General features: G+C 38.4%; 6 protein-coding genes across 9 annotated transcripts in view; 4 read left to right on the forward strand and 2 right to left on the reverse strand.

Annotated features, from left to right (window-relative positions):
* Positions 1 to 1,345, reverse strand: part of LOC148070482 (endothelin-1) — a 14,682-nt gene extending 13,337 nt beyond the window's left edge. The window contains exon 1 of the mRNA XM_087800987.1: positions 1,206 to 1,345. Coding sequence (XP_087657113.1) covers positions 1,206 to 1,275 — 70 coding nt within the window. The 5' untranslated portion in view covers positions 1,276 to 1,345. The remainder of the gene's footprint in view (positions 1 to 1,205) is intronic.
* Positions 1,346 to 10,041: 8,696 nt separating this feature from the next.
* Positions 10,042 to 21,380, reverse strand: znf831 (zinc finger protein 831). Of its 3 annotated transcripts, XM_087801293.1 has the most exons (5): positions 21,023 to 21,380; positions 15,331 to 19,105; positions 13,443 to 13,705; positions 12,540 to 12,613; positions 11,497 to 11,551 (listed from the first exon to the last, which is right to left on the reverse strand). In XM_087801293.1, the coding sequence occupies exons 2-4, from the start codon at positions 19,061 to 19,063 to the stop codon at positions 12,560 to 12,562; spliced, it is 4,050 nt and encodes a 1,349-aa protein (XP_087657419.1). In that variant the 5' UTR covers positions 19,064 to 19,105; positions 21,023 to 21,380; the 3' UTR covers positions 11,497 to 11,551; positions 12,540 to 12,559. The 3 variants fall into 3 exon arrangements, with proteins under 3 accessions (XP_087657417.1, XP_087657418.1, XP_087657419.1); XM_087801291.1 differs by lacking the exon at positions 12,540 to 12,613 and having other exon boundaries at positions 10,042 to 11,551; XM_087801292.1 differs by lacking the exons at positions 12,540 to 12,613; positions 21,023 to 21,380 and having other exon boundaries at positions 10,042 to 11,551; positions 15,331 to 19,116.
* Positions 21,381 to 24,594: 3,214 nt separating this feature from the next.
* Positions 24,595 to 30,195, forward strand: cstf1 (cleavage stimulation factor, 3' pre-RNA, subunit 1). The gene is made up of 6 exons (XM_087801441.1): positions 24,595 to 24,655; positions 24,907 to 25,104; positions 26,511 to 26,788; positions 26,877 to 27,074; positions 27,592 to 27,982; positions 29,742 to 30,195. Exons 2-6 carry the CDS (start codon positions 24,936 to 24,938, stop codon positions 29,999 to 30,001), a joined length of 1,296 nt encoding a protein of 431 aa, XP_087657567.1. The 5' UTR covers positions 24,595 to 24,655; positions 24,907 to 24,935; the 3' UTR covers positions 30,002 to 30,195.
* Positions 30,196 to 30,983: 788 nt separating this feature from the next.
* cass4 (Cas scaffold protein family member 4) lies at positions 30,984 to 42,240 on the forward strand. The gene is made up of 7 exons (XM_087800748.1): positions 30,984 to 31,105; positions 37,944 to 38,291; positions 39,046 to 39,126; positions 39,194 to 39,310; positions 39,377 to 40,657; positions 41,453 to 41,536; positions 41,625 to 42,240. The coding sequence occupies exons 1-7, from the start codon at positions 31,103 to 31,105 to the stop codon at positions 42,012 to 42,014; spliced, it is 2,304 nt and encodes a 767-aa protein (XP_087656874.1). The 5' UTR covers positions 30,984 to 31,102; the 3' UTR covers positions 42,015 to 42,240.
* A 2,008-nt stretch (positions 42,241 to 44,248) lies between these two features.
* On the forward strand, positions 44,249 to 63,691 carry LOC148070486 (constitutive coactivator of PPAR-gamma-like protein 1 homolog). The gene is made up of 17 exons (XM_087801173.1): positions 44,249 to 44,961; positions 52,197 to 52,443; positions 52,512 to 52,594; positions 52,922 to 53,047; positions 53,147 to 53,231; positions 54,001 to 54,089; positions 54,175 to 54,398; positions 55,823 to 55,889; positions 55,956 to 56,150; positions 56,216 to 56,387; positions 56,992 to 57,241; positions 57,302 to 57,416; positions 59,139 to 59,348; positions 59,415 to 59,598; positions 60,298 to 60,427; positions 60,515 to 60,611; positions 62,385 to 63,691. Exons 1-17 carry the CDS (start codon positions 44,488 to 44,490, stop codon positions 62,565 to 62,567), a joined length of 2,931 nt encoding a protein of 976 aa, XP_087657299.1. The 5' UTR covers positions 44,249 to 44,487; the 3' UTR covers positions 62,568 to 63,691.
* Positions 63,692 to 70,314: 6,623 nt separating this feature from the next.
* On the forward strand, positions 70,315 to 103,670 carry phf2 (PHD finger protein 2). Of its 2 annotated transcripts, none has more exons than XM_087800432.1 (22): positions 70,315 to 70,719; positions 87,556 to 87,641; positions 87,731 to 87,845; positions 88,050 to 88,210; positions 91,261 to 91,402; positions 91,618 to 91,804; positions 92,013 to 92,175; positions 92,726 to 92,813; positions 92,903 to 93,009; positions 93,362 to 93,453; positions 93,536 to 93,625; positions 94,814 to 95,140; positions 95,369 to 95,485; positions 96,424 to 96,539; positions 96,718 to 96,896; positions 97,431 to 97,498; positions 98,211 to 98,377; positions 99,807 to 100,096; positions 100,679 to 100,774; positions 101,770 to 101,879; positions 101,946 to 102,267; positions 103,507 to 103,669. In XM_087800432.1, the coding sequence occupies exons 1-22, from the start codon at positions 70,622 to 70,624 to the stop codon at positions 103,593 to 103,595; spliced, it is 3,210 nt and encodes a 1,069-aa protein (XP_087656558.1). In that variant the 5' UTR covers positions 70,315 to 70,621; the 3' UTR covers positions 103,596 to 103,669. The 2 variants fall into 2 exon arrangements, with proteins under 2 accessions (XP_087656558.1, XP_087656559.1); XM_087800433.1 differs by having other exon boundaries at positions 70,595 to 70,719; positions 99,786 to 100,096; positions 103,507 to 103,670.
* The last annotated feature ends 40,509 nt before the right edge of the window (positions 103,671 to 144,179 follow it).

The raw sequence follows: 144,179 nt of genomic DNA on the forward strand, positions 1-144,179 counted from the left end.
TATGACATATATTGCTAGATCTTTTTTGAGTTTGCCTCTTTTGTCACGGATCCAACAAAAATGTATTTCCCAACACTTAACTAAACTCATTCATGGGCCAAGTACGTATTATTTGTGGCCCTAATGAAGTACTGCAATACAAATGATCATCTATAAATGTTTCTAACGGCCAACAACTTCATTATTTAACCTTATATTTAAAATCCTTTTTAGGACTCTTTTCTATCTTTCCTCAGTCCTTTTTTGAGCAATACTTTTGAAAAAGTGTCTTAATATTATTTTCATGTTTTCTTGCAAAATAATTAATTTAAGTACTGACTTATGACATTCTATTTGCTTAAAAAGCTGTTTGTGCACAGTGTATTGTATTATTAAAAAAAAATAAAACTTAATAGTTGACAAATATCTGACTTTATTTTCATGTTCAGCAAGTTTTGAAGTATAAGTGAACAAAGTTTCATGTATTTTTACTGTAGAAATATAGATTTATTGTCATTTAAGTACAGTGTATTATTGTCACTGTTAATCAATTATAAGAATTAAAATAGATTGTGCTTGATTAACAGTGACAATAATACACTGTACTTAAATGACAATAAATCAATATTTCTACAGTAAAAATACATTAAACTGTGTTCACTTATACTTCAAAACCTGCTGAACATGAAAATAAAGTCAGATCTTTGTCAACTATTAAGTTTTATTTTTTATAATAAAATACATTGTGCACAAACAGCTTTTTAAGCAAGTAGTACGTCATAAGTCAGTACTTAATTTATTTCAACAACCGTAAATGAATTACTTTGCAAGAAAAGAAAATAATAAAAAGTAAATTTGTCAGTGATAGTGTCGTAGATCCTTCAGGTGTCTCCTCTCTCTCACTGCCGTAACACCTTCACAAAAGCGCAAGTTTTTTCTTTCTTTAAATGAAATCATGAATTACATTTACTTTTTGTAGCATTACATAATATTTAATACTTATAATACTATGCGTGGGTAAGCTTAGTTTGTTTGTTTTTTTAAAGTAAAAGGGGTTTGATGTTGAGATGCGTTAACATTGTGCATAATTAATAATAATAAATAATAATTGAAGAAAACAAATGACACCAACATACTATTGTCACTTTTTTTGTTGCATTCACTATATAACATTAAATGTGTTTCCTGATATAATTTAATTTAAATATTAAAATACATTTTCTCACCGTTTGCCAAAGACGCTCCAAAAACGATCAAAATCAAAACTCCCACATCAAACGCTGAAGCATGAGCCATCACAGAGGAAACATCAGAACGGAAGGGAAAACTATTTAAAGAAATGTAAAAAAAAAAAAGCAAAGAAGGAATAAATGAAGAAGCAGGTGTCGAGGTGTCCGCCCTGAATCTCTTGAGGTCCTTACTGTGATCCAGGTCCTCATCACCGACTGAAGTACAGCAACAAGTGAGCGCTAGTGTGACTCACGCTTCCTGCCTGGATTTCAAAATAAGACAAACGCGCTGTATTCCAAAAGCGCAGTTTTCAAATATATTAGTTGAGTCAAAAAGGTCTTCCTCAAAGTCAAAGTATATGTGTTATTGCACAAAAGCAAGAGAGTAAATGTAACAATATACATTCAGTCACTTTAGTTGAGGTTTAATCATTCAAGTATTTATTTTGTTAGTACTCATTACAAACTGAAATCCCACAAACTGTAAAGTGTCTAGGGCAACAAAATAAAAAAGAATTAAATAGAAAATGAATGGCCGGACTACTGGAACTTACCTCACACATGTGACACATTATACAAGCTTATTTATTTTGTTAGTAGTGAATATCATAGCAGAGTTATCTGAAGACACTTTTAGACAGTAAAAACACTACTACATTAGCAGTGAAAGAAAAGGTTCCAGTGAATTACAATTTAAATGTTATGTTTTTATTTTATTATAACATAAAAAAAAGAGGACCAACAGAGCTTTTCTTCTTTTCAGATCGAAACCCACGCACCCAAAGAATAGCTTTGCAGAAAAACGACATTAAAACTTAGCCAAACATTTAATAATATTAATACTGATGAAAATATTTCTAAAGCCTGTCTTAGCTCAGCAGCATTTTTTCCAAATTTCATCATTGACACAAACATGTGAGTTGTTGGTATTTTATTAGTGCTGTTCTTTGTATTGCATACACTTTATTATCAATATTATAATAATAATAATAATAATAATAATAACAATTATTATTATATAATAATAATAATATGTTTTATTATTATTATTATTATTATTATTATTATTATTATTGCTGTTTTTGTTGTATTTGTTGTTGTTGTTGTTGTTATTATTACGTTAAAAACGCAACCACCTCCACCTTATTGTTCTTATACATATATACGTAAATGATGAATGTTGTTTATTTGTTATTACTTTGCTTCGGTTTTTTATTTGGTCATCAGTTAAGAATATCACTGATGATATATATTTCGAATATCCAGTTATTACAAGCTCTGAATACATATAATCCCTTTTTTTCATCAAGGATTTTTTTTTTTTTGCTCAACTCTTTGTAAAAACTGTACAAAGAATGAAATGTGAGCCAGGTTTACCTCCACGGGTGTTCCAGGGGAACAGGCATGACATATTGCACACAGACACAATCTCAGCATTCTTGACATTTATGTGTCAAATCTAAAAGTCCAGTTTGTCATTATGATCACAGGCATTTTTTAACTTCAAACATTGATTACAAGCGTGTTGACAGATGACACATGAATGAGCTCTACTGTGAGATGATGCTCTGGCAGCGGTTCCCACATTTTTATTTTCATCCACTAATCTGAGTCAGTATCATCATCACAGCTCGTCCTCTCAGAACATCTGGTTCAAAGTGAAGGCCTCAGCAAATATACTTGCAGCTGGACTAAGCTTCACTACAGGTAGATTACGGAAAGTTAACGTAATCTATCTATATGTATTGAATACGATACATTTTGATGACCAAATAAAGCGTCTAAATTTCACATTATTTTGTAACTTACATGTATTCAATTATGAGCAACTTGAGTTTCTGGTTGAGTTAATTGGCACAAAAGGGTCTGAATAACACATGGGAGGTCAAGTTAAATAATGGTGTTTTGTAAATAAAAAAACACCCTTTAACACAGCCCACAGCATCATTTCACAAACCCTGACCTTCACTGAATGAGTAAAACCCAGCAGTAAAATGTTTATTTCTTGCCACACAACTTCAGAAAAGGGTTTACCAGTAATCTATAAATGTTCTTCAAAGGGGAACATATCCTTTTACTGTTTTCTTTCCAGGTTAGAGCACTTCTTTGATCCTACAATAAGGAGCCCGGTTCAAAGGCGAGTAATCCTCACAGATCACCTCTTTTGTAATCAATGGAAAAGGTTTAGACGTTTTCGGTTGGCCTTTGGAAATACCTGGATAATTGATCAGTGGAGTACTTTTCTGCCACCCAAGATTCTCATCATTTTTAATAAGGCAGACTTTTGAATCAGTCACCTGTGCCAGGTATATGTCAACAGGATGAGTCAACCGGTACTTTTAAGCAAGATTTATCTTTTTTCCATCAATGTCTGCATGATTAAGATCATTATCATTTCATTTATTTGAAGCTGGAAAACACTACTTTTATGGACAGAATTTCTAGGTGTAGCCGAGGTGTCGAGGAGATCAGGTTTGGTAGGCTTCAGATTGGGTCACTGCTTTTTGTGGGTGACATGGTCCTGTTGGCCTCATCAGACTGTGACCCCTATGAAGTGGTTCGGAACCGAATGTGAAGCGGCTGGGATGAGAATCAGCACCTCCAAATCCAATGGATTCTCAGTCGGAACAAGGGTGAGAGCCTTTCCCCGGGTTGGGGGTGAGATTCTGCACCAGGTAGAGGAGTAAGAAACTTGGGGTCTTGTTCACAAGTGGAGACAGAAGGAAGAAGTGCTATCTTCCCTACATTGGCTTCCTGTAGAATTTAGAATACAATTTAAAATCCTTCTCCTAACCTATAAAGCCTTACATGGTCTAGCACCAACATACATTAAAGATTTCATCTGAACTTACCAACCCTCTAGGACCTTACGATCATTAAACTCTGATCTATTAGTTATACCACAAATCTCTAAATGTCGATTTGGAGCCAGGGCCTTCAGTTTTCAAGCCCCTCTGCTGTGGAACCAACTACCGGCTTCAGTCCGGAGGGCAGACACCCTCTCTATGTTTAAAAACAGGCCCCAGGGCTCCACCTCCAGAGCTGCTGCTGATCCAGGATCTTCACCACGTCATCAGATCCCGAGTTCTCTCCAGCACCTCCATGGACTCTCCTACACTCTCCTCTTTTTTTCTCACTATAATTTCCCTTACTCCTCTCCTTATCCATCTGTCTACCCCCCCATCCTTCCTCCCAGCCGGTCAAAACGGCAGGCCGTCAACAATGAGTCTGGTTCCGCTCGAGGTTTCTGCCTTCTAAAAGGAAGTTTTTCCTCGCCATAGCTCACTTTACAGCTCACTGTACAGTGTTTCGCTTCTTGCTCTTTGTTGAATTGCTGGGATCTATTTTTCCTTAATCAACTATAGTCTTATTTCAACTTCATAGTGTCTTGAGATAACTTTGTTATGATAAGACACTTTAAATAAAATTGAATTGAATTGAATTGAATTGAATTGAAATTGAATTGAAATTGAATTGAAGAAGTGAAGGAAAAATGGAGAGAGAGATTGGCAGGTAGACTGAGATTATGTGGACCCTGCATCAATCTGAATGGGAATGGGAAACATTTTTCACATTTTTAGGGTAAAATGTGTAACATAGTTTTCAAGAAGAAAAAATAAAAATTTACTGAAATGAAAAGCCAGAAAAGTAGCCCAAATTTCCATAATTGAATAATTATCATTTTGAAAACAGACATGTGGGACCAGTTTGAAGATGGAATTTGGCTTTCATTACGCAAAGACCTAAGGGCCTCAACACTTCAGAAAAAAGGCGTCTTGCTGGGACCAGACAGATTTTCTTTGTTTTCGTTGAGGGGAAAGTGTGGATGAAGATGGAGGTTCTCCCAGGAGAACTGGCAGACGCAGAAACACAGGCATGTTTGGGTTTGTCTTATGAAAACCCAGCAGGAACACACTGTACAGGGTAGGAACTCCTGATTAAAACTTAAGTCAATGCCACAGAGGTGAAGCTATGTCAATAGATAATATACTGCCAGAAAATTGGCCCTTTTCCAAAGAAATCATGAGGATAATCAAGTTTAGAAGAACACACAAGAGATGACGAATGTTGAAAGCTCTTTTATCAGATAGACGTAAATCTCACTTGTCAAATTGTGTGACATGTCGTTTAAAAAAGAACACGTGGCAGCTACAATTCTGATTACATGGTTGTTATTCTTGTGCATGTCCCTCTTAGTTTGTGCTTGTTTGATCACAAGACTGAAACATATCAATCAAATAACAGAGAGACTGTGAATAAATGGTAATGATAATAAATTCCTAACTATGACAGCACTGCTGTCATTTATATTACAACTTAGACAAGTCAATTTGATTAAAAAATAAATAAATAAAGAAGAAAACAACTGCAGATAATAGATGTAGAATTCATTTTCTTAACAAGGAAGTCTGAGGTGTGGCTGTAACAATTTAAAGTGTTGCATAACTACCTGAAAATGCTGATATTAAAATATCTTTAGCGTAGTTTTTTATGGCAGGTGGGACAAAAAGTCTTACTCCGTCCGTTTTTGAACAGTGATCCCGTCAGTTTTACACAAAAATGTATTCCAAGAATTTGTTTTCCTGTTTAACAGATGTATTTAGAGGAAAATAGTGTTTCCATAACTTGATTTTGATATGGTATTATTTACAATAAAAGAGTTAACTATATAAGATATATTTTTGAAAGTTTATTAAAAAATGTTTTTATACTTTTTATTTATGTTTTAAATCATTTTTTGGGGAGAATTTTTAAAATTTCACACACATACTTTAATACTCTATTACTATGGTTATAGTAAAGTATGTTTTCTGGCCCAGACTACAAGGAAAGCACGGGTCGAGAGTACCCTAATGCTACATTTGTCTAAAATTAGCAGAAAAGTATTTGAATACATTTCAAATGTGTTTTACTTTGAAAGATGAATTCATTTAATAGCTATTGATTATTTATATTGGGTCAAATACATGAATAAATGCATGAAAGAATCGGTGTGGGTTTCATAATTCAATGTAGATGTTCTCGTCATGCATTTTTTTTTCCTGTTAAATTTAGCTTTAAATTAGCGAGATCATGAAAAAAGATTTGCATACATTATGAGTAGTATAAAAACATACATATAAACCAACATAGATGCTTGACCAGCCTCTTCCAGCCCAGATCTAGGTTTTAATCACAGAATCCTAGGCGTTGATGTCATCTCTTCCAACCCTGGTCAGTTTGCCTGGAAATGTCATCTCTATTCCTGCAAGAGCCACATGGTTGCTCCGTTCATTTCCCTGCAACATAGTTTCTTTTCTCAGAAGCAGCAGGAGGAGGAATCCCTGAAAGATTTCTCACATTCGTTGTGTTGTCTTATGAAGAAGGTTGAGTGTCAGTTCATAAAGTATGTTTTCAAAATATGACCTTTACAAGGAATTGAATAAAGAGGTGAGGCTATCCCTTAAATTCCTGTCTTTACGTTTCAAGCCATGTAGCATTCTTGGGTTTGGGTGGTAAAAGAAGTCGTTTGACGACGTGACAACTGTTTAACGGAATTACGGGCCTCATAAAGTCGGCAGTATAGGTTTATGTTTTCCTTATAAACTTTGCCACCCTGGTGTAAGAAGCCCAACATCTGCATGTTGTCGGGCTCAGACAGTGTTTAGGCTAACATTCACCCCTCGACAACACAATGTGTCAGTAACAATCAATAGTATTGCAAGACTCAGCAATATTGCTAAACTTTAAATAGTTGAAAACAGGACCCGTTTGTGTTAAAGGAATGAATTGTTGTTTTGGTGGTGGCGACAATTCAATGGGTTCTGCCTTTTTCTCCATCATTAAAAGTCTTCTTGTTCTGCGATAATTGAGCGCCTGAATGTTAGGAACTCAACCCATTTGTGAACTTGTATCCTGTCTCAGCCAGAAGGACTCGAAGTGAGTCCTCCTGTGTGCTTGAATACGTTTGTACCTTGGTTGTTGTTTGTTGAGGACACTGCTCCTGATTGTTCTGCCCTGAATCTGTTTGTTATTATGTGTGATTCACTCACTTTTACTTCCTGTGTGTCTGAGTGCAAATCTGCTTAAAACCAAGTTGTCCAAACAAAGAACCAGGAGACAAAGGAGAAGGTGGTCATCAGGAACATGGCATTGAAGCCTCAAGGTGTAAAACACTGGTAGAAGCATTGCAGGAGATCAGCAGTTATTACAGAAAAAACCTGATCTCTTTGGTGTCATAATGAAGGATAGCAGTGCCAGAACCTGGTCAGATGACAGGGGAGTAAAACACTCTTGCCCCTATTGCTATCAATAAAGTAATTGTTTCGTGAGAAATAAATCCATTTGGCTGTGAAGGACTTGCACGACCTTGAGAGGGAATATTGTTGTGATTTTGATGAAGGAATTTCTGGTGCCAAATGCCTCCTGGTAGGTTATAAAGATGTTGCTTTAAGTGCTTACCTGCCAAAGACATCAGTCGCCATTGCCAGGAGCCGTGAAAATACGCTGAGATTGTTCCGTGTGTTTACTTTCCTTCAAAAATAATCCAACATTAAAATTCAATGTTACGCATAAACCTCCAAGTTATTGTTATTATAACAAAGGCGTGGAATAATAAGTAATAAATAATACACAGTTAAAAACAAACTAAATAATGAAATCAAGTCTGACTCTTCGGTAACATTCTATGGGTTTTAACGTTTCTATTAAAATAATATCATTACAAATTCATGTGTATGAAGACACCTGATTATCTACTTTTCACTCCAGCACCGATACACTTCTAAAAAATATTGCAGAATTTAAAAAAATACCCCTTTTCTAAATTGATTTCATACCAGTCATACTTTAATGGAACATTCTATATCATTTTTTATTTGTTTTACTTAACAGAAGTTTAATTTGAGTATCCTGTTATCACTCAAAGATTTTTTTTTTACCTTTGTTTCACTAAATAAAGATGATGAATCAATTACAACTGTTTCAACAGAAAATCCCCCACCTTTTTCTACCTCAGAGTCATCCCTGACTGTAGACTCACCTCGTTGAACAAGCCCGGGCAAAAAAAAAGTGCTTATTCTGCAGTTTTAAATGCTGGCGCATGTCAATTCCAAATACTTTTGAGAACACGAATAGACTGAGTTTGGCACGCAAGGCAGCATGAGTTACACCTCTGGATTTATTTACAGATTTATTCTAACCATCGGTTTCCTGTTTCTTTGGAGTGTCACAGTCCTGTCTGTGACTCACTCTATTAGAGGGTCGTGCTCATCCCGCTGTCACCTGCCGTGATTGGCTGATACGACCGTCGAAACCAGTGCTGGCCAAAAAAGTGATCATGAGTCACAGCGAACAGGTGCTGTCTGCGGATGAGAAAGAGAGTTAGCGTGGGACGGCAGACAACAATTAAGCATGTGTAAGTGAGTGTTGAGATGCAAGTCATTATCAAATCTGCTGGCCTCACGAAAATGTCATTGGGAACAAAGACCAAACTTCAAAAACAAAGACGTGAAGCCAATATAATACCTTTTACAGACCATACGGTCTATCAGTGGCGGTCCGTGCATTTCACACATAGGCCTTCTGTGTCGCTCGTCTGAATGAATCCACCTCTCGAATAACTACTTTAAGGTTATTTATACACCACCTAGATCCGACCGTGCCTTGTTATAGGTCAATAAGACGGTAAGAGCATTATCAATTGATCACAACATCAGAGCATCACTGAAAAATGTCACTTCGACTTTGAGTCCATGCATAATACATGCATCGAAAGTTAGTAAAGACAACATGAAAAGCAAAACACGGAAGAACAACCACTTTCAATCAGCAGCTACGTCACTTTGAGATCTGGATTATATCAATGATCCACACACTATGATGCAGCCTGGACCACCAGCCAAGAGCGTCAGCAGCCTATTTGACTCCCTGGAATGAGAACCGTGTGGAGTCAACCATCTCTCCAGAGTCGCATAATGATGAAATCTGGGTGCTCTTTGCAGCATAAAAGCTGTCATATTTCCGTTTGTAGCCTTTTATTTTGTAGTTCCTTTTCCGCGCTCCTTGTGTTTTGTTTTCTCTTTACAGAGGTTCGGGCAGACAATCCGACAACCTCTGTCCTCTTAAGACCGAGGTTTCCTGAACACAGCACGAGAGAAACGTCTCCGATGACCCGCTATGCATCCACGCTACTTTGTATTTGTTTGGAAAGTCTTTTGGATCATTCCATTCTATTGATTGTTTCTTCTTAGGACACTCCTGGGGTTGCCCGCGCTTACTGTTGTGAGTTTTTGGCCTTCTTAATTTTTGTCTTTTCTCCGCTCTCCTTAGAGCCCCAGTGAAACCTCTGTTCCCATTCTGTTTTCTTTTGGATTTTTATTTCGTCAAGTGGACATTTTGGATTTATTTTTTGAACCTTTATTAAAGACTTTAAACTCAGTTTGGAGTACACTGTCATTCCGCACCTGGGTCCACCGCTTCCTGATACATCACAAAAAGCATCACTTAAAACCTTTTTAAAGTGCAAGATTATTAAGGAAAATGACATTTTACTGACGTAGTTCATGGATTAAAAGTAGCGAACAAATCCTTTGACCGCTTGTGACAGACTCGCCTTGGAGCTGCCGTAACTTTCTTAACCATGTCCATCTTTTCTTGAAAATAGCTTTGATAGTAAATGTGCAACCAAGCTCATTTCTTCTCCTCCTTCAGCCATTGTGGGTTGTAAATAAACCCACATACACTATATTTCTGTTGGTCAAACTAGAGACAAATAATGGCTGAACTCTGATTGGATAAATATTCATGTTAGGAAGCAGCGCGGCCAGGGAGAAGCAATGAAAGGAGGTGGATAGACCATTTGGAATTATTTATTAAGTAGCCATTCATTGAAAATATAATAATACATGTACAAATATTTTAATTAAAAATAATGCTGTTATTCAGATATTTCTTAGGCCAGCAGAGAAGGCTTAGCAGGCCCTGTCGGCCCCCCACTGGTGTAGATTAATATTATATGAATATATTCTATAACATTTCTATATGTATAAATTAAGTTTAGTTAAACAACCTAAAGGTTGTAGCTGAACTGTGATTACTAAATGAGCTACTGAAAAGGAGACTGATAGTGACTTTAATAAAAATCCAAGTGAATAAAATAAATTACAAAGTTGTAAAAATGGAATGGGATAGCAACTCAATAAGTGTGACCTCTCTGGGAAATATCAATTGCATCATATTGAATGGGAAATAAATTAAAAACGGTTAATGATCTAGAATAAAATGGGCAAATCAATGATATTTTTACTGATCCACGGCATATATGAAGACAATATGACAAATGTTGTAAACATGTTTTAACAACCAAAAAATAGATCCATGTGCTGTAACAAACCAAACATCTGGATGAATCCCATCCTCTGAATTGATATATGGGCTACAGTTTAAACATCACTTAGATTAAAAAATTGGCTTCTTTAGCTTCCAATTGTAGGCAATATAAACAAACTAAAAAGTCATGTGGTTAATCAGGACTTGGCCTGGCATGCCAGGATAGGAGGGGGACAGGACATAAATTCTTATAGCTCAATAATGAGCTTCCCTTCCTCGTCACTGCTGCTGGTGTCCTCCAGGTAGTCCGTGCAGGCCGGCACCGGCCGCAAAGCACTGCTGGGACCCAACTGGTAACTGTGGAAATGAGCGGCCACCAAAAAAGAGTGACATTGGTTGGGGTCCTCGCTTCTTCCACAGCCACTGTCCTGATACGTGGACTGAAATGCCGCAAGAACGTTTGGAACCTGATTGTCGTGTTGCGGGTGCAAAGCATGTGTCGGTATAACTGCATTATTTCCCGACTCGGCGCTGCTCGCTAGAGGTTGCGTTATTTCCGTGGCGGATTTGGAAACTTGGCCAGGATATTCATGACTTCCTAATGTTGATGTTTCATGACAGGCGGCGGTGTTTCCAGCGGCAGGTGAACCTCTCTTTGGCGCGGACGGGATCAGCTGATGGTCCTCATGATTGATGTCACGTGTGCAGGTTTCCTCAGCAAGTGAAACACCTTCTGTCGAGTGTCCTCCTGCTTTAACGCTGTCGTCCATAATTCTGTCACAAAGGTGTGTTTGTCGATGATGGGTGCCGACATCCTTCCAGTGTCCAGAGAAATACGAGTTGTTTATTTTCACTTGAGACTGTGGATAATCCGACAAACCTCTTTCCCTGCTGCTGGCACATAAATTCAGGTTATTTAAAGTGTGTGTACTCTGTGGAGGGTATTCAGACATTCCAGACTTTGTCTGGGAAAGAAGCGGCTCGGATAGCTGTGAGTTTTTAAAGGGATCTGCCTTGGTTTTTCGGTCTTCTTCCTGTTAATAAAAAGAACAATATTACCATCGTGACAAAATGCTCAAACAGGTTTTTTTTTGTTTACTGCATTGCCTAAATACCTGAGATATTAAGGTGCCCTGCAAGAAAACCCTGGAACTTATGACTCTAATTTGAAGGAACATCTAGTTCCATTAGCCCTGAGGTCACCAGCAAAACAAATATGCCACTCATTTGTCAGTGCTGTAAAACGGTTGAAATGAATCTCTTGTGTTAGAACAGAGTTTGAGCTTCATGTGTAAATAATATTCTTGTGTAAATACTTTAATAAGTGATGATTGACATATTTGAAAACCACACATTTACTGTTGCTGGAAGACGTTTGGGCGCCTCTAATGGTAGATGGTTTAAGAATGTGACTGTGGTCATGGAACGTTCCGGTATGTTGACCGATCTATGTATACATGTCTAGTCATGTATGTTTATGGGAATATGGGGAATTGGTCAGTATCTCTCTGTGTGTGTTTTAAGGTTTGACTTGTCTAAAACCATCTCAGAAATGTAAATAAGGACTGATTTATATTAATTATTATATTAATTTTACAGGATGAGACCAAAGTAAACCACTAGGCTACTGTTTGATGTCTGTTCGGTCAAGGAGGAATGAAGTTCGTAAGGCTGGATTTTGCAGGATATTTAAGTTGGTGAATACCTGCAGAGTTTTAAAAAGGGGAACATGTTACACGACCTCCAACCTCAGCCTCCCCAGGAAGGTTGATTCCGGGGCTACTGCAGAGGAGTTGTCTGGTTGTCAAACTAAGCCTGAATCCTCTCATAGCTTCATGGGAGTTTTCACAACCCCGACAAATTTATCTTGTGGAATTGGGGAAACAAGTACATTTTTGGTGGTTGAGTTGTGGGTGATAAGTCAGACTTGTTGTTCAGTGAAGCTTGGACTCCCCCACAACCAACCTATAAAGTTTCTCAGTGCTGAGAGGTCGTGTGATTGATTCTCAGAGGAAAACAAACCGCAGGAAGTATCAGGTCCTCTAGCACTCTAAGGTCAACAGGTTGGTAGAGTTCCAGTTTTTTGTTGTCTTGTTCTAAGTGAGGGAAAAATGGAGGGTGTTTAATGTCAATCTATGTTTCTATGGTCACAAGCTTTGTGGCGGTCAACTAGGGATGGGTTGATGAGGCCTCTTGATACAGCATTGAAAAGTCACTAGATCGTACTTTCTACTCATATGGTTCAGATCTACTAATTCAATGAGAGCGCAATTTAGTGGCCTTTCAAACTGTATCATGACACGGCATCAGCTGCCTCATGAGGCCTCATCAACTCATCACAACCCGTTAACCAAGGTCTGATATATGATTCACTTAAACATTTTATCTAAAATGTTTCGGAACCCCCTGGTTTAGAGCATCATACAGCAAAACCCTAGGGAGATATCTCAGGAATATGCTTACCTCCCCCTTGAAAGAGCAACCATATGGTATAATACAAAAGACAAGACTTAATTGTACGGGTTGACACTTGTTTTTGATTGTTTAAAGCGCTTTGTGACCTTTGTCTATTAAGGCGCTTTACAAACTATTACATACTTACTTACTTACTTACACACACAGACAAAGCTGTATCACGAAAGGCCACTAGATGGCACTCTCAATGAAAATGACGTCAGGTTTAGTTTAATTAGTTGATCAGAGCCAAAGATTATAAAAGCAGAGAGTGACATATGGTGGCCATTCAAAATCAAGACACTGTATCATGATACAGCTATTTGTATCATGAGGCCTCATCAACCCATCACTAAAAGCCACCATTGTCTGAAGAAGGCATTGATGCTATAGTTTCCTTTGGGCCCTTTAATGGTAATGTTCCTGTCTCAACTAAAATAATAAATGTATTGAGTTAATTATTGAACTCACCCTCGCAGCCATTGTTTTTTGTGTTTGGACTTCTTCTCTGCCGCTGGTCTCGGTGTCTCCCGAGACCATTTCCAACCCTTCTGCTCCGTTATTCTTTACTCCTGTATTTTTCCTCTTCACCTCCACAGATTTGCCTTTCAACTCTTTGCTTTGCTTTGGCCTTTTGTCTGCACTCTCTGGATTTCCAGGGATTTCTGCATAGCCCTGTGTCTGCTGTTTCTTCTGAGCTGAGCGCTGGACCACAGAGGCACCATCCAGACGCCCTGGGGGGAGAAGAAACAAATTAAAAGCTCTTATTTTCTCTTGGACTCGTGAGTCCACAATGTTAGCAGTCAGTGGGAGGCTAAGTCTGAGATTACAGAATGAATTTCAAAATGCTGAATGGAGACTTTATGACTGGTGAAAACATTTACTTTTGGATGAAGGTATGGAATGAAACCTTTATTAAAGTAATAAACTTGCCGATTAACAAAAACCAAAAGTGATAATGTATTTTCATTTGGGGATTATAATCCATGTGATGAGAAACATATGCAGTTGAAAGGAAGGAAATGATTTGACTTTTATAGGATCTACGGGCAATAAACAGGATTTGGATTTAAAATGAGGGGAAAAAAACTCACATAAAACACATAAATAAAACATCATAACAACTGTGTGTCCTGTCAATAATATTCCATAACTTAAAATATTAATTGTTAAACATTAGGGGGATGATTTTTTCACTATTTTTCTAGAAGACAAAGTTACCCTTTGTGCACCATCTGTACAAAAAGTTTATTTTAGTAGTACATTTAAACAAGGGAAGCCAGATCCAATGATGCCTCTGTTCTTGTAATAATGTTTAATAATATACATAATAATAATGTTTGGATTGAGTATTTTTTGGGCACAAAAAGTTTCAATCCCACCTAACTGAAAAAAAGGTATCAAGCCTGCCACTCATAATAAAATAAATTTGACCACATGTCATGGAAATAAAAGAACATTTACAATGTTTTCTTTTTCAATTATCTCAGAAAAACGTAATCAAGCGTACATCCGGATAAATGTGGTTTATGTCCTTACATAATAAGGAATATTATCTCACTCTTGGTTGATGTTGTATAATTCTAGTACAACCGTATAGACCTCTCCATATAGGTCCTTCAAAACACAAATGGGATCAACATAAAGTAAGTGATGTCAGTTGATAACGCATTTTTCAGTGACACCACTGTAATACTGTTTCCTGATCCTTTACTACCATCTTGTGGTCAAAGTTTAAACTCACCAAATGAATACTGGGAATCAGTGATCCAGGAATATCTGACCGTCATTACATTTATTGCCGTTTAAACGTATTTTTTACGTCCAATATTAAAATATATTGACCATTGCCAACAATATACTGCTGTTAACTTTATATTACTTAACTCCAATACAGAAACGAAATTCTGCTGTTCATGTTGTTCTGTGAAAGAAAATAAGCCAAAACTCACCACCAGATAATTGAAGAATATTTAAGTAGTCGTAGTACTAGTAAAGTACACAGTGTTGTTGACTTACTTATATCTACGCTTGTTCTAATGTAAAAGAAAACACACGCCTGGTTATACTTTCGATTACAGCCTTAGATGAAGTTAAACTATTTCACTGTTTAATGAATTTAAAGTATAAGGTTTTCGTTTCTGTGTCACTGTAAGTAAAATAATTCTGAATAAGCCAAATATAAATTCAATAAATAAATTAAATATGACTATATTATTAGTAGTAGTAGTATTTGTAGTAGTTTTAGTAATAGTATTGTAACTGTTTTAACACATGGCAGATTTAAGTGGATTTATGAAATTTATAAACCACATGTATCATGAGTTATATTTAACAATAATGTATCTCAATAAATTACCTGAATTTGGCCTGTGATCACTCGGAGGCCTCAAGCCTTCAGGCGCTTGGATGACATCTAATGAATTCATCTGGTCTAATAATTGGTCACATCCAGGTTTTAAGTGTTTCAGCAAAGCCACACAAGTGTCTGATGATGCCTCCGGAATGCTCTGGGAGCTCTTGACTTGGAGCTTCCCTGATGCGTTTTGATGTTGATTTATAGATAATCCACACATTGCGTTGGCTCTGGTGTTCTGACCCACGACAGCAAGCTGGATTCGAAATGGATCCTGAGATTCATGTACAACAGTTTTGTTCTCTCCTTTGTCTTGGCCATGACTTGAGATGCCTTCTTGATTTATCTGTTTGTGCTGGCGATCCAAGTGTTTGAATTCACTGCTCCTGCTGCTCTTGTTTACCAAGCCCTGGGCAGGAGATCTGATAATGAGCTTGTGTTGGCCGGAGAGCGTTTGAGAGACCGGTCCACCCTGGCTCTCCTTCCCCCCTGGCAGCGGCCGCTGCTCTCTAAGGTTTATTGAAATGTGATCCTTTGAGGTTTGGCTCCCATCAGACTTGGGGCTTTGAGCGCTAACATCGCTCGAGTCAACATGACCTGCGCGGCCACTGGTCTCTGTGGATGTAAGATCAGGGCCGTGTTTTTGTGGTTGACGCTGCACTTCTGTATGTCCGGGATGTCGACCCCACACTGTGGCCTGAGCTGAATGACTTTGTTCAGTCTTGCTCTGTGTTTCCAGTGACTGTCCACCTGAGATACAAGGAGATGGTTTGCTGTTTGGGGTGTTTATCTGAGATAACGCTGCCCTTTGGTTGACTGACTTTTGATTGTCCGTCTTCTCACCTATTTTTGTGTCATTATGAACCTGTCCAAAGCTACGAGTTTCTTCCAACGAGGTGTCCCCTGCACCACCACTGCCTACCCGCCGGTCGATCTGAGGCTCAATGAGAGCCAGCTGTTCGTCCGATATTAATTCGAAGCATATGTGAAGGTCCGGCGTGTGTACGTGAAACACTCTCTGATCCGCCGGTGCTGTCAAGTCGAATGGAGATGTCGAAGAAGAAGTGTTTGTTGAACTACCTGTCTGTGCAGTCCTGCTACTGACTGTGCTTTGACAGATTTGTGAAGGCGTAGCGGTCCCTCCGACTGCGGCGGGAGGGCCTTTAACCGCAGGTGACGAGAAGGATCCGTGCACAGATGTGCTGCACACTCCTGCCTGTGCATCATGCCGACAGGTTGTGGTTACCGTGTTTCCTGCAAACGGTCTGTGCGACACAGCCAGCGTCGATGAGTGTCTTGTTATCTCAGTCCGAGGCGGCATCATTTTCTGTACATAACTAGTCGCTTGTGGGGCGACTGGTTGAACAGATTCGGATTCACTTATCTGATTATCATGCACATATGACTGGGAATGATCAGCATTAGTCAGTTTTTGCTCATCAGGTGTTGAGGGAATTGAATCATGCTCTGTAGCGTTGGGTAACTTCAGCTGGTACTTTGGTAGAAAGCTGTTGGTTCTGGCTATGACTGGCATGGAAGTCGCTAAAGTGTTTGGAGAAAGAGGACTTGTTTTGGTCGTAGGGGAGAACACTGCACAAATCTGAGTGCATTTTTCAATCTTTCCATGGTTGGCACGACTCAAATTTGTGTGTTGCTTAACCGCACAGTCAGCGGATGGACCGCTTGGTGTTTTGGGGTCTTTCTCCGTATTTTTCGGATTGGTTCTCGGCTTCTTCCGGTTAGAAGGGAACGTGGATTCACATTGCTGCAGTGAGGTGTCAGCGTTTGGTCCTTTGTGATTCATGTTTTCCGCATATGCTTTGTGTGTCATTTCAGGTTCAATTGTTGGCAGTACTGTTAGCGACAAGTTTTTCTGGAGTGACACCCTGGGAGGAGCTGATTTAAGATGACCAGCATCTAAGTGTCCCCCTCTTTCTTCACCACCAGTAGAGCAAACTGTTGCACTGCTACTGGAAGGACTGACGGTTGCACTTACGGTTGTTTCTTTGCAACCAGTCGACAAGCTTTTTTGCAATGCCTGGGCCGATTCTGAGGACTTCCTGCCTTTGACTACATTGCTATCACCAGTACTCCCGGTGGAGTAAAGCTTTTTAAACGTACCGCCTCCATACATGTACCACTTGTTGTAAGCAAACTTTTGTGATTTCTGCCTTCGCAGTTTTCTGCTGATGGGCTCTGCACAAATATCTCCACTCTCACCATCACAGCTGCTCGCCTTCTCCACAGATGAGCCCATGAAGACGGCATCTGTTGCGTGGTTACAGTCAACGGCTGTCTGCCGGACAAGGTGGCGGTGGGTGGACGACTGTTGGCTCACAGGTTTGGTGGTGATGCCTGTTGGATTAAGCTGCCCGGAGCTTCCCCTTCGGAACCCCATTGCATAATTTCTCTGCGAAAACAAGCTTTGGTTGTTCCCCTCCGGCTGCAACAGGGCGACACTAAAAGGGAGGGAGTTGCTGCGAGTTAAGGCTGCATGCTCTATATTGGTGGAAGGCTGTGTGGGCACAGAACTGTACAATCCCGGGCCTTTTAAACCAGCATTCCGAGACTTATTTATCCTCATGTCAAAGTGAAACGAGTCCTTGTACGTGTATGGCATTGGGAGGTCAATGCTTCCCTGTTTGGACAGAACCGTCTTGCGTGGCCGGACATTTTCCAGTTGTTTGTCCTCCACAACAGCTGAATTGTCTGAAATAAGCTGAGAAATGCGCTCCTCTAGTGTCCTCTGCTCTTTCTCCTTCACATTGTCTTTAGGCTTTTGTTCACCGTCAGCTCCCCCTGGAGGTGTACAGTGTGCTTTTTCAGGATCTTCTTGTGTAGACTCCATGAGCGACTCCATGCTGTGGGGCGGGATAATGGTGCTGGGGCTTGGATTGTGATCCCCGCTCTCGCTGAAGCCAGAGTCTGTACTTTCATGACTTTGTGATTTTACCTTACATGTGTTGTTTTCCCACCGCTTACAGAAGAAAGTGGCCTCTTGTCTCTGAAGGGGTACGTGTCGTCCCGCTGTCGGATAGTGCTCTTCCTCTGATGCCGTCGCCCTTTCCTGTAGACCTTTATTTAGAAGTACAGGGTTCGATTCTCTTTGCATTTTTGTGTCTGGATCAGCGACTCTGTCGGTAGCATCCTTCTCCATACTTCCCGGCTGCTTTATGGGATCATCGAGAGATGAACCTGAAGTGCTGCTGTCTCTGGAGCTGGATATGCTTTCCTGACTACTCTGTCCGGATTCGTAAGAGATGCGAGCATGAGCTTGAGTCCGTTTATGCTTGTACAGGTTGCTCTGAGTTTTGAAAGAAACTCCACAAGTGGTGCAGGGATACGGCCGCTCGCCGGTGTGGCAGCGAAGATGCTTCTCCAAGACACTGGGCTTCATACAGTCTCTTCCACAGTGAGGACAGACATGCTTACCGGCAGACTTGGGTCTGGCCGCGGAAGCTGGCACACTGTCTGTCCTCTGAGAAGGTAGCCCACCGACAATATGAAACGTGAGAAGAGGAAGCATCTCTTTGGAGTAAAGCGAAGGAATGGAAGGTGCTTCTGGCCTCGGGACGATGGTGGGAGTCTGGAACAACAACTGCGGCGGAGGAGCCGGGACCGTCTGAATGTAAACAGCTGTCAGCGGCACTTGTCCGTCCATCCTTTTCTCTCTCTGTGCTGAGATGGAGTTGATGTGCACTGGAGCAGTTGATGATACATGCTTGCCAGTCTCCATGGTAACGCTGTTGCTGTCGTGATGAACAAGATCACCAATTATCTGTAAGAAAAGAACAGTTATCAACGATGTATAGTTTTAGACATTTTTATAGTTATAACTAGGGTAGATAATGAGTAAAGGGCTGGGTAGAGGGAATAGTGACAGAGAAGACAAGGTTGTTTATGTGTGAGGACGGTATATTAGACACAGGTTTATCATCAATCATCAATGTCAGAAGCGAAATGCGATATTTCTCCTGTTATAAAACATTCCTCCGTTGATCCCTGGTAACAACCGATAGAACGTCATAGCAGTTACATGAAAAGACAATAGTGGAATGATAATGAATTTGCATATGGGTGATTTCACCCACTGGTTTTTTTTACAGTTGTCCACTGAGTACACCCTCTTGAGTGAACCACTTCAACCCACCTACACCATTCAGATTGTATCTGGTAATGCCAGTGTAACTACAACAGCATTTTTACATCCATTACTTTGGTTACGAAGTAATCGTCCAATTACATACACATGCAAGAATCTATTTCAACGCCATGATACATATGTTTTTGTTATTTGAATGAATTATTACATTCTCTATTTAAATGGAGTCAAAAAAGCAATTTTTTCTAGTTTAGTCTTTAAGTAACCTCTATATTGTACAAATAATTGTTGTTTGTTTCAATCCCATCTTTACACCGGCTTACAAAATAAATTAACGTGTAAATGTGATAAATCGTACTAGTATTAGTTCCTATATTCTCATGGTGTGACCTTTCATAAACTCAGAACAGCTTCTTCCTAACTTCAACCCTCTCTTATTTATGATGCCTATACTATTTTTTCCCTTTTGAACCCATTTTCAATTGTACAAGCCTTCCATATTTAATCTTAATAGGCTTGTTTTTTACCCAATTTTTCGAGCAGTACTCAAAAACTGTCTAACACGTCGTCTACATTGTCTAGAAGATAATCCATCCCAACTCACTGGTGTGGCTTATCAAGATGCTGATGAAATGGAATGATTGTTACACAGGTGTGCCTTAGGCTTTATGTTTTCTATGTTTAACCACTACGTTAACCAGTTGCACATATGAAAATAGTTTGCGATTCCCCACAAAATTGATCATAAACCTATTTTAAAAGTGCCCAGTGCGGTTCGGAATTGGAGGAGACCTTGATGAGAGCGATCTCATTGACTTGTATTAATTCTATTTTCAAAAATAACGTCGTACTTAATCCAGATTCGGTGTAATTATGGGGTAACTCCAACCATTTCCCTAAGTTGACTCTTCACTGTCCTGCTACACATGTGCACATATTAGTCAAAAAGCTAAATGAGTGTCCTCACTTCATCCGACATATGCCAATTAACTAACGAATAATTGAATTAAATGGAAAAGTAGGCATTGTCTGCCAAAAACATTTAAGAGTCAACCAGAGACTCGGAGTAGAGCTGCATCTTGTATGCCACATTCGTATGAGTGGAGAGGTTGTATATGAGTCATGAGTCAGAATTTCAGTGTGGAATCCTTGTGATTTCTGCAACAGAATTTTAGATTGTTTTTTAGCCGTAATATACTTTTCAAGATGCAAATGCAGTGACCAAAATCTTTAGTATGATATGGAAACAATTACACTCCACAGCTGTAGGGGGAAACCACAGAAGAAGAAAAAAGAAAACTTAATATGAAATGTAAAATGATGTTGATAATACTTTAGAATGTATCACATCCTAGCCAAAATCATGTCCTGTATGACTTTTTGCAAAGGTAAAAGTTGAAAGAAAGTAAATTCTAAGGGGTTTATAAAGAGCAAACAGTGTAGAGAAGAGAAGGAAGTTGTTTTTTCTCTGTGCATGTAAAGCAGTATGTTGTCTTGGAGACTGTTTGAAAGAGGAAATGCCTCGTGGTTTCGTCGTGACATTACAAATACCAACTCTCCGTCAACTCTGAAACAGTAAAAGAAGCTACTCACCTCTTGAGTTGCTATTTTGGGACTCTAACACATCCCAGAAAGTCTTCACGTATCCACATCCTCCGCTGACTCGAGTATTCCCTCTGTTATCCAGGTCAGATGTTTTGCTAAATTGACTTTCCTTCACAGCTCTCAGTCACGAACCGTCATGAGGAAGAGGAACAAATGCAAATGAGAGGAGAGATGCACCATGAGCATGGAGAGTCAGAGAGTGAGGAGGAGAGAGATGGGGCTGTGTGTGCATGTGAGTCTGTGGCTTTTAAACAAAGACTTCCGGAGAACACGTTGAAAAGAGATTACAAATCTGCAGAAGTCAAACTGGCGAGAGGTTTTTGAGCCCATTGGTTGAAAGACGGTAATTCCGACAAGTGTCGGAGGACACGCTATAACAGGGCATATTGCTATGTGTCCTTAGAGCGGTTGACTTCTGGTTCTCTTATGTACTCACTCACACACCTACCTACTTCCTCCCACACACTGCCTTTCATACACCCACAGAGACAAGGTTGCAGCTGAGAGAACACTGATGGCTCGGCTACACCAGAACTCTTCTTGTTATTACAAGGAAAGAAACAAATGAAAACGAGAGCTAGTATCGAACCTTCACATGGGTGCCTTCAGCATAGTTCGCCAAGATAACTAGACAAACTGCTTTAATAGTTTTAACAGACATTTGACTCAAAGAAACATTTGAAACACTACAATTAATACATAATAAAGCCCTTAAATAAAGTTGAAAATTATTGGAGAATATGTCAACTTCATGGTTCACTTGTGTGACAGCAAAAAAAAAAAAGATGGCAATCGGATTCAAACAAACTGAACAGCACACCTTTGGGTTGTGTAATGATTTTTTTCTCCAAAAACTCCATTATGTGTATATACCAGAGGCAGTGACAGGAAATACCATTACAACATATAATGGATAAGTCTAACAATGAGTCCCTTAAATAACAATAGAATTGCTAAATTGTGAGTTTAACTCCAAAAGGTCAAATTAAAAAGTAAAAAAATTATATAAATAATATGTTAAATACATTTATTAAACTCTAGGAATATTCTCGGAAGACAATGGTACTTTTGTAGATACGACTGGTTACTATGTGCTGAAACAATACTAGAATGATTTTCTGTGTCTGTTTGCCATGTGATGAAGTGGTGATAAAACTCATCTTCATCTCAAACAGCAGCAGCTGTTTGTTCCCCTTCAGGAGAAGCTCATCTGTCAAAATAAACACTATTGGTTGCGGAATTTCGATCACTCTTTAAATTGTGAACCACCTATAATTAATCTGGTTTCTCACCTGATCACAACAACCCTAGTCTTCTGAGATTGAAACTATTTTGTTCTTGTAATCTTTTCAAAGCAAGAGACTCACGCTGGTCGCCAAGGCAACTGTAGCCTGGTTTGAGATCATGTATTTCCGTTGACATGACAACAAGACACCTCCCACTTTATATGTTTGCTGCAATTTCTTTTGAAAGAAAACACAAATTTTGTAAATATATATAGGGGAAACCAATTCAGAATAAATTGCTAAACACATGGATTCACTTTGTGCATCTGTTTTCACAAAAACATTCAGTGGGTGTTTGATGATTCAAGCGTGTTTTGATTATGTTACGATAGTAACTTGGAAACAAGGACGGCTCAAGTTTTTCAGCAGATGGCTAAAGGTGACTCATTCGTTTTCATTTAGGTTTTTTTATGTAAATGTTTAAATATAATGTTTTTCTTTTACTTGTACAGTTATCACATTCACCCTTGAATTATGAAACAGAGGTTTACCTAAATGTATCTTACATTGTTTTGCACCGAACAAGTGCATCGCTGTTGTTTTTCTAACCAACAGACTGAGCTTCCTCTACCATCTGCAAGTATATCACAGTGTTTCTGTCTGGTCTGTTGGCTGGCATCCGAACTGATAAACCACCCTTTGGGAAGTAGAAACCGACACTGTGAGTAGGTGTTTGCTGAGTAGATAGGGGCTTGTATTCCAAATAAAAATCACTGAAGACTAAGTGTTTTATTTTCACTATAAACGCAAGCATTCTCTGTAACAGACATCTGATGGTGTTTTGATCTTGGGGAAAGTGAAACAAGGTATAGTTTGTGAAGTGGATCTTTTTGGATTGGTGTTAAATGTTAGATTAAGGTATAGTTCTTACTTTCAGATCTATTCATGGTCAGACTCCTCCTTACATCAGTGATCTGATCCAGCCTTACACCCCAGCTCTGGCTCTGAGGTCTGTGGATCAGAATCTACTTATGGTTCCACGCACACGGCTCAGGACCAGAGGAGAGAAATCTTTTCAGGCTGTTGCTCCTAAGCTTTGGAACGATCTTCCTCTCCCTCTGTGTTTGATGATCTACTGACTCCTTCAAGAAACATCTTAAGACATTTTTATTTGTTCAGGCTTTTCCATGATTTTCTGGAACTCTTGTGTTGTTCTCAGTGTTATCTTGACCTTTAAAGCATATATTTTATTGAATATTGTTTTGATTGTTTAAGCGCTTTGTGACCCTGGTCTTTAAAAAGCGCAATAAAAAATATTAATTACTTACTAACTTACACACTCATACCTATGGACAATTTCCCCAAGTTCCCAATCAACCTCTGTATGTTTTTGGACTGTGGGAGGAAACCGGAGTGACCGGAGTAAACCAACGCAACATGTGGGGAACATACAAACTCCAGACTTAAAACTCCCTTTGGACCTGGTAGTGAACCTCCAACCTTCCTGCTGTGAGTCGATTGTGCTAACCACCGCGCCAGATTGTAAATTATTGATGGTAAAAACAAGAAAACAAAAGATAGGACAAATAATTAAAAAATGCATGATGTTAAAATGATTTCTCAGTTTTAGACTGAATTTCTCAAGTCAAACTCTCTGGGAATCCCTGATTAATATTTGATGTAGTAGTTTGTTAAACTATCTCCTCCTCAAAAAAAAGAAAGAAGGAAAAATTTTAAAAAAAAGCTTCCAGACCTTTGTTAGACCCTTGCATTTAATGGTAAAAGTTAAAAATGTTAATGGGATTTTATTATTACACTTTTTTTTCCTCCTGTAATCTGTGTATCTTTTATTTAGAAAGGTACAAGTGACTTGGAAATAAAAACCGAAAAAGGGTATGTAACAAACCATTTGGAAAGTAACAATAAGGTTAATTTTAACATTATCATAATTATAAGTAAGTAAGTAAGTAATTTTTATTTGTATAGCGCTTTTCCAGACCAGGGTCACAAAACGCTTAAACAATCAAAACAATATTCAATAAAGTATATATTTTAAAGATAATTATAACTGTAACAATGCAGTGTAGAACAACTGCAGTCTAGGAAAAACATTGTAAAAAGCTGCGGGATTCAATCCTTCCCGGGTTCCAATATTCAAACAATATTATTTAAGCCATAGAAGATTATTAATTTCATTAATAATGCGTTGATAATGACAGAGAAACGACTTTAAAACTCTTGGATGCTGTAGAGATTTTTAATGGCTGAGACTAACACGTGATGTGATCATGTGACTTTCTTCTTCTACGGTTAGCGTCATGACGTCAGCGAGCGCGTCGTTACACGCAGCAGCGACACATTCGATTCTCTGTGCAGCGTTTAAAGTTTTCACAGGGTGAGCTTTCTATCCTCATTCCAAGTTAAATATCTGTTTTTCTTGGTCGCGTTTTAACTGCACACATGTACTTAAAAACACTTGAAAAAATATGTATTCGTTATGAAGAAATGTATAAAAATAAAAGCAAGCTAGCGGAATTAGCTACATTTCATTCATTAGCATTTTTGTTGTTTAGCTTCTTTAGCTACTCGCGTTTCTTGCTACACGTTAAATCATAACACTTAAACCTTTTGTACTTTCTCTTGTAGGATAAGAGGTTTGCTTTTCGCTTTCGGTCATGTTTCGCCCCAAACCAACCCTCAAGGACCGCCAGCAACTTTACAGGCTGATCATTGGGCAGCTGCTCTACGATGGATACAACAGCATCGCCAACACTCTCATCAACGAGGTGAAGCCTCAGAACGTGGTGTCTCCTTCTGAACAGCTGATGCAGCTGGCCAAGATAGGTAAGCTTGTGCAGGTGTGGTCAGGTAGTGACCGAACTTCTTCACTGCTCTCTGTAAACATTTGGATCAGAACTTTTCTTCGTACAGCTTTCAATTCATTTTTTGTGTTGACGTTTGTGTTAAACTAAGTAAGTAAGTAATTTGTATTTATATAGCGCTTTTCCAGACCAGGGTCACAAAGCGCTTAAATAATCAAAGCAATATTCAATTAAATATATACTTTATAGGTCAAGATAACACTGACAACAACACAGGAGTCCCAGAAAGTCAAGGAAAAGCCTGCACGAATTAAAACGTCTTAAGATGTTTCTTAAAGGAGTCGGTAGATCATCAAGCGCAAAATCGTTCCAAAGCTTAGGAGCAACAGCCTGGAAGGATTTCTCTCCTCTGGTCCTGAACCGTGTGCGTGGAACCATCAGTAGATTCTGATCCACAGACCTCAGAACCCGAGCTGGGGTGTAAGGCTGGATCAGATCACTGATGTAAGGAGGAGCCTGACCATGAATAGATCTGAAAGTAAGAATCAGAATTTTAAAGTTGATCCTGAAAGAAACTGGAAGCCAGTGAAGAGTTTTAAGGATCGGAGAAATGTGAGTTCTTCTACTAGAGCAGGTCAGAATTCTCGCTGCAGATTTTCTGAATCAACTGCAGACGAGACGGCTCCTTCTTGTTAAGACAAGGAAATCAACTTTTACAATAGTCCAGGCGAGAAGACAGAAACGCATGATGATGAAATATTGTATAAACAAAAACCAGACCTGGGAAAAGTGTGGCCCTGAGGAACTTTGACTCTTTATATGCGGCCCTCTTAAGGTCAAAGTAAAAGTAACAATTATTTCTGACAGCAAAGTTTATCTTTTAATAATTGTATTTAATGTAAATCCGTACTCTTTCATCGTCGTCATTTTATGTCCCATGTACCTGCTTTTATTGTTGTTTTTTCACCTCATTAAGAAAAAAAAACGCATACAATTTTTGCTTCCTCCACCAAATCGAAGAACAAAAGTACTTTTTACATACTTAATACATTTGTTGAATTAAGTTAGTTTAAAGTTCTACAAAACCACCATTAACTATAGTTTTACATTTCAAATGCTAGTTGTAGTAATATAGTTGCAATAAACAAATAATAACAAAATATAAGCAAATTGAGCGAATGAAATGTTTTCTACATAATTTAAAAATTGGCAACAGGAGCTAAAAAACATCAAATATTGTGGTAAGGTTTCAGTCACAACACAACTTAATCCTCGCTCTTTCCTTGTAACGCAGCTTATAATTGGTATATAATTATGAAAATATATTGATCACCCCTGATCTACACTCTTACTTGAAGTCAAAAGAATATCAATCAGATTGTTCCCATATTTCTGGTTTGACATTTTTCTCTTTCGTCACTCTCTCAGGGATGGAAAATGACGACAGTGCTGTCCAGTACGCTATCGGGCGATCGGATACTGTCGCTCCAGGAATTGGAATTGACTTGGAGTTCGACGCAGATGTGCAGACCATGTCGCCGGAGGCTTCAGAGTACGAGACCTGTTACGTCACTTCTCACAAGGGTCCGTGTCGAGTTGCCACGTACAGTCGTGATGGTCAGCTGATCGCAACTGGCTCTGCTGACGCGTCCATCAAGATCCTGGACACTGAGCGCATGTTGGCTAAAAGTGCCATGCCGATAGAGGTGAGAACTACACTGTTAATATCAATTTTATCAAACAACAGAATGTTTTGATTGTGATTTTTTATATTCGTTTTCCTTCCTTCGTCAGATAATGATGAATGAGACGGCTCAGCAAAACATGGAGAATCATCCGGTGATCCGAACACTTTACGACCATGTCGACGAAGTCACCTGCTTGTCCTTCCATCCCACGGAGCAGATCTTAGCATCGGGCTCCAGAGATTACACCCTCAAACTGTTTGACTACTCGAAGCCTTCTGCGAAACGAGCTTTTAAATATGTCCAGGTGAGTTTCTTCATTTTAATGTCTAATTTTGGTTGTTCTGTGAATTGAAAGAACTAACATTTCCATTTTTATTTTTTAAACTTTATTTTATTAAACATGTATTCTCCCTCAGTTGACAAAAGGCATGGCTCTTAATCTCATCTAGATTGAACGATTATGAATAATAGTATGTAGGCTGATGATTCAGTGATGTATTTGGCAACTGGCGCCAAAATAATACTGAGTGAACATGACACAACCAAATTCTTTTAATAATGGAAATGCATTTTATTTCACATATATTTTAATTAATTTTTTGGACAAAGTAAACATATTTTAAAGTTCAAAAGACCCTTTAAGCATTTACTTACTTACTGTCTTGGCACAATTGACTACAAAAATGGATGCTGCTCTCATTGTCACAGCACCAACTTGTAGTGTCACATATTCAATAGTCATTTTAAAATAGTATTTTTTTTCTGCTTCCTCTATTACAGAGCAAAGGTATGATCATTTAAAATATTTTGTTCCCTACCAGGAAGCTGAGATGCTGCGTTCCATCTCCTTCCATCCATCCGGTGACTTCCTTCTGGTGGGAACACAGCATCCCACCCTGCGCCTCTATGACGTCAACACCTTCCAGTGCTTCGTGTGCTGCAACCCCTCGGACCAGCACACCGACACGGTCAGCAGCGTCAGCTACAACCCCTCCGCCAACACGTACGTGTCGTGCAGCAAAGACGGCAGCATCAAGCTCTGGGATGGAGTCTCCAACCGCTGCGTCACCACCTTCGAGAAGGCCCACGACGGAGCCGAGGTCTGCTCGGCCATCTTCTCCAAAAACTCCAAGTACGTCCTGTCCAGTGGCAAAGACTCGGTGGTGAAGCTTTGGGAAATCTCTACAGGCCGGACGCTCGTCAAATACACAGGTAAGGAATTTTGGAATGGTCTTTGCCAGTGCATTTGTTAAATGTGGATCATTATGAACATGGACAACCACATATACATGCACTGATTGCAGAATTATTGGTCAAGTGTGTCTTTGACCCTCCATTATTACTATGAATTAATACAGCCTGGATTTGAAACATATGCAATCTCTCATTAGATTTGAATAGGACTGCAAGATCTTTGCATTTTCATCAATATTGGATGATCCACATACCACTGTGCCGTGATGGACCTGCAAGAACATTGGTTCACCATGCTGACATCTTCAGACATTTTTTCCTTCCTTGTAGTTCATGGTAACTAGTGGGATTAGGTCAATCTTTTCTTGTAATACTTGTTTTTCATCAGCTATTCAGTGCTTGGGATAATATTACAGTATAAAATGTATTAAGGAAAAACAAATCTGATAAGTAGGAAAACCTTTTCTATTTATAGCAATATTGAACGGTGCCTTCACACGTTTAACTTAATTGCTCATATCATGCAGGCCTTTCTTGGTGCATCATCACCACCTCTTGCCACTAGATGGCACTCTAATTTTGAAGCTGGTTATTTGAATTAGTTAACAGAGCCAAATATTATAAAGCAGAGAGTGAGTCATCTAGTAGTAGAAGAAAAAGAAGGGTTATTTTTATAGCGCCTTTCTAGACCAGGGTCACAAGTAGGCACTGTTTCATCAGAAACATTAAATAAGATTACACTAATATAACTATGGACCAAAAGTGCAAACTTAGAATTTAACATGCATGCCTCTTTAGTGTTCAGCGTCTAAGTGCCGACTATATTATATATTCATCTAACACAGATGATCATGAAGGCATCTACAGATTTATATGATTAATAATAAAATATGATTCTTGAAAATGCTGGGCTACCTCATACCTGTCTTCTTCTGCTGAACAGGAAGTGTGCGCTCACACCACTGCTGCTTTGGTAACTGTTGAAATTGTGGTTTTGAGGGGAATTTTTGTCATCTCTTGTGACATTCAGTCGCATCCATGTGTTCAGTTTTTTGTTTAATAAATGCTTAAATTTAGCTATGACAAGTCTTGTGTTCATTATAAGTGAGTCATGTTTAATTTTTACATTTTTATAAATATAAATGGAATAGCTGCTGTTTCGTCCACCAGGTGGCACTTGTGAGCATTAACTCATTGTAATGTAAAACCTGGTGTTCAGGCACCATCTTCACTTGTTTTATTCTTAATTTCCCTTTATGCTGCAAGTGCACAGTAGTGTGTAGTTTCTGGTGTACATCCATCCATTCAGTTATTCAGGCCATTGTATAACCCTTGCGTTCTCAGTGCCAAGGTAACCCAAGGGCAGGGAAACAAATGTCTTTGAAGTATCCCTTGTGTTGTATTTGTGTCATGGCGAACCTTAGATCTGAGATAACACAAGGGATAAATGGAGTGTAACTCATTAAGGGACCCTGAAGCAAGTCTTTTTGTGGTCGAATTCGTTATTGTCGACCTTGGACTTGTCTACTATCGGGTGTAGAATTTATGAAGTACAGCTGGGGTACAGTCGTAGATTTCATAGGTGACCCTGGATCCACACGTGTACAGTCCAGGAATTTATAATAACCAATTACATATGATGTGATTATATGGTAATATACTGCTTTAAATTTGAGTTTTTAAATGTTTTACTTGTGTTGAGCCTCTAAAAAGGAATGAAGTTAACTGTCCATTATGGTAAAAAAAAATTGGCTGAAGATCTTCTCCTCTTCCTCAGGAGCCGGGCTGAGCGGGCGTCAGATGCACCGGACACAAGGCGTGTTCAACCACACGGAGGACTACGTGCTGCTGCCGGACGAGCGAACCATCAGCTTGTGTTGCTGGGACTCTCGCACGGCCGAGAGGAAGAACTTGCTGTCCCTGGGTCATAACAACATTGTGCGCTGCATCGTGCACTCGCCCACCAACCCTGGCTTCATGACCTGCAGTGACGACTTCAGGGCTCGATTCTGGTACCGCCGCACGACCACAGACTGACCGACCCGGACGCCCCAACCAGAATTTCACTGAGCCTCACATCCTGTGACTTTTTTCGTTGATTCAAGTTCCTCGTGCTGTAATGCATCGGGTGGGAAAATGTTTCCAAATGTTGTGATCTTAAGTTTCAAAGTTTGTTTCTTGATGCCTCACTTTTATAGTCCAGTTGTTTTTAAATAAACTGATAAACCTCTGATGTGTTTATTTGTCATATTTGAACAACTTCCTGCCGAGAAGTTATCCCCTGAAAGGACTCCTGACCTGACCTGACCTTTCTTTGTTTTATTTTTCACCTCATTAAGAAAAAAACCATACAATTCTTACCTCCTCCCTGAAATAAGGGCGCAAAATACCAAATGACATACCTTAATACATGTCAAATTAAGTCAGTTTAAAGTTCTATATAACCAGCATTAACTATATTTTTCACTTCAAATAATAGTTGTAGAGTCGCAGTAAACTCTAAAATATAAATCAAATGTTTCCTACATGATTTAAATTAGCAACGGTAACTCAAAAATATCAAATGTTTCTTCGGTAACAAATCTTGATTCTACTTTTTTCTTCCCAACTCAACTTAATCCTCCCTCTTTCCATAAATACAATCTGATTTTGTAACTCATCTTATTTCCTATCCTTTATCTATTGGCTTTTTTTTTTTTAATGTATGAGCATATTTCCTCAAACAAACTTGTTTGTCTCACTCTATTACCCTCTTAATTTCCTTGTCATGCTGCACACTTGACTATGATTTTTAACTTGGATCTTGATCCCATTTCATTACAGTATTTTGAACATTGTTTTCATCATTTTCTTCAACGTAGACATTCAGGGGGAGGAGAATAGGTTTGTTTTGGGGCAGTGGGAAGAGGGGGGGTATCTAGCCAATGAGGATCAGGAGTCTGCTCAGACAGAGCTGACAGGCTCCGCCCAGAGAGTGAAACAGTCACCTCCTGGTGACAGCACAGACAATATGTTGGGCAGACGGATGAGTACTTGAGCCATTCACAAAAAAACCTCACCTGAGACACATACATGGTGGGAACTTTCCCTGGGCAGACCTTGTGAGGAACGTGAGGACACAACTTCTAGACCAGGATCATGGTGAGTCCTGCAGCAGCTGCTTCTCTTGCAAATGAATGTTTGATTCCTTCTCAAGTAAAGTTTTGGGTTGTGTGCTGTGTTCTCTGCTGTGTCAGCTCACACACTCACACACACACTCACACACAGACAGAGAGAGTGCCCCCCTGGCTCTGTAACCTGAGAGGTCTGATCCTGATTCTCGACACACACAACTTTACGAGGGTCGGACTAAACTAGCCTTAAAGGATCAGTAACTACCATGTTTATCAATGATCTTAGATTTGATCATATCATTAATGGCAACATGATGATAATAACATCCATTATCATCTGTAATTACACTGGTTTTAAAGGGAGTCACTTGAGGAATTGAAAGTTTTCACAATCACATATTAAAAGTGACATAATATCACATTAAAGTTGTTTATCTGTACATCCTTTATGTTTTCCATCAGTCAACCTGATGCATATATGGACTAAATAGCACATATCCTTCAAAATAAAAGCAGGCACAGTACCATATATGTCAATCCTTGATTGTATTCTTGCATATATGTATCTGTCAGACATAAATGAAACTTCTAAGTAGAACTTGAAACTCTCAGAACAGAACTAGTTTATGTATGAAACTCTCTTGATAGTCCAATAACAGTAATGTTAATATATATAATTACAAAAATAAATGAGAAAATGCATGTGTCGTCGTCATGTGACAGGAAGTCTCTTCAAACATTGGGATGATTTTTTTGTTTTTTTTGGTAGATTTCTTGTGTAGCGTCTGCTTTCACCATCTGCAGTAGACATCCAGGAGAAGACTCCGAGGGGATGATCCGCCTCACACAAACTCACATCTGATATTTGTCAGTTCTGCTGAGGCCTGAGGAAGTCGTCCAAAAATGGCCATTATCAATCAATCATGTCTTGTGCATGTTTTTCTGGAATGGACAAGAATTATAGTTCAAATCTCTGAAGGATTACGTTTGGTTCCTTCCGTTCATCGAAACGTCTGTTGCTACTTTCTTTCTTTTCGTGTTGTTATCATAGGATTAAATCTCTAGACATGATGTGAAGCGTACTGCCTCACACTTTCTTTGCAGAGTAGATTGTGATACTACCGAAAGAACAAGCAGATCTAGGCATTTACCTAAAGTTTATAGTACTAGATTTGGGATTAAAACCTAAATTCTGCTAACATTACTTATCTACACCCTGATGGTCACGTGCAAAAATATAATGAGAAACATCTGGGAATCTCTGAATGATTTTTCCGAGGGGAATCAAGTACAGCAAAAATAATAAAGGACCCAAAACAGAGCCTTGAGGGACTCCGCAGAAGAGCAATCCTTCCAGGCTGTTGCTCCTAAGCTTTGGAACAATCTTCCTCTCCCTCTGTGTTTGATGGATCTACTGACTCCTTCAAGAAACATCTTAAGACATTCTTATTTATGCAGGATTTTTCCTGATTTTCTGGGACTGGCTTTTGATACTGACTTTTTATAGTACATAGTTTTAAATGTGTATTGTTCTTGATTGTTAAAGCGCTTTGTGACCCTGGTCTAGAAAGGCGCTTTACAAATAATCCCTACTTACTTACTTACTTACTTACATGCACTCCTTTTTTGCAACTACTCACAGGCCATATATGGCGGTACTTCTTTTTAAAAATGTCTCAGTACGAAAAGCTTTAAAACAACACTCCAAGTTGAAGAATTAAATTGTAATAACTATAGAGGGATAAGTTCAGTCCTAGCAAACCATCTAATTCTCCACAGTTTGATCAGTTTTAGTATATACTTATCGTATAGTTCTTATAGAGAGAAAATATCTACAATTATATCGCAGTCGTAACTCTTAGATCGTTCTGCCATCCAGTGCAAGATGTTTTTAATAATTGTGGATTTGTCAAGAACCCCAGTGGTTGTAAAAGAACCCCAGTGGTTGTAGAAAAAGGCCATCGTTGTTGACGCTTAAAAGAGACAAACAATTTGAGGAAGTGTAAATTCAGTATATAAATAACTGTGTGGTCACTTCCTGCCACTCTGCAGTCATGATCCTGCAGCCACCTGATATGGTCCACTCGTGCTGATCCACCATGTGCAGGAAAAACTCCAAAATGAAGCAGAAAATCTGCCGCAACCTAAACAGTTTTTTCAAGTGTTTATCTCGAACAGTTAGGTTTGTCGTTCCTGTGTAGATGCACGGAAGTCCTCAACTGGTCAGCCGCAAATGTAAAAACCACGCAGAGGTTCCTTTAAAATCATAACCTCACATCAATTTTGAGTGACAGTGGAGAGATAGGACTTTATAAACTGTATTTGTGTATTCAGATGAAACTACTCCAGTTGATTTCTCTTCATCGGGACAAGATACTTGCTGTTGACAAATGTTTAACCCCTGTGTTATCTCAGGGTCCAGGAGACCTAGAGGCCCGAAAACAAACGTGTCTGTGGTATCCCTTTTCTCGTCTCCGAATCAAGGTGGAAGACATTTGTTTTTGGGCCTCGGGGTCATCTTGATCCTGAGATAACAAAGTAAGACAATTTCGACTGATGTTCTTCATGAGTTTTTTAATAATATGTTTTTATTTATATCAGCAAAAATATGGCCCTTAACTGTAAATAACTTTTGTGTACAATAAATGTGATTTATTGAGCATATTTACAACAAGGTTTGTTTGCCTATTATCACCTAAATGTCATGCTACTATAATATTGTAGTTTATAGATCAACTAGTTCTATAATAGCAACTTATCATGACCCAAATAAATATAATAACTGTTTTCTATTTGGGTTAGAGTGTTTAATACCATAACGATAACATACATTTTAAGACTGTGACAAGATAAATCGAGAGATATTTACTTTGCGTGTATTTACAATTGTGGTGGTTGTAGTGAAATATAAAATTGCATTTACCAACAAAAACAATTTTCTTAAGCTTCTCTTCTCATTCATTTCGCAGACAAACCATGGAATCAGGATTTTCTGGTACAAAACAACGTGGGGTTTCCTGCGAATGTAATCAGATCCTGCTTGAATTAAACCCAACTGTTTTTTTTCTTCTTCTGCTTCTTTTCGTTAAGCTCCGACTACTTTTCCAAACAAAGTTCTGTGAGGATTCCTTCCCCTGTTATTGCACGCTGAAGTCAAATGTTCTTTACATTAGTGTTGTCGGGTGTCGTGTTGCCGTCTGTACGGAATGTTGATAGTAAAAAAAGGTTCAGTGAATGTCTCCATTAGTCCTTGACACAGTTCTCACAGTACTCCTCGCTGCTCAGTTTTCAATGGAATGAATTGAGCATAAACTGTCCACTTTCATCTGACACATACTGGACCCCCTCCCCCATCCCATCTTTCTCTGGGAAAATCTAAATTTGTGTTTCGACTTCCTGTCTTAATTCAGGAGTAGAGATTATCTCCGCTTCATCTTGAACAATTTGCCGCTGCCGCTCCGTCTGGGAACGTTTTTTCCTCCCGTGGAGCGTTCTAGTCCGGTGGGATAGATTAGCTGACCACCACCATGGGTGTGCTGAGTCTGGCATGTGTCTGACCGCTAAATAGACGGGCGGTTGACCCGACACTAGGTTGTGACCCGGCCTTTCTAGGGGACAAGAGGTCAGAGAAAGCTACCCTGGGAATTAGCTCAGGTTCTCCTTCTTCCTTGAGTGATCCACACACCAAACCCTGCTCCTATCAAGGTATAAATAAAATGAATTTTTGGGTCTAAAACCTCAAGTTTGTTTGTAAGTATCTTCATTTAAACACACATTTCCAATTAAAACCATAGCTGTATGTTAATAATAATCCAAACATGTACCAGATACTGGCACAAGCAGCAATCTCTGGTGTTCAAATCAAGCGCCCCTGTGCACATTTTCAACCTGAAGGGTTGGAACATGGTCAGCGCAGCTACAACACTTATTGCAGATGTCCTGAAAAATAAACACTTATTTCAAAAGTTGGCATATGTGAGGAAATAAAAGGTATTGGAACTCAATCTACTGCTGCATATCAATGTCTGCTGAGGCTGAGACACTTCTGTTTTTACAACAATTTACAGCTACATTGTTCTAACATTGGAAGGACTAAGAAACAAATGTGTTTTTTTACCGTTAAATCTTGCAGTATTAACCAACTTTAATATCATATGACAGAGGACCACCTCACAGCAAGAAGGTTGTGGGTTAACTTCCATCTTAAGTGAACCTACAGCCTTTCTGTGAGGAGTTTATATGTTCTACTTCATGCATGCTCTACCCTCTAAAACATACATGCCTTGAATACCCTAACTTTTCTATAGATGTGAGTGTATGAATGAATGTTTGTGTTTTTTTTGGTGCTGGTTTGAAACCAAAAATACATCCAAACATCAGCTTTAAAAGCTTCTGAAGTCGACTGTATCCTCTTGTCCTCAGTCATCGTCGGGATCTCAAAGGATTTCATTACTCCTTTTATTTCAAGACAATTAAAGTACAATTATTTATCTTAAATTATCTAAGCTGAAAATTGAATGTCAATTATAAATAATAAAATCAAAACATTTGCTTTTTACACACACTTTATTAAAATATAAACCATAAAAGAAACATGATTTAAAAATATATAATATAATCATAATATAATTCGAATTAACAAGTGCAGGGCTGTTGAATATGGATATGGTATCTTTAAAAATAAGCTCACAATATATCGGCGTATTGTGCGATTTTCTCACATCCTATTACTTGTTGTTTACTTGTTTCTAATGCAATTTGAATTATTTTTCTTAACGTTATTTAGTGGTTTTTCAAATCACCTGTATTTTGCAGTGATTTTTTTTTGTTTATTTTGAGGGAAAAAAGGGTGTTTGTGTAAAAATGGGAAAAATGTTTTTTGTTCTACATTTATAAATATATATATATATATAAACATTGAGCACTGAGGTCAGACAAGAGTTCATGTTTACACAGAAGTGCAGCTTTGTTACATTTTTCCCTACATTGTGTCTGTCCCACTCGTTTGTGAGTCGGCTGCAGCAGAGAGAGGAGGGAGAGGCTGAGGCAGCTGTGGAGCTGGAGCTGCAAAGGCAGCTGTCCACGGACCTGATCTGCACAAGCAGGCGTGTGCAGGAATCCAAAAGTGTCACAGCTGAACCACCGTACATATCAGATACACAAGTAGTGCAGACGTCAGAGCTTCTCTCTGGTGTGTGACCCTTCATGATGAGGAAATGAAACCAGGCAACAGGGAGAGAAAAAAAAAAGTCCATCTCGAAGAGAAGTGATGACGATGTTAGTCCTGGAAGCTTGAAACGCTTGCTGTCATCTGAGCTCCCGTATCTCACTTGCATGTCTGCTGCCTGACCCGCAGGATCAGACGTGTGTCTGTGTGTGTGCATGTGGGGTCGTGTGTGTGTGTGTGTGTGTGTGTCTGCTGACAGGCCTGCATCCCAACAGGTGCTGGAGGTTTTGGGTCTCTGATGGTGAAAGGGCTCTTTGTTGCAGTGGATTCACCCAGATGGAGCTGAAGCTATTTCTGATATGAGACGTGTTGCTATATATAATCATACGCACGTTCAGTCCGCCTGCACATGTCAGAACACTAACAAGTGCTGCATCATCCTTATTTATCCTGGCTGTCAATCAGCAAACATTTCATTGAATCAAACAACAGCTGACATGGTCACAAAGAAAACCCTCAACACTTTGGCATGTAAGGACATATTATTCAAGGTTTACAATGATTTTATTAGATTGACTGATGCTCTCCAGGTCTAGAAGATGTTATATCAGGGCCGAGGGATACCACAAACACATTTAATTTCAAGGCCTTCGGGTCACCTTGACCCTTGGGATGGCACAATGGTTAAGGAGGCCTTAGACATCAAATGAGTAGTGAATATAAGAATTCAATGTTGGCTTGAGGCAGTGACTTTGCAATGATCCGCTGGACTTTTTAAAGCTTCCCCTCCACACACACACACACACACGCGATGTTGCCTCACATGTTTTCACATCCTCCTGCACAGAAAATGAACGTGTATGTATATGATTTGAAGAAGTTACGGTCTACCGGATTATGTCAGTCAAATGTTGCTGTTAACTTAAAACTCATCATAAGAATCTTTTACGAGATGTGAGTAATTTTTTTTACTTTTCACACGTTTTTATTCTAACAATCATTCCATGTTTCTATGACCTGAGCTTTTTTTTTTTACTGATGTATCTTTTAAAAAAAATGTCTCTGTGGATAAGACGGACCTAATACCTATAGCAAAACTAAGGTGTTTATTTACAGGCAATAGTGTCTGCTGAGAAAAAGTGAATTTGACTAACTGTCTTTTTACTATGTTAATAGTATTAGTAAGGGACTTTATTTTATATACTTTATAGTTGTGTATAGAATGCTTCAACGTTTTTTTTGCTGTTTTTTCATTGTGTGTGTTAAAAAAAAGTTGCCTTTATTTATAACATCTATTATACTTCAGTTTTAGGTCATGTGTAAATACGGATTTAAATATGACAAAACCCTAAACACGTCACTAAACCACACAGTGAAAAGACTCATGACCCGTGAGGAGAAGACGGTGTGAATTCCTGGCTACTGCATCTGAGAGGCGACACTATTGAAATGAGTCATCCAACCATAATTTTATTAAATTAAAAAAACATGTAATTTACTGATAACGTTGCATACGTGTCAAATATATTTCTGCGAAATCTTTTTTTAAAACAAAACGCTTTCTTGAAAGTGAAAATAATGTACGCAGACAAAAATCCCAGGAAACCTCAAAGACACATTTCAACATCAAACGAGTGACATAGTTCCTCCGTGACCAAAATAACTCATTTAGCGCTATATCCTTTTTTTTGTCTTTCAGAGCAAACTAGCCAAGGCTCTCTATGACAACACGGCAGAATGCCCCGAAGAGCTGGCCTTCCGCAAAGGTGACATCCTCACGGTGGTGGAGCAGCATGTGTCCGACACCAGCGGGTGGTGGATGTGCTCGGTACACGGACGTCAAGGACTGGCTCCTGCTAACAGGCTGCAGCTTTTACAACAAACCCTGAACCCCGGAGAACCGAACATCTATCAGATCCCGTCGAGACTCTCCGGCCACGTTGAGGAGCAGATGGACAACATTTATGAAGTCCCTTCCACTCCGTCGTCGTCCACTAATATCCCACAAACAGTTGCATTTAAACAGAAGGCTTGCGATGAGAATAAGGTAAACATTTTAATCGAGATCATCAATGAAAAGGTCATATATTTTTAATTTATAATTAAATAAACTGTTACATATACTAATACACCCAATTATAGTCAGTTATAGCAACGATACAATTCAAGTTGCGATGTTCAAAAACGGTGAAGATCGAAAATTGGTTTCTTTTTAACGTGAATATTATTCAAAGGTTGCTGTATTGGTCCTTTTTTATCCTTTTATAAGGCTTCAGCTCTCCTGATGTGCGGTAGACTCGCAGAAAGGCAGGGCTCTCAAACTCCTGCTGTCAGAAAAAAAGCTTGCAGATGAGGACGAGGGCCTCTCCGTGAGGACAAGCATGCAACGCTCGCGTCTTTATAGGCCAATAAAAGACCAACAGACACAGACTTCAGACACTTTTTAACCACAAACAGAAGCCGATACTGCCACAGATCTGCACAAGACACGAGTTGAACGACAGTTATAGGAAAAGGTAGAAAGTAAAAAAACTAGACCCACATGTACACCATTTCCTCTCCTGCTCCAGGGGAGTCCAGTTCCATTTTCCCTGGAGCTGACTTGTACTCAAACAAGAACATGGCAACAATTAGAAGACTGTGTTAATTGGAAAACCTTTACAGTGTTTCTCTAGGGTTCTCCTACAGCAGTAACACTGTCCCTGTAAATGGGTTAATGATGAGGTCAATGAGGTGCATGTTGCTTTGATCAGAGAAAAACATTCCAAGTTAACATTACGACCCATTTATTTTGTTCACAGCCTTCGCTCTTCAATACATCCCGTGTCGGTGGAGAAGTGTACGATGTCCCAAACCAAACCAAGAAGGGCTCTCTGAACGCAGTAAGACTTACAACAATATCTATGACCATAAGGTGTCTTTGTTGAACCTAAACGCTCCCATTTTTAGGCTTTAACGATGCCAAGAAATCTGCCCAAGGAACCCCCAACCATTTTAGTCTCAATGATGAGGAAGCGGTTCGACACTTCTGGTTCTGTTGGATGCAGGAGTCCGGAAACATCCTCGGTAAGCGGCAAATGTGACCAACAAAAGATTCTATCCAAACTAACGCCGTCGTTGTTGTGTCCACAGATGTATGCGGTCCCGCCGACTCAACATCAAGACCCTAACTACGACATCCCTGTCCCGTCAGCCACGGAGGGTCAAGAGAACAAGAGTGAACGATACAGTACTCTTCCCATCCCCTGCAAAAAGGAGTGGATCTACGATGTCCCCACGAGTCCAGACAAACACAATCCTTCCCAAAGATCCACAGATGTGGTTCCAAACATCAATAGAAAACCATCCCTCAAATGGTCTGATAGAAGAGGCAATGCCTCGCTTTACGATATTCCTAAACCAAGCAGTACAGAATCCCAGAGTCCTCCCAAAGTTCTACCCAGAGTGCCGGTTTGTATTCATCCTTCAGCGCAAAGGGAAAGTGTGGATATTCCAAAAGGGGAGGTCCTTCCTCAATTCTCCAGAGATCACCTCAGTGACCACATACCGCTGGAGTGCAGGAGAGACTCCGTCAACACCCACGACTTTGCCCGGGTGCACATGCACCGCGTGAAGAACATCCTGGGATGCACGTCTTTCCAAACTCCAGAAAACAGCCAGATGTCTTCGACGAACGAGAAGGAGAAGCAAGCCGGCGCCGGCCCTTCTTCTTCCTCTTCTTCTGGCAAGAGTCAAAGAATAAGCACGGCGTCCAACTCGTCCTCCAGCTCGTGTGACTCTCTGCAGATGAGTCTGTCTTCGCAGGAGCCTCAGCCGGAGGTGACCCTCAGTCAGGAGGAGGCCTGTCGTGTTCTTCTGGAGCTCCAGCAGTCGGTCAGCGGCGCCGTCCCGAAACTTATGGTCTTCGTCAGCAGTCGCTGGAGGTGCAGAACACACTTGGAAACACACTTGGAAGAGATTAAACAAGCCGCCGAGGGCATCGCACATTCTTTGACACAGTTTGTCAATTTCGCGTTAGACATTAAAGGGAATGCGCAACGTTTAACCGACTCCCACCTTCAGACCAGACTTTGCAAGCAGCTGTGTATCGTGGAGGACTCCAGCGTGATCCTGAAACAGACCGTGAGCAGTCTAAACATAGCAGGATGGCCTCTGGAGACACTGTGCCAGGACCCCGGGGAGGTGCAGACCCCCGACCAACTAGAGCGCTTTGTGATGGTGGCTCGGACGGTGCCAGAGGACGTCAAGCGTCTGGTGTCCATTGTGAACGCCAATGGAAAGCTTCTGTTCAGAGCTTCCGCCAAAGATCCAGATGTTGAAAACTCCACAAGTGAACAAGAGACAAAGAAGAGTACAGAGCAGTTGAAGGAAGAAGAGGAGGAGGAGGATGACAATGACTATGTGGAGCTTCAGGTAAAGATTTTTTTTTTTGAGTATCAGAATACAGAATACACTAAAGAAATATAATACAACCCTTTTCTTTATAATAGAAATATAATGTGATAAACTAGATATTAAATACATTTAATGTCAGAAAAGGTGTCTGCTGTGTGGCTCAATAACACTCTAGAGTGAGTTTGAAACTTCAACTTTCAAACCTCAGACACACTGTGATGCTAAATGCAAAATGATTTCTGCGGTAGAAAGAATGAGCGTGAGCGCAGAAATTAAATGTTTGAGTGAATGACACTCTTCCAGTTATTGTTGTTGATAAATTTAGCTGTAATAAAAGTAGAAAGTAAGGCTAATTCTAATGAGTGTAACATCCCTCGCAAACGCAGATATATGCTGCCCTCCTGCTGTGGTGGGAAGTATCACACTTATATGCGTCTATCAGGGAATACAACTCATATTTAGAACAGCACAAACAGGCTTTGGAACCCTAAAATTCCCGTAGTCGAAACAGTTTAAATCACATTTATGCATTTCCATGCAGTAAAACATTAGATAATGTTGTAGAAAATAGATAAACCTAATTATTTGAATTGTAATATACTATAGTAATATATTGTAATATAAGATATAAGAATATACTATGACATATAAATTATATATATATATATATATATATATATGTTAAGAAACGTGTGATCTGCAGATCTATTTACCACCTCCAACGTTCTCTTAATATTATTACGGCTGTTGTTGTCAATACAAAACACAAAACATGTTATTTTTACACTTCTAAGTACTTTTGCTCTTTTCTAGACAAAGACCAATTTCGAGAAGCATGAAAAGGAAGTGCCAAGGGAACAGGAAAAAAATGCTTTAACCACGCCAAAGAAAGCAGAGGTAAAGAAATGCACTATTTTAATATTTTCAAAGATTCTTGTGTGAAGTCTACCTGTGCTTATTGAAAAAAACAACAATATATTTTCAGTGCTGCGGCGACACAGAGGAACAACGCGCGGCGACCCAGTCAGAGCACTGTCGCCTCTACTTCGGGGCTCTTCAGAAGGCCCTCGGGGGGTTTGTCAACAGCCTGCGAGATGGCCAGCCACCGGAGAACTTCATCTCCCAAAGCAAGCTGGTGATCATGGTGGGCCAGAGATTGGTGGACACCTTGTGCAGGGAGGCTCAGAGTAGAGGCTCCAGCCAGATCCTGCTGTTTAAAAGTAACCACCTGTGTGCCCTCCTGAAGCAGCTGGCTGTGGCCACGAAGAAGGCAGCCCTGCACTTTCCTGACAAGCAAGCGCTCCACGAGGCTCAGGAGTTTGCAAAGGAACTCGCTCAGAAAGCACAGCACTTCCGGTTGTCTCTGGACATTTGACCACGTCGGGAACATTGACCTGTCCATAGCACCTTGTATCTCTTCATACAATATATAATAATAATAATGTTTATGCATTGCTTTAGTGGATTCTCCAGGGTAGAAGTTTGTCAAAACTTTCTGTAAATATGTGTACAAATGAAGGTGTAATGCATTCCTCTACTTACTCAAGCAAGCTCTTGACATTTGCATTTATAAGTGAATAAAAAATGTGTTGTATGTGATACTAGACATCTTTTAACAAAGGCATTTTATTTTCTCTCATCATACAGGAATCAGTTCAGGATTTTTTTGGGGGGGGAATCAAAAATAAATATGATGTAATTAACTAGATATTTAATACATTTAAAGACCAAAAAAGTATCTGCTTTGTGGCTCAATAAAACACAAGTGAGTTTAGGACTCACTATTGAGAATCTAGTTTTGGTTTGGAACTGCAACTTGTTGGTTTCACTCCTCAGACACAGTATGAATTAAAAATCAAATGAGTTGAAGGCTTGAGTGAATGACAGTCTCTCATTTATTTTTTTAATGAGGGACACGAAAAAGTTTGAAAAAAAGATCATCTTTGCTGGCAAAGGCAAATATATGCTGCCCTCCTGCTTTGGTTGAAAGTATGACACTTGCATGCGTCTATTAGGGTTACATGGAAACTTTACAGTAGCAAAAGTCTAGTTAAAAGTTTTAATTTAAATGACCATGCTCAATGTTAGATATTTACATTTACTATCACAGCTTTAGAATTATAAAATACATGATGAAATGCTTGGTTTAGAAAAGGATAAAACAAATGCTTATTCGTACCTTCACTTCAAAAAGGAAGAAAATGCTCTAAAAAACAATAGTTATTGGTCTTTTTTTCACTACACAAAGTCATTTACCTTTTTATGTCTTTTCTTAATTGAAATACGCTTTGTGTCTTCTATCGACAGAATTATTAAGATATACTTTGTGTTCTTGTATATCTTATATCTCTAAAAACGTTCTCCACCTGCATCTTTTAGGAGAATATATGGAAACGTTACTGCAGAAAAGGCCTTTTTACAAAAGGAACATTAAAAGTCATAATCAAAACAGATGTTGATGTGTTAATGCATATACATGCCTGCTCATGCAGTGAAAACATTGGGTCATGTTGTGGAAAATAGATAAACAAAACTATTTAAATTACCATCTTGAATGTAAGATAGTTAACTATAACAGCATCAAGCAAAACATTTTATATATGAAGAATATGAAATACCATTGTAATTTGGAAAAAAAAATGTATCATTAAGGGAATGATGCTTACTCGACCCTATTCGATGCTTTAAGAAACATCTTAAGACGTTTTCATTTGTTCAGGCTTTTCCTTGATTTTCTGTAAACTCCTGTTGTGTTATCAGTTTTATCTTGACCTTTAAAGTAAGTAAGTAAGTAAGTAATTTTATTTGTATAAGGTAAATAATTAGTTGTGTATTGGAGAAAAAAAACAACTATTCTTGACTATTTCGAATAATAAAATTCATAGTAAATAAGTAAGTAAGTAATTTTTATTTGTATAGCGCTTTTCCAGACCAGGGTCACAAAGCGCTTAAACAATCAAAACAATATTCAATAAAGTATATACTTTAAAGATCAAGATAAAACTGGTAACACAACAGGATATACTTTATTGAATAATGTTTTGATTTTTTAAACGCTTTGTGACCCTGGTCTAGAAAAACGCTATACAAATAAAAATGACTTACTTACTATGAATTTTATTATTCGAAATAGTCAAGAATAGTGTGTTGTTTTTTTCCAATACACAACTAATTATTTACCTTTTGATATCTTTGTTGTTAAACCTTCTTGATGGATCTACTGACTCCTTTAAGAAACATCTTAAGACGTTCCTATTTGTTCAGGCTTTTCCTTGATTTTCTGGAACTCCTGTTGTGTTATCAGTTTTATCTTGATCTTTAAAATATATACTTTATTGAATATTGTTTTGATTGTTTAAGCGCTTTGTGACCCTGGTCTGGAAAAGCGCTATACAAATAAAAAATACTTACTTACTTACTTACTTACTTTATTCAGATATGCTTTTTTTTTTCTCTCTATAGATGATTATTATTATTATTATATACTTTTGGGTTCTTAAATCTCTCTTGAAAACAAGCGTTAACTTTCTCTTTTACGTGCGTCTCTGTGCGCGGCGCAGCGTGCGTCGTGACGTCACCGCCCCTCCACAGTACACTATGGCTCCGTGAACTTGCACATGGCGGCTGTCAGCCATGGAAAAAAAAACGAAAGCGATTCGGCAAAAAACAATTTTAACCACCAAACCAAACCACCTGTGATCCACATCGACACCACCCGAGTGTACCCCTGAAAATTATCGAGGCTCTAGACCGGCTCCCGTCTGCTGTCAACGCCTGGATCTGAAAGATTTTAGGGCTTTTTTTTTCTTTTTTTTTTGGGGTCCATTTTTAAATTAAATTTCTAAACCATGGGCGTCCAGGGTTTCCAGGAGTACCTGGAGAAGCACTTCCCCAGCGCCGTGGTGCCGGTGGAGCTCCAGAAGCTGGCCCAGGGGAGCCTGGTGGGCGGCGGGCGGCACAGACCCCCGCAGGGTCCCCTAAGGCTCCTGCTGGACGCGGAGAGCTGCCTGCACCGGCTGTACGGAGGCTTCTACAGCGACTGGGTGAGCGGCGGCCAGTGGAACAACATGCTGGGCTACCTGTCGGCCCTCAGCCGGGCCTGCTTCCACAACAACATCGAGCTCCTGGTCTGCTTCAACGGCGCCCTGGAGAAGGGCCGCCTGCACGACTGGGTCAAGCGGCAGGTGAACGACAGGCAGACCAGCCAGCAGCTCATGAGCCACGTCCAGAACAAGGGGACCCCGCCGCCCAAAGTTTGGTTCCTGCCCCCCGTTTGCCTGGTGCACTTCATCCGCCTGGCGCTGCTCAAGTTCCGCGTCAGGGTGAGTGATGACGCCTGTTGAACAACAACCATCTTTTGGACTGTTTGGACCATCAACTCCTTCTTTAATATATCTTAAACCAAAAAATCCTCCTTTTATAAAAGCAAATCTGGAATTCTCATTCCATTCATAATCTACTTTAATAATAAACATTTAATAGGGGGGTGGTCAGTGGATGGTAAAAGGGATAGATTTGCATTAAAAACTGGGTTATGACCCTTTTTTTTATCATCTTTAAAATTTCTTATTATTTTTAATAAATAACTTAATTCTTATTCAATTCATTCTTCAATCAAAGGATTAATGTTGCAGTTGGTTGATCATTTTGTGAGAAAATAAATAGTTTAGACCATAGAAATATAAGATGTTAAATCAAGAAATTCCTCCTTTTATAAAGCAAATCTGGAATTCTCCTTCCATTCATAATCTACTTTAATAATAAACATTTAATAGGAGGGTGGTCAGTGGATGGTAAAAGGGATAGAGTTGCATTAAAAACTGGGTTATGACCCTTTTTTTAAAAATCATCTTTAACATTTCTTATTATATTTAATAAATAACTTAATTCTTATTCAATTCATTCTTCAATCAAAGGTTTAATGTTGCAGTTGGTTGATCATTTTGTGAGAAAATAAATAGTTTAGACCATAGAAATATAAGATGTTAATTAAAAAAAATCCTCCTTTTATAAAAGCAAATCTGGAATTCTCATTCCATTCATAATCTACTTCGCTCCCGTAACCTCTTGTTCGCCGAGTTTTCAGACATTTACTTTCAGACCATGAACTCCAACGGGAATTTTAAGATGTTAAATCAAAAAAATCCTCCTTTTATAAAAGCAAATCTGGAATTCTCATTCCATTCATAATCTACTTCGCTCTCGTAACCTCTTGTTCGCCATTTTTCAGACATTTACTTTCAGACCATGAACTCCAACGGGAATTTTAAGATGTTAAATCAAAAAAATCCTCCTTTTATAAAAGCAAATCTGGAATACTCATTCCATTCATAATCTACTTTAATAATAAACATTTAATAGGAGGGTGGTCAGTGGATGGTAAAAGGGATAGAGTTGCATTAAAAACTGGGTTATGACCTTTTTTTTTTATCATCTTTAAAATTTCTTATTATTTTTAATAAATAACTTAATTCTTATTCAATTCATTCTTCAATCAAAGGTTTAATGTTGCAGTTGGTTGATAATTTTGTGAGAAAATAAATAGTTTAGACCATAGAAATATAAGATGTTAAATCAAAAAAATCCTCCTTTTATAAAAGCAAATCTGGAATTCTCCTTCCATTCATAATCTACTTCGCTCTCGTAACCTCTTGTTCGCCGAGTTTTCAGACATTTACTTTCAGACCATGAACTCCAACGGGAATTTTAAGATGTTAAATCAAGAAATTCCTCCTTTTATAAAAGCAAATCTGGAATTCTCCTTCCATTCATAATCTACTTTAATAATAAACATTTAATAGGAGGGTGGTCAGTGGGTGGTAAAAGGGATAGAGTTGCATTAAAAACTGGGTTATGACCCTTTTTTTTTAAATCATCTTTAACATTTATTATTATATTTAATAAATAACTTAATTCTTATTCAATTCATTCTTCAATCAACAGTTTAATGTTGCAGTTGGTTGATCATTTTGTGAGAAAATAAATAGTTTAGACCATAGAAATATAAGATGTTAAATCAAAGAAATCCTCCTTTTATAAAAGCAAATCTGGAATTCTCATTCCATTCATAATCTACTTCGCTCTCGTAACCTCTTGTTCGCCGAGTTTTCAGACATTTACTTTCAGACCATGAACTCCAACTGGAATTTTAAGATGTTAAATCAAAGAAATCCTCCTTTTATAAAAGCAAATCTGGAATTCTCCTTCCATTCATAATCTACTTTAATAATAAACATTTAATAGGAGGGTGGTCAGTGGGTGGTAAAAGGGATAGAGGTGCATTAAAAACTGGGTTATGACCCTTTTTTTATCATCTTTAAAATTTCTTATTATTTTTAATAAATAACTTAATTCTTATTCAATTCATTCTTCAATCAAAGGTTTAATGTTGCAGTTGGTTGATCATTTTGTGAGAAAATAAATAGTTTAGACCATAGAAATATAAGATGTTAAATCAAAAAAATCCTCCTTTTATAAAAGCAAATCTGGAATTCTCATTCCATTCATAATCTACTTCGCTCTCGTAACCTCTTGTTCGCCGAGTTTTCAGACATTTACTTTCAGACCATGAACTCCAACGGGAATTTTAAGATGTTAAATCAAAAAAATCCTCCTTTTATAAAGCAAATCTGGAATTCTCCTTCCATTCATAATCTACTTTAATAATAAACATTTAATAGGAGGGTGGTCAGTGGGTGGTAAAAGGGATAGAGTTGCATTAAAAACTGGGTTATGACCTTTTTTTTTATCATCTTTAAAATTTCTTATTATTTTTAATAAATAACTTAATTCTTATTCAATTTATTCTTCAATCAACAGTTTAAAGTTGCAGTTGGTTGATCATTTTGTGAGAAAATAAATAGTTTAGACCATAGAAATATAAGATGTTAAATCAAGAAATTCCTCCTTTTATAAAAGCAAATCTGGAATTCTCATTCCATTCATAATCTACTTCGCTCTCGTAACCTCTTGTTCGCCGAGTTTACAGACATTTACTTTCAGACCATGAACTCCAACGGGAATTTTAAGATGTTAAATCAAAGAAATCCTCCTTTTATAAAAGCAAATCTGGAATTCTCATTCCATTCCAGTTTTCAGACATTTACTTTCAGACCATGAACTCCAACGGGAATTTTAAGATGTTAAATCAAAGAAATCCTCCTTTTATAAAAGCAAATCTGGAATTCTCCTTCCATTCATAATCTACTTTAATAATAAACATTTAATAGGAGGGTGGTCAGTGGATGGTAAAAGGGATAGAGTTGCATTAAAAACTGGGTTATGACCCTTTTTTTTTTAATCATCTTTAACATTTATTATCATATTTAATAAATAACTTAATTCTTATTCAATTCATTCTTCAATCAAAAGTTTAATGTTGCAGTTGGTTGATCATTTTGTGAGAAAATAAATAGTTTAGACCATAGAAATATAAGATGTTAAATCAAAAAAATCCTCCTTTTATAAAAGCAAATCTGGAATTCTCCTTCCATTCATAATCTACTTCGCTCTCGTAACCTCTTGTTCGCCGAGTTTTCAGACATTTACTTTCAGCCCATGAACTCCAACGGGAATTTTAAGATGTTAAATCAAAGAAATCCTCCTTTTATAAAAGCAAATCTGGAATTCTCATTCCATTCCAGTTTTCAGACATTTACTTTCAGACCATGAACTCCAACGGGAATTTTAAGATGTTAAATCAAAGAAATCCTCCTTTTATAAAAGCAAATCTGGAATTCTCCTTCCATTCATAATCTACTTTAATAATAAACATTTAATAGGAGGGTGGTCAGTGGATGGTAAAAGGGATAGAGTTGCATTAAAAACTGGGTTATGACCTTTTTTTTTTTAATCATCTTTAACATTTATTATTATATTTAATAAATAACTTAATTCTTATTCAATTCATTCTTCAATCAAAAGTTTAATGTTGCAGTTGGTTGATCATTTTGTGAGAAAATAAATAGTTTAGACCATAGAAATAGTGTTTCTGTTATCTAACGTCAACATTTTGAAATCAGTTGTATAATAAGTTGTAAAAACGCGTCTAATGTTTTAATATTGGTGTTTAATAAACACTGTATAAGATTAGCAGTAACTTTTCAAGTTCAAGACGTGAAAAGGTATCCCTGGTGTTGCCTCTGGGTCAAGGTGAACGACCTCCCTGGCTTCCATAAATAAATATGCAGTGATGAAGGTTGTTCACCTTGACCCAGAGACAACAAAAGGGATACCTCAAACACATTTGTTTTAAAAGTAAATTGCACTCAAACTCTGCAGAGATGATTTGAGATGATGTAGAACAGCAGTTCTTCTGTAAATGTATACATAAGACAAAAAGTTATAGTTGCAGGATAAAATCTTGTTCCATAGCCACACCCACTTTGCTGTGATTGGTCAAGCATCAAAGTTTGTCACCGCTTGTCATCAATCCCCCTCTAAGGGCCTCGTTGTATAAAGAAAGGGGGGCGCGATTACAGCTGGCTGAAGGAGGCGTGAAGCCCATTATTACATCATAATGGACTCCGCTCTCGTAACCTCTTGTTCGCCATTTTTCAGACATTTACTTTACGGGAATTTTAAGATGTTAAATCAAAAAAATCCTCCTTTTATAAAAGCAAATCTGTAATTCTCATTCCATTCATAATCTACTCTAATAATAAACATTTAATAGGGGGGTGGTCAGTGGATGGTAAAAGGGATAGAGTTGCATTAAAAACTGGGTTATGAGCCTTTTTTATCATCTTTAAAATTTCAATTTATTCAATTCATTCTTCAATCAAAAGTTGAATGTTGCAGTTTGTTGATCTATTTGTTCAGGCTCTGGAACTCCTGTTGTGCTATCAGTTTTATCTTGATCTTTAAAGTATATACTTTATTGAATATTGTTTTGATTGTTTAAGCGCTTTGTGACCCTGGTCTGGAAAAGCGCTATACAAATAAAAAATACTTACTTACTTACTTACTTAATATTGTGAGAAAATAAATAGTTATTGGGTTTTTTTTTCACTAAACAAAGTCATTTACCTTTGTATGTCTTTTCTCAATTGAAATACGCTTTCTGTTTTCTATCGATCGGAATTATTAAGATATACTTTGTGTTCTTGTATCTCATTTAGTGTTTCTGTGACCTAACGTCAATATTTTGAAATCAGTTGTATAATAAGTTAGGTAAAGTTTGTCACCGCTTGTCATCAATCCCAGTCTCCACCTCCAAGGGCCTCGTCGTGTAAACAAAGGGGGGCGCAACTACCGCTGGCCGAAGGAGGGGTGAAGCGCATTATTACGTCATAATGGACTCCCCTCTCGTAACCTCTTGTACGCCGAGATTTCAGACATTTACTTTCAGACTTTACTTCCTGCATCTTACAGAGTAAGTTTAATGTTGCAGTTTTTTGATCCTATTGAGAGAAAATCCACTTGTCGGAGAGAATTACAGCTCAATGCGGAAGAGAACTTGTTGGTTACAGAGATGTTTTGAGAAAGTGTCAGTCTCTATGATGTAAATCAGCAGTATATCATCATGTCCTCTGACATTATGTACTGAAGCTTTTCTACTAGAGAGTAAGTTATTTCATTGTTTAAGAATGAATTCCATATTGACACCATTTTTAGAAATAAATAAGCTGAATCTAACAAAACTGGTAAATGAAGATTTTTAAAGGGACCTCTATTGTACTCATCAGTATGTGTGTGTTTGTACAAAACTATATTTTTTAATTTAAATATTTACAACACAAAATGTGCTTGAGCCCCGCCCACTATAAACACTTTTTTTCTGGAGAGGAAATCTTGTTTACCGTAGCCACGCCAACTCTGCTGTGATTGGTGAAACAAGGAGGTTCGTCATTGCACGTATTAAATTACGAAGTTCTCGACCTCCAAAGGACTCGTTGTATAAACAAAGCGGACTTGATTACAGCTGGCTGGAGGAGTAGTGAAGCTATTATTACATCATAATGCTCTCCTCTCATGTAACCTCTCGTTCGCCGAGATTTCAGACGGGGGAGAACTTTATAAAGTAATAAATTCAAAACATGGCCATGATGAGGGACTTGCTGCATCTTGGACAGGAAGACTTTTGAAACATGAGTCAGAAGAGTCGGTTTTAGCATTAGTTGCCCTTTAAATTATATGGGATTTTAACCTAGCACTGTACCTGAAATTCGTTGGTTGAAGGCATACATAAAATGGTAGCTAGTTCATTAAAAACAAAGAATACATAAACTCCCCATAAAGAATCAGATTAATGTGCTGAACGTGTAGTGAAATAATTTAAGTTGACTGCAAGTTCCAGAAGAATAAATGTAATATGAATATTTTTATTTTAATGATTGTTTACAGCTCATTATTCAGTCTCTGGCTTAAACCGAGCACAATAAAGGTGGTGTTGTCGCAATAAGGAGATTGCTAATATCAAAATTAATTCCCTTAACTATTCATAAAACTGGACCTTAGACCTGTGATTATAAGTGATGGAAAATTAGCTTTTTTATTTATGAAAATTGAAACATTTACTGGAAATAATCTGTGGTAATCGAAAAAATAAAACACTTTTATAAAATCCTTAAATACATTTGTGTTAAACTTTCATTGCTTGAACTCCTTTTTGTCATAGTAAACATTAGATTGACCAGGAAATAATCAAGAAAATGGGAAAATGGAAGATCCTTTATTTACTATAGCGAGAAAGAGGTAAAAATAGGTCATTTATCTTGTCAAGTCCACCTTTTCCTATTTTAAAGGCTGCTGCCGTGGGATTGCATTGATCTGGGGTTTAAAATGTTAATTTTCTTGTTTTAATTAATTTAGTGTTTCTGTTACCTAACGTTAATATTTTGAAATCAGTTGTATAATAAGTTGTAAAAACCCGTCTAATGTTTTAATATTGGTGTTTAATAAACACTGTATAAGATTAGCAGTAACGTTTCAAGTTCAAGACGTGAAAAGGTTTTAAGGTGGGTCAAGGTGAACGACCTCCCTGGCTTCCATAAATACATATGCAGTGATGGAGGTTGTTCACCTTGACCCAGAGACAAACACAAGGGATACCTCAAACACATTTGTTTTAAAAGTTAATTGCACTCAGACTCTGCAGAAATGATTTGAGATGATGTAGAACGTAGTAGTTATTCTGTAAACGTATACGCAAGACAAAAAGTTATAATTGCAGGATAAAATTTTGTTCCATAGCCACGCCTACTTTGCTGTGATTGGTCAAGCATCAAAGTTTGTCACCGCTTGTCATCAATCCCAGTCTCCACCTCTAAGAGACTTGTTGTATAAAGTAAGGGGGGCGCGATTATAGCTGGCTGAAGGAGGCGTGAAGCCCATTATTACCTCATAATGGACTCCGCTCTCGTAACCTCTCGTTCGCCAAGATTTCAGACATTTACTTTCAGACTTTACTTCCTGCATCTTGCAGAGTAAGACTTCAAAATTTGAAACATGTGAGTAAGTCAGGAAAGTTTGGGTTTCACATTAGTTATGCATTAACTTTGTTTTCGGAACTTTTGATTCTATTAATCCGACGTGTTCTCTCTTCTGTCCCGCCAAGGTGGTCCAAAGCCTAGAGGACCACCACCTGGAAGTCATGACTCTGTACCGAGAGAACGGCTTCCATGGTTTGCTGGCCTACGACTCGGACTACGCCTTGTGCAACATCCCGAACTACTTCAGCTCCAACATCCTCAAACTGAGCCGGAACAGCAAAAGTTTGACCACCTGCCAGTTCCTGATGGAAGAAGTGGCCCAGCATCTTCAACTCGACCCCAGTCATTTTGTCGTCTTCGCATCCCTTTTGGGTAACTTTTGTTTGATCACGGTGGACAGATTCATAGTTTCTCATCCTGTCTTTTTGTTCCTTCATTAGGGAATCACATCTTGCCTGATGAAGACTTGGCAACTTTTCACTGGAGACTGCTTGGACCGAAACATCCATTAGTGTTGTTAAAGGTTAACTCTTTAATTACTATGTTTAATATTAAAAGAAAATTAAATATTTTTAAAAACCATAAAGAGAAATGTAAGAGGAATACCAACACGTTATGTTACTTAAAATCTGATTTAGAGAAGGTTGAATTAGCATTGTTAAACAGATTATTTAGAAACGGTTACTGGAAATAAGAAAGAAAGGTCGTCCAAATAGAAAACTGTTCTTTGGGCGACTCCGTTATGAATAAATAATGCAAACCTATTTTTGAAGATAATGAGACATTTTAAAGTCATGCTTTAACACAAGATCATGTCAAAGCTACTTTCTAAATCTGGCTGCGTCCTCAGGTGCGTGCCCACCAGCTGGTGCTGCCTCCCTGCGATGTTGTGATCAAGGGCGTGGCCGACTTTGTCCGCAACATCCAGGACACCACTGACCTCGACGCCATCGCTAAAGACATTTTTCAGCCTCAGGTATGTAACCCCCTTTAAACTGTCTCGGACGTACTGGTCTTTTACAGAAAACAAGAGCACAAGTATTTTTTCTAATGTCGAAGGTGTTGTTGTTTTCAGTCTTGCACTGATGAAAAAGTGATTCGCTTCAAGAAGGCAGTGGAGTACTACTCTTCTGCCAGCAAATCCCTGCCAACAGACTCGTGTAAGTCTCTTTTTTATTCAAGCCGTTCTCTTCCTCACTATATCACACATGTGCACGACTAACGCACGACTAACTAACAAGCTAACTTTATGTTCAAATGCTTACATTCTAAAGCAAACTTCTAAACTAGTTTTCAAAATGCAAGTACACTTACAGCACTACACCAGATCAACCAAAACGCATATTTTCTTCCATCAGAAACCTTTCACAGTAACTCAATTATGTTTCAGGTATATTATTTTGGACATGTCAGGTCTGCATGTAGTAGAAGCATGCATTGTTTGTTTATAGCAAACATTCAGTGGAAAAAGTAAGGTCACTGTAAAGGCTTGATTTGTGTTTGTAAATGGGTGCACTGTTTGCAGTTTGGGTCAAACAAACAAGAAATGTTTCCCTTGTTTAGACCAGACAGGCTGATGTTGTGCACGCTTTGTGAAGAATTTTGGAAATCTGTCCGTCTCAGTGTTAGAAAATACTAACTTAAGCACCTGAAGAAGATACGTTTGCCGTGTCAATATATTGGTAGGTTTCGACTAACCCTATCCTTGAGACAGTCACAACCACAGTATTACTGTAATAATATATATTAATATGGTGGACAATTATCGGTAATGTTACACTCTTTTATTTTATTATTAATGCATAGGGAATATATAGGGAGTTTTCGTTCTTCTGTTAATGATGTATGATGTTATTCGTAATGGAGTATTAATAAAGTGTGTACTTCTACTACTGTGATAAAATTCATGTTCACTTCATACTACAACAGTGAAGCCAAAACACCAGGAGCAGCCTCCTGTGGTACCAGAGCAAGAAACCGCTGAATCCTTCAACATTCCACAGGTGCCATCTTCTGAGGTAAGTCTTTACGGATCTCCAGACGCTCAGGATACTAACGGCTTCATTTTTCCTCTCCTCACATGACCTTCATGCGTGACTCCAGCCGTCATTCGCGCTGCCGTTGGCAGGGCTCCATCCTGTTGATGACTCGCAGAAGAAATGCCCGCAGCAGAAAAGCGATGTCAGCGATATTCCGTACGACGGGAAGCACAAGCCGCTGTATGAGAGGTCTTTTCAAAGCAACGAAGACCAAGCCAGCAGCCCTGATCACACTCAGGCCGATCTTCTGACGGATTCTCCAAAATCCACTTCTGAGACAGCTACCAAGTAAGTTCAGCACTGCATTCCATAAGAAATGTAAGTAAGTAATATTTATTTATATAGCGCTTTTCCAGACCAGGGTCACAAAGCGCTTAAACAATCAAAACAATACTCTAAAAAGTATATACTTTAAAGATCAAGATAATACTGAGAACAACACAGGAGTTCCAGAAAATCAAGGAAAAGCCTGAACAATTAGAAACGTCTTAAGATGTTTCTTAAAGGAGTCAGTAGACTCTATCAAGCGCAAGGAGAGAGGAAGATTGTTCCAAAGCTTAGGAGCAACAGCCCGAAAAGATTTCTCTCCTCTGGTCCTGAGCCGTGTGCGTGGAACCATAAGTAGATTCTGATCCACAGACCTCAGAGCCCGAGCTGGGGCGTAAGGCCGGATCAGATCAGTGATGTAAGGAGGAGGCTGACAATGAATAGATCTGAAAGTAAGAACCAGAATTTTAAAGTTGATCCTGAAAGAAACTGGAAGCCAGTGAAGAGTTTTAATGTTAATAAGTATCACCTGTATGTTCATCAGGTAAAGTCACTTCCTTAATAACAAAGCTACACATTGTGACGGAAAGACTTGAATACTTTTAGTGTTCATTCAAAAAAGTGTTATTATTATTTAGTTCTGGACTTTTCGTGATCACTTAATAATCGTTTAATCTGCGGAGTTGTGTGCACTTTGTTGCACATTATCACTCTTAGTATTTGGTTTCACCAGCTTGTCAACTTCACAGACCATCTACGTATTTTTCAGGTTACAAGGAAACAAAATTGAACTTTTTTTTCTTTTTCTTATTATTCTCAAAATGCTGATAGTCTTTATTTGAATAAATACCGACTTTGTTATTGTATATGTTATTATTGGGATGATCCCTTACGTTACATTCTCGCCTGCAGTTAAAACAAAACTCTGCATCGAGAATTTTGACCTGCTCTAGTAGAAGAACTCGCATTTCTCCGATCCTTAAAACTCTTCATTGGCTGCCAGTTTCTTTCAGGATCAATTTTAAAATCAGAGCTATTCGTGGTCAGACTCCTCCTTACATCAGTGATCTGATCCAGCCTTACACCCCAGCTCGGGCTCTGAGGTCTGTGGATCAGAATCTTCTGATGGATCCTGAACATGCTTCTGGACCAGAGGAGAGAAATCCTTCCAGACTGTTGCTCCTAAGCTTTGGAACGATCTTCCTCTCTCTCTGTGTTTGATGATCTACTGACTCCTTCAAGAATATTTAGAGAATTATTAATAATAAGTGTCTACAATGTTTATTTCTTTGTATCTTGATCAAAAAGTGGATGTCTAAACTATTAACAATGGGTTTTATTTAACTAATAATTTAACAGTTTTATAGTAACTTGTCAAATTCCAAATTAACTTTTATCTTCTTTTTTTTTCTTGCATCGCGTTTATTCCAATTGCACAACCTAAGTGACAGCACTGAGCCTCAAGGAGGACATGATGAGCAGAAGGAAAACTCACAAGAGGACCAAACAAAAGTAGGTTGGTCATCGTCAGCAGCTGAACATTCGCACACAAACCCCTCAAACCTGCTTTTACCTCAGACCCAAGCGTCACACTCTGGAGACTCTCTCAGCTTGAATGCACGGATCCCCTCACTGCTGTCCATGCCCACCAGGAGCCACATGGACCTGACCACACCACCCCTGCCCGCCGTCGCCCCGGAGGTCCTGCGGGTGGCAGAGCACAGGCACAGGAAGGGTCTCATGCACCCCAACATTTATCACATTCTAACCAAGGTCTTGTACCGCTTTCATTGTACTTTTACACACTTGAGTCGAAGGGACTAACCGTGGATTCGCAGGGGGAGGTGAAGCTTCTGGTCACCATCGAAGATGAAGCCACCATAGAGCTCCCTTCTTCAAATCAGCTGTTCCGGCCGGTTCGTCAATTTGTTTACGGGGTTCTGTTCAGCCTGGCCGAGGACTGGAAGAGGTCTGAGAGACTAGCTGCACGCAACTGCTGCCTGCCTGAGTGTGAGTCCTGTTTTCAATGTTAAGTCTCAGTATAAAATGATAGTATAGCATATATAATTAAATCATCTTCAAAGTACACTCAATTCTTATAAAACAACAATCCAAGACTTGTTTTTGTCATTATGCAATACATGCATTGTGGACTTTTTTCTTTCTCTGCATTTTATTGCATTGATTGGCCTTCAATATTTATATAATAATAATAAATGCATTTTAAACTATATACTGTACGTGCAACAAGTAATACTAATAATAATAAGGCTTTTCCTTCATTTTCTGGAACTCCTGTTGTGTTATCAGTTTTATCTTGACCTTTAAAGTATATACTTTATTGAATATTGTTTTGATTGTATAAGCGCTTTGTGACCCTGGTCTGGAAAAGCGCTATACAAATAAAAATGACTTACTTACTTACTTACTATAGTTGAATATCTAAACATCTCAACTATGATAAAAAAAATGTATTCCATTTTTTAAATTATTTAAAAATAGTATTAATAGATTAACTTATACTAAGACAATTGCAGATGACATTATAATAGTTTTATTCATCTATTTTATGATAAATAGATTTGTTAACCAAGTCAATGTATTCCCCTCTCAGATACTTGTGTCATGGTCAAAGAGTGGGCCGCTTACAAAGGCAAGTCTCCCGACACTCCGGAGCTGGTGGAGGCTCTGACGTTCAGGGAGTGGACTTGCCCAAATCTGAAGAAGCTGTGGCTGGGGAAAGCCGTGGAGGACAAGAATCGAAGGATGAGAGCTTTCCTGGCCTGCATGCGCTCCGACACTCCCGCCATGCTGAACCCCGACAACGTTCCTGCCTCCTACCTGGTGCTGTGCTGTGTTCTGCGGTGAGCTGCTGCTCGGTGACACACATGGATGTCGGTTAACTCTTTGTGTTTCCCCCTCAGGTTCATGTTACAGTGGCCGGGGGTGAGAATATTGCGTCGTAACGAACTCGACGCTTTTCTAGCCCAAGCGGTTTCTGCTAAACTGTTTGAGCCTGAGCAGCTACAGGAATTAAAGGTGACTTTTGAGAAACTTTTGTGTGATGAATGTCAGTTGAATGAACATCAAACTGTTTTCTCCACCAAAGATAAACGAGATAAGATAAACCTTTTATATGTCCCAAGGTGGGGAACTGTGTTCAGTATCAGCTCCACACGTCACAGTATTATATACACAGACTTCTATAATTTTTATTAAAGTAAAATCAAAATAATAATAATATCATGATAATCAGTTTGACTAAATCATGTTTTACTTTCTGTTTTGTATTTACTCTTTAAAATATATTATCCACTGGGATAATTTGTATTTTCGGTAACCAAATTCATCATTTTTATTTATAGTTCATAATGAAATAATGAATAATAACTAGTTCACAGTTTTTTCGTTATATGTTGCCGAACATGAGAAACTGAAATGGCGTTCCAATATTTGTTATTGTGGAATATATGCCAGTTTTATTCATTCCTGTACTATTAGAGACATAATTTACATTTTTGAAGCAAAGATAATAAACAAAAGAAAATGCAAAAAGTAATTTAAAATGTAAACGACAAATGTATGAAAACATGGATACACATTTCTTTTTAAAATGTATATATTTTCGGTAAAGTACATTACTGTATGAGACAGGCATGTAATATTGCACTATATATATTGAATCAATGTCAACATTTTGACGTGTGAGTCATATCCAATAGGCAAGGACAGAAAACTTATTCAGCTGAATATTATTCTACGTTTTGATGTAGCCAATGCCAAAAAAAAAACATGATTTAGAAAATGTTCAGCTCCGCTCAAAAATGTCTATTTGTGTCACTGTAATACCTTTTTGGTGAGCCTCGATTGTTGTTGGAAGTTCAATAATTAAGAATGATTTGACATGACACAACATTAGCATGTAAGTAAATAAGTAAGTAAATAATGGTTATAGCGCCTTTCTAGAAGAGGGTCACAAAGCACTTTAACAATCTAAAACAATACATTTGAAAATATATACTATAAAAGGCCAAGACACATAAGACAAACACAGGAGTCCCTGAGAAAATCAGGGAAAAGTCTGCACAGATAAAAATGTCTTAAGATGTTTCTTGAAGGAGTCGGTAGATCATCAAACACAGAGGGAGAGGAAGATCGTTCCAAAGCTTAGGAGCAACAGCCTGGAAGGATTTCTCTCCTCTGGTCCAGAAGCGTGTTCAGGAACCATATGTAGATTCTGATCCAAAGACCTCAGAGCCCGAGCTGGGGTGTAAGGCTGGATCAGATCACTGATGTAAGGAGGAGCCTGACCATGAATAGATGTGAAAGTAAGACCCAGAATTTTTAAATTGATCCTGAAAGAAACTGGCAGCCAGTGAAGGATCGGGGAAATGTGAGTTCTTCTACTAGAGCGAGTCAGAATTCTTGCTGCAGAGTTTTGTATTAACTGCAGGCGAGACAGCTCCTTCTTGTTTAGACACAAAAATAAACTTTTACATTCTAAATGAGAAGACACAAATTAATGGATTACAATCTCCAGATCGTGTTGTGACATCATTTTCCTAAGTTTATAGACTTTTTCTTAGTTGAAGAAAACCGTTTCTGGTCAGTCGTGTTGTTGACTATTATACTGTTTTTGCTGGCTTTTGCTCTGTCCAGGCTCTTAACATGGTCTTCTCTCTCACGCCTCCTTCATTCATCGTAGACCAGTTAACCGCTGAGCAGTGCTTGATTGAATAAACCTGGATGGTTCTTCAACAGATCGACAGCCTAGACAGCAGAGGGGTTCAGCTGGCTGCTCTGTTCATGAGCGGCGTGGACATGGCTCTGTTGGCCAATGACTCGTGTGGGCAGCCCATTCCCTGGGAGCACTGCTGCCCGTGGATGTTTTTCGATGGCAAACTTTTTCAGAGTACACTTGTCAAGGCCAACCGAGAAAGAGCTCTGCTTATTGACCTCTGTGATGGTCAGGTAAGGGTCACCACTCTTATCGGTGTCCAGTCCTTAACTCTAACTTTGTAAAATGTCGGACAACAGACGGAGCTGGTGGCCAAAGTGGAGAAAATGCGTCAGGGTATTCTCGAAGGCCTTAATTTCACGCGTCCTCCTCCTCTGTTCCTGGCACCTCCGCCATCTCCTTGTGTGATTCCTTTCTACTCTTCTGCCTCTTCCTTTTACCCGCCACCCCTGCATGCACAGGGAAGAGACAGGGGGATGTCAGGTTAGTCTAAACAGGATGGAAACGTATTGTCAAATATTTTTTTCTCTTTACAGGTGACTTAAAAAACAGGCAGCAAGTTTGCCTTTTTTAGTCATTATTAGCTAAGTGGCTCCTTTACTATATATTAATGGTTTTATAATTTTATTTTCACGATCATTATCTACATTATTATTATTATATACATTATTATAATTATCATTATAAACAATTTCATCAATAAATCAATAAAGTTTTACCTTACCTTACCTTATCTTAACTGTATAACTTTTTTTGTGATTCTTTTTTTTAAGCTAAACTCTACAATAGGAACAAAATAAAAAAAGATTATTGGCAGGAGACTCCAGTTGTTCAAATCTGGTTTAATCATTAATACAATTCACTTTTGCTCACTGATGGTTTTGACACTTATTTCAAACATAAGTAATTAAACATGCTAATCTGTTGTAATAGAGATTCTAAAGAGGAAAATATCGGAGTGATCATTAGCATAGTGTGTTTGTTAGCCAGGTATCAAATTAACAATTTGGTCATAAGTGACTAGTTAGCGTTATGACCAACCTACTTAACTACTCACCCGTTCATTCATTCATGGTAAGGTAATTATATGCTATTATTAATACATATCACAGATGTAAAGTTAACACTAACCCATATATGGTTAAGTACTTTTAACCAATTTTCCTTCTGTATTTTCTGCAGAGACTCCAGGAAAACCTTCACACGGTGGTAAGCTGGAAATCGCTGGTACTGTGGTGGGGCAATGGGCCGGTTCTCGACGCCGGGGGGGGTTTCCAGTCCAGGTGGTGTCCGTTGGTGGTCAACATAGAGGGTAAATACTAGATGGAAGCCAACCTCTAGCTTCCGCTTCTACGCCAAAAAACCTTTCTTTTAATTGAGGCGTTTCCGGTTTCCATAGTCGCCCCAGAGGTGTCATCTCGACACCAGTCATCAGGACTTTCAGCCGTGGGGGGATGTACCCTTCTCGAGTGTTCCAGAGTCAGAAAATCTACTTGGTGAGTTTGTAAATGAGTCCTCGGACAAATCATCTTTCCTATCAAGCACTAAAATCGTTGACCTGCTTCTTGTAGTGACTCAGGGTTTTAAGTTTAATAAAGATAAACGTATCTATGGTTAATTTTTAACCTCGACTTAAACCCTGAACATAGACGGTATAAGTAATCTTTGCTCTTCTTTGAGTGCAGTACTAAAGTGGAACCAGTTCACATGCCTTTCTTTTAAAATTTAGCATTATTAATTTAATTATGTTTAGATGTAAGTAGTTAAAACCTTTTTGATTTTCCATTTATTTTCCCTGCTTTAATATCCTGCCCTTTCGTTTGTGTCATCTTTTCAGTCATTAGTTCTCAAAGCTCTACGACTTGGGTCACAGGATATTACGCTAATATCCATGTTATGTTGAAGCTAGTGTTAGCCACTGTATGCTTTGCTAAATAACACAGATTTTTTTTTAAATTTTTTTAATCTTGCTGTATGTTGACCTTGTACGCTTCTAAAGTTGACTTATAAATGAAATAAATGATTTTTATTATTATGTTAAACTAAAACTGAACATCATGATGATCTAATGATTTGTTTGGATCCCAGAAAAACAACAAAAAAAACTCACAGACAATAAGTCAAATTATTGATAAAACAATCAAAAAACTTCCCTGCTCAGTTACTGTAAGTGAGCTGCTCTTTCATTATGGCACTGAAAACAACATTAACCCTTGTGTTTTCTCTGGGTCACCTTGACCCAGAAATGGAGAGCACACATTTAGACCACTATCAGAAATCAAATGTGTTTGTGGTATCCCTTGTGTTATCTCTGGGTCACCTTGACCCAGAAATGCAGAGCACACATTTAGACCACTATCAGAAATCAAATGTGTTTGTGGTATCCCTTGTGTTATCTCTGGGTCACCTTGACCCAGAAATGGAGAGCACACATTTAGACCACTATCAGAAATCAAATGTGTTTGTGGTATCCCTTGTGTTATCTCTGGGTCACCTTGACCCAGAAATGGAGAGCACACATTTAGACCACTATCAGAAATCAAATGTGTTTGTGGTATCCCTTGTGTTATCTCTGGGTCACCTTGACCCAGAAATGGAGAGCACACATTTAGACCACTATCAGAAATCAAATGTGTTTGTGGTATCCCTTGTGTTATCTCTGGGTCACCTTGACCCAGAAATGGAGAGCACACATTTAGACCACTATCAGAAATCAAATGTGTTTGTGGTATCCCTTGTGTTATCTCTGGGTCACCTTGACCCAGAAATGGAGAGCACACATTTAGACCACTATCAGAAATCAAATGTGTTTGTGGTATCCCTTGTGTTATCTCTGGGTCACCTTGACCCAGAAATGGAGAGCACACATTTAGACCACTATCAGAAATCAAATGTGTTTGTGGTATCCCTTGTGTTATCTCTGGGTCACCTTGACCCAGAAATGGAGAGCACACATTTAGACCACTATCAGAAATCAAATGTGTTTGTGGTATCCCTTGTGTTATCTCAGGGTCTCCAATGACGCTAAAACAAATATTTTTTGTGGTATCCCTTGTGTTGCCTCTGGGTCAAGGTGAACGACCTTCACCACTGCATATGTATTTCTGGCAGGTGGGGAGGTCGTCCACCTTGACCCAGAGGCAACACAAGGGTTAAATGGGAAAAATTCCCACATTCCAGATAATCTTACAAAATGATATGACAACTAAATTGATTTAATTGCCTGCCCTTTACTAACCTTTCCTCTACTTTTCTACCTTTCTTTTCAGAACAAACCTGCCTATCGACCTGCCTACACATCCCAGGGCAATGTGGTGAAAGAATCAAAGGTGCCGGAAGAGAAGAAATCCTCGCCGGTGATGTGCGACGACTCCACGGTGGCGAACGGCGTCGAGCATGTGGATCCCGATCTGCCGAACGGAGATGAAGAGAAACACGCTGCTCTCATCTGACCTGAAAGTGCCTTTTCAGAGACTCGAATTTGTGCAATACTGATCCATACTCAAATGCACTAAACCTAGACAGTCGCCATAGAGACGGGGCTTGGAGACAGCCGTCTTAAAAGAGAAGTGAGCTAATTTGTCTCAAGTAGGTTAAAAAAAACCAAAAAAAAGCAACAATTTGTTCATTTTTTTTATCCTTACAGATAAAAAACTGTGAAACTTCAAGGAGGCACATTTTTCATCTGGCATAACGGAGACAAAAGTGAACTCATTTCAGACAAGTGGTTCATTAATCTACATTAATTAAATCTCTAGATGTTTCACTTAAGTTTAACAATTATAAAAGTTTAAACAATAACATTATGACCACCTGTTTCATATTGTGCTGGTTGCCCTTTGTAATGAAAACCATGAGAGAATTTGGTCAAAGTATCTGAATGAGAATAAAAATGAAACATTTTAATTATGCTCAGTGTACATCTTTACCTTCTACAGTGAGAAACCATCACCCGACTGTTGCATACAGTTCACTAAATATGCTTCATGGGTACAAGTAGACCATAATGCATCTTCTCCAGCAGAGAGAAACCAGCTCAATATTTGGTAGGTGGCTATAACTCGATGACTTGTTTGCGTACAAATGCGTATAGATTGCTTTTCGTTTCACCTGTTCTTCATTATGTTGAAAAGTGATTTAAGTTTAGTTAAAACTGATTTAAATTATTAGCAATATTTGATTTGAACATCTAATCCATATGGTTGGTTCATGTCTCTTTAAACAAATCATTACATATATTTCTTAGCTGTTAATTATCACAAGTAAAAAAAAAAGAAGTTTTTTTGTTATAAGTTATATGTCAATGTTGAGTTGACTTGCTTAATTATAAAGTTTAACACCAATTTTGCTGGTTTTGTTGTCACGAATCTTTTCATTATGATGTAAGTCATACCTTTGATTTTCTGATAGTGGTCTAAATGTGTGCTCTCCATCTCAAAGCATTTACAGTCTGCACTGGATGTATGTGGATCAGAAAGTCTTCCTAACTTCTAAAACACGGTTAGTATGGCTTGCTGAAGAAATGAAGTGTACATGAAGGCAATGCTTAATAAACTATATTCTCTAGTAGAAATAATTGGCCTTTTGATTATTCATTCCTCCTTGTAGCTGCAGCTTGTCGGCATTAATATTTGACGTATGCTAGTTTACTGATGGCTGGCACATGACTTGCCTTTGTAGTAGAAGGATGCTGGGGGTTGAAACTGCCAGGCATGGGGTCTAGAGGAAGACCAAGGGGAGAGGGGGATACAGAGAACAGGGTTAGATGGAGGAGTTTGATTCGCCGTGGCGACCCCTGAAGGGAGCAGCCCAAAGTAAAAGAAGTTAAAACGATATGCATACCAGCATTATCGCTCCAATGATGACACCATCTCTTCAGTGGACACCATACCTCACCCTCCAGGGCAACCCCTCTAGGTCTGAGCCTTTTTGGTGAACTTCACAACCACTTTTAACACAACCGCCCTGCACACCCTGGTACAGAAGTTCTCTACATTAAATCGACTCCTTTTGGTTACTAGACGCTCAGGCTCCTAAACCAACAGACCACACACTGTAAGTACATCTCCTTCCTGACGCTCAGTACTGAGCCTCCTCCTGTTCACCCTGATGTTCAGCAACAAAAACTAACTTGTGATGATTCCATCCATCCATCCATCCATCCATCCATCCATCCATCCATCCATCCATCCATCCATCCATCCATCCATCCATCCATCCATCCATCCATCCATCCATCCATCCATCCATCCATCCATCCATCCATCCATCCATCCATCCATCCATCCATCCATCCATCCATCCATCCATCCATCCATCCATCCATCCATCCATCCATCCATCCATCCATCCATCCATCCATCCATCCATCCATCCATCCATCCATCCATCCATCCATCCATCCATCCATCCATCCATCCATCCATCCATCCATCCATCCATCCATCCATCCATCCATCCATCCATCCATCCATCCATCCATCCATCCATCCATCCATCCATCCATCCATCCATCCATCCATCCATCCATCCATCCATCCATCCATCCATCCATCCATCCATCCATCCATCCATCCATCCATCCATCCATCCATCCATCCATCCATCCATCCATCCATCCATCCATCCATCCATCCATCCATCCATCCATCCATCCATCCATCCATCCATCCATCCATCCATCCATCCATCCATCCATCCATCCATCCATCCATCCATCCATCCATCCATCCATCCATCCATCCATCCATCCATCCATCCAAGCCAAAAACCAGAGAACAACTCTTTTTTTCGGCTGCTATAAAACCTTTGAGCATTCGTAAGGAAAATATTATTTGAAATTGTGTATAGAGATATATATTATATTGATATTAGAAAGTATTGTATTTGAACCTCTTCCAAGAAGGTTTTATTTTTTTGGGGTTATTTTGTTTATGTTTTGTTCTCTTGGTCATGCCATCAGGCACCATTCTTGGTGATTGGAAAGACGATTTCAAATTCTTGAATCTTGACAATTAAAATGCATTCCATCATCTATTGCTGTAAATTCAAACTGTGTTTTGAGCCATTTGTACACTTTATTTTTTAATAGCTGTGTCAGTTCACTGGGTGTGGTGCTTGACGTTTCTGTATATTCGGTGTCCTGACAGAAACAAGCTACTGATGTGGGTTTCTCAAGACAACAGGAAAACTTTTAGAAGGGATACGTTTTGTCCTCCATTAGAGCCTCAGAGCAGAGCCACTGTTATAAAGAGCCAGTTGGATTTGTATTTTCATTGTGTCAAGTTTTAATCTCTGATACTAAACTATTAACTGTCATGTCCGGTATTGATGGGTGGATGAGGCGTCGCGATGTGGCTTTAACTGTATCATGATACAGTGTGAAAGGCCACTAGATGGCACTCTCGGTGAGAATGATGCCAGGTTTCTTTGAATTAGTAGATCAGATCATCAACCCATCACTAGGGACTAGTAAGAATGTACACCAATCATAACCATCTACTTCATCTCATGTCAAGTGTAACGGTGTGAGCTACAAGCTGCGTCGTGTTGTCCAGCAGAACCATTAGTTGCTGTACACATATATATGCTTGTACATTAGACAAATGCTTTGTAGTCGGTTGTTTTGGCTGCACATATGAACCAGTCACAGTGCTCACTTTTGACCACAGTCTAGTCCAAGATCCTCAATAATTACAGTGATTATTACAGGGGCAGTGGAACTGGCACGTGGCACAGAAAAAAAGGTTTACTGAAGTTCCCTTTTTAAAAGCGGGAAAACGTATAATGCAACTTGCTCTCAATGAACCACATATTTGAGTATTCTAGACTTACAATCATTAACCTATGAAGACCTGGATTCAGAAACACTATCACCTCCAACTTCTCAAAACCAGATGATGTAGAACGATTATGAAGCCATCTAGTGGTTTTTCTTAATGAAGAAACTCATGAACCCATCACTAAGTGAACCCATCACTTTTCCATCAAAAGCAACCATTGATTTCCACCTGTTGTCAGCAGCTGAAACTAGTCTATGTATACTTTTTATCCAGGGGTGGGTCACGGGAGGAAGAGCTTCAACACATGAGGCCCAGACTTTCCTCTCCCCAGCAACATTGTCTAGCTCTTCCAGGGGGGGGCCTCTGGGTAAGGTAAGAGATGTAGTCTTTCAACAGGTCCTGGGTCTCCTGGTGTCCAGGAGGCAACCTCATCCCATTAGTAGCCATCTATGGGGCCTGGCCCAGCACAGTCCGACAAGGCAATGTTGGACCACCTGTGAGAAGAGCCAGGGATCCGACCCTCTGCTTCAGAAACTAGCTCTAGGGTCAGCCTTAACTTGATTCTCAAATGGACACATTGGTTTTCCAGATGTGCGTTGCCATTCTAGTACTTAATTGAAATGACAACAACAAGTTGTATTTTGGGTTTATCTAGATAGAAGATTGCCATTGACGCCCCTACCGTCGGGAACGCCATCCACATGGCCATCCGTAACGCTGATTCACGGCCGCTTTTGAAAATTCATCTTAAAACCCATCTCTTTAACATCACTGATGACAGGGGTCCCGACCTTTTTTGTACAGCGGACCGGTTAAATGTCAGGATTATATTTGAGGACCGATGTTCAGATAGAAAAAAGTAGAAATACAATAGCATGAGCCGCAAAAAATACACCTTCCTGAAAAATACTTCCCACTGTAACGCTGATCCAGCAAGAGGTCTGGACTGGTTACAACAAGTATATGTATATGTATATGTGTGTGTCTCCTTTTAGAGACTGTATGCTAATATGTGAGTATTTTTGTGTTGTATGGAATGTCTCTGAAACGGAAGTTTTGTTTGTTCTTTACTCATTTTTACTAGTGATAAGAGTCACAACGCTAATGATTTTTCAGAGAAAATCTGTTTTCTGTTTCTAGATTAAACACCATTTGTGCACTGATAATAGAACTTTTTTTCTTCTTCTTTGATCAGGGGTTGGACCACCAGCTTACAATACCAGACACATCACTTTTCACCCTTTTTCTTTCTTTCTTTTCCCTCTATCTCGTATGTAAGTAATTATTTTTAAAACATGTATGCACTCTTTATTATTGCGTGTTAGCGTGTTTTTGTACCTTGTAAAGCGCTAAACAAAATGCATATATGAATTAATATCATTATTATTATTATTATTATTATTAGTAGTAGTAGTAATTATTATTAGGAATATCTCCAAAATAATAGAAACATGTCAATCAAGTATTTATTTACAAGGAAAGCAGTCGTTGTAAACTAATCGCTAATAGCACTACTGAGATTAAAAAGATGCTATATTGAAGAGCGTAAATCTCTATTGTGTAACCGGTAACATGACAAAAGCTTCAGCATAACGTTACAAAAATGTTTAAACATTGACACTCATTTGTTGTTTTGCTGCTGGAATGGACTGTATCCTCTCATCCCCAGTCATCGCCAGTATCTCCCAGGATTTCTTTGTTCCTTAACTTGTGGAGGATGTATTTAGCAGCTGGAAGTATATTGCAACACAAAAATGAACAAACAATGTGAATATTTGCATAGGAAATAATGATTTAGATGTATACACGTGTTATTAAAATGTAAACCATTAAATAACTATAGTCAAAATAAAAAATAATTTGAAAGAAAAATCGATACAGTCACATGAAAAACGAATCACTGTTAATAACTTAAATTACTTTATTGTTAAAAATAAATATATATGTGCATAATACAGTGCATGTATATGTAAGTAAGTAAGTAGGTAATTTTTATTTGTATAGGGCTTTTCCAGACCAGGGTCACAAAGCACACAATCAAAACAATATTCAATAAAGTATATACTTTAAAGGTCAAGAAAAAACTGATAACACAACAGGAGTTCCAGAAAATCAAGGAAAAGCCTGAACAAATAAAAAATTCTTAAGATTTTTCTTGAAGGAGTCAGTAGATCATCAAACACAGAGGGAGAGGAAGATCGTTCCAAAGCTTAGGAGCAACAGTCTGGAAGGAATTCTCTCCTCTGGTCCTGAACCGTCTTCATGAACCATCAGTAGATTCTGATCCACAGACCTCAGAGCCCGAGCTGGGGTGTAAGTCTGGATCATATCACGAAAACGAATCACTGTTACTAGGTTAAATTACTTTATTGTTAAAAAAAATATATATATATATATATGCATAATACAGTGCATATATATGTCTATATATATGCTTGTGGTAATTGTTGTTTATTTAATAAAAACAAGAAAACTTTTTATTTTGCAAATCCTTATTTTTAAAGATTATCTCATCTTTGGGTCAATAGTTATTTATTTGTTGTTTTTTGTTTTAAGTGACGTAATGGCCTCTGAGGATGTCTGAGAGGAATCTTTTTCATGTATTTGTGACACAAAATGGTCCAGTCCGAGCTTTTATTCCTCCTGGAAGTATATTGCAACACAAAAATGAACAAACACTGTGAATATTTGCATATAAAATAATGATTTATATGTATACACAGGTTATTAAAATGTAAACCATTAAATAACTATAGTCAAAATAAAAAATGGAAAAATCAATACAGTTTCACGAAAACGACTCACTGTTAATAACTTAAATTACTTTATTGTTAAAAATAAATATATAAATATGCATAATACAGTGCATGTATATGTCTATATATATGCTTGTGGTAATTGTCGATTATTTAATAAAAAACAATAAAACAATAAACCATTCAATAACTATAGTCAAAATAAGAAATGATTTGAAAGAAAAATCGATACAGTCACACGAAAACTAATCACTGTTAATAACTTAAATCACTTTATTGTTCAAAATAAATATATATGTGCATAATACAGTGCATGTTTATGTAAGTAAGTAAGTCATTTTTATTTGTATAGCGCTTTTCCAGACCAGGGTCACAAAGCGCTTAAACAATCAAAACAATATTCAATAAAGTATATACTTTAAAGGTCAAGATCAAACTGATAACACAACAGGAGTTCCAGAAAAGCCTGAACAAATAAAAACGTCTTAAGATGTTTCTTAAAGATCCTCAGAGCCCGAGCTGGGGTGTAAGGCTGGATCAGATCAGTGATGTAAGGAGGAGTCTGACCATGAATAGATCTGAAAGTAAGAACCAGAATTTTAAAGTTGATCCTGAAAGAAACTGGAAGCCAGTGAAGAGTTGTATATGTCTATATATATGCTTGTGGTAATTGTTGATTATTTAATAAAAAACAATAAAACCTTTTTATTTGCAAACCCTTATTTTTAATGATTATCTCATCTTCAATATTTATTTATTTGTTTTTTGTTTTAAGTGACGTAATGTCCTCTGGGATGGTCTGATAGGAATCGTTTTCATGTATTTGTGACACAAAATGGTCCAGTCCGAGCTTTTATTCCTCCTGGAAGTATATTGCAACCCAAAAATGAAAAAACACTGTGAATATTTGCATTCGAAATAATGATTTAGATGTATACACAGTTTATTAAAATGTAAACCATTAAATAACTATAGTCACAATAAAAAATGAAAGAAAAATCGATACAGTCACACGAAAACGAATCACTGTTAATAACTTAAATTACTTTATTGTTAAAAATAAATATATATATATATATGCATAATACAAAACAATATTCAATAAAGTATATACTTTAAACGCTTTGTGACCCTGGTCTAGAAAAGCGCTATACAAATAAAAATGACTTACTTACTTACAGTGTATATATATGTCTATAAATATATGCTTGTGGTAATTGTTGATTATTTAATAAAAACAATAAAACTTTTTATTTGCAAATCCTTATTTCATGATTATCTCATCTTCGGGTCAATATATATTTATTTGTTTGTTTTTTGTTTTAAGTGACGTAATGGCCTCTGAGATGAATCGTTTTCATTTATTTGTGACCAAAAATCCCTTCCAATTATATAACTGAACAACAAAAAAAAAAGAAAAAGAAGGAGGAATTGATTCAGGACATTCATTCATCTGCTTCTTCTAACCTCCCCCCCTGACGTAACTGTCACCTTTATTTATTTATTATTTCTTGCTTTTATTTATTTATTTATTTATTTCCCGACGAACGAGGAGAGTGTTTTGGAGTAAAGGGGGGTGGGGGGCAGAGGCAGTCACCAAGGGGGGGCATGAATCGAGTCATAATAATAATAAGAATAATAAGAATGCATTTGAGGAAAAGCTGCACCGACCAGCCTCCGTCGCTTCTTCCCCCGCTCCTCCGCGCCAGCAGCAGCAGCAGCAGCAGCAGCTTCACGGCCGCGGTGTGATCGAGAGAGAAGGACTGTCTGGAGCTGTGCATGTGTCCGGCGGGACTGCCCCTGCTGCTGGCTTTTTTTTTCTAGTAGGGGGGGGAGAAGAAGATCATACTGGATCATATTGTTTCGCAGGACTGTTGTTCCTCCTGCAGCCGCCCCCCCTCACCACCACCACCACCACCAACCACCGGTCTATAACCCCGGACTGTTGGGTTTGTTGAATTGAAAAACATGGCGACTGTACCCGTCTATTGCGTCTGCAGGTTACCCTACGACGTGACCCAGTTTATGATCGAGTGCGACGCTTGCAAGGACTGGTTTCACGGCAGGTAAGAAGAAAAAGGAGGGTTGCCACGTTGTTTTAACCGGGTATAGCTCGCTCCGGTCTGCGGGTGTCTTGTGTGTGTGTTTGGCGGGGTTTTAGGTGGGAAACTAAACAAAAATGGCGAGGGTGTGTTTGACAGCTTTGTGGCTCTCTCGCAGTCTTTTGCCCCGCGTCTCTTACATCTGACGAGAGGCCGCTTTTCTTTTTGTGGAAGGAAGAAGAAGAAGGCGGAGTTAAGAGCGTGCACGGACCCGGGGTTGTGACATTTCACACGAAAATTGTGGAAAAAAGATGTTTTTTTTTCCGCGATATCGTCGTTCGGGCTCCGTCTAAATCCTGGAGCGCATGCCGCTTGTGAGAGTGCAGCAGCGGGGGAGCCTCCGCAGACTCCTCGTTCCTGTTTCGCTGTAATAACCCGCTTATAACCGCCTCCCGCTCACCCTCTAAACACCACTTATTCGTTTAAAATATTCCCGAAATGTAATGCGTTGTTGGACATAAAATCACGACCCTAAAGCCGCTCATGGCTGACAGGAGCTCCCGGGCTCGGACGTTCCGTTTTTATCCCCGGGTAACAATGGCAGAGTAACAAGCCTTAGTGACGACGCTTTTGTGCGTACATTTATTTATTCGTGTCGAGGGGCCATATCACTTTCCCCCTCGCCGAACATAAGCTGCAGTGATCCCGCAGAATCCTAGTGTTGTTGTTGTTGTTGTTACTGTTACACAACCGCGACTCCTATTCTCTGAGACTCTGGAGATCGTTTGTTAACGTTTCCTTCTCCGTGTTGAGGTTCTTTCGAGAGTGTTTTTTACGCGCCTGAAAATTTAACCCTCGCTCGTCTGACTCGTTTCCTCCGCTGCTGGATGAAGCTCCAGACGTGGAAGTCCTTTAAAAAAAAAATCGCACTCAAAAATGTCAAATACTAACACAGTAACAAGCAGTAATAATCCAACCACCTCACTTAAAAATATGAACTGATATAATGCTACTCTGAGTGGGTTACATAGGATTTTAACCTGATAAACATGGATATTATACTTCTTTTTTTTGGGTGACAAGTTCATCATAAATTGACCTTGCATGGAAAAAATGATGCAAGAATAAACTATAACAAGCGCCTGCTGAAGCAAGGATGTGTACAGTACACACTGTAACACACAGTTATTAGAGTGAGTGTAGTACAGCGTGTTTTAATAGATCATGCTGTACATTCAAACACAGTTGGATGACAAGTGTGTTGCTGTGTCTCAAAGCGCATACTTCTCTTAGTATACTAGATGTTAGAATGCATCAGGATAGTGTACGTACTAACTAGTACGCAAATCCTCCACAGATAGTATGTCTCAAATCAAACACTGCCGCTACGCACTAACAGGAAATGACGCAACAGCTTCTTCTTCTACTTCTATTTAACGATGTTTCGACCAGCTGTTTGAACGCTATCGTCGACACCTGCTGGCAGGACGTTTTGCAAGTTTGGAAAAAGAAATAAAGAAAAAATATGAGAATCGAAATATTCGCGAGATATTTAAGCTGGTATCAGCACCGAAGACGTGTTTATCCTCCTACTGCTGTTGAAAATGCACCTAACAGTATTTGCATATATATAAAGTAACTTCAGTTTAAAACTTCATTAAGATGGCGGCCGTTTAGGGTGGTTAGTGTCCATCGAACCATACTCGGTTTTGTGGGCGTTTTAGTACGCGGTATATATGCTGTACATTCAAACACAGTTGGATGACAAGTGTGTTGCTGTGTCTCAAAGCGCATACTTCTCTTAGTATACTAGATGTTAGTATGCATCAGGATAGTGTACGTACTAACTAGTACGCAAATTCTCCACAGATAGTATGTCTCAAATCAAACACTGCCGCTACGCACTAACAGGAAATGATGCAACAGCTTCTTCTTCTACTTCTATTTTACGATGGTTGCAACCAGCTGTTTGAACGCTATCGTCGACACCTGCTGGCAGCACGTTTTGCTTGAAAGTTTGGAAAAAGAAATAAAGAAAAAATATGAGAATCAAAATATTCGTGAGATATTTAAGCTGGTAGCAGCGAAGACGTGTTTATCCTCCTACTGCTGCTGAAAATACACCTGTAAGTATATGCATATATATGCATATATATATATTTATATATATGACTTAACTTCTGTTTAAAACGTCACTAAGATGGCGGCCGTTTAGGGTGGTTAGTGTTCATCGAACCATACTCAGTTTTGTGGGTGTTTTAGTACGCCAATTTAGTGTGCATGGCGCACTAAATTTCGCATACTAAGAATTGAGACGCACTTACGAACTTAAACTACTAACTAAATGCGATTTGAGACACAGCATGAGTTTTGGCTGGAATCTGACGATAGGTATCACAATACAATGAGACGATGCATTGCGATACAGTAAGAATAAGGAATAATTTCTAGTACGGGTGTCAATGTCTGCGTGTGTACAGGGTTTACACGGATGTCAAAACTGTTACGAATTTTTTTTTTATTCTCTTCCGCTCCTCCTTCCTCACCAATATGTACATGCCTGCAATGACCAATGACTCATACGTGAGGCTGTGTTTTTGATACAGTTTTAAGACTTTGACAGCGACGTCTCACAAGCTTTCATTTACCATTGTTACAATACACAGCAAGTACAACAATTGTATTCGTACATGCAAGAGTTTGTTTTACTTATGGCGGGTTTAGAATGTTACAAAATAACATGTAGTTCGGCTTTTCGTGGCGGCTTGTGGAGTAATATTGCGAGGACTGCAGAGTAATACAACAGTAACTTGCAGTCGGCTTCTTAGTTTTTAGTCCTTAGTTTATTTTGACAGCTTTTTGAATGAGGAGTACCACATACAATCAGTTTGAGGCTAGGAAGGTTAAATAAATATCTGTTATGTTAGCTATAATTGACTTTATATCTAAAGTAGGTCTACAGCAATCATTTCATTTAACAGAACACTCTACTGTTTGTATAGCACTACTGCGATTAAAAAGATGCTATATTGAAGAGCGTAAATCTCTTTTGCGTAACCGGTAACATGACGGAAGCTTCAGCATAACGTTTAAAAAAATGTTTAAACATTGACACAAATTTGTTGTTTTGCTGCTGGAATGGACTGTATCCTCTCATCCCTAGTCATCGCCAGTATCTCACAGGATTTCTTTGTTCCTTAACTTGTGGAGGAGGTTAATTCTGCTGCCATTTAGCAGCTGAAAGTATATAATGCAACACAAAAATGAACAAATACTGTGAATATTTGCATACGAAATAATGATTTAGATGTATACATGTAAACCATAAAATAACTATAGTCAAAATAAAAAATGAATTGAAAGAAAAATCGATAGTCACACGAAAAAAAACAAAAGCTATATATTGTGCATTTATATTTTAGCACATTTCCTCACATCTCCTATTGGATAATAGATAGATTGATAGATAGATTTTTAATTAATCCCTCTGCAGATCTCCTTTGAGAGATTGTATTGCATGAATAGTACAGACTTGTTATCACTAATGGTGATGTTAGTAGATTGTAGTAATCCTATTATACTCAACAGCTGGAATGAAACATGTAACCACAGCACAGATAGTTGTGATGGGTCATGTTACTATTGTAGTGGGCGTGACCTTCATTAACATCTGAATGTACTGGCAGCTATCATATCAGCATGTAATACCACATTTATTATAATTGATTGGCTGTTACCTACAGCACAGTTCATACAATGCTTGGATAACCACCAGAATATTATGTAAATGAATTCATTTAGAAAGAGGAAGAGACTGTTTATTCCTCCTCACTAAATTCTATAATGTTATCACTACATTATATCATTGACTAACTAGAAGTGGACTAATTGTCCGCCAGAACCCAAGAGGATTCATTTGAAGTAGTCCTTCACATCCACTTTTCCCCACTTGGCATTTTAACAATTTCTGGATACCGTTAACATCTACTCCACTACTGGAACCAAAGTACATGTCACTGTTATCGTGGTATACAGACTTCCTGGAAGTACTCCTCTTGTATCCAATAGACATGTTCAGAAACCCGGCCGAGCATAACTTCATTATGTATTAGTATGTTTCCTTATGTATCTAAAGAATGGTGCGAAAACATCCATGAGGACTTCATAGAAGTGATTAATGCTGTTGTGAGCGTTTCTAGTCAAAACGTATCTTCTTTTAATTGGAGGTGAAGTTGGTTCATTTTTTTTAATTGTTTTGTTGTTTCAGGCTTAAGTGGTACTTAATTATCATAGCAATCTAACCCTGTGTCAGGTTTCACTAGATACGTTGAAGAGGGAGTATTGTAGATAAAAGACATTTAAAATAAGCCACTACATTTACAGTAGATGATGGGGGGATGAATATCAGTGTTAAAGATGATCCATCCTTTTTCTTGTATCAAAAGCAGATTGAACCAGCATCATTCTCCTATTAAAAAAACCCCGTAGGTAACGTAAACAATAAGAATTCGAAAGACGGCTTATCAAGCAGGCTCTGATGTCAGCCTTATTCCGAGCTCTGCTGAGTTACTACCTGCCTTAAGTTTGGCTGATCCTATTAAGAGTGGATGTTTAAAACTCTACTCCACTTCTCAGCAACTCACAATCCACTTCCTTCGCAGCACACTATAATCCTCTTTCTTGATCAATGTGTTTTTTATAGAACGGCAACAGTCCAGGAGATTTCTGAGGCTTTTCCTTTTCACAACAAATCCAACCCTTTTGTGAAATGAAATGCATTCCTTTCTCAACCTCTTTACAATCCAGAGTTTACTGTACACTTCCTGTTTAGAGGAATATTAGTTAAGATGGTGGTTTGTTTACATAGTTGGTCACATGTTTTTTTTGTTTTTTTTAACGGTACATATCATAGTAATGTAGGTGCAATGGTTAAACTGAGCCTGATATACTTAATTTAAAATCAATTTGAGGCACATTGAAGGGCAATTGGTAATAGTTTGGCACCACGATCATACAGTTGAGGCTGCAGTAAGAAGAACAAAGGTCCCTGGTTCACTCAATCTTTCTGATTGTATAGTTTGCAATACTTAATACAAAATTGATGATTTTTTACATGCTTTGACTATTTGGGCCTTTTTCCTAAATTCCGACGTTTTTATCTGTTGTCAGGAAACTTGATAATAACTCCATATTTAGCATTAGCCTAGAGTTAAAGAGTCAGTGTTGTATGTAATTATAAGTTGTGTAAGTGTGAGTAGAAATGCAAGATTATGTCAAGATTACAACATTGTTATGCTGCTTTGATACAGTATAAGCTTTGCCACCTTGAAGCAACACTCATACTATAGTACAAAAAAATGTTGGTTAAATGTTTTCACCGGATCTCTCCAGCAGTCCGATGATGCGCTGGTGTCACATGACAAAAGAGAGAGGATGAATCGAGTGAAATTTACTGTATTAAACCATTGTATAAACACAAAAGCCTGACGCAGCAAGCATGAACGCTGCAACTACTCATTCCATTGTAGTTTTTTGTGTGTTTCCGCTCCCTCTTTCTGTAGCGTGGATAGTTCTTAGAGCCTAATTTGATCCTTAAAAGGATCTAGGAAGTAGAAAAGGGGCTCATAAAAATGCAAAAGTGACGTATAGTATTAACTGTGAGTCGGGGCTGTACAGCTTATTACATTTTATTCTGCTTTCATGATTAAACCATCCTGATCCTTACTTCTTCAACCAGTAGTTAGCCAACCGCTTGTTCTCCACATGGTTCATACCTCAATAAACTTCCTAAAATAGCAAACGAGTAACAGAGGGAAGTTGCTGGGGAAACCTTAATCTTGTGGGTCCTAAAAGCAACTTAAAAAGACCAAAAAAATGTCAAAAGAACCGAGGAAAAAAAGCAAATGGAGATGCGGGGGGAAAGCTGCACTTTGTAATTTCACTTTTTGCTTGCCTAGTTGGTTCAGTTGGTTATAAAACACAGTTGGCAATAAAACACAAATGAATAATAGGGATTTATAAGGACTGGAGGGTTTATATGGTAAAATCTTTATTAAATAAAACACTCGATTTCTTCTAATAATGAGGGATTGAAAATTATTTAAAGTAATGAGTATCATCATTCATACTTTAGTGTCTTTAGCGATATTCAATTAATTAAGTTTTCTCTGAATGAAAGTCTGCACAGTTTTCTTTTTTTTTAAATAGAATCCTCCCATCAATGTCCTAAAGAAATATACTCTCTTAAAATCATCTCTTTTTTTAATATTTCTTATGTGCAAATCCCAATGACTAATGTTAGTTATATGCAAGAAAATGTGTGGAGGGACATGCTCGAGACACAAGTGACATTTGTTTTTTGTGTAACTTTCACGTAGGTTTCTTTATGTCAGTATGCCGGTCACTTGTGTATAATAAGATACTAATAATAATAATAATAAGATAATAATGGAAACAAACTCTCAGTGACATAATTATAAACCAGCAAATCAATAGAAGGAAAAAATACTGTTATTTGTTTTCAAGTAGAAACATAAATTGTGTCACAATGCAGAAGATTGCCCTGATGTTGTGAGTTGAATTAAATACGGGAAGAACCAAGAAGGATAGTTGTAGAAGAAGCAAGTTGATTCTAAAGGCCTGCAGGGGAATTTATTTCAACTATAAAATTCAGGAAGTGACGATGACTTGCGCTGCTCTGAGGATGAAGAGTTTAGGGTAGTGATGGTCATCGGTTTATATACAAAAACTTTCTTAAGCGGAAAAATATACAGCATGTGGGTTACAGATGATTATAATTTTTTATTAGTTTATTTTTATACGTATATAGTCTATCTTCTTGAATTTGTTTGGTCTATTTTACTTATGCGCAGACTTTTCAATCACATCATAGAACATAAATCTAGGGACTTACTTTTTACTGGGCTAGTTTTGATACTGTTGCGTCTCTTTTCTGTTTTTTGTGATCTATTTTTGTCGTCTCCTTCAGTTTTAAAAATCGTAGAAATTACTATTACTTAAACAACAGATTTATGCATGACCACTGCATGCTAACTGCATTGAAATTGTTGCTATATTGTTTGTAATAAAGTAGGTAAATTGCAAGTTTGCATTGAAAATGCCTGAATCAGCAAAAAACGTCTAAATAGTTTTTCACATGTTTAGGGTTTGAATTCAACTACAGCAACATTTTTGACAATGTAAAAAAACTTTTTATAAGCCGCCCTCTGTTCTGACATCAAAATGGCTATGCTTATCAGTGGTATTGAAGAGGTACGTTTCAAGCGCCATCGCTGTGACTTAACTAATAAAACAGTAAAAAAAATATAGATCTGAGAAAACTTATTCTTGATGTTGATCGGAGAGATTCACATCTGTACTGCTATAATGCTAATATTGATGAGAATCAGACTCTGAAGCAGAAATCTTAAACGTCTTTAAATGTTTTGTTATCATCATAAATGATGGTTATAGAATACTAAACACACACTCTGATCTCATTCAAATCTATTTTCATTCATAAGCGTGAATTGGTGTTCATGTGCTGGCCTGGCTCTTACTACTTTATTACACCATTTATGTGACTCACTTCTATACATACGCTGAACGATACACTCACACATATATAAAGAAGCTTTACTAAAATGTTGTGTGGCGAACAGAGAAGGTTTCAATGAACTTCAGGGTGATTATCAAAGCAATGAATTTAACAGGCTAAATAAGGGCATCTCCTTTACATATTACAGGACAGTGGTCTTCCTGCTGGGCCTGAAGCCTGTCGCAGCTCCAACGGTGCCTATGGTGGACTGTGCATGGCAAGGGCATCCATTTTCTTGAGCCAGGCCGAAACCTGACTTCAAGGCTGCAGAGCACAACACTACATCTGGTCTCTTGTGGGAATAGGAGCTGCCTACCAAGGTCAACGTCCAACTTCCATGCCACTCTTGTAGTTAATAGCTTGGCGGGTAGTCTCTTGCTGATCTACATTGCAGGTTCCCCCTGCCTGAGGAGGATGATCCTGCCTTGGCTCTGATGGAGTTTTTTTTTGTTTGCCTCCTGCCGAGTTTTCTCCAGTACCTCTGCCTGCTTCCTGAGCATTTGGTCGTGCCGCCATCTGAGCCGATCTTGTGTCAGTGCTGTTTTGCAGCCCAACAGAACATGCTGGAGAGAGGTGTTGATGGTCCTGCAGAGGTCACAACATTGCTCTTTCCTAAGCCATTGGTTGAGGTTTTTGTGCCACAAAGTTCTCTCTGAGCTCCTCCTGCTCAATCATTGTGAGCTATGCAACAACAAGAACTTTCCTCTCTTTCCTGCTTGCCTTGGACCATTGGATTGGTGGGATGCTCCATCTGAGTTCTGCCCTCCCTGTCTGGAACATGCCCACCACCTTTTGATGTTGCAGCCTTTCCATCACCTTCTGCACTTCCTCCTTTGCTCTCAGTCTTCTTCCAGTCTCCACTCTGGCATCTACATCAGTAACTGCCCTGTCAGATGAGTCCTTTAACTCCATCACAAGCCTTGCCTTCTCCTTTCTGTAGCCCATGGTGATGGATTCCAAAGGTAGCTGGAGGGAGTTCCATCCGTACAGGCCAGCTGCTGAGAAGCACCGTGGCAGGCTGAGCCATTTGCGGATGAAGGTGTTGGCTCCTGCCTCCATTCGGCTTACGGCTGATGAGGTGACTTCACACAACTTCAGGGGCCACATCACCCTTGGTTACAGGGTAAAGTGGTAACACCAGACCCTATGCTTCCCCGGTAGCTGGCTTGAGTCGTTCTTGGAGAGCCGCTCTGATAGTTGTTAAAGGATGGCTTCGAATGGGCTGATCCACGAAGCGGTGGATGTCTTCCCCCGCCGATGATGAAAGTGACTCTGTCGTTTCTCTTTCCCTTCCGCAATGAGAGGCTCCTTGACTTTTGTGGCTTCAACTTCATCCCAGGTGATCAAATTGTCCAGCAACATGGATGTGTATGGGGCTGTGTGTAGTATGCCTGTGATGTCATCCATATAGCTCCTTAGTGTGGGAGCCTTTGACCTGCGGGTAGTCGGACCCCACACACAATTTGCCTTGAACCAATCAGGATGACCTCAAACGCTGTCACAAATAGTATGGGGGAAATGGAGCATCCAATTGCAATCCCTACTTCCAGTTGTTGCCAGCCAGTGATCACTTTCTTCAGTGCAAAGCACGTATTGATATCCTGGAAGTAGTTCATGATAGTGATCCTTAGGTTGTCTGGGATGTAGAAGAATTCCAGAGCATGGACTATGAGCTGGTGTGACACTGACCCATAGGCATAGATCTTGCCCACTGGATCACGTGCCTGACTTCACTGAGCTGGGTTGGTGGTGTGTCAAACAGTGATGATGGTTCTTGGGGTCTAGGCAAATACCCTGGTGAGCCTAAGGGGTTGTTTCTTGCTGGGTCACTTTATTGAGTGTGAATGTACTCCTCTTTGGAGATTTCTAGGGTTCCACTAGTCTTTTCATCGAGGAGCCCTTGTGCATGCCGAAATGGATTCCTGAAGAAACTTGATCTTTCCTTCTCCTTTCTTTTATTCAGTTTTCTGATGCGTTCTGCCCTCTGGGGGTTGGCAAGTCATCTTCTGATCTCATCCCAGAGAGTTCTAAGGCCTTCTTTCTCAGGCTTCTCTGCCTTCCTCCATCGCGGAGCTGCCGTCTTCTTGCCACCAGGGCGTCAATCTCCTTCTCTTTCCTGCCCTTTTCCCCAAATAGCTTTAGCTTGGCAAACACCGACCCATGCAGCACCTTTTGCAGCAGCCCGATCACGTGACTATCTAACTTTCTCCACTCCTCAGACTCATTTGCCTTTGGCCACTTTAGCTTATTTCTTCGGAGTGGGTTCTTCAGGTACCTTGCCCTTTGGTGTTCCTGTCTTGGGTCACTTGGGTGTCGTTCTGGGTTCACTTCTGGGGGTTACTCAACATCCTTTTCCTCATTCTCTCTCCTTCCCAGCGGCTCTACCTCTGCAATGTTGGGCCCGTTGGCACTGTGATTGTCAACCCAGCCTTGGAACTCATTTGTCTGACCTCACCTTCTGGGGCAGTGCAAGGTTGCATAAGGCTACCACCACCGCACTTCTTCTTTCCCATGTGAAAATGAAGTTTCCTCAAAGTCGTTTTTTTTCCAGCCACACCTGCACTTCCTTAGAATCTTTTGCCAATATAATTTTGTTCGTTGCCGTATGATCCATCCTAGTTGGACCTTCTTCCATCCTGCCTCTCGGAGTGCCATCAGGTTGTTTTCTTTTATTCTTTTTTGTAGTAGGTTTTGGGTGTCTCCCTTTTGAAAACTAGAGGGTCGGGTTACTAGCCTGCCTCTCCCAGAGCAGTCTATCCTGCTGCCACCAATCTCTCCTGTTTGTTCTCCAGTCTTCCCTGGACCCCAACTGCTCTATCCACAGTAGCCACTGTTTCCAGAAATGCATTACATATTACAGGACGGTGGTCTTCCTACTGGGCCTGAAGCTTGTTGCACCTCCAATGGTGCCTTCGGTGTCCTGAACTCATATGCAGTCAATGATGTAGAAGAAATGTAGGACGAAGATTGTCTCTGACTTCTAATATCAAAAACGTGCCACTAAACTGCACTCATCCCTGAAGCAAGAGGGATTCTAAACACCTTTTATGATACATTTATGACAATATACACTCACCTACCACTTTATTAGGCACACCTGCTCGTTAACGCAAATCTCTATTCAGCCAATCACATGGCAGCTACTCTCAGAATTTAGGCATGTAGACGTGGTCAAGGCGATGTGCTGCAGTTCAAACCGAGCGTCAGAATGGGGAAGAAAGGTGATGCAAGTGACTTTGAACCTGGCATGGCTGGAGTTTCACACACAACCATATCTAGGGTTTACAGAGAAAATATCCAGTGAACAGCAGTTCTGTGGGCAAAAATGCCTTCTTGATGCCGGTCAGAGGAGAATGGCCAGACTGGTTCGAGCTGATAGAAAGAAAACCGGAGATTCTCATCATGGATGTGCAGCCAACAAATCTGCGGCAACTGTGTGATGCTATCATGTCAATATGGACTTCTGAGGAATGTTTCCAGTACCTTGTTGAATCTATGCCACGAAGGATCAAGGTAGTTTTGAAGGCTACGCATGCTCCTTGATATATTATTGTGCAATACTTAATCAGAAGGTATACTGTATGTACCAGTTGACATAATTTAAGGTAACTGAATCTAGAGAGGCAGGGCTTTGAAGAAGCAAAATTCAGTGTTTTATTGATTATCACAAAGAATTGGAAATAGAAATTTATAAACGTACAACCTAGGTGGAATAACTCAAAATAAAAAATCAATCAAAAAATTGTTATCATTAACCACTTCAGCCACACTTTAAAGGACTTTTGTTAGATCATTGATTAGTGATACATGGATTAGTGGGTCCTGTCATCTTTTAGGAATATGGGCATGGAAGCCAAAAGTGCCTGCAAATTGCAGTGTTTATGCTTTCTCATTATACACTTCATTTCAGCCACTCGTAAACACCAGTTTTACAGAAAGTGTTTTTTAGATTATCTAGGTCTATTTCCTTTTAAGTTGTGATAAAGCGACACCAAGTGCAGTTTTCTTTCCCAGACATTCTATTCATGTATTCATTAAAAGTGAAACGTGTTAAAAAAAAATTGGAGGAAATAGTCGCTGATTTTAAGAAAATAATGTTTCAAGAAGAGCTCTTAATGCTCATCCCTCAAATGTATGTTCACACAATGTGAACCCAAATAACTTTATTTACAAACAAACCTTTCACGATTGCAGCAGGAAGATCTTTCTGGGTAGCGAGCTCTGTGTGCTCCATACCAGATTAAGAGAAACCGAGTGAAATCCAGTCCGTGACAATTGAAGCTCTTCATTTAACTTCAGTAAATTTACTAAGCTGGTCAGTAACAACACAAGCACATGCATCTATACAGTGATCTCACGATATGACGTCCAGAAGTTTAATTAAAAACACTAAAATGAACAAATGTTGTGATTATTTGCATGTTAATTGTAAACAAAAAGATTGTACCATTTTATTTTAAACACAGTCATTTGAATATAAATACATTTAAAAATATCTTCAATATGATGAAAAATAAAATATGATTTCAAAACAAAATTTAAATAACAAAAAAAAACATACTCAACTGGTGAATATTATAGTGAGGGATTGATGTGTATTGGGCGATATCGATTTTATTTTTTATCTTCTTCTCATTCCTCCTGTACACTTGCAAATATTCTTATACAATTTAAAAATATTTGCAATGTTTTGGTCAAATTATCAGTGTTTGAGGCTGTACAACAAGTCAAAGTTCCTTCTTACAAAGTGCAATGTATTGCTGTGGAGTTGGTAATGTGACTGTTAAATTAGAAAGCAAGATATGAAGAATGTTTTTATTAACCACGTCTACCTTTGAGGATTCTACTACTGTTTTAGATAAATAAAGCAGCTCTATCTTAAACTAAAATACTAAATCTGACCATGTATGGTAAATAAAGGAAAGCTCTTAAAGCATTAAGTCTCGATTTCAAAATCATCTCTGATCTTCGAACCGTGTGAAATAATCCCACAGCTGTTTTCAGTCTTTGTGCGAGCATAACAACGGTTAATCTTTGGAAGCTTTCTTTGTCATAAGTTGAGTGCTAAAAGATTTAATTGGATCAGCCATCTGTCAGTCGTACTGTAACTGCCGCTTTGGTGTTTTAATGACCGCCCGAGTTCATTTCTGAATTGGGATGATTGCATCGACCCAAATGTGCACCAGGGAACCCCCTTGTGTTGAAGAAAGTTGATGACACTGCACAACTAAGATGAACCTCGATTCATCCATGGTGTGAAGTAACAAGTGAAGTGATTTTAGTCACGGAGGGTGTTGCTGCATGTGCATTGTTCATGGAGTTATTTTTATGCTGTTTTTCAACACCCATTTTTCATGAAAGTTCTCTGATGGGTTATTTTTGTTTTACAAAATAATCCCACACAGCCACTGTTTTTGAGTCTTCTGGGAACATGCATAATAGTCAATTGTTTAATTTATAGTTCGTTATCAAAGTTCAAGTTGTCAAGTTTCTTCAAAGCATTCATGCGTTATAGGGTATACAGAATACATAGATCTTTATTGATTCTTTGGGAAGATTTCATTTATATACTTTATTTTCCACACTATAAGGCGCACTTAAAAGCCTTTTATTTTCTCAAAAAAATACGGTATTATTCTCCAGCACTTATTTATATTTCTCATTTCAAAATGTATCCCACAAGATGCACGTTTATGAAATTAAAATGATCACTGACAGGTTGTTTGCAGTTGTATACCTCATAATTGTATTTGTTTAAAGCCTGTGTTGCAGCTGGTGTTATTTACATAACGTGTATTGTTTGTCTGTATCTTGAGAAGTGTCTGGGCAAAGGCCAAGTCAATGTACCGTGGCTTAACTATGTCTTCTGAAAGCTGAATGGTACTAAAGGTTATATTGAGTCTCCATGTTGAGCTATTAAAGAATGTCAAGTTCCACCAAACTCCATATGCAGGATACATTTAATTGGATTGTACAGTATATATTTTTTTTTTTTTTACTTTCTCTTCTTTTTTGAAAACTAGCAAAGAGCGAACTCTAGGCAAGATGTATACGTTCTGTAGGAGCCTATATCATGATAGTTGGCAAAATGTCTTGCTGCTAAATACTGACTGAAATCGCTTGGAAAAGTCAAGCTGTTTTTCTTGAATAGATGGCATAATGGTGTCCTATAACTCATTTTGCAATGTGAGTACGATGTCTTTTGAAGCATTTACTTGTTTTATAGATATAATTGATTGAGGCTGAATGTTAGATTGAAGGAGTTTGACCTATTTCAGAATCAGAAACTTCTTTGAAAGTAGCTCATATGTTCTGATTCCGTTGTAATACATTTTTTCCATTAAAATGTTATTAAATATTACTCTACAATGAATGACTGAGGACAGAAATAGTCTACGATGATTTCATGTTATGCTTTGACACAGAGTCACTTACTTTCTCAAATGCAAAAGCTACATGGTTTAAATGGCCAGAGCGAAAACTGAAATAAAAGACAATTTGTTGTTCTTTTTAGGGTTAATTTAGTTTTAACATATTCTTTTTGACTCTGTATAATCACTTAATAATTTAAAATACTCGAATAACCACAGAAAGTCCATATCATCTGATTGGCCAACATTATCGTATTGTATTCTTTTATCTTGTACTGTCACCACAGACAAATCCTATGTTGTATTCACATCTCTGGCAATAAAAGTTTTGGATTCCGATTATCTGGGTTAATGGCTTTAATTGAGACCCATGTTCCCTTGCAGTTGTACGTTTTGAAAAGATTAAAATTACTTCTCTGAGCCACTCACTCACTTCTCGGCTCAGTAGTAAAGCTGCAGAGTTCCCAAAAGGAGGGGGTGGGTGGTTTGGGAGAGATCATTCTGGGGAAACTCCCAGTTCATTGAGTTTAGGCTAAGCGTTTCCAAATAGGAGGCATTTACTCATGCAAGATGTTTCGCTGACATCGTGTCAAAGCAGGAAAAAATGAGTAGTCACCGTGCACTTGTTGGTTTTTGTGTTTTTTGCCTTTGTTTACAGTTTCAAACCAGTCAAACCTCTACTTACTCATACTTGTCAGAGTGTTGTACAGCATAACTTGCATGGGCCTACAAGGTGTTCTTACACCAACTGATGTTGTGAAATTCCGACAGAAGGTGGAATCCAGTCAGCATTTTGATAACTTGGTCTCGAGTCTACTCAGTAATTGAACATGATTTTTAATTCTGTTTTGCTGATGCATAATCTAAATGACATTTCTACAAGAATGTCATTTACAATATTCATCATAGAGATGCAAAAGAGCAAAGTGACCTTGCAGACCAGTAGCATCTTTGAACATGGAATGCTATTGTTTATTTTTTCTTTGATGCAAAACATAAATGTTGAACAGTTGGTTAAATATTTCAACATATATCTGTCTTACTGTACAGCTGATATAGACTTGCTCAGGAAGAATAAGGCTAAACTTTGAGCACAATAGTATGATTTAGTATTTACTTTAACATATCTGAAGTTATATAATATTGGCTTTTAACTTTAACTTAATCCATCTGTTTTTCTACAACCGACCTGGTATTTCATAGAGATCACATCTTCATTCAAGGACTATACATGACTTTATATCTTGTATGTGAGTGATGGGATGTATTTGCAGAGGTATGTCGTAGTGAGCAAATAGTGTTTTAAGAATCCCTTTCTTTACTCTGAGGGCAGGTAGATGCTGAGTGTTGGTGTTCTCGTCCACACTTCAATACCCACACAAGTTAAAAAAAAAAATGGAGCTGAAACTAAGAACTTCATTTTTTTCTTCCACTTTGACCACTAACCTTAGGTCGCGGTGAAAAGACGTGATCAAAATATGTCTGAAAGGGATTTCAGGAAGAGGTTCCTGGTCTATTCTGTTCCCATAGCAATAGCGCGAGGAGCTGAGAAAATGATGAAGTTCAATGGATTTGCTGGTAGAAATATGGTTGATCCTCTCCTGGCTGGCCCAAATCCCCATTTAGTTGTCTTCATTCCTGTCAATAAAGAAGGAGTTAACTTGTGTGTATGTCTAAACCTTGCTTAGATAAGAGCTACTTATTCTGCAACAATTTTACTAAAGTTACAGCATTTAATTATATTTTTGTGAGTCACAATTGTGTTGCAGAAACCACAGCGTAGTTGTTAACCATGAATTTGTTTCGTATCAAGATGGTGACGAGGGAAGCAGGCATTTAGAATCTGATGTTAGCACTTGCCAGTTGCTAACGGATGCATTTCACAAGAGACCAGGATTTTTTTTGCATATTATTACCTCATTGATTTCCAGTTTATTCGCAACAAACTTTCATGGCTATAACGTGGCTATAAGTATCGGTGTGGCTCACATGAACGTCCATATTCATATCTACTTTGTTCTGTGCACATATTTGTATCTTTCCCAGCATTCAATTCCTGCATGCTTTCTCTAACATTTCTCATAACTCTTACACTAAACCTAAGTTAAAAATCACCTCTTTACCCTGAACCAAACCCATGCTTCTAGCGCAACCCTTCCAAGTCACAACAGGAATTATCGTGATCAACTTTTTCTATATTCCATCTTTAATTATCAAATAAAAGTTTCTTTGACCTTGAAATAAGATGAGAATCCGCTAACGTATTGGAGATTAAATATTGGAATTTTGGATTTATTTAAAATCAAATTGCTGCATAAGCTCCAAACGTGTCGATGTAAAACTAATATTTGGTCAGAATTTTAGAGACTGTTCCTCTGTTCATTTTTTATATTATACAGCAGATCCTTTCTGCTGTGGTTTATTTGTTTCCCTTGCAATTGAATCTGAGGATACGACATGTCTGTTATTCAAGCATTATTAACATTAATGATGATGATTCTGAAAAGCATTGAATTATATGTATAAAATGGAATGAATTGGAAATTAATTAATTTGTACTTTACTCAGAAAACAATATATTTTTTATTTTATGTTTCATGTTTTCATTAAAGCAAAATGAGGAAAGGTTTAAATGAATGTTATGTATTTATTTTCATGTGAACAGTGTAAGCTCCTTAGAGCAGTTTTAATTTAACTTCAAAATGGTACAATTATACAATTAGTTTGTTGATGTGTTTACAGTTGACATCTACATTTTGAAACAATCTGATTAATTGTAGATAAATGACTACTGAATACTACTAAATAATTGAATTAAATATAATTTCATGTAAATACAGCTCATATTTGTTAAATTTCTGTTATAACACATCCCTTTCTCTTTCATTGCAGCTGTGTTGGTGTGGATGAAGACGATGCCCCGGACATTGACATCTATCACTGTCCCAACTGTGAGAAGGCACATGGCAAATCCACCTGTAAGTTTTTTAAGGAAATTATTTAAAAAAATGTTGTTTCAGTAGTTTAGCTTTATCTCGTATTTATTGTATATGTTTTGGTCCTGCAGTGAAAAAGAAAAAGAATTGGAACAAACATGACACTGGACAGAGCACAGACATCAAGGCGGTTCAGAATGGGAGTCAGGTTTTCATAAAGGAGCTCCGCAGCAGGACGTTTCCAAGGTGACCACCGGCTGATGGCAACTAGCTGGCACGCCAACTCAATTATGTCCTTTGTGTAACTACACTGTTGAACGCTGTATCTTCCCTGTATGGCTGTGTCAAACTACTGTACCGTGATCTTAAGTCCAAGAATCAATCTAGAGCCACTACTAGTGCCAGTGACTTCTCCTGTCTGACTCTGTTACTAACTTTATTTTTGTGCAGTGCCGAGGACATCGTGGTGAAGCTGAGTGGAACTCAGCTATCTCTGGACTATCTGGAGGAAAATGGTTTCAACGAGCCAATCTTTGTCCAGAAAAAGGAGGGCCTGGGGTTGTCAATGCCAGCCCCAACCTTCTACATCAGTGACGTAGAAAACTATGTCGGTAAGAAACTACAGTACAGTTCAGTCGACCACCTCTGCTTCAACTCACCTCATGATGTCCTACCTATGACACATCTCATGTCATATAAAACGATACTGCAGACAGTTTTTCTACTGTGTTTGCTTTGCTATGTTTGTCTTTCCTTCAATGACTGCCTTAATGTGGACAATTTGATTCGCTGTTTCACTAATCATTGTGTTGAAAAACTGGATCAGGTGGCACCTGTTAAATTGAAGCTGACAATTCAGAAAAAACAGTGCCCTTGGACAAATGAAGATCTCCTGAGTCTGAAGAGACTTTGTCGAAAGACTGAGCGTCTCTGGAAGTCCACTAAACTTGAGGTGCACAGACTTCACCTCAGGCATCTGATGTCTTCATACAATGAGATGATGGAAACATCCAGATCTGATTACATCAGGAAACTGGTAGCATCAAAAAACAAAAAGCCCAAAGTGTTGTTTGACACAATCAATTCTCTCGTGTCTCCTGCTCCTCGAATCACGCCTGTCTTCTGTGAAGCTGACAGCAATGCATTGTTGAGATTTTTCATTGACAAAATTGAATTGAAAAGAGAAAAATCTTTCCCCCTTTGTGTGGAATCCCTGCTGACACTGAGCCTGTCTCCTCCTCGTGGTCTTCCTTCAGTGCTGTATCTCTGGGTGATATTTTAGCACTGGTGAACAAGATGAAACCCTCCTTTTGCTCAGATGACATCCTTCCTTGTAGGCTCTTCATCAAAGTGTTTGATGTAATTGGCCCCTGGGTTACCAAAGTAGTAAACTTCTCCCTTTCGCAAAGGGGTTTTAGGCACCCCATTGTGGAGCCTTTGCTCAAAAAACCAGGCTTAGATCCGACTGACCTCAGTAGTTTCAGGCCTATTTCTAAGCTTTGTTTCTTGTCCAAGATCTTAGAGAAGGTGGTGTCTGAGCAGCTATCGTTGTTCCTTGATCAGAGTGACATCCATGAGAAGTTTCAATCTGGCTTCCCCAGCATCACTGAGAAGACTGAGGGATGAAGTGGGACTGTCTGTCTGTCTGTCTGCGTTGAAGTGGTTCTCGTTATACCTTTCTGGGCGCAGTTTCAGCGTATCTCCCAATAAAATGAGGTCTGAATCGGCGGATCTGTTGTGTGGAGTCCCTCAAGGTTCTGTTCTGGATCCTTTATTGTTTTCGCTGTACTTAATTCCCCTGGGTAAAATCAAGCATAGATTTCCTGATGTTTCTTACCACATCTTTGCCGATGACATCCAGCTCTACTGCTCTTTTGATCCGACTGAGCCTAAGAGGTTGAACAGCTTAGACAATTGTTCCCTAGAAAAGTGCTATAAATGTGGACAAAACAGAAACCCTGGTTATTGCTCCTGATGATAATGTTCCAGGGTTGAGCCACTACTTGGGTGACTTAGGTCAGTCTGTCAAACTGAGCCTGAGAAACCTGGGTGTTGTATTTGACAAAGACATGTCTCTAGTTCACCACTGCAGAAAACTGACCAGAAATGTTTCCTTCAACTGAGAAAAATCTCTAAATTTAGGAATTGTTGTCACAGCGTAATCTTGAGTTTATAATCCATGCATTTGTGTCTTCTTGTTTAGACTATTATAACAGTCTGTTTTCATGTCTTCACAAGAAGGAGCTGTCTCGCCTGCAGTTGATACAGAACTCTGCAGCAAGGAGCTGACCCACTCTAGTAGAAGAACTCACATTTCTCCGATCCTTAAATCTCTTCACTGGCTGCCAGTTTCTTTGAGGATCGACTTTAGAATTCTGGTTCTTACTTTCAGAAATATACATGGTCAGACTCCTCCTTACATCAGTGATCTGATCCAGCCTTACACCCCAGCTTGGACTCTGAGGTCTGTGGATCAGAATCTACTGGTTGTTCCTGAACTCGGTTCAGGACCAGAGGAGAGAAATCTCCAGGCTGTTGCTACTAAGCTTTGGAACGATCTTCCTCTCCCTCTGTGTTTGATGATCTACTGACTCCTTCAAGAAACATCTTGAGACATGTTTATTTGTTCAGGCTTTTCCTTGATTTTCTGAGACTCCTGTCTCGTTGTTGTCTTGACCTTTTAAGTATATATTTTATTGAGTATTGTTTTGATTGTGTGTTTTGTGACCCTGGTCTAGAAAAACGGTTTAAAAATATAAATTAGTTACTTATTTTCTTCCATATCTTGACATAATAGGCACAATACATGATTTGGACTATGGAATATGCTTGTAAATCCATATGTATTCAGACATTTTCCAGTGATTGTAAAAGTAAAACATACTTAAAACGTATTGTGTTTTTAAATTTAAAAACATGATAATGTTCCTTATGTATTACAATACAATTGTTCTTTCAAAGAGGCTCTTTGTACATTTCAGGAGCTTTTAGATTTATATTATTGCAATTTTATTTAAATAAAATACTCAAAGAATCTGAAATGTTATTAAATTAAATGATGTTTTCCTCGAGAAGGCCTCTGACCAGCCAACCAATGCTGCCTAATGTGAATTTTCTTTTTTAACATTAACATAGTGACACCACTTAAAACATTACTTTCTTAAACTCACACATTTTCCAGCATTTTGTGTATTTATTTATTTATTTAATATTTATGTGCTGCTCTGAAATGAATTGAAAACAAATTAAATATGGAGTCTGAAACTCTTCTATGATCAACATATTAGTGTTTGATTTAATATACTGTATACAAAATAAAGGAGTTCTTTATTCTAAACTAAATAAAGTGGCTCAACTTAATTTCAACTAGTGACAGAAAAAAAGACTACAAACGCTACTGAGAAATTCTCCCACAAAAATGTTTTGTAACCTGAACACCTGGAAAGGAATCAGTGGAATAACGTTTTCTTTTCTAATATGAATGAAAAAATGCAAGTCTTCTCTGAAGTTCTTCTTAAATTATTAATCTCTAAACCCAAAACATTAGTGTGTATGTTCCATATCATCTGTTTGTTACGACCTGTGTCCAGTAGAGGGCGCATTTGCTCAATGTTAAGTAAAGTGCAATTAATGTCATGTTAAATGTGTCTGTGTTCCACAGGCCCTGATGTCGGGGTAGACGTGGTGGACGTGCCAAAGCAGACGAACAGCAAGATGAAATTAAAAGAGTTTGTGGATTATTACTACAGCACAAACCGGAAGAAAGTGTTAAACGTCATCAACCTGGAGTTCTCTGACTCAAGGTACGTTGTCAACCTGGCAGTTCCTCATGGAGTCGATCTAATTCGCCAGAATTTATTTATTTTTAAATCATGCTCGCATTAAATTAAAATCATCTCATCAAGCTCTAGATTTAGCTCTGTGAATAAGATATGTTTTGGATTATAACAACTGTCTAACAATAACAATAACATTCATTTAATAATACTTTTCTTCTCTTTCACCCGTTGTTCACCAGGATGAACAATATTGTGGAAAGTCCTCAGATCGTGCGGCGGTTATCCTGGGTAGAAAACTACTGGCCTGACGACGCTCTGCTAGGAAAGCCAAAAGTAACCAAGTACTGTCTGATCTGCGTCAAAGACAGCTACACAGACTTCCACATCGAGTGTGGTGGTGCATCCGTTTGGTATCATGTTCTAAAGGTAGGTCAAGTACATTGAAAGTGTCCGACATATTGTATATTCAATCAAGCAAAACATATTTCATGATATATAAAATATGTGGATTGAAACGTGTGAATAGAATATTCTCAGATGTAAATCTTTTTGACTATAGAATGTGAAAACACACACACATAAATCCGAGGCTCATATGCATTGTATGATTGTAAATGATTCCTAATGATTGCAGGGAGAGAAGATTTTCTTCCTCATCAAACCCACGTCTGCAAACCTGTCCTTATACGAGCGGTGGAGGTCGTCGTCCAATCACAGCGAAATGTTCTTCGCTGACCAGGTGGACAAGTGTTACAAATGCACGCTCAAGCAGGGACAGACTCTGTTCATCCCATCAGGTCAGAGCTATAGATATCATCCGCTCCATGAATGTTTTTTTTAAATATCACAGAGTGCACTTAGACAAAAATATTGATTTGTTCAGAGTAAATAGGCAAATAAGAAAGCATCAAACTAGAACCACTGTATGGTTAAGTATTTCTATAAATAGATGCTAAATTCAACAGGTACCATTTCATTTTTAAAAATATTTCGACATGTGTTTTGCAGCCATTTAACCGTATCTATAACCTGAGAAATCAAAGTTTATTTTTAACTGCTCTCTTAGTGTTCCAGATAAAATTATTTAAATGTTCCTGTTTAAATTTACAACAAATACAGTGATTTATAAATGTATACAGCCATGGATCAATGATATCTGATTAAATACAATAAAAATTAAAGTATTGATCTCTATCATCTTGACGTAAGAAGACGTTGACGTTTAAATCCCTTAAATTATTAAGTACTCTCTCTTTACATATGTTCATTCATAGTAGTTTATGGTAAATGGATCTGTTTAAAAAAAAAGTATTTGTTGCATTAAATTAAACGTTTCCCTCTGCTCAGGTTGGATCAATGCAATACTGACTCCCGTTGACTGTCTGGCCTTTTCTGGGCACTTCGTCCACAACCTGAGCGTGGAAATGCAGATGAGGTTGAACTTTTGTTGAACATTTTTCCGTTTTTTTTTCTTATTCCTTAAAACGACCCACTTAACAAGTGTGCGTGTCTTGTCATTATCAGAGCGTATGAAATTGAGAAGCGGCTAAACGCCAACACCCTCACCCCCTTCAACAACTTCGAGACAGCGTGCTGGTACGTTGGAAGACATTTCCTCGAGCGATTTAAAGGTAAACATGACAAATATCTTTGATTTTGATTACTGAGTTAAAGTCTTGCCTCGCATACGCTTGTGTCTGCTGCCCAGATGATGAGCTGTATCCTTTGTGCTTGTGTGCTGCCGTTGGTGATCTATTTAATCACATTATTTACCAATCTAAACATTCACCCCATGATGAATGCAAGACTAACAGAACACGATCACATTTTAATGGGCTTCCGAACCCAGAAGCACCTGTTCACACATTCCCAATTAGTAAACCTGGAATGAGATGTGTAGAAATGTTGGTTTTGTTTTTTTTGCTTTCATGACGTTCAGTCATGTGAATTCATGCCGAGTAAATTTTTCTTTGTCTTCTCTAGGTTTACATAAAGCCAACAAGCAGCCTGCTCCATATCTGATCCATGGTGCCAAAATAATCAACGGAGCCTTCAAAACATGGACAAAGAAACAGGCACGGAAACATCTGTCATTCAGCCACCAATTGAGAATTTGAACAAGTGATTGAATATGTTTTTTTTTTTTACTGCTGACAGGCGCTTTTAGAACATGAAGATGAACTTCCAGAGAACATGAAGCCTTCACAGCTCATCAAGGACCTGGCCAGAGAGATCCGACTGTCAGAGGTGATGATTCATGTCCATTATATGCTGTAGTTTTACAGCATTTGAAATTGTGTTGAACTTTTAAGATAGACCAGTAACCTTTAACCTTCATACTTCAAATGCATCAAGCATGGCTTTTATCTCAACGACTAACTTAAAATATACTAAAGAAGATTTACAACCATGACTCTATTTTGTATTCATAGACTAGTCGGGAAACATGACCACGATTAAAACTTGCTGGAATACATGCTTTAATTTTTAGTTTGAAAAATGTGGCTGCTTTCAAAATAATGAAAGATAATAATAATAATAAGAAACAGAATCAGCAAACAATGGAAGTATTTTAAAAACATTATTAAACAAATGACATCAAATAATATAATATATAATAATAAGTGACTTGTACATTAAAGTGGGCTTATAAAAAAATAAAAAATAAATTAAATTAAATAATGCATGAATAATAAATAATTGTTACCTATATAACATGGATGGGGGGCAATTAGCAAACGTATAATTTTGGGTGAATCAATGGTGAAAAAGTCATTTGTCAGCCTTTAAATTTCCTGAGTGTCTTGAACAGAATTGGTTATAAAATTGTCCAGCTCATGAGGAATAATGTCATGTTTTGGAGCATTAGGAGATTAAGATGCAATATAAATAATTTAAATCAGATTTATACTGAAGCATCTTCCGGTATGTTCAAATAAAGTAAGTTAAAGTAAGCGCTTTTCCAGACCAGGTCACAAAGCGCTTAAACAATCAAAACAATACTCAATAAAATATATCCTTAAAAGGTCAAGACAGCACAGAGACAAACAAAAGTATGGAGTGAATATGATTAGTTGAAGATTGTTTGAGCACAGATTTATAGAGTTGGTCTAATGCGCTATATAAATAAACTTACTTACTTACTTAATGAAGCTTCAAGAAGCAGTGTCATTGTTATCCACTAGATGGCGGTCTCTGCACTATTTACCTTTTGTTTTGAGCAACTGTAAGTAAGTAAGTAAGTAATATTTATTTATATAGCGCTTCTAATCATTTTTTAACCGATGGCACCACCTGCTGACGTCTAAACAACATGACACTGCTTCATAAAGCTTCAGTCGCTTGCCTTTTTTTTTCTTCCATTTTTATATCTGTATGACAGCTTGTTTCATTTTAATGGATGGCTCTTTAATCCTTTTTCCAATGAATGTCTAGAATGCAACAAAAGCCATCAAGAGTGAACCCAGCATCAAGGTTCCTTTGGACGACGGTACATCAACACACTCGGAGCCCGAAGAGCCTGTTTCCCCAGCCCACGTTCCCTCACCTAGTAGCGACAGATCCAGAAAGAAAACACCAAAACCGCCAAAGATTCCCAAACCTCCCAAGATGCCGAAGGCTAAGGAGGGAGGAAAAAAGAAAGCCAAGAAAGTAAAAGAGACGTCGCCGCCACCGCCGCCTCCCAAACCATCCAGTTTCGCAGCACTGGAGTCCCATGCTCGGGATATTTTGAGTAGAATGGAACAGCCGAAAAAGACGAAAGTGAGGCATAGGACCATCATGTTTACCTCCTGATGAATCAACTATTCAAGTCCTTGTTTACTTAATTATTTGCGTAATGATGACTTGTTGTGCTTTAATGTCTCGGTTTCAAGTGACTCTTTGACACATTATTAGACGTGTTGCCTCGAAGACACCACAGCATGTTTAACAACATCCCACGAGGCTGTTGCTTCTGGCTGAAACACTGTGTCTGATGTCTCCTTTCAGAGTGTTAAAAATGTCTTGGGCATGTCGGAGAGAGAGACCCTGAAGCAGAACAACGTGGACAAGTTTGAACTGAGAGAGCAGAACAAAAACAAGACTGAAGCCAAGTGGAAATACAAGGTGAGACGGCGTCTGATTTAGCAGAACACAACTCTTAAGCAAGTGTGAGGGACTTTGAAGAAAGAACAGAACCATCCAAAAAGTGATTTCACGATGTGACAATCAGCAGGAGGTTCTCGTGCTGCTTTCAATCACATCCCAAAATCCACAATTCTCGTCGCATAATGGAATTTCTCATTTGAGTCGCAGCACATGTTAGAAAAAGAAGTGTAGTAAAGTGCTCTCTGAATAATATCATTGTGTTGAAATAGAGACTGAGAATAAAAGGATTCTTTTAAGGGGAGAAGTTTAAATACGCAATCCTGATGCCGGCCAAGCATTTACAGATGGAGTGAAGATCCTGTTCTATCCTCACCAAGGACACCAAATCTTCTCTGGCGATTAAAGCTGATTGAAGTGAAGCCTTGCAGATCCTCCGTCAGCGGCTGGCACGTTGAAGTTCAAACAACTGTCAAGTTAAAACCATTTATTGATCATCATGTCAAATCTTAGTATCACGTTACATCTCATTCCTTTAAAGACTTCAATCTCCAGTCGTAAGTACTTGTAGCTCCGGACACAAGTACCCGATCGCTGCTATTATGGCGATGCCAGGAAGTTTTGTGAGTCACTTTATATTCTCACATTTCTCTATTGAGAAAATGACAGAAATCCACATCAATTATCTTCTCCATTGTTACATCTGTGTAGGATCATTATTAGATCTTCCTACTAATCCTTGTGAATCTCTTGGATCACAGGGACCTATTTACAGTCAACATATAGATGTTTAAAACTCGATTTCATTAATAATAAAACCTTTTTACGTAGCATCTTTTGGAACTCTCAAGGGAAGCCTGAACACATACAAAAGAAAGAAGGATGGATAGAATTCTCCTATAAAAAAGACTCGGGGTGATTGTAATAGTTTATTGAAAATGATGTGTTCCTGCTTACAGAACAGCAAACCTGATTCTCTACTAAAGATGGAAGAAGAGTGTAAATCTGACAGAACGTCACAGTCAGGAAATAGAGATAAACTTGGTTTCGGTTTATCTCACAAGAAGCTGCTCGGGTGAGTCTCAGATCCTCCTAATCACCGTTTAAATGTTTCCTGACACATTTTTCGGATAACTCCGATGATTACTTAGCTATGCGCCCACCAGGCAAAGCGGCGAAACTCCAAGGCCATGTTCCACTCCTCGCGTCTCGCTGAGCCACCCTCATTGTTTCGTGGTTTCCCCTTTTTGCAGTTCAAAGTTGCTGAAACCTCAGACCAACTCCAGTGTTTTTGGATCATTACAAAACCTAAAAGAGGACAAGAGTAAGCCAGTGAGAGACGAGTACGAGTACGTCTCTGATGAGGGCGAGCTGAAGATTGATGAGTTCCCCATCAGAAGGAAAAAGAACACCATGAAAAGAGACTTTTCCTGTAAGTACTGCAGAGTCAAGACCTCAGAAAACAATCATGTTTCGTCGTCTTGTCCCAACACAATTGGGTTGTACTGTTCCTTTTTTTTTAAATGAGAAGGTTGCGGGTTCAATTCCAGCTCTAAGCATCCTGCAGCCTATAGTTGTGGAGTTTTACTTTCTCCCCATGTTTGCTTGGGTTTACTCCGGGAACTCTGGTTTCCTTCCACAGCCCCAAAACATACACAGGGTGATTATAAACTCTAAATTGTCTGTGGTTGTGTGAATGTGTGTCTGTGTGCACGGCGACAGAAGACCCATTCAGGGTGTCGCCTGCCTCCTGCCCGAGGTAGCTGGGATATGTTCCAGAAAAATAATGAATGTTTCTCCAGTGAACTGCCTGTGTGGCTTTTCAAATTCATTTTTTTTAAACTGTGTTAAAATCTGTTTCCTCTTCTTTTTTTCCCAAAAAAAATAATATTTTCTAAAAGTACACTTGGTGTCCAACATAATCAACTGCTTGTTACTTTTCACTGACGACTTTTCTCATGTCCAGTTTTGTCAGATATCCGAGAACCTATTCAGCCAACCACAAAACCAAAGTTCCAGCCGTTGATCTCAAAGGTATGTGAAGACCCTGAAATTGAGACACCGCCCATCCAGTGTTATTACCATGTCATTAATAAAAAAACAAATGGCATAACTTTATAATATATATAACACCAGGTTATATTAAAAAGAAAGGTGTGTTTTTTTCTCTACATAATGATCCGTAGATGAAGAACCATTAAAAGACAAAAGGCATTAAAACAATTTATTTAGTCAACATTGAACCAATATCTTTTTTTTTAATGTTTCTCTGAATGTTTAAATATAATTTCTGATCAAATACATCAGTATTCCTAAACAAATCTTTTTATGGAAAAATAACTTAGGCAAACGCCTCAAAAAAGTTATTGTACTATTTTTATCTCATAGAATTAACAAATCTTGTAGCCAAAGCACACACTGTTTTCTTTTGTAATTGTGTTTATTTATTTGATTGAGTTGACTTTTTAGATTTAGTGAAAGTTCCGTAAATTGTATTTGTCAAACTCTAGGGAATCCACAATGAACATTTCTTAATATAAATATAAACACACCTGTGTCAAACCCATGGTCATGGTCTTGTCAATTTATTGAAAACTCTTTACATTTATTCAAATTGCCTTTTTTTGGGGGGGGCATAATCGCGGCCAAAAAATTTTGCACACAAGAGTGAAACACACATTTCGTCGAATTTCCATCTGGATAAAGACCACTTGGCAGATTTTCATGATCCTGCAACATTTTTCAGAGTGCGGAGTCCTCCGATGAGGAGACGTTGCACATCGACACAGAAGCCAAGCCGGACGTGAAGAGTCGCAACTCAAAGGTCAAGAAAAAGGGCGGAAGCGCTGCTGGGATCCTGGATCTGCTGCAGGCCAGCAAACAAGTCGGTGGGATTGACTACAGCTCCAACAGGTAGACCTGCAACCAGCGATGACTTTCCTTTGTGCCCTCGTCTCTCAGCAGCTCTTTAGTCCCAGTGAGCCACTTCACCTAATGAATTTCTGAGGCTGTAATGGGTCGACTTACTGACAAACAAATGACTTTCCACAACTGAAAAATCTACTAGAGTAACAATTTACTCAGAATCTGTCGTCAGTTTGTGTGAAGTCATTGTGTTTTGACCTCCATTCATCACATGCAGCCTCTGGGCTCTTCCCACCACACTCGGCTGTTTAGTTCAGGGCTTGATGGTCTGTTTCCAACTCAACGAAAGCTGCTAATCAGAAGAGAGAAAAGATTGACCACAATTTACTCATTTACAAGAAATGTCTTGTACTTTTTATAAAGCTGAATGAACGATCACTCACAATTCACAAAAAAGCTTTTCTTTTTTTCTGAAGTTGTGTAAGTTTAGGACCCAAACATTTCTGATCTAATGACATTTTTGTCATGTTTTTGTATATTCTTTCATCTTTGGCTCGTTATAATTCATTTATAAAGCTTTATAAAAAGAAGTCATGACTGTGTTTAGTCATGTATGGCAACTTAAAATGAATTAGGTGGAAATAACAAAGTAACTATAAATAACATTACCTTCTCAAAATATGTTCAATCTCATCTGCAAACGGTTTTATTTGTAATAAATAAAATTACAAGACGGTGTTCCCACTTTTTGTAAGTTGGATGACAAACATGATTATTAACCATCTATATACCCTTACAAATTTAAAATACACTATAAGACACATTTAAAAGACATTATAATGTCTTTTAAATTTGTTTGTTATACATTACAAATCTACATAAAAAATAGTGATGGGTTGATGAGGCCTCATGAGATGACTGATGCTGTATCGTGATACCGTTTGAGAGCCACTAGATGGTGCTCTCAGTGAAAATGATGCCCGGTTTTATTGCATGAGTAGATCAGAGACAAAGATTATAGAGCAGATAGTGACATCTAGTGGCCTTTCAAAAAGACACTGTATCATGATACAGCTGATGGTGTATCACGAGGCCTCATCTACCTATCATTAATAGAAAGTGTTACTAAATGAGTAAATTAAATTATTCCACTTGAAACGAAACAACAGCTAAAAATAAAGAAAATATTTCCCCTTTGCAGCAGTATTTAACAAAACACTTGCACTCTTTGAATTTAACGCTTGGTTTAATGAGTCGTGCAACTAGAGCGATGCAGATCTAGAAGTCGGCTACTTCGGTTTCCATGTTCGGATCGAGAACATATTGTAACGTTGTTTAAAGACACACAAACTCAAACTGTCCGACGGTCGCCTGAGTCTCTCTTCACCTCTCCAGCGTGCCGGCCGCTGTGTAATGTCCTGTGTTGTTGTGTATTTTCTTATTGACGTACTTACAGTCAGCCACCTGCATCTCCCAGCACACAGGAGGCCATTCAGGGCATGCTGTCCATGGCCAACCTGTCGTCTTCAGTCAGCTTGCAGCAGCCCTGGAGCAACAGCCAGTCCAAAAACAATAGCCAGTCCAAGAGCAACTTGCACAGCTCGCCGGCCATCAAGAAGACCAGCGCGGGGATGGTCGGAGGCGGCAACAGCAAGCAGTCGACCAAACGCCAGTTGAAGAAACCCCGGAAAAGCAGCAGCGTGGAGAGCCTGGACTACGACGACGACCACGACCACATGGACGCGTGCTTCAAGGACTCTGACTATGGTGAGGCTAATGACTTATGCCATGACACGAGTATACAGCTTTTTCCAGACACGTGTCTGTGAGTCTCTTTTGTTTTTATAGAGTGGAATGTTTTCATCTTGTGAGGGATTAGAAGATCTTTCTTTTATCAGGATCAAATCATCGAGTGTTTATTTGTATGCATCATTTTCCAGATCAGCCTGTAACGCTGCTGTAATTTCTAACTCTGTTCAAGCAAAACTTCTGTCTTTCTGTTCCTGGTCCAACAACAGCTGTTTGGTCCATTTCCGCTTGTTAATAAGTCATTACCACGAGCACCCAAATTGTTATTTTACATTCTTTTGAACCTCTCATTAGCAGCCAGTGAGTGGTTTGCAGCATTAACTCTCAGGGAGAATGAAGTCCAGCCTTCCATCTTCTCTCCTCCTGTAAACAGATCATTCTTTATCTTGATCGGCCAATTATCAGGTATTAGGAGGAATGTTGCGAGAGAACAGATGTCTCACAGCTGTCCTCCCTGGCAGGTTTTGCAGCCACCATTGTAGACACTTGAACTGCAGCAGACTTGTTTTTAACTTTTAAAAATGATACATTCTTTTGCAGTTTACCCGTCCCTGGAGTCTGAAGAGGACAATCCTGTGTTCAAGTCCAGATCGAAGAAGCGGAAAAGTAGCGACGACACGCCGTACAGCCCCACAGGTGACCCCGACATTCTGAATAATTCAAGTTACATTTTCACTCTCTTTCTCTCTTAGAGGTGTTTCTTTTTAGAAATACTTAATATTAAAGATTTTTAACCACTCTGCATTTCTGCAAAACAAATGGGACTTCTTTCCTTAAACCATTCAGGTTTAGCAGTGTGTTCTCAAACTCTGTCTGAATCCATTGATTCAGTCCCTGCTGCTTAAAATCATCCAATTACATTAAATACTGCTAAAAAAAAAGAGCTTTTCAATGCTTGTACTAAGGGGTCTCAAATTCGGGTCAGGGGTCACAAAAGGTGACTGGGCCACAGGCTGGGGGGTCATTCAGAAGAAATCTTTGACACATTTAATTAAAATGTTGTTGTTTAATGTTATTTGGATTTATTTTCACTATGAATTTGGGGCATTTTTTGCCGCGTTATTTTATAATATTCAACTTCTTAACTTAAACATTGATTTGATGTGAGTATGTTGATGGTTTACCCATCTGATGTTTTTTAACTTGTCATTAAAACTTGGATAGTAAATTGAGGGCCACAACATATCATCCCACAGGCCGCTAGTTTAAGGCCCAGTTTTAAAGTGTATTTCCTTCTAGAGCAACCAAATGCATGTATATTTTTGTATTTATTTAGTGGAAACTAAAAGTAAAAAGTAATATTCTTGAAACCAGAGAGGATCAGAGGTTTTACTTTGAAAGTCCACACATGGAAGCGTATTGGAAATAATAGATCACATTTGCTAAACATTGATGGCAGCTCTTGGGAGACTTGTATTTTAAGGCCAAAGAAACTAAAACAACGTCTTTCAACTCACTTAACCTAACCTGGATTAAAAGACGTCCAAAATCCACAGGACAAAGTGGTATAAGAGATCACGACTCTGGCTCCTCAAATAAAGAAGAAACAAATAGGAATCTTTGGTCACGACACTGAGGCACAGATGAGACAAGTGTTTCTTGAAAACTGAAGCGAGTGCGTCTCTCCTCAGCTCGAGTCGGTCCCTCGGTTCCGAGACAGGAAAGACCGTCGAGAGAAGGAGCTCGAGTGGCGTCGATAGAAACCGGTCTGGCGGCAGCTGCAGCGAAGCTCTCGCATCAGGTTTGTCCAGCTAAATCAAACACGACTCTCTAGTCAAGTCGCTCTGACACGACCTGCCGCCCGCAGGAGGAGCAGCAGAGAACCAAGAAGAAGAAGAAAAACACCAAAAAGAAGCTGACCGTGTACGAGGAGCCGGATGACCTGTCCAACGACAGCAGCTCGCCGGACCACAACGCAGACTCTCACGACGGGAACCTCTCGGAGCAGGAGTTCCCCAGCGGGCCCGTCAAGTCGCCGACGGGGGGGCCGCAGCCCATGGCGCCGGGGGTCTTCCTCAGCCACCGACGGCCGTCCATGTCCTCGCCCAACAACAGCACCAACTCTTCCAGCACCAACAGCAGCAGCAACGTGGTGAAGATCGACCGTGTGGGGGCCGCCGATGCCAAAGGTCAGCAGCGTCGCTCAACAATTGAAACAGAAAATTTAGTGTAGTGTAATATTAGACAATGTAAGTAAGTAATTTTTATTTATATAGCGCTTTTCCAGACCAGGGTCACAAAGCTCTTAAACAATCAAAACAATATTCAATAAAGTATATACTTTAAAGGTCAAGATAAAACTGAGAACACAACAGGAGTTCCAGAAAATCAAGGAAAAGCCTGAATGTATTACTATCTATTTAGTTGATTAGTCAAAACAATACTGTATTTAAGTTGTAAGTCTATGTTGCTATGTGGAAAGGGATCGACCGCTGTGATTGGTTGACTGGGCGGCAAAGATTATTCAGGTCAACGTTAGGGTCGTTGAGAGAAATTTAAACTTGTTTATTATGTCGAATCTGCCAGTTTAAAATAATAAATTAAATGCTAACCACGTTGAGGATTTCTTATAAAGCAGGAGTTTTTAACCCTTATGTTATCTCTGGGTCAAGATGACCCGGAGGCACGAAAACAATTGTGTTATGAAAGAAACCCCCGGAATCAAAGAGGAACCACTGTGTTCTTCTGTATATAAACTAATGACTAACTCTATTCATTATGTGGTAAGAAGTAAAAGGTTTATTGTATTACTTATAACAGAAGCTTTTATTTTGAAAAGCATGTTCAAAGTGTAAATCAACGGAAAAAGGGTGTCATTCGTAATAACCCTTTTTTTTTAGCATCTAAACTTCTTCCTTCTACTGCAACCCTTTTTAATTCTAAAACCATAAAACATGAATGTATGTCAGATCAGTTCCTGGAGATGAATACTAGATATAGTGTTACAAGAGCGTGTCCACACGTCTATGACAAACGCAGCTAAAGGTCGCCGAGGCCACCGTACATGCTCCCTCAGGCCCCACATGGATTGACCTTTTCTGACTCCACGTTGGAACCCGAACCACATGTTGACAATCCTTTTCAGTGGGAAACTGTAAATGATCATTTTTTTTGTTTACGCTCGGTTCACGGCGTTTGATTGAGAGCGAGCGTGTTTTGGGAACTTAACGCTTCAATTGGTTCGTTTCAACACGTGCATCTTTAGATTTAGTTTAGGTTGTTATTCATCTCATGTGTGTTTGGTGAGCGGTTCGCCACAGTTGCCAGTTGTTTTCCAGCATGTTTACGAGAACCTGGCGTAAAAGATTTTTTTTTTTACCCAGACCTCCCATGTGACTTCCTGTCTCACCTCCTTGTCTCCTCCACAGCCAAGCGGCTAAAGAAAGGCATGGCCACCGCCAAACAGAGACTGGGAAAGATCCTAAAGATCCATCGGAACGGAAAACTCCTCCTGTAGCGCCGTTTGTCGGGAGAGCGAACTGGACCAGAGACTACTTCTGCTCAGTGACTCGACGCCGACAGTGGTGGGACTGAAACAGGAGGAGGGACGGGTGGGTGGGGGGGGGGGGCAAGGAGAAGATTTTCTAAGAAGAACATCACACAACTAGGTCTTTGCCTCTCCTTTATAACTTTCAGAGCTAAAAAGTGTACAGAAGCTACTATAAATATTTTTAAGAGGACATGTCTGGTTTTACTACAGCGTATCAGGGGTTTCCGAAGAAGTAGAAGTGTCATTCCAAGACTCCTGAAAGTATCCCCTGCATGTTTGCATGTGCGCTTGGATCCGAGGGTGGGCGGGCGGGCGGGCGGGCGGGCGGGGGGGGTCGGGCAAAGGGAGGGGCTTCGTGGTTTCCTTTGATGCAGCTTATCACAGCCACACGGATGGTCGGAGTGGTTACCTCTTTGCAAAGCACTATCAGCCGTCATATTTATTTATTCGTACTCGCGGAGGCGCCGACGTCCCAGAGCAAAACCGTAGAAGCACAAAGTGTCTGGACGCCCGGGGAGCTCCGCCCGTCATAGGAAGCGAGACACTAACCACCAGCCTCATCCGTGTGGGCCTGCAGCGAGTCACACGGGGATACTTTCTCTCTTCCTTTGCTTTCTCAGGCAGCACCGACACATCTGCAGTCACACACACACACACTCACGTGCATCTTATAGAATGTAGCTTGTACATAGCCTCTCAAATATTTCCTTTTATCCTCCATTTTTACCTGCTACTAGTAAAAAAAAAGGAATAAATATATACAGTATATCTATATCTATATATATATACGGAAATACAACCACATATTTTCTTCATTTATTTAATTAACTGCTGACAGCATTATTCAATAACACAACATTCATTATCAACGTTTGTACGATTTGTACAAAACGTCACACGTAGTAATCCAATACAGTATTTCAATTATACCTTCAACAGAGTGAAAGAAAAACTTGCATATCAACATAAAGGAAATGTTGACATTTGAACTGAAATTATTGCTGCATTACCACTCGACGTATTCTTCATGAACCCTTGATAGATTAATATATAATGTAAACACTATTAAGACAAAGTTGTTTGTCTGTTTAATTGGATTATAATCCTAATTTATTTCAAAATAAAAGCACTCACTTAAATAACACGTCGCTGAGAAATGAACGACACACGAAACGAATTAAATGATTTTAAATGTGTCATAACAATGTGTCCTTTTTAAGTTTTATATGTGCCAATAATCTGTTTACTACAAATTGTAACTTCAGGCTGAACTTGTCCGTGGTATTATATCTATTTTTCCTTAACTCAAGGCTCACTTTTGTCTTCCTTTTTATTTTTGTTGCAATTCCAACAATTTCTTCAATACAAATGCATCTTTATTGAAATATAATAATACGAATCCATGTGTTATTGCATAGTGCTGTATTTACAAGGTGTTGCCTGGAAACCAATTGAAGACGTGATCTATGTTATTGTCACATGGCCTTACACACACACGCACACACACTCACACACACACAATGAATATTTTATCATGTCAGCAAGAGAGGAAGCTTTGAGGAAAAACTATTGTATAAAAAGGTTTAAAAAAGGTTTCCAAGACCAGCCTCTTGTTGGACTTGTAGTATCCTGAAGGGTTTGGGATTTATTTTACTAGCACCTTGTGAAGTGTTTATGTGTCAGTGATGTAATTTATTAATGTTTGTAGCTTTTTTATACTTGTAAAAAAAACAAAACATATTTGTTTTTTCAATATGTCATCGACTTGTGAATTGACCCCCTAGCAGTGGGGGTGGGGAGGGGGGAGGCGGGGGGGGGGGGGAGAATGCGGGCGGGGACACTTTTACACTAGATACCACATTAGCAAATTGTTACTTTTTTTTTTTTTTTTTAAATCTCCATCTTGTCTTCGCTCCGTGTCAATTTGACCCTGTTGTTGTTTCGATGCCACATTACTGTTACTAACATTACAAGCAGCTACACCTCAACCATCATGACTCCATCATGTTTTCAGGACTGTTGTTTTATTTTGTACGATGCTCGTGTTCATTTCCTTTCTTTTTTTTTTTTATACAAGTCCACTCATTCAAAAGTGTCCACTGACTGCGATCTGTGTCGTAGCTTGTCTTCCCTCACTGTTCCTGACAGTACTAGTAGATATGTACAACCTCCCTTTTTTTGACTTGAGTCTATATTTTTCTGTATTTTCTGTTCAAAATCATGACTCAATTTTTTAAGATGTCAAGGAAAAGGCGGGGGACAAAACTCCCAGGAACAAACATATTGTTGTCGAATGATATGATTGTTTCGCCTTGTTCTACTTTTGCAATACAGTTACTGTGGAAAATGAACGCTGTTGTGTTGTGTGGCTCTCAAAGAAACACAAGTTATACACACACTCCAGTTAAAGGTACTGTAAGTAAGTAAGTCATTTTTATTTGTGTAGCGCTTTTTCCAGACCAGGGTCGCAAAGCGCTTAAACAATCAAAAGAATATTCAATAAAGTCTATACTTTAAAGGTCAAGATAAAACTGATAACACAACAGGAGTTCCAGAAAATCAAGGAAAAGCCTGAACAAACTGGTTAGTTATTGCAAATAATTAGCTTTAAAATGAATTATTGATTTATTTTAATACACAATTCAAATACAATTATTTTGGGGAAAAAACGTACTATTACAATTCTAATCAAATCCTCTGTTTATTTTTCTTTCAATTTTTAGCTTGTATTTGACGTGTTAATTGAATGTCTACATAATTTCCGAGGCGTCATGAACGCACCGCCGTGAGAGGAAAGGCTGTCACTCTCTTGTCTTTTCTTTGTTAATATTGGATGAAATGTTCTGTTAGAATCAGAACCAGAGACGGAGGAGGACGAGCTCCAGTGTTATTATGGTGCTGCCTAGAACTTCTACAGCGGGACCAGAAAATAATTTGTTGAAGTTGTCAAGGACGAGAAAAAAAAGCGAGTTCTTTAAATTCATGTGTTGTTTTTATGTATCGGTTTATTTATGTAGCCATTAGATCATCATCTGACCCGTGTATTTTTGCGATCGATCTAATGCATTTTTTCACAAGTTTTATTATTTGTACAAAATAACTTTCAATAATATAAAATAATTATTAGTCGTCGAAAATTATCACTTTTTATCTTTTAATGAATTACGTTTACTTATAGTGGCAAAAAAACAACTTTTATTAAAAAGCACGTTCTAATTTAATCTTGTTTTTTTTTTAATCTCGCGCTGAGTTTCTATTGAAATAAATAAATAAAACGGTTTTTGAATAATAAATGTAGATTTACATTTTAAATACTTTTATAAAACGCTGAAACTAAACGTGGCCCCGGACGTCGCTTAACTTTCGTTAAGTATAAAAAGAAGGCGAACCTGTTAGTAACGTGTCTTGAACGTTTCATGGACTTTCTTACATATATTTTTTAAAACTTAACTGATAAGAAAAGTCTGAATAAATCAAACACCATCATTCATTTCTTTTTATCGTTAACTTTTTCTGTAACGTTTCCATAGCAACGCTGACGAGCATAAGGCTACTTTTTTTTCCGCCGGTTCGTTTATTATTGACAAATAATTAAATAAACAAATAAATGCACAGTAAATTCACGTCAAATATATCATTCTAACTCGATCTTGAAGTATGTCGTTAGGCCGCCTTAGTATCAGCTGTATCGTGCTTACGCCACAAGATGGCGATAAAGAGTAAGTTAAAGAATACGTTCATTATGACTTAAGTTGAACTAAATTGACGCTCAAACGTCACCGAGTTGTCAAGAAGTTGAAAAATGTGAAGACGGCAAAACATATCAGGAAATTATTATTATTATCATTATTGTCGTATTATTATATTATATATTAATATTATATGATATAACAGAACAAAAAACATTGTGAGGATTTGAACATGGACGACACTATTTAACTTTATGGGGGTTGATTTTACGTCACACAGCTTCTGCTTTCATTTTACACACACTTGGACTCTGTAATTATCTATTTATCCTCAGTTACACAGAAACACCTATAAAGTCAAGAACATTAAAAATGAAAAATTCTCAATACTTTCTACCAGGAAACTTGCCATTGATTCCAATTAAATGAGGATTTAATTGTATTTTCAAGATTAATTCAGCTTTAAAGATTTAACTAACTTAGAAGTTAAATATGAATCATTTAACTTTAAACCAGGGGTCCCCTATTTTTTTTTTCATGTGAGGGCCACAAGACCTTTCCCTTCTCTGATGGGGTGTTTGTAACAGAAAAAAAAAAGAAATAAATAACAACCAAATAACCGTTTCTGGGTTATTCACAGAAAAAGGCAGGAAATACATAATATGACTATTTATGAAACAAATATTTAGCTATTTAAATGTTTTTTATTGAAAATAATTAAAACCAAAACCCTAAAATGTAGAAAAGTTATTGTTTATGACTGGTATAATTTCAGGTTGTGTTGTAAAACAAATATATTTGAACTCCTTTAATGTATTTAGAAAATAATTATTTAATTTCAACATTTCATCTTATTTGTTGTCTCTCTGTTCAACACACATGACCGTCTGCGATGCATCACTCACACCAGACATTAACTTCCAGCAATAGTTTGAGTTTGGTTTGGACTGTGTGAGAAAAATAAATGGACCAAAATGGGACTAATCTTCGGGAAAAGTGTGGCCGTGAAAGTGAAATCAAATTTCTGAGTCGGTGACTGAGGGGAGCGGGAGGAAAAGGGTCAAAGTTCAGGTCGCTGTTTCCACCCACGTTGTTGTTGTTGGATAATTGTTAACACCAAACCAGAGAAACAATCACGCGATTGGTCCTCGCCAGGAGTTCTGGTTCGGTCCAACATGAAAGTGAAGGAGCAGAAGTTCATCTGCAGCAGTTTAACTTCACATCAGACCTTCATCTTCATCACTTCAGCCACACACAGGTTTGTATTGCTGCGGATTCACAGTTAACCCTGAAGTGTTAAAACATGTTGGTTAACAGCAACTACTTTGTTTGGTTCTTTAATTATCTTTTTTATACTTTGTGTCAAAAATGTTTTACTTTTTAAATATAGTTTCATATAATAATATATTTTTTTTAGCACAACACAATAATTAATATAAAAGATAATCTTGAAAAAACACACAAGATCAACTTTTCAACACAAATATTAAAATATAAGCTATTATTATATAATTATATAATTATAAAGCTAAAGTTTGAAAACAAATACATATACTTTCATCAATGTAAACTATGATAGTTAATAGACGTATAGTCTTTTTAAAATGGTCATTTTTATTATATTTTGTTGCTATTTTAATTTGTTAACCACTTCTTGCAGATCCACTGCAATGTTTGTTTGTTTGGATTCTATATCACAACAATAATCTTATAAATATATGACGCATTACTTTATGTAACTTAAACCTTTTTTTTGTGTGTCACAACAAGACAATAGTTTTAAACCTTGTTTGTTAACAAGCTTCAAAGAACTGCTTTCACTTTTTCTTGTGAAAAATAAACAATCATCCCTCCTTTTATTATTATCATAAGATATTATAAATAAACCAGGACATATTATCATAACTATTATGACTTAAAGATAAGAATAAGTTTCCGTCATCTACTAATTTCGAAGAATTACCAGTAGATAGATAGAGACTTTATTAATCAGTTTACTGAAGTATGTTTCTATTATTAAAACACAAGACATACATTTGAAATTATGTCCCATAATTCACCTGGACCACGCCCCCTTCGTGTGATTGGTCAAAGGTAGACATCCATGTACTTTATTTGTCAAATGGAACTTTACATACATGCACAAATAATGCATAAAACAATTAAATAATATATTGAAATATATTTATTTACTTTTTAAAAAATCTTTATTTTCCAAAAAACAATCTAATTATTTTTAACACTCAATTAACCTAATATATATAGTTGCAAAAACTCAACATCGTAAATAAATAAAAACATTATTTTCAATCTGTGCTTTTTTTTTGAGTGCAGCATGAGGAAGTTATTCACACTGGACTAATCTCTGTGGAATTTTTTATTTCTGTATTTTTGTTTAATTCCGACCTTCTATTTATATCTATATTATCATTCTCAAGTGTGTAAATATGTCTGCTTTATACATAAACAAAGTTAAACTATCCCTCGTGGAGGATATATTTGTGTTGTCTTCTACCATGACTTTGTTTGTTGGTTCGCAGCGGCTCCACGGTCTCGGTGGGTCTCCTCGAGGGGTTAAGTGGGATCACAATTAAAACTGTCAGAGCATTAACAACACGGTCTGCGGAGTGTTACGGTCTAACCGGGCTCACGGTCACGCCGCGGCGCTGGTTCTGCTGCCAGCGCTCGCAGATGTTAGCGGGTCGCCCTCTGCTGCACCATCAGGGTCCCCAGTGGTCCAGAGGAACGTGTCATGTGAGGGAAATCTTCATTAGAAAAGAATGTTCGGGCTCCACCCCATCTCTGTGTGGCCCACACACACACACACACGGTTCTGGCGGTACGATTCGTATTGTTACGATATATTGCGTTACCGTAGCAACATCACAACATAGTTGTACTGACTAGTATTGTCGAGTACTTGACTCTGGTGTTGCAGAATTTATAGACCACATGACTCTTTGGTGAATGGTAATTGCTTTCATTTGTTTTAAAGCCAAACTATGTCCAAACATCAGCTTTAAAAAGATTCTCTGTATCCTCTCGTCCCCAGTCGTCGCCAGGATCTCGCAGGATTACATTGTTCCTTTAGATGCAGAGGGTATAAGGACTAAAAACAACACAAAAATGAAAAAAAGAGTGATTATTTAATAGTAAATAAGACAATTTGAAATATTTTCATTTACACACACTTTATACAATAATAGAAATAAGATAAAATATACAGTTTTTCAAAACAATGGGGGGAAAAATGTATAGAAATATTATTGTGTTTAATACTGATACAGTATTGTCTGTTTCAATAATTTCTCACACCCCTACAACACACACATCTCACACGTGGGGAACACAAACACAAATCGCGGTACGCACACACACTTAGAACCAAACATTTACAAACACACAAATGTCGACTTGTACACACCTGACAACACACACAACGCCAGGCAAAAACTTGCTCAAAGGCTCACATCAGAGGTCGGGGTAAGTCCTCCCGACAGGTGGTTATCATGCTGCTTGTTTGTGTTCGGATTGACATGTCTGGCTGCTCAGATGCATGCTGGGAAATACGACTGTAAGGGCGGTTAAGGTCGAGAGAAGGTCGGCGGGTTTTCGAAGAAGGCACGAGGGCAGGGTCGGAGTGTGTTTCTGTAACCCCGGACAGCAGCAGAGAAAAAGTGTGGAAAAGTGGAGTGGAAGGTTGGGTGGTGGACGCCGGTGAAGGAAGCGAGTGTCAGCGCTGAAGAGAGAGGCCACCATCACGAGGTCTGCCATCAATGTGAGAGCAATCACAGGCCCTGACACTGGACTCCAGCAGGACACTGCTCACAAACTCAATCACAGCCACAGTTTATTTTGTCATGGGCTCGCATTCCCACTTCATTTTCAATTAATCCCACCCACCATCATGGATTATTACGCATTCAAGCTTTTCTGTCACTTTATAAAAAGCTCATTCTTTTCTAGAAAATCGGTCTTCGGATCGGGTCGGTTGCTACAAGAAATCACATCCGAAGATCAATATTCTTCCTGATCAGACGTCAATACCTTACACCAGCCTTCCTATTGTCAATACTTTATAATGACTTCATATCTAAACTTAAACATCGTCTCTTAAAAATAAACATTTAATCAACAATACTATTAAAAATGTCTCAACTGCCGTCGTTTTAATATTGTTTTTCTTTTTTAGTATTAGTATAACTGTATGTAGTTCATTCATTTGTAAACATTTCCAGCGTTTCAATACATCGTTTGTTGAATTCTGAGTAGTTTCTGTTGATTTTAACAGTTAATATAAGGCACAGCTCATGTAGAAAAGTGTGTGAAGAGTCACGACGGCACGTAAAGTGTAAGAAAAGAAGGTTGGAAAAAAGGATGTATCTGGGAATAAAAGAGAGGAAAACAGTAAATGAGGTTCATAGATGCAATAAAGGAGGACATTAAAGAATTTTTACAATAGATTCATGTAGAGGAGACTTGCTGTGGCTTATGTTTGTTGACTAATTTAAATGTAAAAATATATAAATATATATATAACACTGATAATAAAGGTTGAACCTTTATTTATTACTTAATCTTTTCATTATTTAATTGTATCTAATATTGTTGTTGTTGATTTGATCTTTATATTTCTTATTATTTTACTGTAAATGTTCATTTTTAAATGATGAATGTAAGTAAGTAAGTAAGTAAGTAATAGTTATTTGTAAAGCGCCTTTCTAGACCAGGGTCACAAAGCGCTTTAACAATCAAAAGCAATACACAGTTAAAATAAATACTTTAAAAGGTCAAGTCTCAGAGTGAATTAAACAGCAGCTCTAGTTAAATGTATTCACTGCGACCGGCCTGTCATTCTGTTCACATTTATAACTTCATTTCTATATATATATTTTTTTTTTTGTAAAGTTGGTTTTGCTACCTTAACAACCAAATATATTATCTACATCTGCTCAAAGCCCCCCGACGTCTTTTGCATCACATCCTGGTCACATGTGAGTAATAATAAAAAATGCATGACCGTCAAAATAAGCAAAGTTAAGTGCATAAAGAAATACATGTCACCATGATGCTGAGTCAGCAGGAGCGCTGAACTGGGTTCTTGCATCAAGTTTATATTTATTCATTTTTCGCTAGTTTATTTTTTATTTTTTCTCTACTTTCCAACACAAAACACAATCCTTTGTTGAGTTTGAAACACCGACAATAACAGTTTCTGAAGTTTTTTTATTTAAAAAAATCTCTTAAACTTTATTAACCAACATTAATGCTCCATAAAGAAATTAAATCAATATCTTTTGGGAATATTAATCTATTTATTTATCATAAATTGTACTTACCTTCACCACAGTCTCCCTGGTTACTTATTTAAAAAAAAGGTAGTAACTGCTGTCTTCAACATCTACTATCATTTTACTAGATTTTTCAACCCTATTCATCAATGGGTTTTTACTGTCTTTTAATCAGTTTAAATAGTTTAAATAGTTTTTTTTCAATATTAATTTATTATCTATTATGTAAAGTGTCAATTTTGTGTTACTATTGGCACTGTGTCATTTTTAAATAATGTTTGTTTTTATGTACAACACATTGAAGTCTGAAACTTCATATGTTCAATTAAATTCAATTATTATTAGTAAGTAAGTAAGTAATTTTTATTTGTATAGCGCTTTTCCAGACCAGGGTCACAAAGCGCTTAAACAATCAAAACAATATTCAATAAAGTATATACTTTAAAGGTCAAGATAATAAGATAATAATAATAATAATAATAATAATAAGATAATAAGGTAATATTACTTCTATTACATGTTTTGGCTGCTTTTTATTGGCAGTCATTGCTATACAGATGTTTTATTGTGGTACATTTCTTTTGACAATTTGATGAAATAGCATTTTTTTTCCTCCTGATGTATTAATAATAAACATTTGTCTATCCTTTAAGAAACATCTTAAGAAGTTTTTATTTGTTCAGGCTTTTCCTTTTTCTGGAAGTCCTGTTGTGTTATCAGTTTTATCTTGATCTTTAAAGTATATACTTTATTGAATATTGTTTTGATTGTTTAAGCGCTTTGTGACCCTGGTCTCGAAAAGCGCTATATAAATAAATATTACTTACTTACTTATAATTTTGTCAGAAAACTACACATCCTCTAAACAAATATTTTGTTTACTATTTTCTTAAGGTTTTCTCTTGTCGTCACTCAGGATCGTCGTGACAACATCCTCATCGTCACGCTCTTCATTCAAGGTAACAATGCAGACGTTTAACTCGGAGCGTTTGTCGTACGAATCAAAGAATTCCTCTCGAAAAAAAATAAGCGGCGGCTTCTCAACGGACGAGTGAGAATTTGACGGACGGCGCAGCCGAACATCATGGCGTTGTGTCTCTGATTGGATCTAAGTAGAAATAAATTGCAGCCAGCTGGCACTGGGAGTCTCCCAAGAACAATTACTATGTTTACACGCAGTGGCTGAGGAGGAGGAAGATTTGAGAAAACGCTTCTTTAAGGTCATGCTTTTGTTGCCCTGCACAAGCCCAATGTTTACTCTTGCTATTTTCAGGGAACTTAAAGCCACGCCACGCATCAACAAGTGTCTTAAACATCTGCACAAAAGGGCCTGTTTTTTTTGGGGCGAATGAAGTCAATGCTCACCTAATCCTCTCGAGGGGCCCTTGTGTCGCCCCCCCCCCCCCCACCACCACTCGCTGTCAGCCTCTTAAACAAGGTGTTGATGTCTTTAAAGCAGCGAGTAAACAGACAAACACAGCAAATCGTTCCGTGCATTTCCTGGACACGGTGGAGTGTGTGGTCATCTGTGTGTAATTACTCATCACCGTGGATGGGAATTCCACTGACGTGCGGCGCTGATGAAACGGCGTTTTTTGGCTCTTTTTTTTCCTCTCGAAACAAGTGGAGTTTATTTTCCGAAACCTCTGCTTTTCCTCAGAGGCACAGATTGCCCGGAGAGATTGGCTTTCTCCGCGCTGTGTAACAGATACCATCTAAATCATTAGAGCTCATTCGCCCGCCATGTGCCACTCCGGGGATCAGGTTCCTGCGACCCCGGGGTCAAGCGGGCTGGGAGCTCCCTGACCTCCAGCACTTCCTCTGAATATTAACAGGGTAGTTATGTAGTCAAAAAAGCCTTGATATAGAACATTGGCTCGTTTTTTTTTCGATAATAGCCAATCAGGCGCGGCGGCCGAGGATCTTCATGTGGCTGGAGGAGGACATAATGACGGCGAGCAGAGGAAGGGTGGCTCCCTATGGATGAAATTATGTGGTCACATGCCTGCCGGCTGTAATGTGTTCATTTAACCGGGGCTAAGTTTGGGGCTCTTCGGCGGGGACACGTCCAGGCCCAGGCCTCTGTTGTGCGAGAGATGAATGTTTGGCAGTCCTCCTGTGGACATTCAGCTTTAATAGAAGACAGAGACCACCGTGGTGAGCCGGCGTTTAGCAGCAAAACCTCAGCACTCAACGGTCGTCCACGCCATCGCTCAGGCAGAATGTATAATTCTTTTTAAGGATTTCCACAAAAATGATTTCAACCTCAGTTAAGTTTTGATTCTGTTTTATCGTTTTTTATTACTCTAACATTTTTTGTGGCCTCATGTACAAAAAGGTTTGTGGATTTTCTACTAAAAAACGGTCGTACACTCCAGAGAATGGATGGCGTGCACACAAATGTAAACCCTTTTCCTTCATACGTCCCAGTCAACGCAGACTTTTTCGTCCTTTTCCATTCCCCAATGTACATATTTAAATGATATTTAAATTAAACAGAGTCTGTCATTTTTCTCTCCGCGATCAGAGAAAACAAACGAAAACATGAATTTAAACTGGTTTATAACAGTTTATATTCGTTCATTTCTGACATGGATCAAATACTTACATTTAAATAAGGTAAGGTAAGGTAAGGTAAGGTAAAACGTTATTGATCCCTCAGGAGGTCTCCTTCAGGAAATTGTTTTATCACAAAAAAAATAAAATAAAATAAAATAAAATAAGAACAAGAACATAAAGAGAAAGAACAAGATGATACAATCTAAGTCTAAAGATAAAGAACATGGACAAAGAAAAATAACAAAGACAAAGGATACAAAGACTAACATTAAACAGAACATCCAGATACTTTCACTCCACTCCTGCCCCCAAACTCAGAATTGTACAATTTAATAGCCCGAGGAATGAATGAGTCCTTGAGTCTATTTGTTTTGCACCTGGGTAGGAGCATTCGTGCTCAATCTGCTTCTCTGCTTCTTTACTTATGAGTGCAGACGAGCTCCGGTTTAAATGTTTATATTTTGTGTTATTCATGAGAATACTTCATGAAAAGAGACGATCAGGGGCTTATTTACACCTTAAAATGGAGTATAACAAGAACTTAAAGCACTGAGTAGTGATGTTGTGAAGATGGTCTGATCGTCTGAGCTTCATATGAATGAGTGACACAACACACGCGCAAATTCTAATTACATTAATAAAATAAAAGCATTTTGTTTTAAAATTACAAATGAACAAATCATGTGACGGTGTACAAGTGTGTTTTTTCAAGGAGATCGGTCTGATCACATGATCACATGAAGCAAACTTTAGCTGCTAACATTCTGCAGCTTCACTTTGATCAACATGATGTTGTTTCACAAGAACGTCTGTGACTCTCGTAGAGAAAGACCTGAAGCGATCAGACGCTCATGATATTGTTTGTTATATTATTAAAACAAACTCATAATTCCTTTACATTTTTTCTGAATTGCGTGAAATAGTGGATTAAAATATTCAGTATAAACCGATCAATATTGTCTTAATAAATACAGATAATCAGTTTGGTGAATGAAAACATATTTATATGTTTATGAATAATTGAATATCCACTCACCTTTCAACACTTGTGTGTGTGTGTGTGTGTGTGTGTTCATTTTTGATCAATATTGATCGGTAATGTAACATCTCGTGACTAGTGAGGCTGAAGAGCATCTTAGCAGGAAATAAGAACGTACGCCACCTACGAAAGTGTCGGGAAGTCCGACCTTTTAACTCTCTTTTCCTCATTAAAACATATGGACTTTGACGTGGAAAAGTAGGCCCCTGGTGAATCAAAGTGTTAGTTTGGTCCTTTCATGATAATAATTAGACGTAAGGTTGAGATCGAGATGGAAATGGCTCTTATTCATGACTGTATGTGGAGATTCTGCTGCTAGTAAGTAGGAAAAGAACGGAAGTGGATCAGGAAATATTGATATCTCTTCACAAAAGGTTAGTAGTTTCCAGCCTTTTTAACTAAGAACCCCAAAAAGTTTGCGGTGTCCAGGAATTCTTTGCTGGTTGTCGCATCACAACAAAGAATATGAGCAGATCGAAGAAACAAGAAACTCTGCTGTTCTGTAGCGACGAGAGAAACTTTCAGTCGACACGTGAAAGTCAACAATAACAAGCGTTCATGTTCGTGTTAATGTTGACTTTATCGTTGGAATCTGTCTCATGAAATAAATAGAGGGTTTGTGTTCAATACTGGTCGAATAAAGACTGACAGCGCAGAGTTCCGTGTGTGTGACGTCATCGCAAAATTTAAATTCCATAAAACTTCAGGACGATCGATGATGACACAAAAATACATTAAACAAGTTTTGAATCAGTATAATTTTTTTTTTTAACAAATAATAATTTAAATAACTTTAAATTAAAGTAAAATCCGCTTTGCCGATGTTTAGAATCACTTTGGCTTCAAAACCAAGTTTAAAGTTTCAAAAACTGAACATTGACAGAAACGGATATTGCATGTTGCTCGGGGTTGTTTGAGATGTTAATGCACTTCATTGTTGATTGTTTGTATAAGTTTACATTTTTGTTCATTTTTAGAGAAGAACTTTCACATTCGATTAGAGAAAGTATTTGCTTATTTCTTTGTTTTAAAAGCCACAAAAAGTATTCTTTAAAAGAAACAATATATTCTTGTTACGACAGTATCGCAATATATTGTTGTTAGTACAGTATCGCAATATATCGTTGTTACTACAGTATCGCAATATATCGTTGTTACTAGAGTATCGCAATATATATCACAATATATCATTGTTACCACAGTATCGCAATATATATCACAATATGTCGTTGTTACTACAGTATCCCAATATATCACTGTTACTACAGTATCGCAACATGTCGTTGTGACTACAGTATCCCAATATATAACTGTTATATATCACTGTTACTACACTATCGCAATATGTCGTTGTGACTACAGTATCCCAATATATCGCAATATACGTGTCGTGATACGTATCTCATCGCCAGATTCTTGCCAATACACAGCCCTAGTGTAAGTGAGTAATGATCCAGCTAAAAGTAAGTAAGTAAGTAATATTTATTTATATAGCGCTATTCGAGACCAGGGTGGAAGATAGTTAAAGATAAAATAATAAATTAATTATATTTTTAGAAATTAAATACAAATATGGAGTTAAAAAATATAGGAGACAGAAATTAGATATTATTATATTATATATTATAAAACCACAGAAGTCATATTTTTGGATTTTAAAATGAAAACAAATGTGTTTGTGGTATCACTTGTGTTTTCTCAGGGTTAAGATAAATGACCTCTACAACTGCAGAAAGTATTTCTGTTGAAGCCAGAAACATCAATAGGGATACCTCAAACACATTTGTTTTCAGGCCGGGGGAGGCGAAATCTGGCCTCCCAAGTCATTTTACGAGGCGCGATGGATGATGGATTTTTGCTTAAAATCAAAGTAGATTAGTGTTAGAATCATGTATATGGTAAGTAAGTAAGTAAGTAAGTAAGTAAGTAAATAATTCTTATTTGTGTAGTGCTTTTCTAGACCAGGGTCACAAAGCGCTTAAACAATCAAAACAATATTCAATAAAGTATATACTTTAAAGGTCAAGATAAAACTGATAACACAACAGGAGTTCCAGAAAATCAAGGAAAAGCCTGAACAAATAAAAACGACTTAAGATGTTTCTTGAAGGAGTCAGTAGATCATCAAACACAGAGAGAGAGGAAGATCGTTCCAAAGCTTAGGAGCAACAGTCTGGAAGGATTTCTCTCCTCTGGTCCTGAAGCGTGTTCAGGAACCATCAGTAGATTCTGATCCACAGACCTCAGAACCCGAGCTGGGGTGTAAGGCTGGATCAGATCAGTGATGTAAGGAGGAGCCTGACCATGAATAGATCTGCTGGAGTTGACTGCTGCCATCTAGTGGCCAGAAGTTTAATTTCAACACAAAAATGAACAAATGCTGTGGCTATATACTATTTAATTCTAAATAAGAAATTGAATTATCTTTTTTTAAACATGCTGTATTGAACTGTAAAACATTGAAGAATTATAGTAAAAATAAAATCTAAAGTGTAAAAGAAAAAAAAAGAAAAATATTGTTAAATATCAATATTGTGGAAAAATATGAAGGTTTGTACATATTCTTTTTCGATTTTTATGACAAATTACGTAATGTTTTTGGACTTAATATAGTGATATCATCATGTTTTTTTATGTCAACAATAAACGACTATAATACATTTGAATTTTGTACGAAATGTTACCGTGAAATGTTGAATAAACCTTGAAATGAAATGAAAAAAAAAAAAAAAATCAATACGATTTAGTGGGAAGGTGATGCTTCATGAAGCCTCATTGGATAAAAAATCATAAAAAAGTTACATTTACATGTTTCTCTTGATTGAATCAGCGAAAATATGAGAATTAACAAATACATCGTGACCACTTGCGAAAACCATTTTCCAAAATGAACAAAACATTGTTCAGGAAAATCCATAAATAAAGTAACCTTCATCAAACAAAAACTCCGGCTTCGGTTCCCGCATCATTTCCGAACTACAGAGGAAATGCTTCGCTGCAACATTCTCCACCACTTCACTGGGTAAATAAACTCGCTCAAGCCATGAAGATAATTATCACGACACTACAGCCCAGGATGACACACAAAGCAGACGCCGGATATAAATAGCATCTTCCCTGGACGACAAATGAGCCGTCGGAGAAACTGTATTTACGGCAAATGTTTGAGTGAGAATGAGTAAATGTGTTGCGTCGCTCAGTAAGTGGTAGCAGACAGAGGAGAGGCAGTGATGTGCGACAAGCTGATTTAGAGCTTCACTTCTGCTATAGAAGAAGAAAAAAAAAAAAAATCAACAACCCACACAAACCACATCTCAGTGGGGAGGAAGGCTAAATACATCCTCAGGGCTATTTCACTCACTTAACACACATCAGGAACACTTCAACTGGAACACTTGGCCCTCTCCTCTCTGCCCCGTCAGGATGTTTACTCAAACCTCTGGAAACGAAAGAAATGCTGAAACGCTCAAAATGAAACACAACTGAAAAATAATGCAGGGGATTTTCACACACATGTGTCTCCATTATCCCTCGGAGACGAGATCTTAATTTGTGTTTGATAAGATGTTATTATGACCGTCATGGTTGCTCTGCACAGGTTCAACGACGACAAGCATACTTAGTAAAGGCATTAATAATATTTAAATGATTTAATCTATTGTACGTTTTTTAAGTGATTAAATAATTTTAAACATTAATATATATACAAAACATTAAAAGATTGTTTCAAAATTATTTCTTTATTTTTCAAAAAAATGATAACTGGAAATCAAAACAAAACAACTCAACTCATTTTTTTTTAATTTGTCAAAAGTTAACGTAGAAAACAACAGCAGCAACATCTTGATATTAGATTGGAGATCTGGAGATCTCCTTCGGGAAATTGGGTTTCCAGTTCGGTACAGCAGGTTTCATAAAAAAACGAGAACAAAGCGCATACAGAAGAACAAATTCCAAGGGATGACAAATTGCAAATACAAAGAACAAAGGCAAGGGACGACAAAGTGCAAATATAAAGAACAAAGTTCAAGGGATGACAAAGCGCAAATATAAAGAACAAAGTTCAAGGGATGACAAAGCGCAAATATAAAGAACAAAGTTCAAGGGATGACAAAGCGCAAATATAAAGAACAAAGTACAAGGGATGACAAAGTGCAAATATAAAGAACAAAGTTCAAGGGATGACAAAGCGCAAATATAAAGAACAAAGTCAAGGGACGACAAAGTGCAAATATAAAGAACAAAGTTCAAGGGATGACAAAGTGAAAATATAAAGAACAAAGGTCAAGGGACGACAAAGTGCAAATATAAAGAACAAAGTTCAAGGGATGACAAAGCGCAAATATAAAGAACAAAGGTCAAGGGCTGACCAAGTGCAAATATAAAGAACAAAGTGAAAGGGATGACAAAGTGCAAATATAAAGAACAAAGTTTGGGGATTTTATATGTTGGATATATTTTATTTATTAAAGGCTAGAATAGAAGGCTTGCATGTTCCAAGGCCTGTAATAAAAAACAAATGTTTAATCTCATTAGCTTTCTGAAAATTATTATTATAGATAGATTTATTGATCCCTCTGGAGGTCTGCTTCGGGAAATTGTTTTTCCAGTCAGCACAGAACAACACAAACGATAGATTCATTAAAAAAAAAAAAGAACAATGGGCACCTGGGGGATCACCTTGGGGGGGCTCATCAAATCCAAAAGAAGGGAACAATGGAATTTAATGTTAGATGGTTTAATATAAAATACATTTATATACATTATACAATACATTAAACCATTTCCCCTGAACATACAACATGCTAACTGCCATAATCTTTGTATTTTGGCATTTCCCACTGTACCTTAACACACCTCCTGAGACGATGTCCAATTGTGTGTCAACCCGGACAGCAAGCTAGTAAACAGGAAATGGACAGGTGTCTGACAGGAACAAGACTTAAGGTCTAAAATTCCAAAATATGAGGAAACAAGTGACTTAGGAGCGATAGAGATAAATGGTCACGATTTCCCGAAATGCTTGACAAATAATAAATATTGAAAACTGAATAAAATTAAGGAAATTGTGAAAGTTGATGTGTCTTTATACATTTTGAAGCCTTTAATGTGTTTTGCTAAGGGGGTCCCAGGCCATAGACTGATGGTGTTTTAGGGGGTCTTATATCTTAAGACCTTTTTATTTGTTCAGGCTTTTCCTTGATTTTCTGGAACTCCTGTTGTGTTATCAGTTTTATCTTGATCTTTAAAGTATATACTTTATTGAATATCGTTTTGATTGTTTAAGCACTTTGTGACCCCGGTCTGGAAAAGCGCTATACTAATAAAAATTACTTACTTACTTACTTACTTAGTATGATAAAGTAAGTAAGAAATTACCACTAATCTAGTTACTGGTCAAACCATAACTTGTGCTACAAAATGTGATATAAGGCCATGAAAAATGAATGATTTAAGCTCCAGGGGTCAAGTGAAAATAAAGATTCACCAAAAAGTTCCATGACTTCATTGAACTTAAGTAAGTAAGTCATTTATATGTTTGCCATCTTGGCTGATTACCTTAATAAAACAAGCTGAACTGAGACACACACTACCGTTTGAAGCACGTTTAGATGAAAGAAGCCTCAAAAGTGCCGAAGGAAAAACACCAAAAAGCAGCTGCACTTTTTTTCTCACATTGCTTTTCGATGATTAACGTCCGCGTAAATAATTAATCCGTGTTAACACAGAATATTTTGTGAAGTGGCTAAATGAGACCTCTCTTTCCAATTTGGCTGAGGTATTTATATTAGGATTAAAGCGGCAGCGTTTAGCGCCCGGGTAATATACTGGCCCAGTGTGTTCTGCCTGCAGCTGTGGGTCCCCTGGCCGGGGCACCTTCGCTCCTAATGTGCACTGATAGTCCCACCAGAGGATTTCCTTACACCAACCGTAGGCCCCGCCACTCGCTTGATCAGGCCCAGGCCTCAGTGTGCTCATTCATCCCGTGACCCCCCCCCCCTAAAAACACCCCCACCCCCGTGCCGCCGGAGCGTGCATGTAGTGTGTGGTGGTGTGTGAGCGCTCACCTCAGTGGTAATGACAGCCCACTGAAAGGAGACCTGTGGCGGCGCTGGAGCTGGACAGATCTTTTCAAGATGCCTGCAATCAGGCGCTCAGGACCGTGTCATTGCTCTGGACTCTCATGCAGGTCCTAAATTTCGGGGGAGATTCCACGCTCGCAAAAAAAAATACCTGTGCGAGTGTGTGGCCCCCGGAGACGAGGATTCGAAGTGAAAATGTCCTCATTCAGCCCCTGCTGATTATAGCTGCGAGAAGGTCGGCGAAGAAGCTAGAAGAAGAAACTCCCAAATGGTGTAAACATCAAACCCATTAAAGGCGATCGTCACACGATCCAAGCCGAGGCGACCAGAGGCAGGTTTCTCTCTGAGAGTTTATTTCCTGTTACACATCATTTAAGGCAGACGGTTCATTTCAGCTCCTATAAAAGAACACGGCTGCAAAATGTTTGTGCCTCAGAATTCAATAGTCACTTTAATCATCCGTGTCCCCGGGCTGCCGGGTGCCCACACGCTGAAATCCAAGACGCGCAACGTAAACACACACAAAAACCGACACCGAGCATTTTCTTTCAATAGCATTTGGCTTTTCTTTTGTCTTGCTGCATACAAATACACCGCGAACACTGACTCTCACACACACACGCTTTAAAAAAAAAAACCTTTGCATGTAAACAATACACACTCATAAACACACACACATAAACACACACATGCACAGGACTTTTTAAATGCACGAAAACAGCTTAGTAAGAAATAAAGCTAATTCTCATTGTTAAACTGATTATTTACTTGGAGCACCAAGGACAGTTTTATGGTTTGGTAAGTAGGGGACGGAGAAAATACTGATACACCGATATATCGCAATACTGCAGTCAACAGCACTGTACATGATTTTGTTCATAGTTATTCTATGGTTTACATTTCAATAAAGTGTGTGTAAAATAGAAGAATTCACTTTTTTTATTACAATTAACATACAAATATTAACAGTGTTTGTTCATCGTGTATTGTAATTAAACTTCTGACCGCTAGATGGCGGTAGTTATTACGTCCTCCGCAGCTAAAGGATCAATGAATGACGATGACTGAGGACAAGAGGATACAGTTGACTCCAGCAGCTTTTAAAACTGATGTTAAATCCGTGAATGTAAATTCTGCAGCACCGGAGTAAAGTACTCGACAATACTTCAAATATATCCTTTGTTCTACAGTATCCAAATACGTTACATTGTAACGTTGTGTCAGTATCGTGATATACAAACTACAAACAGATACAGAATGTTCTTATTTTATTTTGATTAATTTTTTTAATTAAAAATTGCTGTATTTTCTGTGGCTATTGGAAAAAAAAATTTTCCTGAAGAACAGATCCTGAGGGATCAATAAAATTTTACCTTCCCTTACCTTACCTTACCTTACCTTAGAAGATCACACAAATATTAATATCTACAATAACACAATATACAAGACAAGAAAAAAATCAGCCTCTGAGCTTCAACACTTTGTGATTCAGGTGCGTTTTAAAACCTTCCGGCGCCGACTCCCTCACAGCTGTGATAACAGAGTCCAGCTCTTACCTCGTCGTCGTCACACACAGTCGCACACACAGACTCACACACGGAGCTGAGAGGAAAGTTTTCTTCCTGTGCATTTCAATGTGCTCTCTTGACATTGTGTGTAGTTTGGAGTGTTATGTGTGTGTGTTTTCATGTTCAAGTGCAACGATCCCCTTCGGGTTTTGTTAGTGTAGTTTGGGTTTTTGTCCAAGTAATTGTGTCCAAGTGTGTGTCTAGGTTGCGTGTTTTTGTGCGGGCATGTGTGAGGTTGTGTGTGTAGGTGCACATGTGTATTTGTGTGAACGTGCATGTGAGCTTGTGTTCGTGTTATGTGTGTGTATGTACTGTATATGTGTGTTGTCATGCATATATGTGTGTGTATGTGTGTGTGTGCATGCATGGGTGTGCGAGTGGATGTGTGTTTTTGCATGTAGGTGTGTGCATGTGAGAGTGCATTGTGTGCGTGCGCATGAGAGGAGTGTGTTTTTTTATGTGTGCGTATGTATATGTGTGTTTTCATGCATATGTGTGTGTGTGTGTTTGCATGTAGGTGTGTTAATCTGTAAGAGTGTGTGTAGGTGAGAGTGTGTGCATGTGTGTGTCTTTAAGAGTATGTGTAGGTGAGTGTGTGTGTGTGTGTGTTTGCATGTAGGTGTGTTAGTCTGTAAGAGTGTGTGTAGGTGAGAGTGTGTGCATGTGTGTGTCTTTAAGAGTGTGTGTAGGTGAGTGTGTGTGTGTGTGTGTTTGCATGTAGGTGTGTTAGTCTGTAAGAGTGTGTGTAGGTGAGAGTGTGTGTGTGTGCATGTGTGTATCTTTGAGAGTGTGTGTAGGTGAGAGTGTGTGTGTGCATGTGCATGTGTGTGTCTTTAAGAGTGTGTGTAGGTGAGAGCGTGTGTGTGTGCATGTGCATGTGTGTGTCTTTAAGAGTGTGTGTAGGTGAGTGTGTGTGTGTGTGCATGTGTGTATATTTGAGAGTGTGTGTAGGTGAGAGTGTGTGTGTGTGCATGTGTGTATCTTCAAGAGTGTGTGTAGGTGAGAGTGTGTGTTTGTGCATGCGCATGTGTGTGTCTTTAAGAGTGTGTGTAGGTGAGAGTGTGTGTGTGTGCATGTGCGTGTGTGTGTCTTCAAGAGTGTGTGTAGGTGAGTGTGTGTGTGTGTGCATGTGTGTATCTTCAAGAGTGTGTGTAGGTGAGAGTGTGTGTGTGCATGTGCATGTGTGTATCTTCAAGAGTGTGTGTGTGTGCATGTGCATGTGTGTGTCTTCAAGAGTGTGTGTAGGTGAGAGTGTGTGTGTGCATGCGCATGTGTGTATCTTCAAGAGTGTGTGTAGGTGAGAGTGTGTGTGTGCATGCGCATGTGTGTATCTTCAAGAGTGTGTGTAGGTGAGAGTGTGTGTGTGCATGTGCATGTGTGTGTGCTAGAGAGAAACAGGTGCGTGCTTCTTAAGCACACATGTAATTAGGGACTGTTAGTAAACAGTCTGTCCTTTCTCAGAAGTACCTCGGAGATTTTGTGAAGGAAGTGAAATTGCTGCAGCAACAACCTCATTTGGCATCGAGCTGCACCTCGTACGCTTGAGTGAGCGTAATTGCTGCGGGGAGAGGGGAGGCATGTCCAGGGTGGAGGAGTAAACCCAGTTCTAGGTTCTCTATCGTGGACACGGCTTCCGTTCATAAAAACCCGGGGCCCGAAATCCAAACACGAGCCGAGTTTAATCTGGGAGTTGATCAGCAGTGAAAGTTAGAGTTTCAAACAAAGCTAATTGACGGTTGTATTTGGGTTAATTTGAGGTGTATTATTGAATTTGTGATTCATTTCAGACAGATTAGCCTCACGCTGGCTGAGTAATTGCGAGGAAATAGAGCATGTAGAGGAGCAGGCGGCTCTAGAAAATTGCTTTTATTAGAGTCATTATTTGTAACTTGAACAACGGAAATGAAAATAATTTCTTCTGTTTGATGACAAATGTTTCATTTTAAATGTTACCTTAGTTTATTATATTTATTATTATTTCATTTTAGACACTAAAGTAAGCCCGGAAAAGCCTGGTTTTCTTCATTGGTTCAGACGGACCTTGGACCAGAGTATCGACATGTACTGTCCACACATTTCAAGGCCAACACAATTTGATATTATCTCATAGAATAATCAAACTTTTGGTAGAGATGTTGCTACAGAGAAGCGTTTCATCATTATTTAGAAAAACAACAAATATATTTCTCCTTTTTAACAGGATGTACTCGTCAAGTCTGGTCCAGGTGAACGGTGAAGGAGAAAAGAACCAAAAAGGGTCATGTGACTAGGATTTAGGATATTTGAGTTAAAATATAAAACATTTATTTATATGTAAATATGGTTGTAAAGGTCTTGAATTATAATGAATGACTTTAATTCTTATCCAAAAAATACGTTATTGTCACTTTGATCAACAAAGTATATTTAGTAAACTTATGCATTAGTTTTTCTGTAACAAAGTAAGTAAGTAATATAGTAAGTAATATTTATTTATATAGCGCTTTTCCAGACCAGGGTCACAAAGCGTTTAAACAATCAAAACAATATTCAATAAAGTATACACTTTAAAGATCAAGATAATACTGAGAACAACACAGGAGTTCCAGAAAATCAAGGAAAAGCTTGAACAAATAAGTAGAAGTAAGTAGAAAGTAGTGTAATAAATGATAAAGTAGGTAATACTTTACAACAATGTCCATTATTTTTATTGTTATTAACAGTGGCATCAAATCCTGTATAGCCCGTTGACTAAGGGTTTTCATTGATATGATTTAATTACTACTGAGATTCTCTTTCAATGTGAGCCACGACAAAGAAACTTTATACGTGACAAATAAAGAAGTTACTTTGTGCTTCAAGAAGTTTCAGTGTATTTGGTCTTATGAGGTAGTTTAGTAAGCCTGAGCAGCCTTGTTAGCTCAGGCTACATCTATTGAATCACTTTGATTTAAAGCACTTTATCCCCATATTGTCTCATTTAATATGCAATACAATCCGTTTGGTCTGTGTGTTTACTTTTATTCTATAATAAATGACTTGGATTAGCTTACAGTCATGTTTCTTGGAATTCTCTGTGAGATGCAGCGATTGAACAATTAAAATCATGGAAAAAAACATTCCTTTTTTTTTTTTTTTATTTGAGGTTTTGTGAGCATTTCACTCGTACGCTGGTTTATGTGTTTTAAAAGAGTCTCTCTTACGGCGCAAACTTTCACTTCCCATCCATTCACTCTTTTTTCGTGGAGGGACAGAATTCCAGAGGCAATGGAGGGGGATACCCTGGAAAACCCTCCACATTCACACATGCTACTCACAAGGGGGAAAAACAGCTGGTGTGTTCAGAAACATCCCAAATCTTCTCAAACATTTAAAAGCTATTTTGACAAAAAAATGTTGGCGAGTCATGGTGTAGGCGTCGTGTTTGTGTTGTGTGACGTCGGCGGCGGTTCTGATTCCAGCTGCACTTTCAGTGTGTGTGTGGAGTGGGGAGGAGGATGGAGGGGGGGGGGATGTCACACTTTTTACTCACAGGTTCAAACTAAAGTTGTGCCTCGTGTGACGTCAGTGGAATGTTTAGTCAACTGTGCTTTACAAGCTCGAGGTTTTAACTTTGAACCGTGACCGACAAAGACGACCATCGATCAGGGTCGCCGGGTGAGAAAGTTTACGATGATGTCCTGATGTCAGCAGATTGTAGTGCGTCACGTAATCTACGTCCACAAATGACCCGCAATGATTGATGTATTTATGTATTTTCCTACATTTAACCTTGTTTTTTTAATGTCCACAGTATACTTGTTTAATTCCTCGAAATAAATGATTTATTAGCTTTCTTTTGAATTGGTAAATATCATATGCTTTGTTACAATAATATTGAAAATCTAAACAAAGCTATCGAAATAATGTGAGAATTCATCATATTGCTTTGTTGTTGATAATAATGGAGATAAAAAAGTTTCTTTATAAATGTATTTATTGTTATTTAGTTCTATTCATTTCAATTCTCCTGTATCTGAGACTAGTCTCAAGTGTTGTCCCTAGTAGTTTACTTCTTGGCGCTATGACCTTTGAAGTATAAATTGAATCTCTTCACTGTAGGTATCGAAGTATTTTTCCAAGTATAACATTGGTTTTGCTTAATGGGTTTAGAAGTGTGTTAGTAAAGCTTATTTGATTTTTAAAAACAATGATATCAGCTCATTTTAGAGATTTTATTGTGCAATACAAGTAAAAACAGAAGTAAGGATAATACCTTAGAGGTTGAAAAGGTTTAAAGAAAAATGAAGTGTATATTTTTAACAGTACTTAGAGGTAAGGTAAGAGAGGTATTGATAACTTGGTTAATATAAGACAAAGTGTAAAAACAGAAAAGGTTCTGTAATCCAAACTAGCGCAAAAGTTACCTAACATTAAACTTTATCATTATTTAAGAACACAAAAATAGGAATATATTATCAATAACACTACTCTTAGTACACAGAACTCACCTATATAATGTACATTCAAGCCAACACGTTTTGTTATGACGTCTCAATCTCCCAGTCTTTTAATCCGCATCTCTATTGACCCGGTTCTACTATGGTCATACCCCCCCATGGTTCCAAGAGGTGAGAGGCAGGCTCGGTTTTAGTACCTGCTCGAGGTTGGAAAACAGAACCAAGAGAACGGTTATAGTGCATCTGATTGGCCAATAAGATGGGGGCGTGGCCATGAGCGAAACCTCCGCAAGCATCGAGTCAAAAACATTACAATGTATCATTGACGGTTGGACTGTGCTGCACAAATACCTTTTGTAATGTGCATGAATATGAAGATGGATGTGTTCTTTTATGTAAAGGATTAGCAAAAACTACTAGTACCAGTACGTAGTTTTCACCCCAAAAAAACTCAAGCACAAGAAGCTTCAAATAAAGATAATGGGTAGACTATGTCAGCGCTAATATAACGGATACACCACCCACCAAAACTTCAACTAGAAATACTTTTTTTAGCCGACTCGTCATCTACAGTTTCCTCACCACACTCACACAAAACAAATGTCCTCAAGAAGTCGCCACCCTGCTGCCTTCCAAAACGTCCACGTCCAGCGATGACATGTGAACAAGCAGTACCAGGAAAGTCCCCGTGAGCCTGCGGAGCGGGACTTAAATAGTCGCCAAACCTCATTTTTTTTTTCGTAAAGGAAAACAAACAAGGATAGCGAAAAGGAGCGGCTGCTCAGGCTCAGAAGGTTTGCAAACAGACGTGAACCGACTCCCCTCAGGAAGAGGCGGGGCCTCGCTCCCGGTGATGAATTGGTTGCGCGCTTGAACCCAAGGGTTGGCAAATTAACAGTTAATTAGAGGTTGATCGATGACAGATCGGCGTCGGGCTCACACCAACGTCGCCGCTATCTCGCCGAGGCAAGTGTTTACGCGCTGGTAACAAGTGTCGGGGCAGACTGTTATGTCTGCAGTTTGTCACATGGGATGATTGCTCTCAGATGGTGCCCCCCCCCCTAAACCCCCTGCACCCCAGTCCCGCCCCCCATTTACCTCCAGTCTGCCCCCACTGGCTGCTCATCCCTTTTGCATCCCGTGTCTGAGCAGAAGAATGTTTTTTAAATGTTTGATGGAACAAAAACAGGCAGCGATTCTATTATAGCATAAAAAGCTGTCAACAACACATCAACACACCTCAGCACTTGGACTCACGTGGAGCGAAGTAATTGTATTATTGCTTCGGGATCACGTTTCTTCTATGACTGATGGAGTGAATAATCCTGCCCTGATCATGTACTGCTTAACGACATCGGCCCGCATGCGTTCACGGCGCTGTTTTTCACTGTCAGGATTTAACTAAAGGAAATATGAAGTGGCTTCTTAATATGTTAGAGGGAGACTAATATGTTGATTTAAGTGTGTCTTAAATAGATGTTGGACCTCTATTGTACTCATCAGTATGTGTCTGTGTGTTCAAAACTCTCTTTTTATTTAAATATTTACATTAGAAAATGTGATTAAGCGCAATCCGCTGAAAACTCTTTGTTTTTCTGGAGATTAAATCTTGTTTACCATAACCTCACCTCACTATGTTGCGATTGGTAAAGCGTCAAGGTTTGTCACTGCGGGTCGTCAATCACAGAAGTCTCCACCCTTCAAGGGATTTGTTGCATAAACAAAGCGAGGCCTGATAATAGCTGGATGGAGGAGTGAAGAGCATTATTACATCATGATGGACTTCGCTCTCGTAACATCTTGTTCGCTGAGATTTCAGACAGGGACAAATTTATAAAGTAATAAGTTCAAAACATGGTCATGATGAGAGACTTTTACTGCATCTTGGAGAGGAAGACTTCAACATTTGAAACATGGGAGTCAGGAGAGTTGGGTTTTCAGATTAGTTGCCCTTTAAAGATTAAGACAAGATGTTAAAACATTAATATAATGTTTTAAAACGTAAACTCAGGACGTGAAAATGCATTAAAGGTTTAAAAAATAAACCATCTTTACTAATAAGAGATACTTACAGCAAGGTATTGGGAGTTATAACAGCAACAACAAAAAAGGTTTACAAAATTTCAGATTAACATTGTTAAACGTTTTCCAAATTAAAACTAAAGCAGTTTCTATGGAGGCCTGGAAGTGCAAAATATAAAACCTTACTGAAGTCTTGAAACAAATTTACAAGCGCTTGATTCATAATGAAAAATCCTGAAACAAATGGACGCTTCTCTTTGGTCTGAGTTTAAAATTTGATTTAAGTTATTTTGCACATTCCTGCTACTGTAACTATAAAAATAATTTCCTGTTGAAAAAACTGTATGGATAAAAAACAATTGTAGGGTATAAGAAAAAACTTGTGTGAACATGTGATAGGCAATACTAAAGTATTTGATAGTATAACAAAATAGTTGAATGTAGAAAACATGTTTCTTTAATTAAAATTAAGGAAATTTAAAGGGTTAAACAAACTAACATGACAATGTAGTTTAGGGGTGACACTCTCAATAAAAATACACTTAACTTAGCACAAACCTCCTTAATTCTAGTTGGTTTTTTTATTTAACCAAAAATGAATAGTTTCTATATTTTTTTAATCAGACAATACTACATAAAGCTTTAGGAATGTTATTTTTAATTATGTGTGCATTTAAATCTGCATGGACTAAATTAATCAAAATGTTAATAACATCTATAATATTGTTATATTGTTACTTTATTTTTAAACAGAAACTAAATTCAAAGGAAAAGGAACATGACACCTCAACATTAATAATAGTATATATAATGACTAAAGAAAGACAATTGTCACCTTTCCTCTATGTAAAAACCTTTTTGTAACAATTGTAAAAATTTAAAAACTGGTGCAAATGAAAAAAGGGCCTAAGCTAGTGCCTTTAAGTATGTGCCCTCTTTTGAACCCAGAAATGTATTTTTGTTTTCTCAACAAATTCATTAATGCAGAATGCTTGACATACTTGACCTTCATTCAGAAGGAAAATAAAATCATATATCGTGCCGAGTGACGCCGGTGAAGCCGGAGACCTTGTTCCTCCCGCCGATATTTTCTTTGCAGGACATTTGGAAGGTAATTTCCAAATAAAAAGTGAGCGAAATTGTACAATAACATTACATTGGCCGTGTTAGCTGTCCACATAAATGCGGTTTGATTGAGTGCGTCTGAGGCATGAAGACAGTTCCAGGCCCAGTCGTTCATGTTTCAGCGGCAGCAGGGGAGGAAACAGCGGCATGTATGTACATTCATTAGTGCTGACTTGGCATGAGGCGAAAAAAAAAAACGAATGTGGTTCTGCTGAGTGGATGCCAGAGTAAAGTCAATTCAAGTCCTGGACCGGGATGACAGGAGGCAGTTGTACGCGGATACGAATTAATGGCTGAGCGTTAAGTAAGCAGTTAATGGGAGATTGGACCAGATGAATCATTTTCCTCACAGTTTATTTTCAGCATGAGTCATTTCTTTTTCAGGGGCTTATCGGGACATAGCAGTCATCACCTGAGAATAAGTCAGTGAGTGAGAAACGGAGACTGTCTTGAATCCCTCTTGCAAGGGATCACCATCAATACTTGCAGACGAGCAGCACCTGCATGCACGGCACGTTTGTTCTCGCCTTTCGAAGGCAAATGTGTTTATGTTACCTTTAATAGGTGGTAACTGTACTTTACAGCGGATGAAGAAAAAAAAAAAACCCTCTGGTCTCTCGGTGCCATTTCAGTCAGAGAACCATTATGAGTCATATAGCGCTAATGTCGGACGCACAGCGCTCATTATTTCAAGGTCCGTTTGACGCACAACTCATATTCTGATGGCAGCAGTTGAAGTGAACACGCCGATGAATATGAAGTGAAAATATGCAAGTGGGAGGTCTGTTGGTCCGGTGCGTGGAGCAGCGAGTCTGCTAAACATTTCCTGACAGAAAAACTTCTCTCTCGGCCAGTTCCCCTCCGACAGCAATCATGTCGAATCAAAGCAGCTGCTTCGCTTTTGAACGCTACAATTTGGCTAATCAACTCTGTTTAGCGGACCCCTGATCGCTGCGCCCCAATAGAGCACTCAAAACAGTTGAAATGTCACTTTCTTCATGCGGGCCTGACGGAGAGGTACCAGCAACACTTATTTCATTCAACTAACGCTCGTCTGTATATCTAATAAATGTACCTGTCCGCTTGCTCAACTACTATCAAACACTTTTCACACTTACCATCCAGTACTGCTTAGCCACCTCGCTGGCCTTTATATACCAGCTTTGTCTTCTTCTCAGGTACCTACATACCTCCCTACCATCCTATCTTACCTCCTTGATTTATTCAAGTTTTATATGCAATGTTTTATACACACTGTATAAATTATATTTTCCCAACACCACTTCTGCCTTACCCTGTACCGACCTGCCATTCCTACCCACTTGACTACCAACACTAACATTACATTTTTCTATAAACATTTACCTTCCTACCAACACTTACTTCCTACCTACCTATCCACCTACTTACCTATCAACTCTATCATCCTGTCTTTCTACAATCCTTTACCTATATACCAACACTAACTTCCTACCTACATATCTACCTACTTACCTTTAACACTATTGTTCCAACCTTTTAACCATCCTACCTAACAACACTAACTTAGTACCTACCTACCAACACTAACTAAATACCTACCTACAGTAGTTACTAACCAACACTATAGTTATATCTTTCTACAATCCTTTACCTACCTACCAACACTGATTTTCTACCTAGTTACTTACCTACCAACACTTTTGTTCCAACCTTTTAACCATCCTACCTACCAACACAAACTAAATACCTACCTACCAACACTAAATACCTACCTACCTACAGTAGTTACTAACCAACACTATAATTCTCTATTTCTACAATCCTTTAGCTACCTACCAACACTGATTTTCTACCTAGTTACTTACCTACCAACACTTTTTTTCCTAACTTTTTTACCCTCCTACCTACCAACACTAACTACGTACCTACCTACAGTAGTTACTAACCAACACTATAATTATATCTTTCTACAATCCTTTACCTACCTACCAGCACTGATTTTCTACCTAGTTACTTACCTACTAACACTTTTGTTCCTACCTTTTTTACCCTCCTACCTACCAACACTCACTTCCTACGTACATACTGTACCTACAAAAACTATTGTCCTACATTTCTACAATTCTTCCTATAGTAACTTCCTACCTGCCTACCTACCTACCTACCTACCTACCTACCTACCTACCTACCTACCTACCTACCTACCTACCTACCTACCTACCTACCTACCTACCTACCTACCTACCTACCTACCTACCTAGTTTGGTAGCCCTTGTAACATCTGGAGTAAAGACAATGAAGTACATTATGTTTTAGAACAATTTTGGAATTACAATGAAGCACATTAATAGCAGGTGTGTATGATCCCGGGTGTCACAACAAAGGGAACAACTCAGTGAACAAAGGATTCCCAGCAGCTATTAATCATTTGTGGCTCTGGTTTTCACGGCCCTGTTAACAGTCTCAAATAAGCGGAGTTGAATGAGAGCAACAGCCGACTATTGTGTATTGCGATCGCAGTCAAAACAACATGGCACTAATCCGTCGATTTCCATTCACTCAGTTGACAACAATTCAGCCTAATCTCAGTTGTTGAAAGCTCAAGTGTGGTGATCCAAACAAACGTCTGGAACCAGCCCTGGATGCTCCGGTGTAAGAAAAACACTGGTAATTGTTCAGCCTTTTTTTTTTTTTTTAGTGATTTTGGCTCCAAGTCAGCCGGCAAATTCATTTTGTGACTCGCTGTGATCACTGTTACATAAATCCCGACATTTAGCAACACAAAGTGGAGGAAGTACAAGTGCAGGGGAAAAAAAAGAAAGTGTTTTAACGTGGTCTAGCTGTGCAGCCTTGGCCCACGGAGAGACTTCCTCCGAGAAGTATTTAATGTTGGACGGCCACGCTCTCTAAACACAGAGCACCTGGGACAACAGCGGCTGGTCCAGGACGACTGTTAATCAGAGGCTACACACACTGGCAATCAGTGCTACACACAAGAATACAATTATTGCTCCACGCTGGCTCCGTGTCCAGCTGGGTCTCCTTACCTATGAAAACAAAAATAATTACCGCAATAACGAGAACCTGTGAAGTTCATCCAGACATTAGAGCATCTTGACTCATACCTGAGACTTTGTGTCCGCCTAGAACGGATCAATACACATTAATTTCAATAATTTTAAACGCTAAGGGCAGCTCTAAAAGTTTTCCAAAAATTCAGTTGTTGCCATTTACTAAAGCTGGTTGTGTCATGTGACTCCTTCTTTTTCACCCACCGAAGAAAAACGCTAGTTATACGAAGTTATAGTTTACAAAGTACTGTGAAATTATAGTGGCGTTTAAAGGTATTTTTTCTTATCTTTCCTAAATGCCAACTTAAGGGAAAGATTAGCTGACACCTCTATTGATGCATGCTTACATCACACCCATTAATGACATATCCATAATGCAGGCTACACACCGAAAACCTGTTTATACAAGTCACCCATCAGGTTAGTACAAAAACACAAGCATACATTATTGAGGCTCTTAAAACACGACATGCCCCTAAAATGACCATATGTGGAATTCTTTATTGATCACTTCAATAAGATATATGTTCCAATTTAATATAAAAATATCATATTCACCATGATGTTCATTTGAATTAAACAAGCATGATCATGTCTTTTTATTCTAGATATTTAATGAATTGTATTAGCTAAAAACCCTAAATAATTAATAAACAAGATAATTATTACCTAGGGGATCCTTAGAGATTAAAGACCGCTGCCATACAGCTTATTTCTACAAACAGGAACTTAAAGTGGCAGTTCCAAATTTACTCATTTTCTACTCACCCTCATGTCGACTAAGAGTATTTTCAGAGTAATCGGTTTCTTTTTATGAGTCAAAAGTGAAAATGTAAATCCATTTTAATGAAGTGACTGATACTCAGTTGTCTTAATCTTCACCGTCGTCCAAAAAGTCGCTCTTAAAAACATCCAAATCCCTCCATGGTGCTCGTCTGTAATGTCCATCTTGTATTGGAGCCTTGACCAGAGGAATTGTTCCGGAAAAACTTGACAAAAAAGTCTGTATTTTAAGCTTGTTTTGCTGCTGGTCTAGCATCACAAGTTTTTTTAGTACAAAAATATTAAGGTACCCAAAACTACCCAGAGCGGCTTTAAGTGTGTCTTTTTGGACAAAGATGAATACATAGAAAACTGAGCTCCAGTAACAACTTTAAAGGGCATGTACATTTAATAAAGCTCACTAAAACGGCTTCCGGAAATTGTTGCACAGATGCAAAAAGATAACCAGGTAGAGTAACCACAAGAGCCATGACAAGACAAAGTTTTACCTTTTGGCATCTGCTTTAACTTCAGATGCCGCTTAAGCACTTGTAATCAACTTCCTGTTTACCAGATAACAAGTACCCACGATAATAATAAATCACCTTAAATAAAATATCATAAACAATGTAATTGGCATTTGATGATTCTACTTTTTTTTTAAATCGCTGGCAACTAACACAGTTAGAAGATAAAAATAGTCCACATGGTGAACACAACTGGCACCGCTTCCACGGAGGTCTAATTGACTTTGCAGCTCATCCATTCGTCACTTTAATAAGCCGCTTTCATCGTGACATTAACTTGGCCCAATGTTTATGTCAACAACGGTGCTAACATGTGAACATTTTGTAATTGACTGAGAGAGGGAAAAAAAAAGTGTAACTTGACCTGATAACCATGAAAAAAAAAACCCTGGAGTGATAGAAACAAGATCTCAGACTTATGGCCTGTTTTGAAAAGAAACGATCACACTAACAGTGTCTGCGAGTGGTCAGTGCTGTCATTAAGGTAATGCCCGTCCAGCGTTCGGTCTAAACACAGAGCCCTTCATGGAATTATCCTAATTAGTGTTGCCATTAGCCTTAATGGGGAGTAATGGCCAGTTTGATGTTATTTGGTAAAACAACATGCCAGAGGTGGGAGGTGTTTTATTACAGCTGTATTTTAAGCTCATTTCTGGATGTTAAAAAATGTTTCCAGATCACAAAATTGGCGCTAATTCAGTTTCCTCAATGAGCGGAGAAGTGACCACCCACTAGGAAAATGATATATAAGACTGGCTCTATTCTAACAAGGGGAGCAAAGACCAAAGCTTGATTCATGAGTGAAGGCAATAGTGTCCTGCAAGATGCTTCTAATCTTGGAAATCCCGAAATCAAAAATCGTTGTGGGTGTTATTTACAGCCAGGCATAACCGGCTGGCTTGAAAAAAGACTCAGTTTGAGGGTTTTCTAGTTCCAGCTGCGGCTTTACGACGTGATGATTTCAGGAAATTAGAAAAATTGCGACCACAGAACACCGTCAGGGAAAAGCCCAGCTCCGTTCAGTTTATGTTACACCTCCCAGATTTGGACAAGTGAAGCCTCCAAATGGTTCATAATGGCCCGTTCTGAAGAAACGATAGTTGAAGGTCTGACACTGGCACAGATTGCAACTCATTAAGTGTACTTGCTCCTGCTAACAAAAACAAATTTTAGACACAGAAAAGAAAAAAAAAAGCAGGAATACTAGTTCATTTTATTTAATAGTCAAGTGTTGTTTTCCATTACACATTGACAGTGTGAAACAGACAGCTGGAAGCTTGTTAAATAGATATTTTATTACCGCAGGCTTTTTCTTTATTCTCTGAGACTCCTGTGTTTGTCTCTGTGCCTTTATATCCACTGTTAAAAAGTTTAAATTGAAAATATACTTTTTTTTTTTTTTTTTACTTCTAAACATATGTTAGATACAAAAAATAACTTATTAATGATAAAAAATATAACTTATTTTGGTGAGTTTTTTCTTTCATCCAGGGTGACGGACAAAAATCATGGGCGAAGAGGAGAGTGCAGACAGGGGTGGAGCATGTAGCTTGAGAGGTTTCAAATGAGTAGCAACCAGAGGACAACTGAGGCTCTACGGAGAGTAGTGAGACTTGCCATGATATATGTTCTTCTTGCTACTATAGCTGCAACTTCTTAAAGCTTTTGTGCTGGGCCTGACCTTGGATTCCTACTTCCCTGATCTAATAGTGAAACTTGCTATGGGGCCCACTGGATGAAGACCAAAAGGTCCAGGACTTTGGATGGATGTTGATGGCCATTGACTTATCTTCCACTGTTAATGTCAAACACTTTAGCAAATGGTTTTTAGCTCCAGGTGTAACTTCCTGACCTTTCAACAAACCAGAATTAGTTTGAGACTTGGTCCACAGCTCTGGCACAACTGTCTGCTTCTTCTTGATGAGACACCTATTATATCACCAGGTCCTGCTGCCTTTATTGACCAGCCTTCTGCCGTCGTGTGAGTGTTGTCTTCCAGAGCTAAATCTTCCTCTAACGGTATGGACTCACCCCACTATGATCTGGACACAAACCTGTTTCTGTGGCCAAGGTGGGAGAAGCACTCCGGACATAGGGAAATAGGGCACAGGGCAACTAATGTGAAAACCCAACTCTCCTGACTTCCTCACTGACTTGAAGATCATGTTTCGAATGTTTAAATCTTCCTCTCTAAGATGCAGTAAGTCCCTCATCATGACCATCACGGCCTGCAGTTAATACAAAACTCTGCAGCAAGAATTCTGACTTGCTCTAGTAGGAGAAGTTACATTTCCCAGATCCTTAAAACTCAAAATAAGAGGTTAAGAGAGCGGAGTCCATTAGGGCTTCATTTCCGCCATCTGGAATCACACCCCACTTTGTTTATTCAGAATTAGAATTCTTCATTGGTGCCATTATTAGTGGGGAGGGTCCACTAATTTGGAATTTGTTTCGGTCCACTGTGCAACATCAAAAATCAATTATTATAGAATAAAATATGAAACATATACACAATAACATTTACAATTTGGCTTTTATTTATTCAACAAGTCCCTTGGAGGTGGAGACTTCTAAGCTGCATGACAAACGTGATGTTTGACCAATCACGGCAGAGTGGGCGTGTTTAGGGGCAACTCTTCGCCCATGGTTTTTGTTTCAATGAAAAGAGAGTTTTTGTACAAACAGACACATACTCATGAGTACAATAGAGGTCCAGGATCTATTTAAGACACACTTAAATTTTAAGTAAGTAAGTAAGTAATTGTTTTATTTGTATAGCGCTTTTCTAGACCAGGCTCACAAAGCGCTTAAACAATCAAAACAATATTCAATAAAGTATATACTTTAAAGGTCAAGATAAAACTGAGAACACAACAGGAGTTCCAGAAAATCAAGGAAAAGCCTGAACAAATAAAAACGTTCATGATTTAAGATGATTTAGTGATAGTAGATCTGACAAAAGGATAAGAAAGTTGAAGATACCCAGGTTTTCCTTTTTCAACTAAAAAAATCCACCTTATGCCACGACATGAAAAAGTCAGAGATACAAATGCGAACAACACTGTAACTCTGCCTGAACGTCCTACTTTTTTTTTTTTTTTTAGCTCTCTTGAATAGACAATATTCTTTTATTCTTTTCAGTAATACGATTATTTTCTTTGGGGCAATAAAGTCTATTTATCAATCACAACTGACAAAACATTTAAAACCTTTTTTTCCCAACTTCAACTATTTCACAGTAGATAATTACACCTCAGCATTAAACTCTTTAGCGTCTGCGCTCGGACAATTAAGCCTGAGAACACTATAACCTCTGGCTGTGGTGTTTGTTAAGTTCTCCCTGAGGGACGCCGCTTCGTCTTCGGACTCGTATGTTATGCCTGACGATGTTTGCACTCTAAACTTGAGCAATAAAAAATCGCATAAGACAACTTCCTCTCTAAATGATTCCCAGATAACGCAGCAATCAGTGTTTCCCTGGGAATTCTTTCGCAGGCGGGACTCTCCAAACACGGCTGGTAATGAGATAATTGCCGGTAGAGGGTGAATGATAAGCAGCTATTTAGCGGCGGCGCTTTGCCAGTTAGCTCGCGAAACAGTTATGAGCATCAGATAATACAGAGGTATATGTCAACACAGTGTTTAATGTCAGCACTGCATCAAAAATGACCCGTGCAGTGGAATTCAAAAACATTAAAGTAAGTAAGTAAGTAAGTAATTTTTATTTGTATAGCGCTTTTCCAGACCAGGGTCACAAAGCGCTTAAACAATCAAAACAATATACAATAAAGTATATACTTTAAAGATCAAGATAAAACTGATAACACAACAGGAGTTCCAGAAAATCAAGGAAAAGCCTGAACAAATAAAAACTTCTTAAGATGTTTCTTAAAGGAGTCAGTAGATCATCAAACACAGAGACAGAGGAAGATCGTTCCAAAGCTTAGGAGCAACAGTCTGGAAGGATTTCTCTCCTCTGGTCCTGAACCTTGTGAGTGGAACCATCAGTAGATTCTGATCCACAGACCTCAGAGCCCGAGCTGGGGTGTAAGGCTGGATCAGATCACTGATGTAAGGAGGAGCCTGACCATGAATAGATCTGAAAGTAAGAACCAGAATTTTAAAGTTAATCCTGAAAGAAACTGGAAGCCAGTGAAGAGTTTTAAGGATCGGAGAAATGTGAGTTCTTCTACTAGACCGGGTTAGAATTCTCGCTGCAGAGTTCTGAATCAACTGCAGGCGAGGCAGCTCCTTCTTGAAAAAGGCAAGACGAAATTATACGTTTCCCAACGTAGTATGTGATTTAAATGTTTATTTTTCTTGTACTCAAACGTATATTTGTGAGTTTTACAGAGCTCCTCGTACAATCAGTCCACGGATCAGTCTTTTCGTGCACTCACCTGGAGGATCAACGTAGAAAATATGATGTCATTCAAATGTCGATCAATTCCTCATGAAGGTCAGTAGAGCGGAGTAATGCACCTGCTTTAACAAGTCACTGCCGAGCTTGACGTTTGCTGGCTCATCAATTTCAATCGCCCTGGAGAACGATGCGCTCTTTGTGTCATCTCCCCCGTGTGTGAATGTCAGCCGGCTTAATTCGGCATGACGAGAGTTTCTGTATCCTTCGGTTTCGCTCCTAACGCTGATTAGAAGAACAGGTTGGAGCCTGGAGAGGCTCCTGCTATTTTAAAAGCACCCGCATCATCTTCAGAAATGTACGATCTCGGTTTCAACATGGCCTTGTCACGGTTCGCTGGACGAAACCTGCAATTGCTAAGTGGAGCTTGAACTGATGTTGCAACCGAGACAATTACACAACGGCTCATTGCTTCAGATGATTATTAACAAAGTGAAGTTGAGACTGTTGGTTAAAATATATTATTTTTGCTGTTTTTCTATCAACATGGAAGCAGATCATCAGCTTGTTGTGACATAAGTGATAACACAACCTTATGCCTTTCTGTCAGGAGTTTGTCAGTCTCACTGTGTTTTTGAGAGTTTACTCCAGGTACCACAGTTTCCTCCTGAATTCAAAAAACACACAGAAGTGGATTAAAGACTATTTATAATATGTATAATCTTTGATCTGCTAATTCAATGAAACCTGGCGTCATTTTAACTGGGAGCGCCATCTAGTGGCCTTACAAACTGTATCATGATACAGCATCAGCTCCCCAACTATACACATAGAGTCAACCTTTATATATATATATTGATAGACGTAAGGAAAATTACGTTTACCTATATATTGCTTCAATGCCTTGTACCAGAGAGGATTTTTCTGGAGATTAAATCTTGTTAACTCAAACCACACCTACAATCCGGGAAGTCTCCACCTCATGGGACTCTTTCTATAAACAAAGCTTCGGGGGGATTACAGCTGGTTGGAAGAGGATTCAAGGCCCATTTTTACGTCATTATGGACTCTGCTTTCGTAACCTCTCAGTTGCGAAGATTTGAGAAGGGGGGAGAACTTTACAAAGTTATAACTTAAAAAACATGGTCATGATGAAGGACTTACTGCATCTGTCCTTTAAGAGAACTTTAAGCCCCCACAGCACTCCACCCCTGAATCTTTCGTGCATGACAGAAAATGTCCATCCAAATAGTAATGAAGGTCGTAACAGATAAAAGTCAATGAAAACGTACAAATTACTGTATTAAACTAATAGTTTTGCAACAGCATTACATAAAACCTAAACCAAAAACACCTTCTTTTCACCCTCAACATTACATTGAAATGTGACTCTTTTGATGAATTTAATCAACACTCCTCTATCCCAAAATTAACTGCCAGCCTGTCAAGTTTTCTTCTTTTTTTCTGTCTGGAGGCTAATGTTCACATCAACCTTTCCAGTCACATGAACCCTGTGATCCATGATCTTTTTTCTTCAGCAGTTATCAGATTTATTTATCTTGTTATTCCTCTCTTTTCGAAGAGCAAACGTGTTTATGTAACATGGCTGAGATTTCTTGGTCGCTGAGTTGACAGAGCCAGAAAAACATTTGGATCTAACCAACTGTCCCATAAGCAGAAAAATTACAGATTTTCATTTCGACTTCAAAGAAAACCGTGTTGGAAGTTCCACCACATCATTTATTCCTGGGGGATGAAAAGGTTCTCATCTGCAAGTGTGAGTAAGATCTGTGATTGCATCCTTTAATCTGAGCTGCTGTTTGTGAACAGTAGTTGACGTTTACATCCACTGGAACTCAGATAGTGTTTCAAAGGGTTGCGGATCTGAGGACGGCAGTGATTATCAGAGGGTGGGAGGCGCCTGAGCAGCCATTCCTGTGAATAATGCAGCATTCCCGCTCGCAGAAGAACTCGTAGACACAACTGATTGAATTATCCTTTTTTAGCATTTGAGTGATTATGTGGTTTTGCACATTAAGTTAAAGTGAAAATGAAAATCACGTTAAGTTCAGTTGCCGTTTCAAAGTGTCTAAAGTCAGGGTTGCAACCCAAGGGTAGATCCAGAGACCATCTTAAGTGTGTGTCCTATACTGGACAGACTCATCCTTAACCTCTTGATCTTTAATGAAGGAGCTTCTCTGGGTACAACATTAAAAAAAAAAATTCGGGGTACAGTAAAATCTGATCTTTCCTTTAGTCAAAGTCAGATCAAAAACTTTTCTGCCAGATAACACACAGGTTAACAGTCTATGGATCTGGTTGTTCCAGAAGTAGGTCAGTACCTCCTGTGGAGAACCACCAACTTAAATGTTAACTTTATCATTCCAGAGGGGAAAGTCATAGCAGATACATTTGAGGAACAACTGATCCCACAAACAAGGTCCAAACCTGTGTTTACTTGCAAGGTTAAAAAATGCAAGAAGGGCAGTTCAAGCTGTAGCTAATAATAACCCGAATACAAACTTCTGAATGTAACATGACTGAAATGAGATCCAAAGATGTTTCATCGACCGATTTATAGAAGATTCTATTGTCCGACTCAAGAGGAATTGACACGAGTCTGGTGCGTTTTTTTTGTTGGTTCCATTTGAAGCTGAGGTAATGCCAAAAACATCCCTGTGCCACAGAGGGGGCGAGCTCCATCCCATCTGGGATTGGTAAGAGTTGCTCTGTTTCCCCCGCGAGACTTTAAGATCTTCCTGATTACATGTGGCAGCCTCTGACCTGCTCTCCTGACATGGCCCACTGATACTTATTACTCGTGCAGCTGCGCCAGAGTTGAGATCTGCTCGGGGTCTAACCCACCGCTGAAGTACATAAAAAGTAAAAAGAACGTTCATCTCGTCGGACGGCGGCTCAGTGGAAAATGGTGATCCCTCTTTGATTAAGTGGATCACCTGCTGGGAGAATTATAAACATGGGCAGGAATTTACATTAGGAGCTGAAGGCTTTGTGTGAGCGATGGAGCCATAAAAACCTCTTGTATACAAGACATATTTCACCAGAGTATCCGCGCGTCTTCATTCCAACTCTTAAAAAGCCATTCCATCCATCTTTCAAGAAAGCGGCGGGGAGTTGAGTGTGATGGTTTTTTAAAAAGAGTTCTGTTAACTGTGGGGACACAGCGCGGCTTGTCTGGAACTAAGGAAATGACCTGGAAAATGTTCAAATGACATAAATTGATGTGTGGATGATTGCAGTCAAATGAGGCGATGGAGTGAAATTATGTTTTCGCTGCGTCGTCATGGAAGTCTGACAAAACCAGATTAAGACTCATTGTGTGTGAAATCACTTCAAGATAACCCCATCAAGCATGTTAAAGAAAAGAAGAAGAAAATAGTTGTTATTGTTAGTAAACCATGCACTTTCCTTCTGTCTTCTATCACTTGCTTCACAAAAGGTAAGAGATTCTTTGAGGGTATTACCAAACTTCCTTTTCTCTAGAAACCTTGTGCTTTCCAGTGAATGTGTAAAAAACACTCCTGATAACCTCATTACAAGCTGTTTAAACCACCTCAGCTTCCTTTCTACTCAGAGGGGCTGATGTACAAAATAGTCCGTACTGTTTCCTGGTTTCTAGCACAGCGTCATACGCGAGACACAAGTTAGAAACTGATAAGTTCCAAGATGGTGAATTCTTTTTCTTTTTCTCCCCAAAAAACAGTGATTATGTCAAAATGGCCATAATCACCATATTCTAAAATGTTTAGTCAGCATTTTTATTTTTTTATATATATACACATATGTTTATACTTTTTCTAGTTCATCACTGCAAAAACATGACCAGAAACTGTTTCCTTCAACTGAGAATATGAGAAAATCTCTAAAACTTGGGAATATGATGTCACAACACGATCTGGATCTTATAATCCATGTGTTTGTGTTTTCTCGTTTAGAACATTGTAACAGTTTATTTTCGTGTCTTAACAGGAAGGAGCTGTCTCGCCTGCAGTTAATAAAAAACTCTGCAGCAAGAACTCTGAACCACTCTACCA

The sequence above is a fragment of the Callionymus lyra genome, chromosome 10 (genome assembly GCF_982586985.1).
Source record: "Callionymus lyra chromosome 10, fCalLyr1.hap1.1, whole genome shotgun sequence".
In the NCBI taxonomy this organism is placed as follows: domain Eukaryota; kingdom Metazoa; phylum Chordata; class Actinopteri; order Syngnathiformes; family Callionymidae; genus Callionymus; species Callionymus lyra.

Coding starts and splice junctions, on each gene's coding strand:
- znf831 (XM_087801291.1), bottom strand. CDS start 19,063: ATGGAGACTGGCAAGCATGTATCATCAACTGCTCCAGTGCACATCAAC. Junction 13,706..15,330: donor TGATCACAGGCCAAATTCAG/GTAATTTATTGA, acceptor TTCTCCCCCCAG/GGCGTCTGGATGGTGCCTCT. Junction 11,552..13,442: donor AAAAAACAATGGCTGCGAGG/GTGAGTTCAATA, acceptor TTTTATTAACAG/GAAGAAGACCGAAAAACCAA.
- cstf1 (XM_087801441.1), top strand. CDS start 24,936: ATGTTTCGCCCCAAACCAACCCTCAAGGACCGCCAGCAACTTTACAGG. Junction 25,105..26,510: donor GATGCAGCTGGCCAAGATAG/GTAAGCTTGTGC, acceptor TCACTCTCTCAG/GGATGGAAAATGACGACAGT. Junction 27,075..27,591: donor GAGCTTTTAAATATGTCCAG/GTGAGTTTCTTC, acceptor GTTCCCTACCAG/GAAGCTGAGATGCTGCGTTC.
- cass4 (XM_087800748.1), top strand. Junction 38,292..39,045: donor AGGCTTGCGATGAGAATAAG/GTAAACATTTTA, acceptor TTTTGTTCACAG/CCTTCGCTCTTCAATACATC. Junction 41,537..41,624: donor CCACGCCAAAGAAAGCAGAG/GTAAAGAAATGC, acceptor ATATATTTTCAG/TGCTGCGGCGACACAGAGGA.
- LOC148070486 (XM_087801173.1), top strand. CDS start 44,488: ATGGGCGTCCAGGGTTTCCAGGAGTACCTGGAGAAGCACTTCCCCAGC. Junction 44,962..52,196: donor TGCTCAAGTTCCGCGTCAGG/GTGAGTGATGAC, acceptor TGTCCCGCCAAG/GTGGTCCAAAGCCTAGAGGA. Junction 55,890..55,955: donor CACAAGAGGACCAAACAAAA/GTAGGTTGGTCA, acceptor CTTTTACCTCAG/ACCCAAGCGTCACACTCTGG.
- phf2 (XM_087800433.1), top strand. CDS start 70,622: ATGGCGACTGTACCCGTCTATTGCGTCTGCAGGTTACCCTACGACGTG. Junction 100,775..101,769: donor CACGCCGTACAGCCCCACAG/GTGACCCCGACA, acceptor GTCTCTCCTCAG/CTCGAGTCGGTCCCTCGGTT. Junction 102,268..103,506: donor GGGGGCCGCCGATGCCAAAG/GTCAGCAGCGTC, acceptor TCTCCTCCACAG/CCAAGCGGCTAAAGAAAGGC.